Source organism: Colias croceus, chromosome 11, assembly GCF_905220415.1.
Source record: "Colias croceus chromosome 11, ilColCroc2.1".
NCBI lineage: Eukaryota > Metazoa > Arthropoda > Insecta > Lepidoptera > Pieridae > Colias > Colias croceus.
The window spans coordinates 3,814,117-3,956,028 of NC_059547.1; the positions used below are offsets into that span (position 1 = coordinate 3,814,117).

General features: G+C 33.3%; 2 protein-coding genes across 7 annotated transcripts; one reads left to right on the forward strand and one right to left on the reverse strand.

The window, feature by feature from the left end:
- The first annotated feature begins 209 nt into the window (after window positions 1-209).
- LOC123695314 (voltage-dependent T-type calcium channel subunit alpha-1G-like) lies at window positions 210-102,674 on the forward strand. Of its 3 annotated transcripts, XM_045641123.1 has the most exons (37): window positions 210-330; window positions 18,186-18,287; window positions 61,886-62,274; window positions 74,173-74,284; window positions 74,528-74,661; window positions 74,904-75,001; window positions 79,225-79,396; window positions 81,476-81,752; window positions 81,826-81,918; window positions 82,001-82,233; window positions 82,500-82,614; window positions 82,952-83,041; window positions 83,862-84,015; window positions 84,143-84,181; window positions 85,349-85,542; window positions 86,360-86,543; window positions 86,613-86,823; window positions 86,910-87,119; window positions 87,942-88,059; window positions 90,158-90,313; window positions 90,387-90,521; window positions 90,738-90,908; window positions 91,078-91,278; window positions 91,425-91,711; window positions 91,970-92,139; window positions 92,464-92,630; window positions 93,355-93,463; window positions 93,680-93,810; window positions 95,301-95,446; window positions 96,359-96,551; window positions 96,798-96,947; window positions 97,020-97,181; window positions 97,924-98,142; window positions 98,459-98,651; window positions 98,956-99,525; window positions 99,610-99,839; window positions 99,921-102,674. In XM_045641123.1, the coding sequence occupies exons 3-37, from the start codon at window positions 62,066-62,068 to the stop codon at window positions 100,689-100,691; spliced, it is 6,804 nt and encodes a 2,267-aa protein (XP_045497079.1). In that variant the 5' UTR covers window positions 210-330; window positions 18,186-18,287; window positions 61,886-62,065; the 3' UTR covers window positions 100,692-102,674. The 3 variants fall into 3 exon arrangements, with proteins under 3 accessions (XP_045497079.1, XP_045497080.1, XP_045497077.1); XM_045641124.1 differs by lacking the exon at window positions 84,143-84,181; XM_045641121.1 differs by lacking the exons at window positions 84,143-84,181; window positions 87,942-88,059 and adding an exon at window positions 89,371-89,536.
- A 32,519-nt stretch (window positions 102,675-135,193) lies between these two features.
- On the reverse strand, window positions 135,194-139,820 carry LOC123695561 (luc7-like protein 3). 4 transcript variants are annotated; one of them, XR_006751948.1, is made up of 10 exons: window positions 139,515-139,820; window positions 139,203-139,398; window positions 138,903-139,003; window positions 138,273-138,424; window positions 137,854-137,991; window positions 137,311-137,529; window positions 136,841-137,076; window positions 136,573-136,654; window positions 136,292-136,399; window positions 135,194-135,600 (listed from the first exon to the last, which is right to left on the reverse strand). XR_006751948.1 is itself a non-coding variant. In XM_045641444.1 (9 exons), exons 1-8 carry the CDS (start codon window positions 139,617-139,619, stop codon window positions 136,608-136,610), a joined length of 1,194 nt encoding a protein of 397 aa, XP_045497400.1. In that variant the 5' UTR covers window positions 139,620-139,820; the 3' UTR covers window positions 135,194-135,600; window positions 136,573-136,607. The 4 variants fall into 4 exon arrangements, 3 of the variants coding, with proteins under 3 accessions (XP_045497400.1, XP_045497401.1, XP_045497402.1); XM_045641444.1 differs by lacking the exon at window positions 136,292-136,399; XM_045641445.1 differs by having other exon boundaries at window positions 135,194-136,399.
- Window positions 139,821-141,912: the final 2,092 nt, after the last annotated feature.

The following is a 141,912-nucleotide window of genomic DNA, read 5'->3' on the forward strand; positions in this document are numbered from 1 at the left end:
GAAAATCCACATCATTTTGACTTTCTACAAGCCCAACGAGCGTTGCCATCCAATAAAATATAATAAGGAGATTACCCACTCGATGACAATACCGCGAGTTAATCGTACGGGGCTCGATTCGATTTGTCCATCAATAGCTTCTGGATACCTGCTACAGGTATGGGATCTGATGAGGGGCGGGCGGGCCAAGGGAACAGTGCAAACGCAGCTCTTCCAGGGGAAGGTCGTGCGCGCGCTCCGTCCCCGCGCCTAACGAACTAGTGAACAGATATATTTGTGTTACCATACTGTGTTTGTTTTGTGCACCGAGCTTTTAAGGATTTGCGTGAGGTATGCAAACAATTTATAATAAATTAAAATTAATTAAGTAGGTACATATTTTTTTACGTACCGTTTGTTTGTTCTCTTGAATTACTTCGCTATTTTCGATGTAAACTGTTAACCGGTGTTTATAATTAAGATTATGTAGGATGGTAATTTACTGTCGCTTTCTGTCGAAACTCCGTCGAATATCGGTTTTATTTTCAATAAATATAGAGCGAACAAAGCTCGCTGGCTTACTTGTTGCTCTCAGACCTATTATCAAAAACGTAACATTTGGTTTTAATGCCTACCTGTTGAGGCTTTCTGCTTCAAACTGTTAATTAATAATGGGTGATTAAAGCTGACGAAATAATTTTGATTCGTTATAATGAAAGATTTAAAAGCCTAGCGCTTAAACGCCTTCCCAATTTGCAAATGCTTCCATACAATAGATTACAACTCTTTCTTAGTCATAAATCTAAGAGCGCGAGCTTAATCGTGATGTTGCTTTGACTTGCGTATTAAAGATTAAAATGAATTTTATACATTGAAAATTGTCGTTTAAAAAATACCTAAGAATCGCTACGTGTAGATTTATTAGCATTATTTTATTAAATTGAATAAAATGTTATTGTAATGATCGAAGAAGGATGTTGAGGACTGGCTGTGGTATTTTAAGAGGTTTTATTTTTAAGTAAATAATAATTGCGACTATTTAAATTTTATAATAGAATTATAACGAGGTTTTAACCCGCGTTTTGGCTCGTATTCTAATTCTAAATAATATAAATCGTTTTAGGAGGAGTATATTATTGAACAAACATACGTACTAAATTACTTACGTAATATACAATACCTAAATAAAGATAAATGTTTATTTAAGCTATACGAGCTTTTAATATACAAATATATATCGAAATTGCATTCAAAAACTCAATAAATCTAAATCGTCTATTACTGTTATAACAAATAATTGTCTATTGTGTTATTGATAAATATAATCTAGTAGGGCAATAATCACAGTTTTACTATCTCTATAATATTAATAACGATGTCTTCATATGACGTTATCATAAAAGCTTGTGTATCGACGGCCGGGAGCAAAACTAGCAATAAATATAAACGATAACAACACAAGTTTTATCTAACTCTCACTTTATTTTATATAAGAAGAAGCTTACAATATTAAATCTATGAAAACTACATCGCTATCACTACATAGTATAAAACAAAGTCGCTTTCTCTGTCCCTTTGTATGTTTAAATATTTAAAACTACGCAACGGATTTTGATGCGGTTTTTTTTAATAGATAGAGTGATTCAAGAGGAAGGTTTTAGTATATAATTTATTAGCTTTTAGACAAAGCAGGCGAAGCCGCGGACGGTAAGCTAGTACAACTAATGCAACATTTCAACATTGCACAAACATAATTTTGATCAATTCATTTAATTCTGAAGCAAAACTAATAGATTTTCAATAAATTATATACAAGAAAAAAGAGCAAAAGTCCCTTAAAAGGGAGTCAATTAAAATCCCCTTTAAAAAGCGTTCATAAAGCCGCAAAGCAAAACGTTTTCAATGTTGCAATTTATTTGCGATTCATATTTCTACAGTCTTTTATGAGCAATTGTATTGAGGCTGCGGGAAACTACGGATTTTGAACATCATACTCTCAATTAGGGAAGAAGCATTCGGCCATATAAGGCTGGAGCATAAAGTATTCTTTTATATTTTTACAGTGATGAAAATACTCGAGGTCAGCACACAATGTCATGGTTAATTTAATTCTGCAAATGTTTATGTTACGATTCTAGTTTGACACATATTATTTTTGTTTCTCTAACGGTGCATTTACATCAAACAAGCGAATGCTCATTCTAACCCCACTATATGTAAAATTCATATAACGTAAACAGGCGTAGAACATTCTTTCGTTGTTCTTAGTGCGTTCAAAAATATTCTTATTCGTTTACGCTAAAAGATTACAAAATAATGCTCTTGCTCTAGCTCTAGCTATGTTCTATGTTCGTTTGATATAATTGTACCGTAATATGTGTTGAGTGCCGTATGTAGATATCTTCTTAATATATATAAATCTCGTGTCACAATGTTTGTCTTCAATGGACTCCTAAACCACTTAACCGATTATAATAAAATTCGCACACCATGTGCAGTTCAATCCAACTTGAGAGATAGGATAGTTTAAATCTCAAATCGTTTTACAGAAAGCGGGCAAAGCCGCGGGCGGTAAGCTAGTTATTTTATATGAAGTAGTGAAATGACATCGCGACTATTGAATTATAACAACCTTGCCCCAAATGCATCTCTTAGTCGTAGATGTTTGGAAAGAAGCCTCAATATGTGGATATTAAACTGCGTTTTATCGCTCTCGTTTGAGATTCAGCTTTGAATTGAATGTCATAGAATTTATCTATGATAAATTTATATTTACAGAGTAAAGAAACAGCAAACTTCTAATAATTTAGAGAATTTTTTTAATTCCTTTAAACCACATCTTGTCTCTGATCTTATGCATATCAATAGCGTAATTAAACTCTTTGTTTGAAGATATAACGTATAATGTTCAAATAAATCAAGTATTTTTCATTGCCAAGCAAATTTATTTGATCTTTTTTTTGAACCTGATTAGAGTTTCTTTTGTTATAGCCATATTATGTTTCGTTAGGAAGCGAAGACTATTTAAGACAAGCATATTAAAATGTGCAGTTATTGTCAAACATTCTTAGAAACCACTTTATAGCTCCAACATCAAACAAGCTAATTAAGCCATCATAAAAATGTATGCACGCTTTCCTTACGTTGTTGCACCCTTTGAACTGATCGTCAATTTTATTGACCAATTGAGCCATAAAAAGTACAACATGCATGCATGATACTTACCCTTCAAACTTATAGAAATGTGTATTATTTCAAACCCACTATTGTTTGGCACCAGAATTAGGTCAAGGGTGAAATGGGACTTAGAATAATATGTATTGAAACTTAACTTAATCTCGGAATTCTATAGCATTGTAGGTTTTGTCCAACGAGACGTTTTCCTTACAATTTATACAAGTCGAATTGTATGAAATGAGCATTGTAACGTAATACTCAGTATAATGAATAGTTTTTGAACGTTATTTTAATAAAATGAATTCCACCGTAAATGCCGTTGTGAAAATTTTGCAGGCACGCTCTTGATAAAATCCATCAAATTAAATTTGTTTATTTATTGTGCCGCATAAAATATACGCAGAAATGTTGTATATTTAATTTGAATAACTATAAACAAAACTGTTGAATTTTTTATCATAATAGTGAAAGCTGCAACGCTATTTTCGGGATTATGAATACAATGAATTTTCTTCAAATTTAATAACTCAATAATTATTGAAAGTATAGATAAACTTTTAAGGGTATTCACTGTTTTTTCATAATGATTTCCATATAGGTGTGTGAACGGCAATTAAAAATGAATAGATACACATACATTTCACTTAGGGATATTAAACGTTTACAGCGCATCGAAGGAAGCGATATCAGAAACAATATAAAATGCAATAAATAATCATGACGCCAAAGAATACTTAAAGTCGCCTATTAATTTCATACATAAAAGGATCCTGAATACTTTATTGTTGAGTGACCATTGTTCACAAACAAAGAGAGGCCAAGTCATCTAGATTCGTAAACAAACATTTTTTCGCGCCCTGATTTTAAATAATTTACTAGCGAGCTTTGTAAACGGTGAAAGAGATCTTCCTTTTACTTTTGAATCCTTAATGATGAGGTAGAAAGTATTTTGTCCCTAATGGGAAGAAAGAATTAAAAAAGTGGGTATATTAAACGAACTGACACATTTTAATAAAATATATAAAATTGTGACACTTGCATTATCGATCGTGACCGAGCACACGTGTCAGAAGGAAAACTTCTTCGACGCGAGATACTACGACTTCGACAAATAAAATTTTACTCTCAAAGCGCCTAAAGAAGTTTCACTTGAACAAATGGTCCAATTTATTAGTCACATATTATTCCACATTTGACTCTACAACAAAGTCAATTCGCCAGCTATTCTATTCCAATGAACAGTTAACTCAAACAAAACTAGTCATTAATATTAATTTAACCATTAATTTTCCGTTTCGCTAAGGTCTGTATCAAGGCCTTATTCAGGCAGAGTAACTTCAACAAAGGAAGTACAGAGACAAATCCGACTTGGCTCGGTATCAAAACTATTTGAAGATTATATAGATTAGATATAGCAATAGGTCAAAACTCTCTGTTATCTATTTGTCTATGAAATTAGTGTGACTGTCATCGTAGAAATAAAGGAATGGTGATTTAGAAGCTGTGAGAGAGAACATCTCTTTATACTTAAGTCTTTTTTTGAAGCTATTTTAAATCAATCAATCAAGTAAGTGGGGATAAATAACAAATTGTTTATGAACAATGGTCACTCAACAATAAAGTATTCAGGATCCTTTTATGTATGAAATTAACAAATATAAAAATATTTTTAAGATTCAGAATAAAATATATATTCCTATATAGTTTACATACTACGATTTTTATGTACTATAATATGAAATTGAAATATAACTGCATATATTATGATCTATTATAGATTAAATAGGCCTACGACGATATAGTTTCTATACTATCTACCCTCTTTTTCTTGAACAATTCTTTAAACATATCAAACAAGTTTTATTTAAAAATGGAAATTTACAGGAATGAAGAACTTACCACAGTATGATCGACGAGTTCAAGATTTAGTATGAATAAATAAACAATAGTTTTATTATTACTAAACTCCATGAAACTGCTCTACATAAGATTATCTAAACAAAAAAAGACATATGATAGCATGCCTTCAAGCCACACCTCCGAGCCCGTCGGAGTGGGGAGCGTGAGGTTTTTTCGTTACGGAATTTCTCGATTCGGTCCCCGCGCTCAAGGCCCGCGATAGAAGCTATGCAATAGCTTAAAAATGTATCTATATGTATATTTAACACTTAATTAATATACGTAGGTACATGTACATGGTAGGTACTAAATTGTTGTCATTGTTTCAGTAAAAATAATATTATAAACTGCCAGCTATTGGCAATAATAATTAATTATCTAAAACATTAAAAATAATAACGATTCACATAATCGAAAAGTAATGGTTGTTTTCTGACTTATATCATTTTAATTGGCTCTTATTTCCGAGCTTTAATTGGCTTTATCTTATGAATCAGTTTTTTTTTATATTTGTTACAAAGAGCGCTTAATAAAGAAATTACGCTTCAGTGTTCGGTTTAATTATTTTAATGAATATAACGTAAAAACCCTTTTGAATATTAGGCTATATAATATTGGTGTAAAAGCATGAAAAACATTGAGAAAGCACTCTTAATGGGGACTGTTATTAATATGTGACGCCATAATATATCATGTTGAAAGGGAAAATAGGCAATTAACATGATGTACAGTGTACATGCACATATTTTTCTAAATGATCTAACATCTATATTAATAATGTAGGCATTCGTTCAATATTTTATTCATGTATTTTTGGAGTCTCTACATGTACTTCCAATGGATAATTCGAAATAATTACGCAGGACATAAACCGGGAACTGCAGATAATATTATAATAATCCTTTTTCTACCTTTGACCATTATCAAAGCATGGTAGTGGGGGATCACGGGTAAAAAGTACTTATATATCCAGTGCCCGTAGACCCACTGTCATATCATTCTATAGCAGTGGGTCTATGGGGAAAAAATATTACCCGTAGACCCACCAGTGGGTCATAGCGGGGGACCACGGGTAATAGGCACTTATTTAAGGAAGTCCAGAACGAAACTTAGACATTTCATTTTCTCCTGTCTTTCTACAATTGGTTAGTTGTAGTAATGATTTTTTTCATTTCCTAACAAAACAGTATTTTCACTAGAAGCACAGATAATATATTACTAGAAGGGACAATAAACTTTGAGTTTTGATCTGAATAATAAATCTTTATAGGTTAATCTTATAAACTTTTTTTGTAATAAACTTATTTGCAACCTTCGAAAATTGTATTCAGTGAATAAAACAAAACGATAAATAATATAGCAAATGCATGTGACCAACTCTACTGCAATTACTTAGTATTAAATTTCACATTAGTTGCAATACATAACGTATCTATTGATAATAACTAGCACAAGTGATAACTGCGTTAAAAACAACCGACTTCAAACTTGCACTTGCAAAATTTACAAATACCTACAGACAAAAATGCTCATAAAATAAAAACTACTGGGCCTATCCGAATAAAATTTTTATGGGACCAATTCGACACCATCCCGCATCGAACAAAAAAAGAATCACGTAAATCGGTTCAGAAACCTCGGTGTAATCGGTGTACATACATAAAAAAAAAAAATATACCGGCCGAATTGATAACCTCCTCCTTTTTTTTGAAGTCGGTTAAAAATACAGTAATGGCTTTCTAATATACTCGAGTATTATATAGCCGAGCTAATCTTTTAGCCGTTTAATAATAAATAAGCTATAGGCTGCACAACTTATGCATCCAAGCTTGCTTCGATAGACTTTAGTCCGTTGGGACACGCTCTCTATGTATTGATAAGAATATGCTTCGTCAAATCACTTACTTGTGTATTGATAAGAACATGCTTCGTCAAATTTTCGTCAATTATTTTTCTATACTTGATTCTTATGCCCAATAATATTTCATAGGTGATATTTTTACATTATTTTGCATACTATACCATATTGTCAGAAACAATATGGTATAGTATGAATTAACACTTTTTGAAATGGTTGTTACGATATATTTTATCGATATAATTTTAACCAAATATTGAAAAATCATTCCTTTGATGGGTAATCTTATAAAATGCAATGAAATTTAGGCCTTTAATAAAGGGAAAATAGACGAATCAAAATCAATTTAACTTGTATATATATTCGATTTTTAAACTAGCTTTTACCGATTTTCTGTTTGGTTGAAGTTTTAAAAGTTTTTTTTTATTATCTACTAGTAAAGAAATAAAAAAAACATATTTTGGTAAATTTTTGACAACAAAAGTAGCTAGGTACATTATAACATTATCCACGATCATTAATAGTTTAAATTAGCTACATCAAAAAGGACGAATCAAAAATCAAACAGCCAAAATTATTTAATGAATGGAAATTTCCGATTGTTTCGATAGATTATATTATTACGAAATGCTTTGAATAATATAATTATATGTAGCCGATTTTGTACGTAACAATTATTCTTGCATGCAAGAATGTTTAATATTTTGATAATGCTTTATTTTTTCATTTCCTTATACTTATCAAGATGAAAAAGGTAATCCTAATTATCCGGATTTTTATACGCATTCACCACGCTCTATTTCATGCACAACCCAATTATTTTTTTAATATTTATCGCACCTTCTGATAAGAGTTATAAAGTGAAGTTAATAGTTATCTTAATTAAAGAATAGCGTGTTTAATATTCACCTTTTATCGAAGTTTTTTAATGACTTCCTTATTTTTAGAGAAAAAAAGTTGCGTCATATTATCATAATATAATTTAAGTTATTGTTACGTTAATTAAGCATTTCAAATTTTCAAATCAAAGTTATATTTATACATAAGTTATAGTTATGTTTAAAATAACCAACATACTTATCGAAAGAATAATAGGAAATAGTTTCACGTAACAGTAATAGGAATGGCGACCATAATACATATAAAAGTGGTATGAAACATCCAATAATTGTGAATTACGTCAACCGCTGAAACTTCTTATCGGAGACTATTACGAAATGTTTGCGAAGAAAAGTACTCATTAATGTGGGAACAGTGGACTTTAACAACTTGTTATTTAAACCAGTTCCTATTTTATTTACCTACTCTGGATTTAAAATAGCCAATAGGTAGGATTTCAAATAATAAAACTAAATTTATTGAGATATCTTCTGAATTCTGACAGTTTTTTCTTTATCAAAATAGTTGAAATCAACGTTACTATTTTATTCTGTGTTCCAAGCGTAAGAAGAAAAATTAATAAGATTAAATACCAAAATCAAAATTTTCATAGTTCACACTAACTCGAACCGGACTACAAACGCGCACGTGATCATAAAACACGAAAGTAAAACCATCATAAAGCGATGTGTAACAAATACTATAGAAATATCATAAAACTACACAAATCTGTACACAATAAACCAACGGGCATATCACCCATATTGTCAGCAAGGCACAACATAAACTCCCGAAATATCAACCCCTATCGTTCACTTCCGAATCGAAGGCAAACCATAATAAAATACAAACCCTCCGAGATGGGTTCGCCGATTTCTGCGTCATTTGTCGTCGACACGGTATTCAGGAACCATCAGGCTGATCTATAGAGCCATCCCGCACCCGAGGGTTTGGTATAAGTGAATATATTTTTCCAATTTCGCCTCTCGACGCAGTCACGCTTAGAAAAATGGCCTAGAGCACTCGTTTACGCTTCCTTTCGTAGATCATTATTGATTTTGTCGCTTTGTGAATTCATTTCGGGGTGGATAAGGTATGTATGTAGGTAGGACTGAAGTCTGAAACATGTCTTTAGGATGCAAATATAATGAAATTGGACCATTAACCATACTTAAATTCGAAAAGCGCGCGTTTAGTTAAATATATTATAATCGTTTTATATTAAATTCAAACAACGCCACCGCAAAACAACGGCAAACATCTAATGACCTACTTCCCTATTTTTGGGTAAACTGTGCCATTGTTGCATTTTTTTCTCTTGTATTCATTTTATTATCAGTTTTCGAATTGTATGGACATTCTAAGAAAACATTATACAGAGAGACAATGTCTGAAAAAATACCTACGCTGAACATTTTTCTATGTTATCAAGTATTTAATATAGTACCTGCCTACTCTTTTATACGACTGCTAAAACTTTAAGACTGAATAGCTTTTAATAATAGTTCTATATATATTTTTAACTAACTATTACACGACACGAAATGTATAATGTATAGACCAAATAATTTGAAAAGTACAAAAATGTCTCATAATTTTTAACATAAATTCTAAATCGTTCGTGGTTGCAGTTAGAATTTATAAATTCCTTCTAGATCTTTTGCCTTCAAAAGCCCTCCTAAGCTTCAGCATACAGCATTGCTTCTTTACAATACTGAATAAAAAAGAAAACAATCATATAACCAATGTTGCGTTCAATTTGTGTCGTGGTTACGTTCCTTAATTAATACGGTTGGTCCGCAGATCGAGGGTTGACTCCATCCATCACTCCACGGTGGTTTAACGCCATAAAAATGAACGAATTCTTTAGAGACAATTTATTATTTTGGGCAATTTAATTTAAATCGACATAGGTACTATTTGCGCGTTTATTCTGGTGGCTTCACTGAAAATTGGTTTTTGGTGGATATATTTTAATATGGTAAACCAGACCACAGGAAATATGCTGTGAAATGTATTTGTATTTCAACATTTTTGAAAACATACGACATTTTATGAAAATGTTCTATAAGAATAAGTTTTTCCTTTTGTTGTTAAAGAAGTGATAAAATGATATTACGATGCAAATTAAGCGTAAATGAACATTTAAAGAATACATAATTACTAATTAACAATTTGAGTTCTGTTCTTCCCTTTAGATACATTTAACTATGATTTATCAAATCAAAAACAGCATGCGTGTAGTTTGCAGAGATTATATTTAAATATTAAGTTATTTTGGATAAATACAAGTCCTTTCCCCTTTTTCTTTAGGATAAATGGACACATAAATCAAGTGTAGTGGTACGCCTTTGGATTGTGTCCAGAACATACATTTCCTTATTAATAGATAACACTAAACGCATTGCACAAATGTTTATTATTTGGAAATAAACAGAGTAAATTGAATATGTAGTCATGCAATATTATAACGAGCTAACAAGGTAAGGTATGATGAAAATTGCACTGTTTTTACTTCCCTACTATATACTGCATTCATTTCCTAACGAATATAGCCCTTCACGATGTCACAAAGGGAAAAAATAGCGTAAGCTTACATGTCTGTTCAATTTCAATGCATAGGTATACGTCATAGAAACCAATTTGGTTGGTTTGTAACTATTCATCAAAGTTAAAAAATGTTCTATTTCTAAAACCGAAATAATAGTGAGGGAACTAAATCCAATAGTTTTATATTCAGACAAATGTTTCGAAGTTTTATAAAGGGTTCTCGTCCAAAATTACATGTATCTATATTCAATTTAATTTTTTATACGCTCGACATTATACACGTTTTCGAGTTTTTTTTTATGTGACCAAATTTATACCAGCTATAGTTCTCTGTTAATTATAGTATCTATTACTTACGATTACTTTAGACTTACACGGCATTGAGGAAAAAGGTCTCAGCAATTAATTAATTATTACTGTGAATACTACCTACATCCGATGTATTTTTTCTTATTTCAGCTGTTATTCTATTATGTGCTAATCATTACTATTTATTGTGCTAATCATCATGTTGCGTTAGTATGAATTCACATTTATTACATTGTCATGATTATTACGTCCTAACTCTTAAGGGCTTTTTTGGTATAAGGGCATACCTTTTTTTTTTTTTTTTTTTATAGTGGGGAAATCTTCTTAGATACCCCCGGCTCCCGGGGATGGAGCCGTGGTTATATCGGATTTTTACCGACTAAAACCCCACTCTGTTCCATCGCGCTGCTTTGGACGGAACTGCGGGAACGGTTACGACTCTACCGCGTGTCCCGCCCAGCAGATGCCCGTTTCCAGGCCCACCACTAGAACCCCCCTCGCTGACGGCTGCTGGAACGAAGGCTTACGCGCAGACAATGGATCTTTCCCCGCTCCATCATCCGCGTTCCCCCGATCCCCCGACCCCAACACCGTCCGGCCGGAGGGTGCACGCCGGAAGGTCCTCCGATGTGTGAAATACACGTCGGGGGACCCTCCGGCGCACTTTTATAGAGATAACCTCGCAGCCCCCACCTTACCAGAGGTGGCGGCCCTCGGTCCGGCCCCACGGACCGGATTACGAGTTGGCAGACGGGCGTTTTACAGCGGCCGCCGCCCCACATATCTCTGCAGGAGTCTCCGCGCGTCATCACAATGACGCGTCGGGATCCCGCCCTCCGCTGCACGGCGTGGCTTGCTAAACCAGCAAGCCCGCCGCGCCGCGACCTCTGGCCGCCATCCACCGCCGCATAAAAGCCGGCTCCTCTCTGGTCCACAAACAGGACCTCTGCCGTCGGGTCAGTCGAGGCTTCCCAGCCCCGACTGCCATTTAGCGCCACCTTTGCCTAGTGGACACGGGGTCCACCAAGCCACGACCTCTGGTCGCCATCCCACGCCGCACATAAGGGCATACCTGTTAGACCGAAGTGAGATAAGATAAAATCGTATAAATTATATTCATAGTATGCTTCGAAAAAGATCGAATTGTATTATTTGCAATAGATTCCCCTTTACTTGAATCTTTTTTCCCTAATGTCATCCATTTAATATAGAGTACCCAGTTAGTATTATCTCGAATATGTTTGTATGTCTAACAAACCTTAGTTATTAAAAGAAACTACGCAAACTGTTGTCCCAGTAACACTAATTTGTAAGTAGGCATATTGCGGGCAAGAACAGGACTAATTACTCTCTACCTACTCTGTAATTTAATTTTCCACAAAGGTTATACAAATAAAAATACTGTACCACTGTTTCTTAGATAAATTTTTTGCCAAGATTAAGAACAATAATTGTGCACTTCCCATTCCTCCGGCAGAGCTTTCTTTTGATTCAATCTGGGCGGTATTTTCTTATGAAAAATTGTTGTTAAGAAAAGTGGATAGTGCCAACGAATAGTAATTATTACAGCCAAAGCTGTTTCTAAAAGAACAGTGAAAAATGTTAATTATAAATTAAAATATATTTAAGACACGTAACGTATTAATTACGTAAATGATTTTATATAAACAAATAGGTTTGTTAATGAGCAAGTTAGTAAGCTCTGGTATAATTACGATGTTAATATCTTGTGAAGCACAAATAATTGCAAGCTAACAACTGCTGGTGTTGTTTCTAATTCTCGCGGTAATGTATCCCTTTCATGCTTTGATTTCCCTTCTCAAGCTTTTAATGGGAAAGTTAGTTATTGTGTTAAGAAGAAGGGTTTAAAGGATTTACGGACGTAAACCGTAGGTTAGAGTAATGAATTATTTCTCTTGTTTGGTAAATAAATAAAACTACATATTTACAATCGTATGCATTTTCTGTTTCTATAAATTATTTGTCACAGTATTCTGATAAAAATCCATAATGAGAAGACTATTTGCATATTTTTGCCTTTCAATTGAGATACTACTAGCCAAAACTTAAAGTACAATGAAAACAAGCTGTGTATTTGATGAAAAATATAAAACATGTAACGAATTCAAATAGCAGTGTCGTTGCATTTGCAATTCCCTTTGTGGAGTCGCAAGAGCTATGTAACTTGTTGCATTGGCTCCAATAATGTTACATGTATTTACTTTTGTCTGGCTATGAAACGAAAAGAAGATAGAATATAGTTTATAAAGTATTTGCACCTTGACAAACTCCTGCAATACTGCCTTGTATTTTAATGTACGTAATGTTCAAATATTAAACATATTACATATTTCAAAAATACAATTTTCTGTATTAATACGTATCGCTTTTTGCCTTTCTAAAACATGTTCAATAGTTTAAAGTGATAAAATAAAAATATCTTCACATTTATTTAAAACATTTCTTTTAGTTCGCCGATAATTGATTTAGAAGTATTTTATTGCAATGTGTTAACGGTCAATCGTTGTGTGAAATTGCATGGTTATTTATAACGCTTTTATCTCGCTATTATTTTATCACGGGAATATCGTGAGACGTGAATTTATCGTCACTTTAGGGTACTCTTCCACCAGAAGGCTATGCAGCTATGCTGCGGAAATGTAATTGAAGTGAAACTTCTTTATCGGGGTTTTAAAAAAATTTAGTGTAACTTTTTTTCGTTACGCGTGACATTTTTCCCGTTACGCGCCTTCTTTTTCTTATCCCTACCACGCGTGATTCGACGTATTTCTGTAAAGTTGCATATTATAGTAAATTATTTTTTGAAAAATAAGTTCATAAAGAAGTTTCACTTTTTACGTGTGTACACTAGTACACGCAGACATTTTTTTATATATATCTAGCTACTCTGCGAAACTATGTACCGTTTCCACTGATGCTAAGCTATCTAGAAGTACGAATAGAAAGACTGATGTGATATGAAGATGTTATACGAAGATGACGCAGCTCGAGCTATGTATCGATAGCAGGCTCTACTTTACACATAACATCACTCGTGACCATCCACAACATAAATCCATAGCACACGTCCATAGTACGCATGCATCCATAGCACGCATCCTTCAGGAAAAGACGTAACTTAGTTTCAGGTATATGAATCAATGAATATGATTGGTGGATATCAAACACATCCACAATTCCACAACAACGTAGCTTAGCACATCTTTGGTAGAAAAGCACCCTTATCGTGTCGTGAGTCGTTCCTTATATCCGTCATCGTGTGATGCCATATCGCGTCTGGGGTAATGATTCGGAAATCTCCCCTAACTGTATTTACACTTTCTTGGGAAACTTAGAAAAACCTTTGATTTATGATCGGTTTATCTTACATTTTTTGGTATAAATTATGATACAAGTTTATTAAAGGAGACAATTTCATACTTTTTAATTTCGATACATTTAAAATTCAATCTCTATTCGACATTAAAATGCTTCGACACTATTTTCAACAGCACGACTTTTCTCAATATAATCCTGCCAAAATACATAATATATTTCCATCTAGAAGCATTAGATTAAATTACCCTAATGGGTTTAGGTCGCATTATAATTTCGCTTTTGCTTGAGTAATTGACTAGCCCGTACGGAGCCCGTCTTACAAGGCAACATAGTGAAACGCTTTTAAATGTGAACTAAAGTGAACTATTCCTGTGAGAATAATAAAATTATAGTTACTGAAATATTTTAAATCATTAAATAAGTGTATAAATATGCTATCGCGCACAAAGATATTGGGTCTTTTTGAATACCAAAAGAAAAGAAGTGGCAATCAAATTATTATGATTTAACATATAATTCAGTTAGGTACTTCATTACTTTTATTAAATTTACAATAAAAATTAATGTCTAGCAATGCGATAAAAAAGAAACGTTTTATTCATAAACAAACAGCCACAACTTATAAATTACTTTACTCGTTTGCATTTCGGGAAGCCTCATTTCATTTGCAGAAACCCAGAGTTGTATTCTTATTTGTTATTTTAGCCTGGTTTCGTCCCAACTTCCAACTTAAATTAATTTAATACATGCCCATTGAATGCTTATAAAAATGTATGTTTTTATTCGATTTGTAAAAGTCTCAAAATATTCTTCCAAATCTCCACCAACTGTATCGGTTAGTGGCGAATTAATTAGAACCTCTCACTTAATTTTGTTTGAATGCGACTTACATATTAAGTAACATACGTAATAACCAGTCATTGATCGTATTAACAGTCGGCAGGTATGAAGGTAAGATAAAGACATTATTGAATTTACACAGCTTTCATTGTCCGCTGCCCTTTCAATTTAAAGTCCAAACAACCTAATCGAATTGGACGTTCTCATAATATTGATTCTATCTGCGAATTGAAATGATTACGTGCTACGTTCATAATCCAACATACGAAGCTCTCTGAAATGCAATGATAAATCTACGAACACATATATAACATGTTCGGATAAACTAAATACGAGTGGTATAATGCTTGATAACTAAAAGCTTGTGTACGTCACTACATAAGTCGTAAGGCCTTGATTTGGAATCATTGAGTACGGATCGAACGTATAAATGATTCTGTTTGTAATACTAAGGTATTGTATTGTGTGAAATTGAAGCTAAATATAGAACACTTGAGAATTTTCTATTGATTTGTATTGGTAATTTTAATTGCTGTGAATTAAAATCTTTGAATCGGTTAACAGATGTTCAAATTTCTACATTAAACGTGAGTTTGATGAAATGATGCAAAAATAAAAATATAACTACAAATAAAAATTGTCCTTTGTTTAACAAGGCATTTCACAATTTCACTTTCTTGCTTAAATTAATTCGAAAATTACTACTTACTCTTCACTAAATTATTAAATATTTAAACGAAAAGTTTTCCATAGAGTTATGAAAGCTCTATGTCCATTACGTATTAAACTTAGCCATTACTAAATGCCAATATCGTACTTTGTAATTTAACATGTCTTAATGTTGGTATTTTATGTTTGCAATAATGGATCGCTTACAAGATTTCCCTCATGGTTATGGTTCATTTATTAGAATCTAGGTTACATATTGTTTTCACTTATGCTTTTAGTTAGCTAATTTTTGTTAAAAAATGAATATGTTATTCGTTGAAAAATCTTTTGAATGACATCAAGCAAATTTTGGTGCCATAGATTAGCAGACTGATCGATTTTTTAAAATGTTAAATTGTAAGCTTAGATTTATTTTTATCTAACCCTTAAAGATTATTACTTTAGTTATAAGTAAACTTATTCAGATTGTAACTCTTAGTACTACATAAATATTCTGAGTTTTCGTTAGGTATACATAGAGGTAAACAAAGTCGAGATACAAATGTACTGATCTATCATTCATAAAATAAACAAAGTAAGGGCGTACTACAAATACACAACTGTCTAATCCAAAGCATTGCTTGATTAATCGGCGGATTGATAAATTATAACAATAAACATGCGTTCTAGTTTGTATTAAAATAGTTCAAAAAGAAACTAAAATTTATTGTTCATTAGACTCGCCATTCATACGATTATTTAAACACATTACACACAGAACTATAATTTTTAAATTATGATTATTGAAAATAATAGATCCCAAATGGATTCATTTAAAGCGTACTTCACTATTGAGCTATGTTTATTACAAATGTGTTTAATGAATCGACATCGTATTGAATAGGAAATGAACGCAAATGTCTTTCCTACTGAAATTATAAACGAGTTTGTGAGGATGAATATTTGATGTATACAGGCAAGCGCTAATGAGCTGCATTTTAAATTGAAATAGCATGTTTGTAAATCATAAACGAAAAGAGTTACTTATGTTTAAGTACGTTATGTGTACATGGAATCTGGACAAACAGTTGAAGTAGGTTTCCACAGTGTAGAATAAATGTGTTGATTATTATTAAATGGCTAAAGTATACCCCGCTCTTATAATAATGATTCGCTATCCGGAAAAACGAGTCTTATCACCGAATTACACACAATATTTACACTTATCACAGTTGTCATTATTTTACTATTTTAACCAATAAATAACAGGTTAATTGACAGTTTACACAAAGGTTCTTATTAAATACGTGTGAAATCATAAAGCACTCAACAGTGTATTTGAGAACCCAAATTAGTAGCTTGCGTGTTTCTGATTTCTATTTGGATTAAGTTTGTGTCAAGAAAATTACAGTGCGGTGGTTTTTCGTGAATAATTGATTTTCTCATTATGGCGCGAACAATTACGACCTCAAAGAGAATTTTACCCGGCATGGGATTAGGGTTTTTAAGATAACATTGCGTTGTCAATTATTGTACTTGCGAAGCTTAGGTTGTATTAGTTTATGGATTAAATATTATTAAGCTGGACGCGTAAGCGTTCGTTTATCATTTTATTTGAAGTTTTGAGCATGACGAAAAAATAAGATTATCTCAAGAATTCTTTTCGTAAATGCTCTTGCGTATGACAAAAAAAGATTCGTCGATCAATAATTCATTTGTATTTATTAAGCTTGTATTAATTTGGTATTATACCATCAATAATTGTATAGAATATAGATTAAATACTTGTTTTATAAGAGTTTGTTAGAAAATTCCAGAGAATCATCGAGAATTTTTCTCAAATTTATTCCATTTTTTAGACAACACAATATGCTAAGTTTCGTTAATGTTAGTTTTCAATCGATATTCAGGGTTACTAAGAATGGAAACAATTGACTAAAAATACTAACATACTAATTGAATATACATTATACGAAATCAATAAACATAAAACAAACATAACATAAAAAATGCTCACTCAACGCTCGTACAGTCACTCAATAACTTATTGACATTGGTTACGTGAAGCTAAAATGGGGTTAAAGTAATATCACTGAAACCTTAATATTTTTAATTTAGATTTTCGTTGTTTATATCGTGATGAGTCTTCTATTTCTTGATAGAGCAAGTTCTTTGGGGTCCTAATTCAATAATTTTAAACATTGCACACCGCTTTTTTAGTTACACTGTAATTTGTAAGTAAAATCCTATGTCCCCAAGTGGGGTAAGATGCATTATGTGTATATATATGTGTGTGTTTCACTGATCGATTTTCTTTAGGGAACCAATAGGTGATCAGCCTTCTGTGTCCTGCCAGAACGAGGTATTTTTCTTTCTTCGTCTCCACCGTCAATTTCACTGTGAATAAAGGAAAAGTAAATAATAATACGTAGATATTTGATAAAATAGGTATTATTAAAACTCACTTATTACTTATTTAATAAATTTACTTATTTAATAAATGATTAAAACTCACAAATAAATCATAATATCAGCGGGTAATGTAAATATCAATAGATAATATGTTATATTATGACTACTCAAAAGTGCTTCTAGGAGAAGTCTGAATAAGTAACGCCTGAAATTCAGTTAATACACAAAATAGTCTACGTATATGAGAATATTTATAAAGAAAGAAATCGTTTATATACCAATATTTTTGTTACAGATTTGTGTCGTGTTCCAACGAAACGAAACTAACAGGATCGTGGATATTTAGTGGAGTGTTTATTTTTCTGCAAGACTTCACGCTCAGTTATATTTAGTTGTGGTAAGTGTATATTATTTATATTGAAAATTTCTGGAGTAGAAAGTTTCATTCAACACAATATTGTAGAATAATACAAGCCTGTATTGTTGAATTTATATTTTTGGTTTTATGACATTCAAATGCTTTATAAATATAAATTTATAAAGAATAGAAAAAATTCGATCACGAGGCGGGACTCGAACCCGCATCCTTTCGCGCCATTTCGGGGCGGATGCCTCACCAACTTAGCCACTCGTGACCCGCCCGAGCCATCGAATTTATTCTATTCTTTCAGTTTTATGGGTCTGCGGGTTCGAGTCCCGCCTCGTGATCGAATTTTTTCTATTCTTTATAAATTTATAAGCCTGTATTGGTTTTACATTTTAATGATTCATGCGTGAACTGAGTTACATATTTTATGTGAAGTTTGCGTGCGACGCCTCGTACCTAGGTGACAATAATTTCGGGTGACACTAATAAATTTTTAACGTCACTATACTATCTACACTTAGATATCTACATTACTTATAAAATTTATGGTGAGATATTCGTGCCCCTTTTATAATTTTCCCCGTACGAGGTAAGCTCACAACGCAATTAAGGCAGGTGAAATTTGTCCTCCTTTTTATCCTAATACGAATTCCTTTAAATATGTAAATCATAAGCATATAATGTATTTTAATACAATGCTAGGTTATAAATGAACCGCAAAAAATGGTATAAATGTATATTTGTAAAGCACATTTAATGTATAAATAAAGCTGCTTTTATCTATATGAATTTCAAGCGTGTAATGCAACACAAAAGCATTGTCAACTTATAATCGGGACATGATAAAACCGCGATAACAACACTGGCCTACTTAACTGCTTGAGTTGTGAATCTTTCTTCGCTAAATGAATGCACAGTTAGCAGATGTTCGCTGTGAATTATGAAATCAAAACAGTTTGTATAAATAAAGGCTTAACGTTAACATTGTTATGACATTCTGCCTCGTGTTTGTTTACGATTTAATTCGAGTACTGTTTCAATCAATATTGATGAAGTTCAAAAGTCATGCGTGAAATTTTACGAACTGTTTTTCGGTTCGCAAACTGGGGCGGTTTTATTGGCAATGTTAAGACTTTAAGAGACCATTTAAAACTGCATGACTGATGATTTATAATAAATAACGATTGTGAAAATATCATTAGTTACGTATATTATTTTTTAATTTATACTTTGTATTGTTATTTCTTGATGGGACTGCATTTTATAGTAAAGAAACCCTCACTAGTTCCACTTTATGTAGATTTTTATTACAAAAACTACGACCGGTTTCCTAGTTTTATTTTATTTTACTCACTATTACAACAATATTGTATATTATCGTTTACATAGGCTCAGCTTTTTATAATACATATTTACGCGATGTAAACAAAGGAAGGCGCTATAAACATTTCACTGTGTCAAACTTTGGCCATTTCACTTCGCATGCAAAGAAATGGCGCCCATTTGTAAAAATGTAGTTGAATTGCTAGGCGGCCGCTGTGACAGGAAGATGTCACCGAAAAACATTCTCTTGAATACGAAAATATTTTGTTTAATTTTGCAAAAACTTCCTACTTTATAAAAGGTTCTTATGTATTCATAAATTACATTACTGTAATATGTATAGAATTGTTACGCTTAACTTGCTTTGACTATTATGTGTAAGGTCTCTATTGACTAAAATGCGTTATTAATCTTCATCAATATAAAAATAAATTATATGGAGTACAAGAGTCATTCAATTAATTATTTTGATGATTTTTTTTTTTAACTTTTTTTAAGATAGTTTTAAGTAATCAAGATTCTGATAACTTGACCCGAATCTTACAATCATTTTATAAGATTAATATCTTATATCAGCTTTACATTACTTTTATAGACTATTTTCTTAGAATACGAACGTTGCGAAATCGGCTCACGGAGGCAAACAACACCGCTGTAATAGGTATCTTGATTTTATGTAACCAATCTCTAATTTTGGATTTCTTTATCTTCTTTAGCTGGCTTTTCTTGAAAAGAAACCGAAATATTGAAAAGTTTTTTTTTATATTTCTTGTCTAAGCACGTAATGTTGAATGAATTTACCTGTGAATGTCTATAAATGATATTCAGATATTAGGTATAACTTATCCGAGATATTGTATACCAATAAATAATCTATTATGAACCCGAAGCAGATAATCTATACTAATATTATAAAGCTGAAGAGTTTGTTTGTTTGTTTGTTTGTTTGAACGCACTAATCTCGGGAACTACTGGTCCGATTTGAAAAATTCATCCGGTGTTAGATAGCTCATTTATCGAGGAAGGCTATAGGGTATATATATATCATCACGCTACGACCAACAGGAGTGGAGCCATGGGGGTGAACCGCGCGGAGCAGCTAGTATTGAATAAATTGTTTAAAAAAAATACCTAAACACATATTTTGGAATACCTACTACCAAAAAATACGTTTTCACTATTACTTTTAGTCTTTCACCGCTCCCATATTACTTGTTAAAGCATTTCATTCGGATTTTCACTTCAGTGAAGCAGGGCTTAGATAAAATCTAGGCTACATTTCTGCTCAATCGCACGCGTGGACTAATCTTCATGCTTTGGCTTCGTATTTGATCTTGTATTGGATCGGGAAAAGATTTTGAAGCAATATAAGAGCTGTAGATAGCGGGAAATTGGAAGTTGAATTACACAAACAAAGGAGTCTTATTCCCTAGATATATATGGAGAAGTACGTTTATTCGTCGAATATTCAGATGGATATCAGGTGAATACGGTAATTATAGATATGTTAGATTTTATTCACGAATTTATCCTGTAACTTACGAAATATTGACTGTATTTTACGAAAAAGTGCTTGTCATTACATTTTCAGTATCGAACCTAGATTTATATTTACTTTGTCGAATTTATATTTTTGGTTTTATGGCATTCAAATGCTTTATAAATATAAATTCATAAAGAATAGAAAAAAATCGATCATGAGGTGGGACTCGAACCCGCATCCTTTACCAACTCATTTAAAGTGTTTAGTTCATAAAGAAAATCGATCAAAACATAAATCTAATAATAGACAATAGGTTTAAACAGAAATACAAAATACTCTCATTGATGTAATATTACCATACATGTACATTGTACAAGCTACCTAATTACAGGGTGGTTCTAAATTACGTTGACAAATTTCAAAATAATAAATTTCAAAAATGGGACATGCTGCTTTGCTATTGTTTTTTAATTATTATTTTCACATGTTTTGGCGCCAACTTAACGTTATTTGTGAAAAGAATAAATTTAAAATTAGTCATTTTTTACTATGTCTGCTCAACGAGGTGCAATAATATCCTTATATGAGGCTGGTAAGCGGCAGTGCGAGGTAGTGCGACTTCTCGGTATCAGTCGGCAGTTATTTTCTTCTGCTATTAAACGCTTCGATGAGCTTGGCCATCTCGGTGACCGTCATGGAAGAGGCAGAAAAATAACTGTGAGGACGCCTAGGCTTCGACATATCGTCAAACAAAGATTGACCCGCAATTCACAAGCTGAGGTAAGAAAAATGGCTCGAGACTTAGTAAGTCATTCAACGTTACAACGAGTTGTTAAAAATGAGCTCAAGTTAACAGCATACAAGCTGCGAAAAGCACAGCGGTTGGATGATAAAGATAAAAAAATACGCCTTGAAAGATGTCGCTTACTGAAAGCGCGCTCCGCTGGTGAAGCGTGGAAAAATATTTTTTTCACAGATGATTTTTTTTTTCAAATTGAGCAATCTCATAACCGCCAAAACGACAGAGTTTACTCTTCTAGTCGCCGTGGAGCCACAGCAATTATCCCCCTTCGGCAAAAACCGGATTCAGTCATGGTTTGGCGTGGCATTTGCTCAACAGGCAAAACTCCTCTCGTTTTCGTAAAAAAAGGTGTGAAAGTGAATCAAGAAATATACCGACGCGATATTTTGGAGAGTGTAGTTCTTCCTTGGAGCCAGCAGCACTTCGGTGACCAACCGTGGACTTTTCAACAGGACTCTGCTCCATCTCACAGGGCCTCAAATGTGCAGTAGTGATGTATGGCCCATTTCCCAGTTCATAAGTTCCAAGGAATGGCCTCCATTTTCACCAGATCTTAATCAAATGGATTTCAGCGTATGATCAATTCTAGAGGCGAGAACCTGTGCAACTTCACACAGAAGTGTAGACGCGATGAAGGCAACACTTACTTGTGAGTGGGACAAAATATCTGAAGAGGAGTTACGGAAAATCGTCAAAAACTTCAGAAAACGTATAAGCCTTTGTATTAAAGCTAAAGGTGGTTATTTTGAAAATAAATAGATATTTACATTAAAATAATACTGTATTTTTATAATTTAGTAGTCACCGTTATACTGTGTAAAAGAAAAATAAAATAAATCGTAAAATAAGTTGTCGTATTTCAGAGCCACCCTGTACAAGGTCTAATAATTAGTGGTATTACAATTACGTAACAAGGAGCAAGTTTTATTCTTTTAACCATAGTGAGACGTGAAGTAATTTTAATCTAGAATAACTCCGCTAAGCTATGAGAGTTATTACTTGATCGTTATCACATTTAGCATTCCATGATAGTTGGAACAATCAAGTCTTTAACAATAAAGTTATGATCACAATAAACTTATCTCTCCCAAGAATTATTAAATTAAATGCTTCTTGTTGTTTTTTGCTTTTCTATATTATATTATTATTCATATGTGATAATATTTTATTAACTGTACCTACTAAAAATAATATTAAAATAACAAAAATTCCAACAGGTATGATTGTCTAGACGTTTTTTACGAATAAATATGAAATATAATGTCTAATGGAACTGTTTTGTAGTCTCTTCTTTTGTAGTAGGTTCTTATTTTATAAGGCTTAATCTTAAAACAGAAAATACTCCAATTAAATCGACCCAAAGCCACCAATTAGCGTCACCAAACGACGTCAATAAGCAATTGGTTTTTGACGTGAATAAAGGTTTTGTAGTGGCGCATTGTTCAGCTGTTACGACTTATATTTTCACCTTGATAAAAAGCATTTTTTTGTATTACATACTGTCACAAGTATGCTTTCATCAATACATTAAATATACCTTTATTCCGTATATAATAATGTTCGTAACTTACCAACTTCTATGAGGTACTAATTTGGTCTATTTGTAGAATAATAGATGGAACAATTATTAACTCTCTACTAATACTAATGCGTACTTACTCTACCAATTTTTATCATATCGGAATCGTTTTACGTTAAAATTGGCGTAGGTTTACTTTGATTTTACTTTGATTTCACACAAGTTCCAAATATAGATAATAATTGGATCTTTATCCAACGAAATTGGTTGTGTATTGAAGAACGGTAATAAATCCCATTCTACTGTGAGATTTTAAGCTTGTTCTTTAATGAATAATTTAGGTGTAAAGACGGACTACGTTTTCATTTTATAACTAACTAGCTTACCGCCCCCGGCTTCACCCGCTTTGTCTAAAACCTAATAAATTATATACTAAAACCTTCCTCATGAATCACTCTATCTATTAAAAAAAACAGCATAAAAATCCGTTGCGTAGTTTTAAAGATATAAGCGTACAAAGGCACATAGGGACATAGCCAGAGAAAGCGACTTTGTTTTATACTATGTCGCGTCGTGATGATAATACATAATTAAATTGTAACAGAATTCCAACACCATTCACAATATACAAATTAATAGTTTCACAAATTATAAAACGTTCTCGGAATCAAGTACGCTGAATACACAAGAATACCTAAAATTAAATATTCAGAAGCTAAAGCCTTTATAAGGGATTTTAAAAGCAATTTGTTCATTGTATTATTTAACTCGACGCTTTCAAAGCTTTACAATGAGCGTGGTAATGAACCAACTTTTTAATATCTAAATGTAGGTACTTACGTGAAATGAAAAGGTTTTTATTTTCAAGTTATTTTCATTGATTCACGTCATATATGGCACCCAGTGGTCCGAAGACAGTAATCCTGGCATTATGTAAGCAATTTTGGACTGTTGCCATGCATTGACAATTGAATCGTTGTTGTTATTCCTAACTTCCAAGGCTTAATTAAAAATAACCATTTTTTGCTTAACTATGTGCAAAATGATATGATAAATGAAATAAATGTACGTTGCTAAAGATAATATTTTTTATGTTTAAAGTAACCTACGCATTAACCTTTTAATTGTTATTCAATTAAATTAGTTTGTAATTGATAGCTATAACAAAGGTATATATAATATATATGTGTCTCAAACCGAAACATTAGACTGAATTTCCCTATCTACTCGTTTACCGACTTCATACGTTGTAGATTACAAAAACTTGATATATGAATTCTTTCAAACGCAGACTATCTATCTCCATACAACAAAGTTGGCTATTGCATCATCGATCAAAATTTCTTAGTATTCCTTCTTCAAGATTTGCTTTAGGATGGCTCTGTTGATTCAATCTTGAAAAATGACCTGACAGAAACATGCGGAAACGTTTTCCGATTTTCTAGTCTGGATACTTTATACAAATAAGTGTAAAATATGGACTTTCAACAGCTTTATAGCAACTTTTATGTTTGAAAATGAAGTTTCTGTGAGATTTATTGTGATATTTCTTGTTCATAGCTTTTAATACCTGTTCGGAACTGAATTTAATCAATCTCTATGGGCACATCTTTTGGGCCTGTGGGAAACCACATCGTATATTTTGTATCGTATATTATCTTAATTTATTATCTACACAATCCATTGTATAAAAAGTGTATGCATTTCATGATTATTTTGATGTCCTCTCTGATTGAACAAGGCGAATTTGTTAAGTATTTTGGATTTCAGGTGCTTTTAAACTATCTTATTTTATTTATACTATCTTATTTTCTATTTTATTTTATGAATGGCAGTGCTGCGTTGCCACAATTTTGCCAATGTAACGTTGTGGATAGTTTTACATTTCATAGATTTATAAGGAGCTCAAATGTATCAGTCAAGCGCAGATATTAGACTATCTTATATCTTGCTATCTATAAAACCTTAACCGTACACCTATCAAATTAATTAAAACATTTGCCTTGTAGATTGTTCTTAGCTGAAAAACAAAGTTATCGCAAATTTTCATATTAAATGAAATTTTATTAACGAATAACATTTAATGGTTCGGTAAACAAAATGAAATGCTGCGATTTAACAGCGCCAGAAAATCTCTGTTTGTACTTTGGACAACGATGCGGGATTTACTCGGAAAGGGTTGATCATTTTTTGTAAATATATTCAGTGGGTATATCTTTGTAATTATTTTTTCGTGGTTATATAAAATTGAAATTATTTAAAATTTGTATTAGTTTAAAATTCATGAGAAAATGTTTGTAAGGAAAGAGTAAGCTCTTTATAGAGCTTCTATTAACAAAAAAACTAACTTAACTATTTATTTCCTAATACATATAACTAAATTATTGAGATTATATCTAATTCAATTGTAGAAAAATGTTACATTTTCAATTTCCACCGCTTGATTTATTATTCAAACTAGCTGTTGCCCGCGACTTCGTCCGCGATTATGTCGTTTTTCGTCATTCGTCGTTTAAAAAATGTTCTTAATTATTGTCTCTTATAAAATTTAACTACATTAAAATTGAACACTGATAAGAAAATCTTAAAATCTAAAGACAACATGAATGAATGTGATTTAAATTCTACATTAATTAGTATTTCAAATAATAATCTAAATTAAATGTAGATTAACAGTTTGAGCGCACCATTATAGAATATGTACCTAAGTATTAAATTACGTCAGTATACATAGTAACTTTACTAAAAACACGATGACTTTCTTTCGCGCTCGGTACCACAAACTAAGCATGTTTGTGGTACGTGGCCCGCGTCACTTGACCCCCCGCGAGTTCCCCTCCGTTGCTATGCGAAAATACATTCGTTGCTCTACTGTAGGAAAAATTGTAATACTGTGGCCTGGGCGTTATAACACGTCCAGGGAGTTCCTGAGTGCCGATATCACCATCTTGAGGAAAAGCTTCTAATGTCGATTTAAAACTGCATACATACGAATTAACCTGTTCTAAAATAATTGTGAAATGAGTTCAGTTTTAAATTTGAGAAATATTGATTTCTTGTATTCCACTATTCGTTGTAGTCGAATACAAAATATATTTAAACAAACTTAGGTTGGCCTTCAGGCAAAAGGGATCCTATCAAATGGTAAACTTGACCTTGTATCTTAAAAGTAAGCATGAAAGGACCTTCTGATAATTATTGAGCACCAAAGGATCATTTGAAACGCACTACTATAAGAGCGAATATTGTCTAATAACAGTTTAGATTGCACAGTATGTTCCTCTAAAAGTAGTGATTTCAAAGGTTCCGGTGTATCTTCAAACGAAAGCCGTCTCCTTACTCCACTTTAAAGCATGTGAAGCATGCAAAGAACATACTACGTTAATATCGCCTATACAGAAGATGATCTGTAATAAATTGTGAGGTTATAAGCAAACCCACTTTTATATTTGTCGGACCACACCACCGAATTCGTAGATTGTTTACCTCTAAGTCATCAAGACTATGACGAAATCGTCTGCAGTAAGACGGGCCATATCTCGCTATTCGTCCGTTTTCAGAGACTGAATAATTTCAATTCTTAATCTTTCATTAAACAAATATTAATCGTTCTTGTCTCAAATAATTGTAATATTCGCGTCCCTACTCTAGTCATTGCTTATGCTCATGTTCATCTTCAAGAGATCGAATAATATTATGATACACCCTATCATTTGTCAAACGGTCTTCATATTGAGTAAAGTTTCAGATTCTCGAGATAAAATATGACTGTCGTGATCAGTAGTGAGACGTAATTCCTCAGTGAGGGTTTCGGTCTAACGGGATAATAGGGGAAACCGGGTTTGTTTGTATCACGGGTTGGTTGTCACAGCGGTCTTAACACAAAACTGAACTATCGAATAAGTCTGTTGAAAAGCGTGGCAAAAGCGATACAGTGACAACGCTGTCCCCACTTCGCGTCAGACCGCCCCGATCTGCCGTGAGGGCCTTTTTTTTTTTAGTGGGGAAATCTTGCATAGATACCCACGGCCTCCGGGGAAGAGGCCGTGGGTTATGTCGGATTCCTACCGACCAAAACCCCACTGTGTTCCGTCGAGCCGCATCAACGACAGGGCCACGGGTATGTGTAGAATTCATCCGTGACTGCCGTGAGGGCCTCACAAGTGTTTATAGTTTTCGCACAGATTTTTAATGATATGAGGACCGAATATGGTCCTCATAACATCACCATCAGAAAAAAGGAAATATTTTTAATTGTGAAAAAATATTAATATGATTAACACTATTTTAACATAAAATATTATAAGTCTGTGAGTGTGTAAAAAAAAAGACGGGTTGCACTCCGGGAGTGCCGGCAGAAGTGAAAACTTGATTATTAACGTTCAGCATGTTTGATATTTTGGAATGGTAGGTATCTGTCTTACGCATGGAATATAAGGGCTAAAAAAACTAACATCCGTCTTACGCTTTTTCGATGGTCACGTGTCCTGACGCGAGTTTAAGATTTTATACCCAACGCCGCTAAAAAAGTTTTCACTTCAATAAATCCAGCTAATAACACATCAAACTTATGTTTATAATTAAGTATACGACATGAAAATATATTAATTACCAAGCAATAATAATACAGATAAATACTGAACATAAGTATAATAGTTAGTATTAAGTAGTATTAGTTAAAATATACTTTGACTGTTAGTCAAAGTTTATTTTTACTAACAACATGTAGGTAAATGAAGAAGAAATAATAATTACCAACGAACTAACCTTTTCTATAATACTTAACACGGCACATTTTTCAAATTATCTTGCTCAACTCTGCTCAAAAATTTGAGGGTTTTGTTGGAACTTTAATGTGTCAAAACTATGATATATCTAAACTACTATACTACTTGAAATAACTTGCATGCGGAAATGCTCATTACAATTGTGAATTTAAAGAATAACTAACAACATACTATTCAGTTTTATTGAGCTGATGAATATCTTTTGCCTGGAAGAGATCACTGTCTCCTAATAAATATACTGTGTTTTCTTATAAAATCTTTACATAATTTATTTTATTTAGTAGTTTAGTTTTTGTTATTTTTATGTAAAAATGAGCTTGAGCAATGAGCTTATACATATTTGGCAAAAGTATACATAAATTTTTTATAATTTCAGGACCGCAACTGAAATGGGGCGCTCGGAAAATATGCCTATGGGTTATTAATAGAGAAATGATACACAACAAAGTTATGTTGGATCCATTTTATTTATAAATAATGAAAATGATATATTTATAAAATATAAAACATATTAGTTATGTAAAATGATTAAAAATAAATAAATGAAGCAACTACGATTCAAAGAAAACATCTTTTTCAGTGTGAAAATGCTCTTAGCAATCCTGGATGATGAACTGTATATCATGTACTCTGATCCCAGTACGGTCGGTACCTCGATAGCCATAACGATAAATATTATAATCAGATAACCGCAAAGTCAAAATAAAAACATTACTTGTACAGTTGTGAGTGCAAAATTTACGTTTCATTTGGCAATAACATTTTTTCGGTACTAAAACGTAGTAGTTTGATATGTGGCTGGCTGCCCCTCCTCTCCTTCCTGAAAAATATCCTCCAAAATTTCCCGAGTATCCAATGATTGAACCATTATGATTAACACTATTATTGATATTGATCAATGATTGAACCATTGGACGTTGGACATTAACTTCAGTCAAAAATTAACCAAGCGGATGATTACTAATTTCCACTTAATCCTCGCTGCCACTATCTTTATCATCAAATCATCAATTTTCAAGTGGTGTTGTAAAATTGTCAGCAGAAATCGTCTTCCAAAGGCGATATAATTTTATGAGCATTGAATCTGTAAATAAAAAAATCAAAAGTTAACTGTAAATCTATAAAAAAAGCTACTTACAAATAAAATTTTATCAAAAACTACTGTTCCCAATGCACCAGAATAATACCAACAAAACACATGAATTGCTATCATTATAAAAAAATAAATACCTGTATGTAACAACTTACCTTTAGTGGGAACGCATGACGGTGAAAATTCACAAAACACTAAGATTGCATTTGATATTTTTGGTTTTATGGCATTCAATAGTCAAAAGTCGATTTCTCTGTCCCTATGTCCCTTTGTATGCTTAAATCTTTAAAACTACGCAACGGATTTTGATGCGGTTTTTTAAATAGATAGACTAATTCAAGAGCAAGGTTTTAGTATATAATTTATTAGGTTTTAGACAAAGCGGGCGAAGCCGCGGGCGGTAAGCTAGTAAATTTATAAAACACGAAGATTTTTAAAATTGTAAATAATGAACACAATCAATATTAGATTAATTACTGTAGATAATGGTGTCTAGTTTTACTTAAAATAATAAACATCTACGCTCACTTTAAAAAAATGTAGTATATTTATTATTTACACGAAATATACCTTATAGGGAAGGGAAGATATGGGTTAAAGAGTTAAATAAATAACATGATTATATTTAAATTATTAATTTTCAACAGTGTATTCAGTAGTGTTAACATGTAAATTGATTTGATTTTTACGAAATCTCATAGATGGCGCTGTTACAAAATTAACATTATACAACTTACATTCTTTAAACTATGTTTCTCTTCCCAAGTTACTTAAATGGCATAATTTTTATAGTTTCAATCTAGATATTGTCAAACAACATTTATATATGCGTCATTTAATTATTAATTTCCAATAGTTAATGTGTGTTTGATTTTTATAACACTGGCTATAGATGGCGCTGTTTCAAATTTGTCTTTATACTGCTAAGATTCATTTAACTGTTTCTCTGCCAAAATTACATAAATGACGTAGTTTTTATAGTGTAAAGGTAGATAATAGCATGGCTTACTCAAAAACAACATTTAAACATGAGTCTTTAGATTGTACGCTGTCGTAGTACACGGAATATGTAAGAAAAATAAAGGTTCACAGCTCCTCCCCCGTAGGTGATAGCTTGATAATATGTAGCCTATAGCCTCACCCGACCTGTTAGTAATATTCATGCAAAATTTGAAGTCAATCTATGCAGTACTTTTCGAGATTAGCCCAGACAAACATACAGACAAACAGACAAACAGACAAACAGACAAACAGACAAAAATTCTAAAAACTATGTTTTTGGCTTCTATATCGATTATAGATCACGGCCCAAGTATTCTTTTAAAAAAATATTCAATGTACAGTTTTGACTTTCCTACGATTTTATTATATGTATAGATTAGTATAAAAAATGATTTTAAAAGCAAGCAAAGTAAATGTATTGTATAAATTTTTACCCTCGGGAATGAAAAGAAACGATGGATGGAGAAATGAAACACGATACTAATTTGGCACCGGCTTTGTTTGATAATTAAAAATATTTCTTAACAACTGCCGGAGGTATTTCTATTGTAAATGGAATCGTGATTTTCAAGTGTTTCGTATTTCGTGAATAATTTATGAAATGTATCTGAAATAATATATTTGATACCGGAACTCTTTTAGGAAGAACTTCCTTTTAAGGTTCGCTTTCTGTTTTACATCAAAATAAAGCTTCTATTTTTGGTGTATAGTGTATTATTTATTGTGTGTAAAAAATAAATTTATGCGTGCTTTCTCTTAAAATTGAAGTCAACCAAAATTATAGATATATTATAAGCGCTATTCATATTATAAACATACATATTTTCTGATAGTAGGTACATATCACGGTAGCTTAACATAGTTATATAATTTATAAATTCCCTAACACAATAGAAACTAATACGAGAATTGCCTACTTATGTATGACGCTAGCTGTACGCTTACCGTTGTTGTGCTGATTGAAGATATAAATCACCACTAAATAAGACGCCAAACACACGTAGCGTACATAATAATGTTTGTGTGTTCAGCCGACTGGTACACTTGTTTACATAGACCTGCTATAAGCTGTAATACTGAAGTGTTTGCTCAGATTTAGCGAACCGAGTAAACTTAACTTGACAGCGGCGCGACTCTTGCGTATTTTACACGTGGTTCATACTTTGAGTTCAAGTATTATAAGGAATTGGCTGAATTTCATATATTTAAATTATGAAGTAAAAATTCATGAGTTTCAGACAAAATTTTATATTTTTATAAGGTCTTTATAATACAGTACCTAATCAGGACTCAATAACAACATAGAACACCTATGGTTTGGCGTATGCCGTAAATAAATAAATAAATAAATTCGTAATAATATAATTACAAGTTTACGTGAAAGTTGTCGTTAAAAGTAATATTTAAATTGAATGCTGATTATTTGCAATACTAACTTCCAATACCATAAAGCTCGAACTTAATCCTATATTTGCTGAATAAATCCTTTCACTAAAAATCACGTACGAGCATGAAGCATCCTTTCAGGTCCGTCCAACCAAACTGTTTTGTCAATTCCTTTAAAATGTCTCTGATTTTATTTTTATACAAAGATGACCGTATTTCTCCGTTTTCCCCATGCAAAGGTGCACGAATTTGCAGGGGTTCGGAAGAATTCCAACCAATACCCGCGGCCACATCATTAAAGCGGCTCGACGGAACACAGTGGGGTTTTAGTCGGTAAGAAACCGACATAACCCACGGCTCCTTCCCCGGGGGCCGTGGGTATCTTTGGAAGATTTCCCCACTATAAAAAAGGGGGCTTTTACGATAGTCGCGGAAGAATTCGAACAATTAAAACGGAACAAAGTGGAGTTTTAGGCGGTATGAATCCGACATAACCCACGGCTCCTTCCCCGCGGATCGTGTATATAGTATATGAAAGATTTATTCACTAAAAAAAAAGAGGATTTTACGATAAAATTCAAAATTGTCATCATACAATTAATGAAATCTATCAATAATGTAACATGTTTATTATCATTGTGTAGATACAGCTTGCCAAGACTAGCATATACCGTTTGAACTGACATGCATGCGTCGATTGATCGCAATCCAACTTAAAATTCAGTTTTCTAGGACAAATATTAAAAGATGTCCTGTAATTTGTGTAATCTATTGTAAAAAATAGGAATTTATGTTTTCTATCACGAGAATCCTATTAATTTTTAAGATTTCTAAAAAAAATACCGTAGGTCCGTACGTACCACTCAGGTAGGTATTATTTTAGTATGAAAAATGATTACATTGACAAAGCAGTTTTAATATAAAAATTTACTTTTGTAAAAAACTGAATTAATACTGTATTTTACTTTCCTATTCTTCAAATAGGTTCTTCACTGAGATTTTTAATTCAGCCAACGATTTTAATTAAATCGCTATTGAAAAGTAAACTCCTAGAGTCGAAAATCAGGTCCAAAGTAATTGTCGGTAGGTAATATTGTCGTCGGCTTTCCTAAATATAATATTGTTGTAATGAGATTTTATGAGAAATTTGAACCATTCAAGTGTCTTTACAGCGTTTATTGAATAGTCAAAGATAAATTTGTTGAATGCCAAAGGATCCTCCGTGAAATAGAATAATATCATTGGATCGGAATTTGTTCGCGATTCCTCAATGACTTAGAATTTCTAGTTATACACCATTTTCTGTTTGTGACACCAAAGAAAGCTTTTGTCCATTTGAAATGTTATGCTTCGTAAGATTATTCCGCCCCAAAAATTTCGCCATCTTGTCTGATAAACTTCAACATAATAATCGATGTATCATGAACTTGTATTGATACACTCTTTTTAATGTTTGTGTATAAGAATAATATTGAAAATGTTAATATATATTTACTTTATAGATACCAAAAAAATATATATACATATTAATATAACTAAGAAAGTTTCCATTTAACAAAATTCCAAATTTCTGTTCCTAAGTGGACACTTAATTTATTCAACTACTTACCATGTTGTTAGAAAGACAGAGCCTCGCAACAATACATCCACTATAACAAACAAGAAACAACAATAACATTTAAATCCCTAATGAGAATACACGTAAATGTTACCTAAACGCTGGTTGTCACTTAGAAAAGAGGTGCCTACAATGTAGTCCCGCCGGCTTTAGAACTCTGGATAAGCCAAGCGTTGATACAAATAGTTGTCTCAGATGTGCAGAAAATACAAAGCATTTATCTAGACAACTAGACAACTATTAATTTAAGTTTTCTACTCGTTCTCCACACTGAAACCTGACAAGTTAATGATCTTTAGCTCGCTAAAGTTTGTTTTGTATTTGAGAGTAGTTTGTGTTTTCAGACCAAGTGATTTTTACTATTTGTACTTCTGTTTCATCAGTTCATTGTTTCTGACTAGGTAATTGTTATTTACTGAAATTCGTAACTAACTACAACTTTTCGTATAAGGCGTAATTTTTATAGCATAATATATAAAATGAAATAGAATTTGTCTAATGTACACAAATCATCTTTATTATCATATAAATGACTATATTTCTGTTGTGTCAGAAATGTTTTAGCTTACTTAATTGAAAACAAGCTGGCACATATTCTTGAATGACATTTTTAATTGAACCTGTGGTAACACCGAGACTGGATAATTGGAATATCGTAACATTTTCAATTAACTTTCGCCAAGTTCAACAATGATCATGAGAACGTTTCGAAGTTTCAAATATCCAATCAAAGATAATCTGAACATTATTATATGTTCCACATATTGTGTTCGGTTTCACTATTATAAAGATTTTCCCTTGGTTTTTATTTTAAATGTTATAACTTATACCCACTTTAATGCAGACATAGAGACGTAGTATTTCGTCAATATTATTCGTACTTTATAGTTTTGTTTTCCTTGAGACTACATTCCTCCCCACTCGCATCGTCCACTCCTTTCCTCCCCGATCGAAATTTTTCTTCCTTTTTTCCTTAAGCTATACCAAAAAAAAGCCTATAATATGTAACCTGAAACAACCATCCATTTACATCATATTCTTCTGAATAGCAGTATAATCCAATTTTCGTCCAGTCTTCGAATAAGTTTCTTTTCATCCGCCTAAGTAAGAGAAATTGCCCAGTTTCATTCGTGTACCATGTCGTTTTATTATTCACTTCTAAACAACTACTGCAGATAGTTATTTCGTCTAACGCATGTTTATTATCAAAGACAACGTCTCGTATGCATAATAAATATTGGTACACGACCGTTCATTATAAATTATCGTGCGAGCTTTCCGTTTGAACAAACGGTAAGAAAACAAGTTCATCTGCACTAAAGCGTTTTATTAACCAGTATTAAAATATTATTGACCGATGGTATTCGACCTTCGGCTCAGCTGTCAAGGTCACAAGATCTATGAATACATACTGGATTCGAAACATACACATGCGAGCATATCCTATAACGCGAAACGTGTATTAATTTAGTACTTCGTTTGAAATATGAGTTTATGTCTATAAATTTCCTGTCGATACACTGCTATTGGTTTATTTTAATTATCAAGGTTGGAGCCACAGCGGGAAGCTTAGGGAGTTGAAACAGTTTATAATAAACGTATTTTTCTAACACCTTGTAGAAGTATTGATTATTTTTTGGACATATTGGTACAAAATTGACAGACGCTGGATTATGTCTGGTCTATTTTTTTATAAATAAACCTTCAGCACGTGCTTTTATTTGAAGAAATAAATTATCGATGAAAAGAGATATTTCAAAATATTTTTTTTATAATAATAAATAATTTTAATAAATATTTTTGTTAACAGGTGATCAATTTGCAGGGTTAAATAAGGTTTTAACTGTAACGGTCAGACCACAGGCTCAGACTTATGTACCTACATGCTGCAACTTAAAACTTTAATTTCTATATAACAAAATATCAGAAGAGAAAAGTGAGTCTGAAATTTATAGATCGTCCAGTCTCTGATGTGCCATAGAGGTTATTAGGCACTCAGAAACCTTTGTGACCATATTATTCCAACAATTTATATTCCAGCCACGCTGTAGCAAATTCTGGGATGGTTCTGGGATTTATTAGGTAGTCTTATTTGACGCATGTATTGAATCGTTCAGGCCAAATCATCCTGCTTCTATATTAGTCAATAAGGTATGAGTAAGCAATATACGATATCAAGAATTTCCGTGCTTTTATTATCCTAATTCCTTTCAAGTGCAATGAACACGTGTTGCTTTAAATAAATACTTTAGAAGAGCAAGATGTATTCAAGGTAAATTCGTATAAAGAAGTGGTTTAGTGTAGATGCAGTTTTAAAGCGCAAAGCTCTTATCCTTTTTATAGTTAGATCAAACATTTCTGGATATGCTTTGAATTTTGATTCACACAAGCATTTTTTATCGTATGGTTATTCACACAGAACTATATCTCGATATAGTTCTGTGGTTATTCATAATTTCATCAATATTTCTTAAATTTAGTATTAAATTTCCTATTCCTATTTCCTAGTATTAAATTTCGATAAGAGACGCAGTTCAGCCGTCCAGCCACCACTACTGACCCAGCAAACGATTTAGTTATCACACTGCAAAAAATATCAATAAGCGAAGTTTTAACATAATTAAATTCAACACATTACATTGTCGTATTCAGATTTACTTTTAGCATCAACTTAAAAGTTGTATTGAAACACATAAGCCCTGGAGCCAATTTTAACAATTTTATTGTTGCCTAACATTGTTTTTGGACTTAAGAACTAAGCTTTTGTTCGCTTCAACAAGTATACTTTGTATGTACCTACAGTAATATGTAAAGTAAATGTTGACGTCGAATCTCGTACTTTTTATGAACATATTCATCGCTTGTTTTCAATAGTTGTTTGCAAACACCAACAATATTGTGTTACCCACAACAATATTTTTAATTAAATGTGGGCGTAAATGGACTTTAACTTTATTTCAGTAAAAAAAAATGTTACTATTAGAATATATTTCTATTCATATTTTCCGATTTTTGTACATAAGTTAACGTTCAAATTAAGGTTTATGCAACCAATTTACAGTGGGGTTTCTTTCAAATTCCATCTCCCAAACGCTCGCGTTAAAATTGCAAATAATATTGTACTAGTTGATTTATACAAGCAATTACATTACGCTGTGTCGTATCGTACATAATAAAACCGACTACTTTATCGATTATTGACATAAATTGCTCTAAATGTTTATAAAATCAATGTTCACGTGATTATCGTACCTCATAGCAATCACGCGACCACAAAATCGCAATTTACTTCAGCTTTGAAATGTGTATCAAACAGAAATTGTATAAATAGCAATTACAAATAGAGACTACAATGTATCAGTTAATTTCTTGTATATTTTTTCTATAAACAAACGGAGTTAGAAATGGAGCTTCGCGCCATTTCACCTTCCTGAAACGATAAATAGATTATCTCGGCGTTCCCGTTTCTAACTATCCAGTATGCAGTAGATAGGTAACTCGGATTTCTAATTCTGTAACAGAATTTAATATTGTAACTAAATTATACGTCAGATTAATAAAGGATCCAAATGCCAAGAATTTCAATGGTTATTCAATTTATTAGAACTGAATTCGTATTCGAATATCTTTGGAAAATTAATCTATCCTAATTTTGAATTTTATACTTTAAAAATGTAATTGTTAGCACAGTTAAGAATACGAGATAATACTTTAATCCCATATTCAATTTCAACCCAAAAAAATATCATACGTGTTAATGCGTAGAAGAGCCGTATCCCTTGAAATATATTCAGGGACAGAATTAACATTTTTAAAATTCCATAAAACGTTTGTGAGCGCGTTTTCCATGCCACAATACGACAGACAACGCGGGAGAAAAACACTTTTAAATAAATGTAGCGTGTTCCAGTTGAGGAATAAGGCCACAGCCCTTAACCGAGCATCTTTTATGAGGATGCCTTCCCGAGTCATTGTGTTGCTTTGAAATAGGTAAATACTAAATGTGAAAATCAGGTCGGCTTTGCCGTTGAGGGCACTTGAACATTGTACGTACATCCGCGAATTTGAAGTGAAACTGCGCTGTAAAAAAAAGTATAATTGAAATCGGCTGAAATGAAGCCGAATCAGTTAGGCGTTCACGAGTGTCATCATTAAAAGTTTTCACGCCTTCGAAGAATATTCTTAACGCGTACAGCAAGCGTGGTATTCATTTTTTATGGTCCTTAGCGGCGTAGTTTTATTTTGTAAAAATCTGCCTTTGGGATTCACTTCAATGAAGTGATATTGTTTTTAGAACATTCAAAGTCTGCATAAAATACCTAAATTAATTTCAACTACTTTATTTAGATATGTTGAGTTTATATGAACTGTTACTTCAGAATATTAAATTATATATATAAATTAGGTTTTTCGTACCTACTCTATCTACTCGTACCTACTCGTAAGAAGAAATAACTTGTATTAAGTAAGGAAACCTTACATTATACCTTTTACCTGAATCTTGTTGTCTCATTATTTTGCTAGACAAACGAACGAAACGAACAAATAAATTACATGTTAACTTACACAATTTCAATAATGGCATATCGATTCACAAACTTCGTTCGTCTTCCGTGCATAGAAAATCGAATTCCAAAATTGTTGCAGCAAATTTCCATTTCCTCGTACATGTTCTAGTAATAACTCGCATTGCTATCATTTATTTTACATAATACATTTATATGCTACAAGAGTAGGCATTTCAATAGTGGCGAAATGATATTGTGGATCGGGGAGTTTCAATATTTGAACAATATTGAAAATTCTATCGCGTCACACGTTTGCATGCTAAGGTAGTTTTCGTCCTATGTAGATTTTATGAGACCAGAATGCATCCATATAAAATCCATAGTACCTACTTAGTCATATAAAATCATAATAAGAAATACTTACACAAAATTTTAAAACATAAACAATACTATTAACTATGTCCAGAAGTTCATTTATTATTTCCATTTCAAAAAAATATTTTAGTAGAAGCATGTATCTGTGCATAATTTAAAACTGAAGTCTTTCATCTATATAGACAGCTTACATAGTATTAAAGTGACAGAGCAATGCTCTATTAACTTTCATAGAAATAGACTCTAAAAATAGACCATCTCTATCCTAACCACGTAGATAATTAACGGTCTGAGCTATAAAATATTGTTGTCATAAACTTACTAAAATAGACCGCGTTTGTCATTCAATTTCTAATTATATTAATTATTCACGACAGGATAATTACACACAATTACACACAATTTTAATACAAACTCAGGTTAATATTAAAAAAAATCTTTTATCCTAACTTTTCTGCTTATCCTTGTAATTTATAAATTACTAGCTTTCCACCCGCGGCATCGCCCGCGCAGTCAATGACAAACCCGCATAGTTCCTGTTCCCGTGGGATTTCCGGGATAAAACATATCCTATGTCCTTTCTCGGGTATCAAAATATCTCTATACCAAATTTCATACAAATTGGTTCAGTAGTTGAGGCGTGATTGAGTATTTGAGTAACAGACAGACAGACAGACAGAGTTACTTTCGCATTTATAATATTAGTATGGATTAATTATACATTGAAACTTATACTTAATCCGAACCAATCATGTATTTTTCCAAAACTTAGGTTTTTTGTATTTCGTGTTCACATGTTTAATGTTTATGTCACAGCAAACACGAACCAACCGTTTTTTATCGTTCTTGTGTCTTTTTCTTCGAACCGAGAAAGCTCTTAATTTCTTATTTTATTCTAACGGTACCTCAAATATCTTTTATTTTTAAATTAATTATTTAAATATAATGACAGATTATTTATTTTTTGCACTGACGCCTTTAGTACACCTACGCATTCATATGCGGCAGCGAATCTCTGCGAAACTACTGCGTAGCGAAATATCTGCGGGACGTTAGTACACAGCAATGTTTTCGCAACTTTTTCGCAATGATATGCCATTGTAATTTTCTCCATGTTTCAATCCAATCTTGAGGAAGAAATGACATTCAATTCTAACAAAGTTCCACCCTTATCAATTAGAATTATAGATACCATTTAGTGTATTGATATTACCATGACATAAGAACGTATATATATATGAAACAATTGCAAATAACTGCTCCAGTTCGATCATTCCATTAGTCAAGAGTCAAGAAGCGCAGGCACATTGCCAAATTTTCTGAAACTTGAAAATTTAATCGCCAAGTTCGGATAAAGCCCTTGAAAGCGCCAAATTTATTGCTATTCTCTTTGTTATAAGTTATTTATAAACACTATCAAGATGCTGGAGCCATTTGCTAGAGCTCGTATTTTTGTAGTTCAGACGCCAAATAGAAATAAAGTCAACGGAGCGTGTATAGTGCGCTAGATTAAAAATCAATAAGACTAAGAGTTAATATAATTTTTAATAAAGGATATAATCTTCAAAATTACCCATCGTCTCATCATCGTCATCATTCTCTTTTCTCACGTATCTAGTTCAGTAATTTAGCTATAAAAAAATTATTTGGCTAATATTTTAATCACTAGTTTTATGTAATTATTTATACTGAGTATATTTCTCCCAATACGTGTCGATATTCTATTCGTGTAATTCAGTGTTAAAATATTCCAATAAATATCGACGAACCCAGCTTCACTGTTAGTGTCAATAGTTCCCCGACTTGGTCCCAGAGTAAATACATTTTAGTTCAGTTGCCTTTCAAACAAACAATCACAATGATCTATCAAAGCCAGCAGATATAACGAAGAAAGAATCAAAACGCAAAACAAACAATGATTTCGGTTACCATGATACAAAACATCCGTAGGATAGTTGGATCTATTTGAAATGCGCTGATATTTGTGTTACGACGAACTCTTTTTTCTAATAATTTTTAAAATAGTGAAGTTTTATTATTTATTTTGTGGGGAACAAAAACAGTAAATTCTGTTGGTTATCGAAACAATGCTAGGCTAGTTTGTTTATACATTGAATAAACAATTTAAGTAAGTGTAGGCTCTAATGAACACATTCTATTACTGCTATCTAGAATAAATTAAAACTTTTGATTTGACTTATTTTTTGGTAAAGCGGCTATAGATGAAATAAAGCTCTGGATTCCATCCGGATTATATTTCGGTCTTGAACTTTTATCATCTAATTACCCATGAAGAAAAATAGATTACCATGAAGGAAAAAGAGAACAGACACGTGTATTCAACGTGTGCTCCCTAAAAATATTAAAAGCAGCAGTATTTTAAATATCTACTCAATCTGTAACACGTCTTTGTCACACTGGTGTAAGCATTTAAGAGTATGTATCTCTTCAGGAACAAACTAAGCGAGATAAAGGGATTTATCCCTCGACTTCTTAGAAGTGCTGTAGAGAACTAACAGGTTTTTGTTACTCTGCTAATAACTTAAGAACATTTTCCGCAAGTAAACGTTTGTATGGCTAATAGGAAAGCTTATGAATAGACCGGATTATGGAGTCCGTTCTGAAGTATTAAAACTAGTGTAAAACTCGAATGAATACTGTTTTCTTTAAGCTTTGAAACTTTGCATACATATTGAATATATTTACTTAGTCGGTCGGACTATTTCGCGAATATTATTTTGTATAAAGTAAAAATTGTTATTAATATAATTAAAAACATTTAATAAGATACTCTTAGAATTTTTTTTTTATATATGATACATTTGGAAACGACTTATAAGATTTCGTAGGTAGGTATATTGTTTTTAAGAGATACATAAATCTTATTTTATTAATTTCTGTTAATAAGATCATAAATACTATTTAGATTTAGTACAAGATATTTCAACACTTAAATTATTTACCAAACGCTCATTAACTTTTAAGTTTCCTTTTTCATGTTCAGTTAATCACAATAAAGATTTAAAAATGTCACGTAGTTAGGACATTCTTTCATCTTCACGTACCTACAAGTATCGTATTTATTTATTATAACAAAGTTATGATGCCAGTATCAAAGTCCTTAATAATTTAGACATCTAACAGTTTCTATAAATCTTTCAACATGTAAAATGATTTGCTAGTTCTACTGAATATATTGCGAAGAATTTTAAAACAGTGCAATACGAATATTCTATTTTCATCGTAGTACTTGATTCGGTTCACGAATATATGATACAAGGTAAGTATTTATTTTGTTTTGAAATTCCAAGAATACTCTATATCGTGTGTTTGTTTTAGTCACATCCTATTTATAATTCATTCATAATATTGTAACGCATGAAATTACTACGACTACATGTAAGTATTCTATTGAATGAATAATCGAATATTTTTTGGTATTATTTATTTCATAATTTCATCATTAGTAGACATAGACTGTCTATGTATTACCGTCCAATACAGACTTTTATTGAAGCACAAAATCTTGTGTCAATTTTTTTTTCTAATTTCGGAAATATCACGCAATCTCAGTATATCATAGCTCAAAAAACGAACATACCAGTTTCATATGAACACTTACAAAAGACACGTAAGACCGCAAGCATTCTCGATACCCGAGCACTCGCCGTAAACACGCGCTAACAATGGCCAGATGATGGACAGCGAAAATAGAACATAAAGTAAACAATTGCGGACAAAACGCTCGAGCTGTATCCGATAAAACAACGAGGCCCAAACTTGACCGTCTTGTGTGTTGTGGCTTTATAATGCTCTACGGTCTATGGTCGGTATAATCTGTGGGAAGGAATTGGCGCGAAATTATGATCTGCGGAGAAGTTTGTAAACCGAATGTTGAATACCTAGTTTTCTCTCTTTATCCTCAAATCTATACTAATAATTATTATAAACGCGAAAGTAACTCTGTCTGTCTGTTACTCAATCACGCCTAAACTACTGAACAAATTTGCATGAAATTTGGTATGGAGATATTTTGATACCGGAGAAAGGACATAGGCTACCTTTTATTGCGAAATATGTACCACGAGCGAAGCCGGGGCGGACCTCTAGTCTATTATAAATGTAAAACAATATATTCATAATAAAATTTTGCTATAAAACAGCTTAATAATATTAGACTAGATGTTTTGGTTCGTATAATCTGTGCAAGGAAAATGGCGCGAGGCAAATTGCGTAACTATAATTTTATATGAAATTAAAAATGTTTTTCCGCTTTTATCTAGAAAAGCTTTTAGAAACAATAACATCGTATAGAGAAATGTTTAAGAACAGCTAAGATAATATTACTGTTTTAAATGTAATGTATAAAAATATTAAGTACCTACGAACAAGTCCCTCTCAAACCCACAGATCAGTAGAATTTTAACTTTAAATAATTATTATTCTATAGATGTTGTCACTTTTTCCAATTTTATTTGTGATATAATTTATCACAAATAGAATTGAAAAACTATGATTCGTTTTTTCGTAAATTTTTAGTGGTACTAAAACGTGAATAAAAATATTTTTGTATAAAGATACCCGACAAACATAATAGGTGTATAAAAATTATATAATGTATTTCACGAACAACATATTTTACTATAATATGATAATAATTTGTTTCTCATATTTGTTATTATTATTAACAAAAAACTGTCGCTACATTGCTTTTCAACGAAATGTTTTCAATTGCGAAAATCCCATGCATGGACTACGTGAAATGCAATTAATTCGGACCATATAATTTTACACCGTGAAGTATTCATACTCAAGCGAACCACGTAGTCTAGAAATTGCCATGTCATAAAATTTAAATTTTCACCTGTGTCGGTTCTGCTTGCGGAAAATGGAATAGCACTGTTTAAATTTTATATCTGTCACTATTCACACACTTTAATATGTAACGTAAAGTAACATTAAAATTTTTGTTTACTACGTAGAAAAGTAAATAAAATTAATGTAAACAGCAAAGTATGAGTACATGACGTTAGCCTAACATATTTTCTTTACTTAACCATACGCAATATACCTACATATAAAACGTAATGAGTATGCTCGTAGTGCTATATTTAAGGACTTAACATCTCATTCCGAGGGGATCTCCAAACAAATGTTCGTACTTCTAGAATATTCCACGAAATTGCCGCATGTTTATGAATACATGTGGGTATTTTTGTAGCCCTGAAAATTGGAACTGAGTGAACAAAATTCTGAGTACAACCCACGTCTAGGTCAGACTAGCATCTCGTAAAGTAACTTCAACAGCTGATGCCGCTATAAAAGCTATGAAAAGCTTTATATTACCTGCTTATAAACCTTGGCCTATTCCTTATTTACCTACTGAATTCGGTGGATTTTATTTCGACTTAAATGAAATCGAATGGTTTCTCTGAATACTTTATTAACGAAATTGTTTAAGTTAAACTTTCTTTAGGCTGTAGTTGCGGTAGATATTTATCTAAAAGAACAATGCTTTGACCTTTACAATATAGATGAAGACGGTTAAAAATCATAGAAAAATACGACTTTAATGTATGATTGATGATTAAGCATATTTTAAATTATATTGTTTCGATATCTTTCCAAAAAGTACGTCATTAGGTATGTAAGACATGAAGAAAACGGCTCAGATTTACACTTTATTAAAAAAATACATCCACAGCACACGCCTCAGTGATATCAAAAATGGCAATTTAATTATTCAAAACCGAAATAGTTTTGGGCATTGCGTCACGAAAAATATTTTTGTTCCAAAACCACTCAACTAAAGATGAATCTTTAATGTATTTTCCCTATCGGTTATCCTTTTATATTGCCTCGTGTGAGCTTGGATGTGTGGAATATAATATTCTGATGTGTCAATCGAATGTTTATTCTTTTATAAGATACCTAGAGCTTTTTGTGGCTGAGAATTATTTTATTGTTATGTATCGCGTGAGGAATCTCGTACCTAAGTACTAGTACAGTAATCCAAAAGTAATAATGCGCATAGAAATCTTCGTCACTGTTCGGCAACTGTCATATTCTCGGAGCGTCCGAAGATGATATCTATATAGAGCGGTTAAATGCATTTTCTTCATGCATAATTTAGTCAAATTATATGTTTTGTGCTAAAAGAGATTAATATGTATTTGTAGGTAAGTAAGGATTTTGTTTCGATAATTCCTTGTAAGTAAATAGCGAGTATAACCCCACGATTGCGAATATATTATCTTTGTTGGATTGATTTACTTGGAAAATTTTATAGTACTTTTAAAGTGTCTTACTGAAGCTGGTGTAATAATGGAAGAAAAGAAGGTTAAAATAACACAAAATTTATATTGTACTAGCTTTCCGCCTGCGGCTTCACCCGCGTTTTCAAAGAAAAACCCGCATAGTTCCCGTGCCCGCGGGATTTCCGGGATAAAACCTAGCCTATGTTACTTTTGGATAATGTAGCTTTCGAATGGTGAAAGAATTTTTAAAATCGGTCCAGTAGTTTATGAGCCTATTCATTACAACCAAACAAACAAACAAACAAAGTTTTCCTCTTTATAATATTAGTGTAGATAAAGTATGGTTTTCAAACACAGGTTTATATTTAAACCATATATGTAAATCTTATCATTAAAATCTCAGTTCAAAAGTATTTACAGTACTGATCATTTTTCAATATTATGACAATTACAAAAAAAAAATCAAAATCAGGGATTATCTTTATTTCTGACATTTTAGATACATCGGAACTCTTCTTCATTTTCACTTTCCCTACTGCCATCACCTGTGTAAATCATTTCATCGATTAATTCAATTCACCTTTAAAAACAAAACCAAGAAGGGTACGTAATAGCAGCTCTATATAATTCCACACAGAGAGAACACGTGCAGTCACCACCAATATTTAAAGACAACTGACGGATTTTTGAGTTTTTTGACTGACAGGCTACCGTCACCTACCACCCGATTTGGTTTTGATTGTGTATGACCGTGAATTGACTTCTATTTCTTTTGAACAAGGTGTAAAATGCAAGTTCATTGTTTAGGGCTCTTACGATTCAATGATTCGAGTGTCTTTGGAAATACGACAATTAGCGAAGACTTGCATGCGCATTATTAATTTTGGATTACTGTATCTGTCGGGATTATATAAAGTTATTCAGATAATTTTCTTTGGTAATTCATAATATCATATAGTTACCTACATATAAAATCATTTTATAATATTATTTATATTGCAGAAAATGATCTAATATTTAAGAATAAATAGATTTCTCAAAAATTTTTTTCTCATTATTTCCCTCTATTTTTTATTTTTTTACGTATCAGTCCACCCAATTACAAAACCATTTTTAATTGTTTAAATCACTAATTGAAAGTCTAATTGAATTCCTAAAATCCAGAAACTTAGATAAACTTCCTACAAATAATTTCCATAACACTTTTTTACATCCTTCTCCATATTATATAGGTAACCATAAGAACCGACCTTGATAGAATATTTTCCAAACTCGTTATTTTCTCGTTTATTCTAATCTCAAGTTAAAAATCGGCGATATCCATATTGCTTCGGAAATTTCCTTCCCTCAAAGGAGTTTCGTTGATCTTAATGACCGGCAGCGACCCTCTGGGGTTGCTATCCTTTGATTTTACCAGTTTATTATTTAATGAAACTGGTTTTTCGTCGACAGCTAAATTTGAAGATAACTTTATAAATAAACGATGGATAGAATAAACCTTTGTTATTTAATAAGATTTTTGAAAGCTTATTTTTTATGGTTATGTATTTATATTTTTGATATTTATTTCTAGGTACACCGATACGATCGTTATTGTTTTATAGAAGTATATTATTCCCGATTAAGCAAATCCAAAAAAGCAGAGAAGATAAAGCTTTATTTATTGAGTTGCTTATACTAAAGACTATATTTTATACATTCATCCTTCAAACGAAACAATGAAAAACAATCAAAATTTGACTCCATTAATGAGTAAATCATATTCCGCCATATAATTCACAGTATTTAATTAATAATATATCACTTAACATCAAACAATCAACTCGTCACGATTGCTATTGACAATACCGAGTCAATATTAGAGATGAAACAGTGCAATTATATCGCGCGGATTAAATCCAATAATTAAATTGTATTTGTCACTATCTATCGTCACGAATGGGATTCGCAAACCGATACTGTATCAACCAAAATGTTGATTATGAATACGCTAATGCTGTTGGATTGTATGTCGTTGGAAAACCAATATTTATACTAAGTTGATTAATTGGTACTGCACTAGGTTTTATTAAATAGATATTGAACTGCCTATTTAAAAATCCGTAAATTTATCTAATACTTAGCTTTAAATTATGTTTTAGAAAGCAAATACAATTTTATGTAAAATAGTCACGTCAAATACATTGAAAACAAGTTGATAACGCAAGAAAATACTACCACACTTTTTTTTTTTTTTTTTTCTTTTTTTTTTTTTTCAAGTGGGGAAATCTTGCCTAAGATACCCACGGCTCCCGGGGAAGGAGCCGTGGGTTATGTCGGATTCCTACCGACTAAAACCCCACCGTGTACCAACGCGCTGCTTTAGACGGGATGCGGGTACACATTCGCAATCTTCCGCATGTCCCGCCCAGCAGTTGCCCGTTTCCAGGCCCTCCGCCACTTGCCCGTTTCCAGGCCCTCCACCAAATGCCCACCCCGGGGTGGCGCAAGCTGTAAATACTACCACACTATACTAACCAATACTGCCAACATCCAGAAAAATAACCACCGTGCCAACTTTAAATTTGATTCTCTTTGGAAGTTTAAGACGTATTGTTACATCTCAGTCTGTGTCTAATTTCGATCGCTATAAGGTATTTTATAAACCATGTTTAATCCGCATTTTAAACCCTTCAAAAATGTTCGATCTCTCGAACATGGACATATTGCGTGGCATAAAATATATTAAAAACAATTCACTTCGATTATATTTTTAATCAGATTAAAACCTATATATATATGCCATGCACTTATATTCTTTTTAAATGAGAGATGTTGACTATACTGTAAGTTGTAACCTCGTTTGTGAGAACTTTTCAGCTTTTTTGTTATTGTTTGCCAGCACTTGAAAAAGATTGATGCATAAAGTGAATCTTTATTATTATTGCTACAAAAATTAATGGATATAAATACTTGTGGTATGTTTTATCCCTAAAGCTTATATGATTATCAACATATTGATTGACATATATTTTTTTACAAGGAGGGTGTTAGAAAATATGGTATTTTCAACAACGTTTACAAAGCGTTGCTTTGAAGTCGATATCTTATAATAAAGTTAACATTTTAAGAAATGCACAATTCACAAATATATTTAGAAGTTCATATCATTAGAATATTTAAGCGATAGAGACTAAGAGCTAGACAAGAATTTTGATAACGTTTCGTTAAATAGGGGAGCCTTACATTACCTCTTTTAAATTATCGAAATATCTATTTATTTAAATTTATATTTTTATCGAATCCATTATATGATATGTCAAGGAAATTAACATTAACAGATGTACAATTACTCATTACCCTCCATTTAGCTAACATGAAAACGTCAGGACAAAACGTAATCTCACATAATGTTTTGTCATATGGCTCCTTACATATGCAGGAGTCTTGATGAAGTGGGTATTATAATTCTTGCGACACACTCTTCTTATGCGTTGAGTAATATTTAGTAAAGCTTCACATTTGTTTGATGTTTAAGTTAAATATTTATTTCGTAAATTATTACACATCATTACGTTGTATGAACAAAGAAACATCTTGAGTTTTCAATGTTTATTAATATGTTGACATGAAATGGTAATTTGCAATTAAAACGATTCACTGAAGCATCGTATCATGATACTTATTTTAGATATATAATATATTGTGTTTGGTAATGTGATAATTTTGAAAGTAATACTGTATGAATACTTAGACTTGGAAAATTAAAGCTACTTCGTACAATACAAAATAAGGTATAACCGTCGACATTACCGAATTATTTTAATAATATTCTACAATGTATTATTTTTTTTCCATTTTAAAATTATGTCTACTAACATTACATCTTCCTTAAATATCATGGTTTACGTAGGTAGGTAAGTATATAAAATGTGTCCAAACGATGAACAAAAGCATGTGTTAAAAAAAACTCATAGATTATAAATCACCCTAGGCGATTAAACCTGTAATCAACAATTATTTATCCAAAGGAATACGGATGAACAGTAAGTGGGACATTTGCCAAGTTCCTTTAAAAAAAAAACAAATGTCGAGTTTCATTATTAGTGGCGCTATCGTAGTGATGGGTACATGTACACACACATACATACAAATGCAATGGTATAACCACAGATAATATAAAACAATATAACCAAAACGATTAGGTACATATACAATTAGATATTGAATCTTTACTTATAAAGATGTTAATGGAGATGAAAGTTGTGAAATATAAATTATACTACTTTTATCATGTCGTCAAATTGTCACGTACCTAATTCATTGGATAATTATGTGTAAAAAATTATTAAAATTCATGAGAAAGCTACTTATACCCTTCAAAGACACAATTTTTCAGGAAACACATCCACACGTCCACACATACACAAGTTTTCAGGAAATGCACGAGAAAGCTTTACTACGAACATTTGTATAATCTTATCGCGTTCATAAAGTCAACTATCTTCTAAACTAATGTAAAAAAAAACCTATTATAGTACGTTTTAAAGTTTATTTTGTATAAAAATACGTATCGAATTATATTGATAGAAAGATAAGAAAATCGTCGATAATTAAAAACCCATTACACGAAACTGAAATTTTTGTTCAAAACCGTATCGTTTAGGCGCCGCCTGAGCCATTAACATATTCAATTAATCAATACTTTAACAGGAGTCATCGAACGGCGTCTGGATCGTAGACGTACAGAAATATCTATAACCTATTGTTGTATTTGTCTTCATAGTATGCAGTATGCGCTTTGATGGTTGGCACGTGAGCGCCCATTCAAAACGCGTTTGTGTGTTGATTTGTCAACTATTTTTGTAACTTGAGCCTGATTCTGTTTCTACGGACTGAAACATTTCGATTATTTCAGAATGAAAGGCATAAATTCGTTAGTAGGAAGCACACGTTAGCGTTTGAAATGAATATGCGTGGATTTTATATCCCGACTAAAATTTGGTGATCGTGCGCTAATACATTTGTTATAGGTACCTATGTAAAAATCTAGACTTTCAAAAATCAATTATGTATTATTCTTAAAAAAGTATAAGACTTTTAATTTCTTATGAAACGTGAAAACAATTTACTTTTACTTTGTATGCCCTGCAAATAGCGTTGTTTTTCCCACAAAAAATACGTGTTCAATTTATACCACAATGTAAGATGTTACATCAGCAAACTGCTCTAACATAGTATGCATAAAAAGCACCAAATGAGGAACTAGGAAGTAAAGAGTAAACACAATGATATCCCATTTCAACGATGGGCCCATTGGACCCTCCTTATTGGGCCGTCCCATCTTTAGTACCCGTTAAACTTCTTTATAAATGTAAGGGTTGAACTATGTGGCATTTTCGTACACTAAACAACGAGGATACATTCGTTTTTATCCCTTAAAAATTGTTTTAGAATTTTTGATAGAAGAAAGATCTCAGCATTTTTATTTTTTATATTGAATTAAAAAAAAACACACTTTCAAAGATTAATAACTATAAAACTATATAAAAAAATAAATCTGAAATATATCAATTTATTATGAAAGCAGTTCAATACATTTTTGATAAAAGGGCTTTGGTTTAAATAGATAACACACCTTCGACAAAACTCGGTGAAAGGAGAAGTTTTCGCAGAACCTTTTAATAAACGACGCCTTAAAGTTTCGAGTGTTCAAGTACTATAGCTGCTATCAAGCTGGCCCCTGCGAAAAATATATACCTACATAATTTTATATAAACCTTTATAACTGCTAAACGCTTAAAAATGCTACGATATTTTCTAATACAAAGATCGTATAAACATAAATGATTGCGTCTATCAAAATAGGGAGATCGGTTCGGATCGGATGGGCAAATAGCATTCAAGCAATTTTATTTTTATTAAAACATTTCTTTACATAATATCTTACATAATATGATGGAGAGAGGAAACAGCATTTTAGCCATTTTATTTCTTTACATAGAGCACATAATATGTGATTCAGCAACTTGAATGTTTGATGAATATTTAATCGACTAGCCGAAACTTATGAGCTTATTTCCATTTTTCATTCGATTTTAATGTTGCGATGAACTATTAAATTAGGCCTACTAAACCAATTACTGTACTTAAAGCATTTCAGAATCATAGTAGTTGTTGTTTAAAAATAATAATGTTAATTAAACATTACCTAAATTCTTATTTCCTCCAAATAGACTGCGACATGAACTACATCTGCTCTTCAATAATATAAAACCCAGTATTAGCGAATATAGTTCAACAACCGATACACAGACTCAGTACCTATACACAGGTATTGAAATATCTTGAAGCAATGTGTTACGGTCGACCTTTAACGGGAATGCTCTCACTGATTGACGAGCATCGAGCAATGAGGAGTATGCCCAGATTAGACCATTGTGTATAAAGTCTGTAATATAGGTACTAGGTTTAAATGAATTTTGAAGATGTGGAGGATCGAATCACGTTCTAGATGTGGTGATGGGTTATAAAATTACTCCCTCAGGAGTACAAGTATCCCTAAGAGTATCTCCTCTATTCTTTACTAGGAAATAAAAAGTACCTCTTATAATATAACTGTTTGATAAAACGATATGTGACAGCTTTTATTTTTAGACTTTTCATTAAGTATAATTTTAGAAATTTGTATAAGAACACCCAGATACTATAAATGAACTCTGACCATCACAAATTAAATATAATTCGATCGATCGCTCATTGTAGCCCAATAGTCATGAAAACAAATCACTCCAAAAATGTTTAACTATTTTCACTACAATATTGACAAGAGAAGCTAAAAACTAAAAATGTACTATGTACTTTCCAAAGTTAAAATATAGTCGCGTTCAGTAAAGTTGACGCGTAAATTACATAATATAATGGAGGAGGTAAATATGCCACTATTTTCAGTTCTGTGACGCTACAAGCTCTTACAACCTTTCTGCTGCAAACGTGACCTAATTCCCGTCGAATATTCTCCAAACCCAACTAACAAAGGGAAATTTTCGTTGTTTATTTATTTTTTGTGCTAGTATAATCGACTATGTTCTAAAAAGATTTAGAATTTTTCATAATTTTTTTATAGGTAGGTACATGAGCAATTATTTTTTATAACAATAAGAATATTGGATTATGGAGATTAAACCATCTTTTAATGTGCTTTATATAAAAATACTAAAATAAGATTATAAGAAACCTATAAAATCTAATACGGGAAATATTAATTATGGTATGGATTGAACTTTATTTCCCAAAGCTCAGGTTTCATTATTTCCCCAAGGAAATTAAAGATGAGATTCTATACATCATAATAAATTTTTCACATAAGATGAAAGGAATGATCTAATAAAAACTTAAAAAATAATCTCATAAGAAGATTGACGTTTTTCCATTTAATAAAAAAAAATCTATTCGTGTATTAAAGTTTTATTTAATTAACTAGGTATACAAAATAAATCCTTGTGAATTTTCTTTCATGTTTGGTATTGAAACTTTTTCTAAAGGGATATTACACTGAAACCTATAAAAAACGAACGTGAACTACGTAAGAAAATAGAAGCCAGTACCTACTTCAATAGAAATGTTACCAACTTTCTCAAAGGAAAGGCATTTCACTCTAATTGAGTTCTACGAATGCCATATCTCTGTAAACTAAACGATAAAAAAAATCTTCAAATATAGCTATAGGTCCATAGGAAAAGGTCTAGGTCCAAAAAATATTTAATAATAAAATATTGTACGTTAAAATTAAATTTTCATCAATAATGTAAAGCTTACTTTTATAAAAAGCTCTTCATTTTTTAATCTTTAGATTTAAATACATACAAATATTTTCAAATAACGCTCGATCAAAAAATAAGGGTACTATAGTTACTATTTAAAAATCTGTGATAGTATGCTATTTTTTTTTAATGAGACTTAGAGAGCAAAAGTTCTTGTTCCTCAACTAGCACTTCCTTCCACTCTACAACTTTTTATGTAAGAAACTTAAGGAGCAATAAAATGCAGTTATTAACACGTATCTCTAATATCCATCACTTCGCAAATTACTCTTACTAATGACGTACTAATTCCTATTGTTATTTTAGTCCTTCTCTACACGTAAACATATCCGTCCGCTATATCCTTCCATAATGTATAATAGCTTTATACAATAACTTTGATAGCAAACTAACAATAGAATGAAATATACTTATAGTTGCAAAGTTTGTTAGCGCATTTTGCATTTGATTTATTACTTCGACATGTAACCGAGCGACTCGATACAAATAGAGTTGTTAGTTTGACAAACAAATGATTAATATTACACGCTCCAGTCTATTTACATGACTCCTTGCATGATAAATAACTTTGCGATTCTTTGATCTTTTATCTTATCCGCAAATGTGATGACTGTATTATCTCGTAAACTCTGTCGGATGTTTCTTAACATTTTGTGGGTTTGGAGCCCATACATCAAAACATCTCTGTCACTTTGCAATTAATAAATCTCGAAAATGTTACATTCATATCATTGGTATTCATGTTTTACACATCATCTCCTACATATTGGCATTTAACTAGAGTACAATCATAAATTATTCACAAATTTTCCATTAACACGACGATAATTCACCGTGCCAAATTTCATCACTATCATTATTCATATTCGTTTTAAAACTTCTTAGAATCGCAAATGAGAACTAAATACCGGCACGCAACTAACAACAGAGCATTTAAAACTTATATGCCCAATTCACTTGAAAACATATAGAAACCATTTGAGCGCCATTCAGTCATACCACGGCTTTATGACTCTAATTCCGCTGAACGTGTTCCCTTCCATAAACTCGCGTGGAGCATTGCCTCAGTAATGTTAATTGGCATACCTTTACGGCGTTTGCCAAAAGCACTTCGTTTAATGAGATGCCGCCTGTGTACATACTGCTAATTTCATCACACAAAACATTGATTTTTTTTAACAATTGTATGTTTACATAAAATTTTCAAGGTACAATTCACCTAAGTCCGTATTGTCGTCTACTTCTGGAAAAAATTTAAGCTCAATTTGGTAGAGTCCCCAGTTTTGCACATTTTTTTTACATTAAATTCTATATGCTATTTAGAACGCTCAAACATGACACGATATTGATTTTTAAATGCTTATTTGTACGAGTTAAGTGGCAAGCCAAGACAAAGCCAATGCAATAAAGACTACATTTCGAAACACATTTTGAAAGCTTCAAGTTCATACCTACTATCATCTTTTTGAGTAACGCAATATTCAACACATCGTTCGTAACAAAAGCATAAAACATTTAACAAGTCTTACTTTGTAACAGTTGAACGTTTTATAACATATTTTAAACCGTCATTACTCGAGCAACACAAATGGATCTTGAAAGTGTTAAATTTATAAGCCAATTTAACCTTATGACGTGATAATGTCACAATGTAACCTTAAAATGACGTTATGTATGTATATCAGTAACTTCGAAACGTGTCATCCCTCGGAAACAACAAAAGGTTTGGTTCTATCACGTTCTATGGAGTTAATGTAATATTTGCGGCGCAATCGATTTGTCGGGACGAATGAAGTGCCTATTACTCCCAACTTGTTTTGTGTGCGATAGGAACTGGATACGACTATTATCTGATACAAAGGGTAGGCAGACCTTTATTTGACATATTGTATGTGAAATAAATTGGACGGAATGAACTGAGAAAACTGTCAATGGATTGACATACTCGTAGAACAAATCGGAACGTTAGTTATTAAAATACACAGTTATTAATTACGCAATCACTTACAGTTTTTATGTCAGAAATATTTCGACTCAAATCTCAGTCGCTTATACAATCTACAGTCCACACCCACACAAAAGATCGGCATTCAAATGGAAGCATATTTGAAATATTAGAGACGGGCAAACTATTTCCCTAATGAATCCGCTTTCAATATCTCTCTTACAATTAATTACAAAATTCTGTAACCTAAACGTTTATCTTAATAATGTCATTGACGATACTTATTATTATAACAACCTGAAAGTCGCACATTAATAATAAGTACTACCTATTAAATAAATCCTACAGGAATGTCGCTCGTTACTGTTTATATTTTCACATAATATTTAGATATTCTATTAAGTATAAATTTATAAATATAAATTTAGACTTTTACTGAGATTCTCGATTTTTGTTTCACTATTTTTCTTATACTCCAGGAGTAGTACAATCTTCCAACCTCCATTTATACCGGAAATTCTAATCTGGATCGATTGCTTAAGTAGCTGCCAATCCATTCTTTTTTCCAGTAAAAATAAACACCAAAAATATGAGAACAAAAGAAACAAACGTTTAATAATCACTTTACTAGTTACACAACAATTATTAAATAGAATCGTCTACTAAACGTCGAAGTACCAATAGTTGAATAATAGTAACCTGTACCATACGTGTTAACTTAGTAAACTTGTCGTAAAGTTTATAATTACGTTATTGATGTTAATTGAAATACTCGCAAGGAAGGGTTGTGTAAAGTGAGTTTAGGAAATCGATACTTCGAACATCTGATACAGCTTAAACTTGATCTGAAGTTGAATAATCAGATGCAGCTGTTCTAACTACGCTATTCTAGGGAAATTGTGTTGAATTATTATTTTAGGAAGACTTATTGAATATGGAGCAATTTCTATGTACGATTAATGTATGATTAGAAATAATGTATAAATTTGCTATATAGTACATGATAAAGGAAGGTGAATATAAAAATAGCAATGAGAGCTAATTTATTGGTTTAAAATATTTTTATCACCAATTTATGTCGTTTACTCTACATATTTTTATACTAAATGTGTTCCTTTACAAAATACGTTAAATAACACAAGGATCGAGGGAAAATGGAATATCAATAGAAAAATTGATGGCACCCCTTCAAAAATTGATGTAAAAGAGTGCGGAAAAAGATAACATTGTAATAAATATGGCTTTACGCCGTTTATCTCCAAGTACACGATATAATGGCTCTATATTTCACGACCATGTACAGACAACATAAAAGTGATATACAAGAAATCTTTATGCATGCTTAAAGGAGTTATGTCATACATTCGTTCGCTGAATAAACACCGAAGACGAACATTGTTTACGTTCGAAACATTAAAATGTTCGAGTGCTTTCATAAAAAACGTACTTTATTACTTCTGTGTATAGTTGCATTGAAATCTATGTCAGGTTCAATTTGGATGGATTTTTAATGGGGATACGATTTTATATATAAATTTTTCTTGTTTTGCAGTAACCTTTAAAAGCTTTGTTTTATTTATTTGTTATGTTCTAAAAGAGTGTTAAAATATCAAAGGTTTTAGTGATTCCGAATGAAGTGAATAGTTAAATATTTCATATTCGGCATAACAAAAGTATCAATACTGTCAGAAATCTTCAACGCATTCTATTGAGATGTTTATTGAGAATTATTTATAATTAAATACAAAAAGGATCGACATTATTATGTTATTCCTTTTATAGGTAGGAACACGACGCTTTTCATATTTCCATGTAAATTAACGCAAGTAAGTGAAAGGCAATAAATATATACTGCTAGCATCAACCATAGTTAAAATCCTGACACTCAAAAACTACATTTCAGAGGAGCCATTCCAATTATACACAGAATTTAATAATAATTCCTCATAAGTTGGTCTAAAAGCACGCAAACATCAGGCCATACGAACGCAGAGATGTTTTATTCAACCCACATATTGAATTACATTTTCCAGCCATTTCGGTCAAGGAATTTTTACAACAGATAGCACTTTTTAAAAATTCCGAACATAACATTGAATATTATGTTGAAAACCATTACATAAGAACACGGTTCGGTGGAATGCAAGGGAATTACGGGACTATCAACAAAGCTTCAGACTCATCAAAAATGTATCGATCGATGCGCTCAAGCACTTTGAATGTTGTACTTTGGCTTCGTTTGCTGTATAATTGTTTACTGGTGAAATTAAAATAACATCGTGTTAAGGCCACTTCATTTTACTATTATTTTTTCAATCTAGGTCCTAGGATATTGATGTGTCTGATGTGACTTGTGATTAAAAATCAAAACAACACTTGTTTTGTTTTTAAGAAGTATTAAAGTACCAACCTGATAAAAACTTACCTGAAACATATTTTGAGCGTTACTCAATTCATATAATACCAAATGATATAAATACTAACCATATCTTATATTGATAATTAGTATTATGCAAAATTGTTAATTACCTTCACAGGCTAAAAGCTTTGCTAAAGTTATTTTTAACTCAAATGCTCATAAATTTTGCGTGATACGATTTCATAAAGGGAACTATATTTTCTATCACCAAAATTTATATTTGTCATCAAGTTGTATCACCTAATAAATAGATCTATCACCACGAAATATTTTCGTTCTCAGATAAACAAAAATTGTTCCCAGTTATGAATTATCAAATTAATGTTAATATGTGTGTAAAATAAGAGATCGATAACCAATAAAATTATATTGCATTACATGAATATAAACTTCGTTCTTATAATAACAGTTTTGTTACTTAAATAATAGTTCTGTGCTCAGAATGATAGATCTGTCACCAAATAAATCGATTATCGATCCCTGACTGCGACTCCTTTTTATTTGATATTTTGTCTCCAATACAGTAGTAACATTTTATTTCGTTCAGATATTAAATTAATAGTATCAATTTAATACATCAATTTATAATTTTAATGAAAAAATGATCAAAGGGGCGGAGACAAATTGGCGCGCTTTAAAAATTGACATGTGCAAACATATTAACGGATTAGCATTACGCTAAAATTCACTAGTATTCGGAAAGCACAAACGCTGGAGTCTTTTAAAAAATTGGTAAAGGATCATTATTTGCAAAGCTGCTAATCTTCACTGTTATTATTATTTTTGTTTTTCTTTGTTTTGTTTTTGTTTTTATCTGCTTTTATTTTTCTTTTAAATGCACTCACCTTTATAATTGTGTGTGTGTGTGTGTGTTTTGTTTTTATTATCTTTGCCTCAATTTATGTGTATTTTTTTTTTTGTAATTATTGTTATCTTTTTTTTCTTTAAACCTATTACGCTGATATGTTGTCTTCTTTTTTGTTTCTGTGTACACTATCTTCCCAATTTTGTAATTGTATTAACTTTCTGCTTTTATTTTTTGGTTGCTTGGAAGAAATTGCTGTTAAGCAATAAAGCCGCCAATTGCTTAGTATAATATCCTGATTTTGTCAAACTTTGTGTGTGCAATAAAGAGTATATAAATATAAATAAATATAAAAGCTGGCCAGCCCCCCACCAGAAGCAAAAATTGTGCTTATCGGCCAGAAAAGAAAAAGGGGGCGCCCTTCGAAATCCAAACCAGCGCTGATTATTCAGTGATTATTGTTTTTTAACAATAAATATTGATTATTTAAATAAAATTAAGTGTTTTATCTACAATTATGCTAACCATTAGCCAGCTATTAAACCAGAGCTGATTATTCAGTGGTTATTATTTTTAGAATAAATATTGATTATTTTAACTTTTAGTAACATAACATGATTAATTGGTGATCTCTTTAAATTAGTTTGCTTAAATACTTATTAGGACACACCTACATACAAAAACATTTATTTGGTACTAGACCTTATATCTCAGGATTTTAGGTGATTTATTGTGGAACTGATTTTGCATTGTTTGGTGACTACATTTTGGTGACAGATCTACTATTTTGAGGACAAACCCTATTATTTAAGAAACACAAAACTAATTAAATTGGTGATAGCTTAAATGATACCCTTTCATAAATTGTATAATTTGTGACAAAGTTTTTGGGTACGTTCAATCACATCACAGTTTTATCACAACCCTTAACTTAAGCTGACCAAAAGTTTTCTAATATAGTTGAGAAATTTTTAAACCCGCTTCACAACCTTTTTTACACACAATTAAAAGCAAGGTAAACTTTGAAAACCGCTCAACGTTATACAAAGGCTTTATAATCCTTTAGTATTTTTAAGGGAATTTTCCTCTAGCATTTTTTATATTTATATTTACGTATTTAAGAGGGGTTATATACTTCTACTTAATCTAGATATACTTATCGTGTTTCTAGAATTATAGATCCAATCTCCTTTATTGACTGGCACTAACATGGTCATCTCTTGGCCAGACAAAGGCTTTTGTGGTTTTCAGATCGATCAAATCTATTAGCTAACTCCGACAATATACCAAGAACTGGAACGTACATTGAGTTAAGATTTATAAGCACTCATTCATTCATTCCACAAAGTGATATGAGTACTTATTCAGTTAATTAATTATGTTCTTGCTAATAAAAATAAACCAGCGTGGATTTACGACTTCATTTTATTGGAATGCAAATCTTTCGATATAATAATTTATTGAATGAAATCTACACTTCCAAAACATGTCTAATAAATAATTTATTCAGTAATGATGTTCTTAGTATAAGATGCATAAAAACAGCTCCACAGTTACGGCTTCATTTTATTGGATTTCGAATCTTCATGACGTTTTATGTATCTCCGATGTAATCGAATGCCGAGGAAATATGACGGCTATTCCATATATGTGTCAGGTCAAGCCATCCAAACGATGCATAAATGAAAAATATACCTGTAATGTTGGAAATTTTGCTGTTCATTTTCACAAAAAATTGGGAGTATGCTATAGATGCGAATATTGTTGCTTCACTTTACTGTATATTTGCATTACGTGTTAATATTAAGAGGAACATGAAAGGTGATTTACTGTTTGAGCTTGAGCAAGTTATATTTCAAATCAGTTATACCATATTCCATACTTTGAAGAATTAAATTTGTAGGCTATCTAGCGTTCAGCTATAACAAAATTCACATTTAAAACGAAGCATGACACATACATCTGTTTCATTGCTAACAGATCGATCATTACCTTAACCGCATTCCATCAACATACGAATTGAAGCATCAACTGGTCAGTCGTAATCAAATAAAAACGATATTTACGTAATTGCCCAATGAAATGGTACGGGGTTATACAGACGCGACCGCATTTTAAACGCGTATTAAATAGATATAAACGTTGGTTATTAAGCTCTCGACATCGTTTTAATGAAGATGGAGCGGTTTAGTTTGTGTTATGTTCAGTCTCGAATATTGACTTGCAAAGCTAAATTTACGTTGCTGTACTTTATGTGTGAAGTGGGATTATGATTTAAATATAATGATGTTAGACGTGCACGTGAAATAGGGTTCAAGTTTTAATGAAGTTTTTTTTATGTCTTTGACTAACATAGATGACATCGTCATCACGCTATTTTAAATTATAACGTCTTCGAAGCTTCTTTCTCCAAAATATTTGACGAAATTTTTTGAAAAGCCCAATCTCGTCCTGATTTGATAAGCATGTAAATCTAAACAGTGAAGTATATAAAATTCGCTTCTTCTTTTATACCATTAAAACCTGTGTAACGTCGCCGTGACCGAGCAAGCTTAAGACCTTCTTCATTTGTTCTAAGCCGTAAATCAACCTTGTTACCTTCTTCAAATGTTTTCTTACCATTATCTGCCTTTTACCCTCCTTTCGGTTTCGCTAAGTATAAATAAATCCCATAGAAAGAGAGATTTCCTTGAAACTTTAATTTGAATAATTGATACATAAGCCCTGTATAAGACGAAAATCTTATTGAAGGGAGCTTTGAAGTTTGAATGACAAACATTATCGTCGACGGATAGATAAAAGGATAAACGGAGTATCGTCGCGTGAATCAATCTCTCTATTTTGTGAAGCAATTGTGTGCTTTGATGCCTGAGGACATGGTGTCGCGGAAAATAACAAAATTCTCGTGTAGTTGCGTGTTTTCCCTCTATGTATGTAACTCTATGTTCCATCCCTTAAATCTGGTTGTTAAGGAATGATTTAGACAGTTTATACGATTGATGATTTTTTTTTAATTTGGAATTGTTTCTTTTGTCCGGAGAAAAGTAAGTAAGTATTGTAAAATTATACAAAATTGTACTAACTACGAAAAAAATTATGCAAAGAGAATTTATTACCATTCCTAATTATTTCCACTGCCAATATATATGTTATCAATATTTTGCTTTATTCAATTTTATTTCAAAATCACTCTCTATAAATTTTGCATACAATTTTCTCTCGTAAAATGAACTGTGCAGCCGCCATGCCATAAAGAATTTTCAAACCTTTCATTTCGAGCTTTTTCAAGTATAAGCCCCAATTTCATATTTAATTGTTTTAAAACTTTCGGGTCACGACGTGCTAAGTATTTACCTATATTTGAAAAATAACTTAAATTTTAGTAAAATATTTGTTTGCATAATAATAATTTGTAATCGTGTAAAATATTTCTGTATTTGTCAACCAAAAAAACCCATCCTTTATTTTTTACATTTAAAAATCGTCTAAAATCACTCGTAAAAACCGAAAAGCTAAATATCAATTGACATAACGAATTTATTTCATCAAAGTTTTCGCATATCTATTGATTTATTGTCTGAATTCGAGAGAACGACTCATAAATACCTATCAAAATTTATGCTTGCGCACACACGTTTTAGAAAAAATATTGGATGTAATTAAACTGCCTATGTGTGGAATTTATATGATATCTCGAACCATCTAACGAATATTATAGCTAGAATTCTATATAAACTGGTCTACATCGAAACATATTTCATCATCATAAAGCCTAAATAAATTAAACAAAGCTTTTCCAAGCTAAATAGCTTGAGTTAAATGTTTAGGCGTAGATAAAGATCGAAAAAGTCAGTCTGATATTTACCACACATACAAAGAAATCGATACATATGTAGCACATTCACATCTTAATTTTGATAATGTTCATGTTTTCCCAACTTAAATTAAATTATTCAAAGGGTCGGAGAAATCACTATTACCGCTGCATATTTCATAATTTTTTTAAGATGTACGACATAAGCGCTCTCTTGGGCTTACGGGAAAATGTCATATTAATATTGTATAAGTACCCGTCATGCTTGGCTATTCACATCTCTAGTATATTAAGTGAACGCTTCCTCGAAATATTTGATTTATTTTTTAATGAAAATCCTTGACGGTTAGAGGAAGGGTATTTCTACAAGATTGAATTTTTCTTATAATATTGTATTGGGTATTATTCTCATTTTCCACAAGTTAATGTAGCATCACATATATGTGTATTATGTGCTATTACTATTAACGAACTATTAACTATCCTGTATAACATATAACTTATTATTTCTATATATATTATTTGTAATGTTTTGTGAAAGTAGGTACCGTATTTACTCAGGTCATAATATGAATCATGGGATTCATTAATGAAACTGGCTCATTTCATCTAATCTTACATGTCAATGTTGATTTCTGCGAAATAATACAAAAGTCAAATAAAACTAATGAAGGTTTCTGTTTGTTCCAGATAAATACAAAAGCAAGCATGGAGCAAGTTTACGACCTAGGCACGGAGCATTCAAAGCGCGCACCACCGATACTAACGGACACCTATGTGTACAGTTGAACCAGCAAATATGGTGAAATAGTAGTGTAGTGTGTTAACAAAGTGATACAATGAGCTTATAAGTTAAGTGAATGAGTGAAGATGCCTTACTACGGGTATCGAGAGGGGTCAGACTCGAGTGGGGGGTGTTCGGAATCGGAGGGGGGAGACTCGGACTCAGAGGGGGGGTTGAGTACAGAGAGCACGGTGGGTCAGGACTTGCCTTTCCCGGGCTTCACCCCCGTGGCTCTCCGCTATTTGACGCAAGATACGCGGCCACGGAGCTGGTGCCTAAAACTCATCACTAATCCATATCCTTTTTAATATAATAATATTATTATACATATAATTTTATATATGATTTCAATTTTTTTTATTAACTTATATCAATTGGTGTGATTAATGATATTAGTAAATGGTGAATAAATGTGCTACTAGGAAAATATATAAAGAAAAGCTCCCGTTTATCCAAGTTTTTAGGTATTCAAGAAGTTTGATAATATTTTTATATACAAATATTTGAATTGCCGAACGTGGTAAATATCGATTTTTTTATTATATACAACGCAACAAATATGAAATTTAACAATGATATACCAAAACAGTTATAAAAATTAGAATATTATTAAAACTCAAACATGACACACCAAACTCTTTATTCCCAAACTCTAAAACATACAATATTTTCGACATTTTAAACACAAAGTAGAGGCATTGAAAAGCTGCAAAAAGGTAAAATTCATCCATTTCTGAAACACAAACATAACAGAGTCAGTACATTTCAAATCAACCTTTGACATGGTAATCAGTCACGAAGAACATCAAAAGGCTGTCGCATCAGGCCGTCAGACATTAATCGTATGCAAACCATTGAATTGCCCAACTGAATTAGTTATCAGATCACGTGATGAATTTCCGCAAATCTGACTTTTATAAGGCATTCTGTGTATATTTTGTATATATTATAGATGATTATTGCTACTATAAGAATATAAAAAGCATATGAGTGTCACTGATCCTCGTAAAGAATCACGTCAATAAAACGTAGGTAACAATATTATTTATTTTAATTAATAACTGCATTAATTACACTAATGTACAATATCAGTGATGACTAAACAAACCAGACATAACAATTGTGTACTTTGCGATTTTAGTTCAAACAAAAAGCTAACAGAAATACACTAAGAAAATAGGTATACAGTAACTATAGCTGCGGCTAACTAGCGTATAAATTATGAAAAACGAGTCTGGTTAGTTTCAGGGTAACAACGTGTGTACAATAAAGACGTCAGTGGTTTAAGGAATGAAAGTGAGCGAGTGCATTTTGTTAGAAAAATTAACATTGTTTCCAATAAAGAATTGGGCGTTTTTGCGTATTCTTATGGTGGTTTGAAAAATGTTCTTACAAGATTTATGAACAAATTAGTAGAATTCCAAAAGGAACTCCCGCTACGTGATTAGGTTAAGTTGTTTATTCTTGGAAACATGATAAGGAAACTGGAAAACTGATTCTGTCTCAAGAAGTACTTACGTACTCTACAAGACCCAGTTATATATTAGTTGTGAGGGAGTTGAGGAAACTAATGTCCAAGCTTTACGTAAAATACATTTAATTACCAAACTGAATAAACAAAAGATCGTATGTGCCAGCCATACAGTTCAATTTAAAGCAAGCTAATTTAGACCATGAATAAATAATCAATAAATAATTACTACTACGGTATTTCAAGCGTACGTAAAAATCCACTGTACACTCCATTGTCTAAATAAAAACGATTGAAGCATGTACGTGAATCAGAACGGACTAGCCATTTGCAGAACAATAGCTTTCATCGACATTGTGCTGAATGTATAAAATCCACTGTATGAGTATACTAACATTAAAATTGAGAACGTAACGTTACATATTTTGATGGTTTATTAAATATATGCACGTACTATATTCGCAACTAAATGAATATTATACATTAATTCGCATTCAGTAGGACTGCATTATATTATTCATTATTATTCTGATTTAAATTTCAATAGAAAACCTTGTCTTAGAAATAAACACATTTTGGAATCCTAACTAGTTTAAAATACATTACCAATTAATAATATCACTATGTTATAATAAAAATATGATTTCAGAAGCATGAATATTCACAGAATTATTTATTTATCACCAGGTACACTAGCGTGCTAATTTAATTGGAAAACGTTTAATTCAATTACATTCTCGCATTAATAATTTCAGTGTGTGGCCCAATTTTTTGCCAATAAATATATTATTAATAATATATTTATGCGTAAGAACTTACCCACGTCTTTCTTCGTCTGATTTTCACCTTATCATGCTACAACATCTGAAAAGCCATTAATTCTAACGTTCTACTAGAACAGAATTATATAGGTTATTTTCGATACTTAAAGCTCTTTTTTATTAACTTCACCAACCACTTTTTACATTTACAATGACGTCCTAAAACTCTCATATTCTAAAAAATCCTATTAAATGTAATTTTTATAATTATATAACCAATTGAAATGTAGACAAAAAAATGTACTCTAATTAGGTCGTGCGCGATTTTATCGTCTCTTACGTTCCATATGATTTTATTTGAAAACTAAAGAACCGTGACATTCACATGCGTCGAGCATATTCTGAAATTTCACGGCTCGTGGGTTTCCATTCGAAGAAAAGGTTCGTAAAAGGTACTTAAAATGTTTCAGATGAGAGCCCTTATGTTAGGTTTAGGTACTAAAACTTTGTTAGACGCCTTACTACTTACGTGGTCTTGTAAAAGGTTGAGAACTTTGGATTTTATAGTTTCGCAGTTCTTGTTACAAATCTTTTTACGGACAACTGCGTTGTTTTGAAATTTTAAAGTTGTGCAATAAAAACTTCTTGCAGAACAAAATTAAATAGATAAGCTCGTCTCTAAAAGTGCCAGTATAATTTGTTCTATTTTTACTCGAAGTGAACTTAACTCATCTCCCTTCTTTTACCTATTATTATAGAGCCCGATATTTAACGGTTTATTTTTAAGATCTCTCTGGATTGAAAATGTTTTCAGATAGACGCAATGTTAAATTACTCTATTTTCTTACTAAAGTGTGAAAAGGTATACAAATTATAATCTATAAGATTAAATCTTTAAGCCTGCCGGTCGAAATATAATTCATAATGTAATGACGATGACAAAGCATAAATTGTTCAATAAAGTTTAGTGCCCATTGTACCAGCATCAAAGCATTATGGAAAAACCTTTAGGTACCTTATTTATGGAATAATATCAAAACTTTAATAATAATTGATAATATCATTCTAATCGATAAATGATGTACAATTTTCAGTTTTTATCAATAGATTTAAAATTGCAACAATTTGCAAAATAGCAAAGCAAAATAATAAATATATATACACATTATTTAAATCGAACATTATGTTGACCATTTTATTCTTTTATTGCCATCCAAATCGTAAAAGAAATTAAAAGATATATCCGTACGAAACGAGTTCGTTGCTTTGTTCGTTCTTATATTGTGTAGATGTTCCTTTATAGTACCGGTACCTAATAACAGAATTCCCATTATTGACTCATGGATGGTTTTATACCGAATACCTTCCGCAATTCTGACGCTTTCTGACACGCGCCGTCTTTCTTATTTCGTCCCAGCAACAATTGAATTCTGTACACGTTACAAATGATTTATGTTGTATTTTATTTTTACACGTCGGCTTGGTCTATAAAATTGTAATAATAAATAAACAGGAACGTCATTGGCCTATTTCCAAGATAAAAAGGAGAATGGCGAAACTGGGCCTAACTGTTACAGAAATCATAATATATTTAAAATTCATTATGTTATTTTTAGTAATTCTTGGTAAAATATTTACTTCTGATTCTATGGGAAAACAAATCTTTGAAAAAAAAGATAATGTGTTCACTACCGGCATTGTTATTTAGATTTCTATGACTACCGGTCTTATCAAGCAGAGATTGTCAGTGTTGTCAGGAGTAAAAAAGTCGAATATATCGATTAATACGAATGAATGACTATATTTTATTTTTAATTTTATTGAATTCAAATGCTTTATAAATCAGAAGCAAAACTTAACTTATTTTTAACACATATCTTAATTTATTTAGATCATTCTATAAAATAAAAACATGTTTTACTTAATCAATAATAATTATAACATTTTTATTTAGGTAGCTGGCCATTAATAAAATGTCAAATTATTAATCATAATTGTGTCAGTGATGAGTGATTTGTTTATGTTTGTTGTTTGACATTTGAGTGAAGTTTTAGGCCCTTCTCCCATTACGATACGCATAGGCGATTCAAGTATCATGCAAGTCTCGGAGACTAGTCGCCGCGGAGTATCTCACATACATTTTTATGTAGGCTCGCACACTACGCTACTGGTATCCTACACGTCTGCGACTAGTATAGCACTACTCACCGTGTCGGTCGCTTTTGCATCGGGTCTCGACTCTCGCGCGTATCTCTTCGTTAGAAAGATAAAAATATCTAATCATCGTGTTGTAGTTCTCGTTCGGCTACAAAAACTCTACAATTTATGTTTCTTTCAATATATGGATGAATCCAGTACTTCTTAGTTCTTACTCTTACGTTGGCGTCTTCTATTTCTATAAAAAAGAAAAACTGAAAGAGCTTCTTCGTCACTGGAATTGCTGATTGCTCGACATAACGACGTAACTGTTGTTGCAAGAAATAAATGAATTATTATTATTTATTATTATAACGTCGGTCCACAAAAACGAGGCACAATAATGATGAATTTAGTCATTTTTCAGTCGCATAATATGCGAGCATCGGGTAGCCAGCAAATATCTAAGTAGTATTCTACGCGAGTATCGTATTCTAGAAGTATCGTACCTAATGGCAGAAGGGCCTTAGTAATGTTATATTCAAAATTGATCTTAATCAATATCCCAATATCTCTGCTATCCCATAGAAAAGATCTATAATTATTATATTCATAGAGTCTGTATATTTTTATCTATTTAATCACCCATAAATCATCAGTGTAACGATCAGGCCCAGAGTCCTATGGGAGTTTGCCATTCTCCTTTTCACATCATGTTCAAGTTTATCACATTATTGACACTGGATACAGTTTAGACATAGGAGTTTTTATTTCGTAATCGCGACATTAATATGACTTATGTTTGATCGTTTTTTTTTTAGATTAATATTTATTTAAAACTAGGTAGCATATAAATGCTAGTTTAGTACCTATATAGCATAGTGGGCTTTATTAGTATCCACAAATGATTATATTATGAGAACTAGTAGGTATGTGAACTTAATAGTCATGCAATAATTAGTCACTGGTTTTAATGGCCCTAGGCAATAGAAAATGGACATAAAGCGATCATCATTAAATCCGGAATAACACGCAAATCCAGCTGAATATGTATTTTCAAGGTATTTTCAGTTTTACGTGACTATTTTAACAGAACTCTAATAATGAATAATCTCTATGAAGTTATGAATATATGCATGGCATGAGCTTCGTAAGCACATATTTTGTTTACATAATAAGCTAAGATTACAGAGGCTTGCAAAATGAAATGAATGCAAATGTTAGGAGTAATGTAAACAAGCAGTGATAATTGAATGTATCACGTGTTGGTTCTGATAAAGCGAAATTATTACCCTACGTTTCTTTAACATAAACATCGTAATTCGTATTCCTTTAAAGAACTGTTCTCAACTTTTTTTTTATTACGGCTTCAGTCATAATAATGTGTTATACTGCAACATTAACGTGAAGGAGATTTGAAGGAGAATTTCAATTGATATTAAAAAGACTTTAAATAGTTTACATTCTTTATTTTATCTTATCGTTACTGAGCTACGAATTATTTCTATTGTCACTGGGATAAAGTTCGACGACTCAAGATATTGCTAAAAAATATCTTTATTATTTTTGTAGCGAGAATACAACATTTTGTGTACCTTGTATGTGTGTACCTACAAATTTTAATGGGGTGCAGCAGTAACAGAAGTTTAATTATTTATAAACATTCTCATATAAATAACATGAAATACAGCATAAACGCTAATGGCAATAAATTGCACTGCTGTTTAAAGACAATATTTTAGCAAAGAATTTCAGAACGAAAACTTAAATTCCATATCATGGGAAGCGGAACAAACCGCGGAACAATCAATTCTAGTAAGTTGTTTAAGGTCGGCTACGTCATGCCGTGTTAGTGCTGGCAATGTCCCAAAACATGGTGTCTTCTAGTACAACGTCAGCATGTAATGAATGGGCTTTACAATACACCATTATCGTGGCCTTCACCCTTGAATTATGATTATAGGAATCTAGCATCTGTGCTGGATATCATTAGTTGTGTCATTAGGGTGTAGAATATGGCAGAGGCGAGCATGTGCTATCGTCGCTTTAATAAAATTGTTACTACCTATATTTATAAGTGTCTATTAAAATAAGTTTTAATGGAACTTTAGGTAAGCCAAATTATTGATTTAATTGATACTTTTTTTGGTAATATAAGATATGACAATCGAGGATATGAATAATAATTAAAAATGTTTTTAAACACATTATCTGTGATCACTGATTAGTTTACTTTTTTTAATCATCGCAAATAAGATATCTAGTAGGTATACGTTACCGGCTTACCGCAGTATATATAAAATAAACACAAACTATAATTATCATCTAACAATCACACAGTAACACACTTTCCTATCTCTACTGTGTTCCACTCATTAACTTAGCCTGAATACCCGTGTAAATACAACAGCAGCCGCATAATATTCATATGCATGTATTATGTACGTGTATAGCATTCATATGAATTTCTCCTTTTAACCTGTATGAAAAAACAACAAGATTTCATGCATGCACTTTAATATAAAACTCTGCGCACTCAGTCCATTTTAATTTTAACTTTTCGTTAAATTTTTACGATTTCAAAATTCAGAATTAACTCCGAGGTCTGCGACGATTTGCATGTGTTGAATAAAGTAAATATTTTTCTTCCTGCGTCAATGTTTGGTTTTGGGGAAATAATTACACAATTTGATACTGATGTTTTATTATTGATAATGTAAGATGTATCGAAATATTGCTTAATAAAATGGTTATAATATTGATTTATTATAAATATCTCTACTTACATATACCTATTTCATATTTTTGCTACGAGTAATTTTTAATACGTTATGATTTTAAACAACTTTCACAATAATGGAAAGAATAAAAGGCGCTTAAAATGTGAATTTGAAACTGAAATTTCATCGCAAAATGCAGAGTATATTAATTTAATGAAATATACCAAAGTTTTTCAATTTGTGTTCATATATATGCGGCTGTCATTTGAATATTGTTTTTGTTAGGCCTGTATTTAAATTAAATTCATATATTTTACTGCCAATATAAGCAGTGCAAAACAAGACGTATGTAATGAGTTTCACTAATTATAGGAAACTCAAAAAAAATTATAGGTAAATTTAACCGATCGCGCATAGTATTTAAAGATAAATATGAAATACACTAAGAATACCCGACAGCTACTTCAATTATCGAATTTCATCAGCCGTTTTGGTCCATATTATATTACGATATTAGGTATTTAATATTCATGTGACAACAACACCTCATCACTATAGACAGCTATAAATATTCTAAAATACCCGAAAGCGATGCACTCGCGGTATTCGCCAGGATCTTACATCATCATTCTGTAAACATTTACATAATTTTCGAGCCATTGGCACGCCGGAAACATAAAATAAGATCGCGTTAGGGAACTAGCAAGTCTCCGTACACTTAATCGGTTGACTCTGTAGTGTTTGCAAGAACGTATTTGACAAAATAATATAAGTACCTAGTTAATAATTTCAACCATAATGTCTCAAATAACATGCATTTTTATGATGATAAGTAAAAAGACAGAAAATCTTTGATATCAATCACTGTGAAGTGTGACCGCTATTATATTTAGGACTTTTAACAGAAAAGACTAAAAACGTCCTACCTATAGGGTGAGGGTCGATCTTAATTCGGATCTCGTACTACCTACTATCATAAACTTGTGCTAACAGATTAGTTCTATTTAAGCCGTTTCTTGAGAAAAATTTCTTATCATTTCCTTATGAATATTAGCATAAAATTGCATGCCAACAAAACGCCGGTAACAAATAGGTGGCCCAACTTATAGCTGTAAGCTATTGTGATTCAAACAACTTCTTGTTGGTAACATTCCAAGGTTTAAAATACAATAACTTTCAAGTTAATACTGAAATTAACGATATTAATAATTTTTCTATAAAATATATGTATAAGACAAGATGTGAACATTTTATTTAGGTTTTAGCATTAATAGACACCTTCGAGAGTCGTAGCTTTTTAGTGCTAAATATTATGTATTGGTGTAAAGTTTTTTTATAGCAGTACAAGCTGTTATCAGGGACGTCGTTCCCATCAAGTATAAATTTTTACATCTAACCCATATAACGAAATAGCTAATATACTTTTTCACTTTTCATACAAAGTATACTCTGCTGAAATAATCAATTATAATAAATATCAGGTATATTAATAGCTATATCAAGTAGTTAAACATGCAGCTCATATTATTAAACAAAAATAGTCCATAACCACAGAATAACTAACGTATTAATATGAACCAGAAATAGGCACAACATATTTAATTCACAAAGAAAAGATACTTGCCATAATAAAAAGAGTAAAAAACGACAAGGCCCTGATGAATTATCAATCTCGTAAAATGTTTTCCATGTCCTATAACAAGGAAGCGAGAACTTAGAAAAATACGCAAAATATAAAAAAAACGGGTCTCTTCAACAATTTTTCTGCTCCATTAAAACATCTTAACATTTTAAACAGCCAACATTTGTCAAGAGTCTGGCGTCGCATTTTAAATGCAGAAATATTTTCTACTCAGCTATTATACTTGTTTCGCTAAGTGCATTTCGTAACTATAATATAATAATGGATATAGCCAGGAAATTATAAATTTACAACTCTTTATTACAATTTGCTTGAGTGATATGTATTCTATTGTACGGTTACATTTAGAATCCATACTAATATTATAAATTCGAAAGTAACTCTGTCTGTCTGTCTGTCTGTTACTCAATCACGCCTAAACTACTGAACCAATTTTCATGAAATTTGGTATGGAGATATTTTGATACCCGAGAAAGGACATAGGCTACTTTTTATCCCGGGAAAATGACGCTATTCCGGAAATCCCACGGGAACGGGAACTATTCGGATTTTTCTTTGACTGCGCGGGCGAAGCCGCGGGCGGAAACCTAGTACATAATATATATTTTATCTGTAACACTTTTGTTTTGTAAGGAAGGTGTGAAGAAATTACAATACAAAAAGAGGTTTAAGAATAATTGGGATCAAGTACCAAGTAGATGTATATGGGGGACAGACTAATATATCAATATTTTTAGTCCCCATGAAACATAATTTGGCTGGGTAAGGTAACCGTATGACCATGACGTCACTGAGTACTGATTAGTATGCGAAATATTATATCATTTTGAACAAAGCTAGGAGGATTATAATCAAAAGTCCGAAAGAGTGAAATTAGAATACTAAATATAGTTTTAATATTTCTTATTTCACCATAAAATGCACTCATTAAATCCAACAAGAAAATTCAGTTGCCTTATCTTTTGGCTCAATCGTATGCATTTACCTAGACATCATTTTAGAATGACATGTAGATAATGACGAAATTTTAAAATTTTGGCAAGCAAACTCGAGTTTCCTCTTCCACACATAAATGTTTATATGCAAATTTTTTTTTGGAAAGGTCGTTAGCACAATTTTATTTACCCCTTTTTACTCTAATGACCTGTTAAATGAGTCTCAACGCCCTTATATAGGTACTTTTTAATAGCACATAACCACGTGTCAGAAATAACTGCCCTCATTTTAAATACAAAGACTTTTACAGTGTATGCCTACGCCATTTAATCTAGTAAGAAAGATGATCCAAGAATCTTTGTCATGTTGTGTTTATTCTTATTTAATTATATGTTTGTTATTTTTATCGCAAAAACAGTATTAACTACTATTTAAATACTCTAACTTAAAAACTACGATGGCATACATTTTTAGCTACCTATATTTGCGGCAATATTATTAAGAAAATTTGGAAGAAATAATGATGCAATTCATTAAAATGTTTTAAAGCTACAATCGATATAAGACCACGGATCTAAACTACTAGGTAAGCTATTTACTCATAGAGTACGACTTTCCCAAAAAATCAGAACAGCTGATATATTATATTAAAATGCTCAATACTAGTTGAGCATAGGTAATGTACGAAGCAAATGTAATGTAATACCAAAACAGACGTAAACTTCCTTAAAATTAACGAGCGAGTGGAAAGTTTCGGATCCGCCAGTCAATGTTTTATGATTCTCATACGATCTCATTTAAACTTTATTATAGTATCTAATATCTACTTCACCTGCTTCTTGTGAATTATATTTTATTATTACCAGAAAATTAACTCTTAATTTCATAACCCAATTGGTTCTGGCAAAAGGTAAACTCTTCGTACTCTATGGTTTTCCATTGGGGCCGGTAATGCGGTAGTCTTTTAACAATTTGTAAACATTCGAGCCATTAACTTGGAAGCAGTTTGTGACACATTTAAGATCGGTCGGTTTCTGGAAAGAAACTCCCGGAGGTAAACATTCCCCATATTTAACGACAGTTTTATGAGCGGTCGGAGCCAAGCCGAGTCAATGTCGGTGTCAGATGTCTGAGGGAACGTCGATCAGTTTGATCTCGGCAAACTAGATTGAGGAAAATATAATTAATAAATATTGTATATATTATCAGTAACAGTATGTACCTAGGAATATATTATTATATAGTTTGATTTTGAATATGTCGTTAATAAATATACATTTTGTTAGCCCAAGTTCCCAAACAAAGAGAAAATAAGACGTAAAATAACCTTCGAATATAACACAATCACACACTTTGACCTATAACAGCAAAGTTTCGTCAACCAACATCGTGTATATTTTCCCCAGCAAGGGACATAAATCCATAAAACATTTTTATTATTGTACGCCAAAAAAAGCCAACCGTCATTTCCTTCTGCTTACGTTACTGTGGGATTATTAAGTTTGCAATTGAGAAGCTGGCTGGCAAACGCTTTGATATCTGAAGCTCGTTATCTGGACAAACATCCGTTTTCAAGTCCTATAATTCTCTACATGCGGCCATAGAATAAATATACTAAGGCAAGTTTATGGATTCACGATTTAAGAGATATCATTTATAAAATTTTACAGTCAATACTAGTCAATAAAATGTATCTATTAGCAATGGTTGATTTATTTTAAAACTGTGTATATACTATAAATCAATAAACTATCGCTGACGTAATTATTGCTATTTAATTTATTTATTTGCAATGAATACATACTTTTCACGCCGTTTCACGCTGCACAATAATTAGAGATGCACTTGAGTTTGGAACGTTTCATATTATAATTTCTATGTTATAAATTTATAATCAAATAATATAAAATACATGAATAACGTTCAAGCTGTTTTTTTTTTATAATTTATTCATAACCATGGCGTTCAAGCTGTTGTTAATACTATGTTGCCAGAATGAAAAATTTAAAAATAGAAGCAGAAAATTTTCACAAAAAAAAAAGATTATTTATAAAATCCCTATTTTTTACTACCTACCTACTAAAATATTAACACAAATCTATTAGACGACGACTCTAGTTCATTGACCGAACGATTCTACTTCAAATAACATCAAGCACACTTTACATTTAATTAAGAAGTTAAGCTTATCTAGTAACTCTGTTAAGATGATCGGATTAAAAGAATAAATAAATGCTCAAAAAATAAAAGCACCTCCATCATTTACGCAATTTGAATATCTAATATTTTTTTAAACTGGGTTTGGGTTCACTTTGTAAATGTTTTTTTTTTCGTAAAAAGAGGATACGTTTTTTTTCCACTCTAACCATTTCTCCATTAAAATATGTATTCGTAGCACATTTATTCATTTTATGTAAGATAAAATATGTAGGTAGTCAATAAGAAAATAGTAAATGTATTTTCAAACTACTTATGTAGGTAAGTAAGTAAAAATTATTACATCAATAAATCCTTAACTTCGCTGTACGTGGTTCGAAAGAATATCGATGCTGGTAATCCTGCTGAACTGTGTGACTCTCGGCATGTATCAGCCCTGCGTGGATGATCAGTGTGTTACAAATAGGTGTAAAATATTACAGGTAAATAATAATAAATAATTATTTTTAAAGCAAAAAGTTTCTATTATTGTTCAATACTGAGCAGTGAGCACTGGCCGAATATAAAATTTTTTTGTTCGACTCGATGATGAAAAATATTTTGAAAATGGAATGCGTGTTTTGGCGCAGTGCATCAATGACGCCATTCTTTTTCTTTTAAATTTAATTAATTTCAGTGACATAAGATTCCATTAATTGTTATTTTATTTTGTGTGTATTTATTAGGTGTTCGATGACATTATATTTGCATTTTTCACATTGGAAATGACGATAAAAATGGTTGCAATGGGTGTGTATGGACACGGCACATACCTCGCTGACTCATGGAACAGATTAGACTTTTTCATTGTTTTTGCTGGGTAAGTTATAATGATAATTTAAACCTGTTTTAATAACTTAAATAATAAATAAAGAACAAAACTATAATAATGTTCATGCAAACAAGGATGATTCAATTCAGTTATTATTTGTAAAATTAATATTAACACCGTATAGTTGTCATTACCAGTAATTCGTATGTTAAATAAATTACTTTTTGCGACATTGCGTGTATATTAATTTTATGTTATGATTAATATGTATTTATTCCTTTGTAATTCAGAGCGCTTGAATATGCATTGAACGTGGAAAACATAAATTTATCAGCGATAAGGACGATCCGAGTACTTCGTCCACTAAGAGCCATTAACAGGATACCAAGTGAGTATATTTCCTATTAAAACATTTGTAAGTATGTTATAATGTAAAAAAGCGTGTAAAAAACCTTTTGATATAACCATACAATATTCAAGTGAATAATGATTAGGTATAATTTCGTCATAGCTATATTGTTACGACTATACAAAATTTTATTACTGTGACGTTCGAACTTTAGGTATAGGTTAACTTTAATCCTTAAAAGGAAACTGCTAAACTTTTATCCTATCACAAACTTTTTTGAAGAAAGCTTTCCTCTTTTCTCAAAAGAACCATAAAACTAACAAACAATTATTTTAAATAATAAATGTTGGTTCTATCATATTCAATTAGGTATAAAATAAACCACTACACCCACATTTATGTAGAAACAAGGTATTTAAAGGTGGGTACAGCGCGCAACAAGTGAATATCAAACAAACTTCAGAGCACAGGCGTAGCGGGTACTTATTGAGAATATATTAGATCATGCAAACTCGTTGGCGAAGTCAATTTTCATTTTACCCTACTCCATAGTCGTTTGCAGGCATTATACGAAATTTAACCTTAAAGAGATTCATTTTTAGAGCTTCTCATCAAACACGGCCTTTATTTTATAAATTAAATAAATTATCTAGCTAAAATGTGAATATATGAAATACGTACAATTTAAGTCTTTTCGTATGTTATTTCAGGGTTCAGCGATCGGATGTTTTGGGATTGTAAACATTATCAAACCAGCTAATTAGAAACACTACATGAATATTTTATGCATGATTTGTCAATGTTGAATAATTTAAATTAAGCCTACGCAATGAAAACGGTTACCACATTAATCTGTCCGCGGTAATTGGTCCACGGGGTATTGGAGTGCAAAATTTAAAACAGTGCTTAATTCCGCTCGCCCGCGTTAGTTATAAATCCTTTTATTCACAACAACAAAGGTGTACGGAGGTAAATTTTCATAAATCACGGCTGCTCGGTCACCGCTTGCAAATAGCTAGTTGCGGGTTCAAACAAAGACGCGTGGTAAAGTTTAAATCTCATCTGGGAGTTGCAAACAAGTAGGACAATGCAACGCCGCAAATTAAATCGAGGTTCCCCGCGCGTGGTTAGACGTAACATAGGCACTAATTTGTCCAGCCACAATTTATTGCTTTCGCTGAGGTTTTATGTGTACGGAAATTAAATGGAGATTTACGACGAGATTGAAAACCTAATACTCGGAATCGATTAAATGCTATACTGTTAATAGTGATATTAAGTTGGCCGTGCGAGCTTTATTCATTTATTCATTTATTCATTTATTCATTTATTCATTGCTTGAACACGTAGGTACATTAGATGTTTTACAAAGTATTGGGTAACAGTGTTCGCCATGTGAACTGGCATGCAATTGTATAGTGAAAAAATGTCAGCGTTTAAAAAAAAAGAATATAATAATAATAAATAATAATAAACCGATAATAATACTCATGTCTGGGTAGAGAAAAACTCATTTAAATTATAAAATGTTCCGTCAATAAGCCATTTCTTTAGTCTTTTTTTAAACAATGAAATTGGTAATTCACGTATTGATTTTGGTATGGCATTATAAATTTTAATAATCATAAAATGACAGCTTTTGCGATATAAAGCAGTTTTGCACATCGGTAACATGAGTTTTTCTTTATCTCGGGACGGAAAAAGACTACATTCATTCGCTTTTAAAAACCAGTGTGGATTACTTTTAACAAAAATACCAATTTGAAAAATATATAGCGAAACAAGGGTCATGATTTTAAGTTTATTAAAAAGAGGTCTACAGCTATCTAGTGGCCCAACATCACACAAAGCTCGTATACATTTTTTTTGAGCTATAAAAGCTCTATTTATATCAGTGGAGTTACCCCATAAAATTAGGCCATACCTTAGAATAGATGCGACGTATGCGTGATATGCTGTTATCGCAGTTTGTTGATTTACTAGTCTCCTGAGCCTTCTCAATGCAAAGGCGAATTTGTTAATACGTGAGCACACGATACTTACGTGGCTCTTCCAGTTACAGTGAGCATCCAGAACAATACCTAGGAAAGTTGTTTCATCTACTTGTTCAATTTTAATTCCTTCATGAAATATTTTATGATGTCTAGGTTGATTGCCATAATTTCTAAAATTAATGATTTTTGTTTTACTTAAGTTTATTGTCAAATTATTAGATGTCATCCATTTCATTACTTTTTGTATAGTGATATTAATTTCGTCATCATGTGTAATGTGAGTATTTGAGTTTGGAATCGTTATTGATAAGTCGTCCGCAAATAAATTACATGAATAATTTGTGATGCTAGGCAAGTCATTGATATATAATATAAAAAGAAGAGGTCCGAGAATACTGCCTTGCGGTACACCTAATTTATTATGGAGATATGGCGATTTTACCGTGTTTTCTTGTGATTTATTATCTGTATAGGTAATTTCCACACATTGCATGCGATTACTGAGGTAGGATCTGATCCAGTCAAGGACCGGACCACGTAGACCATAAATTTCACATTTGTGTAGAAGTAATTCATGATCTACACAATCGAAAGCACGACACATGTCAAAGAATATTACACTCACTGGTCTACGTTTATCAATACTTTCCAAAATACCTTTCGTAAGTGAATAGGCTGCAAGCGTAGTAGATTTCCCTTTTTGGAATCCATTTTGTTCCTTTTTTATGATAGAGAATTTCTTTAGAAAGCTTTCAATTCTTACATACATCAGTTTCTCAAATAGCTTTGCAATAGTGGGGATGAGGGTAATTGGTCTATAGTTATCCATTACCTGTTTCTCACCTTTTTTGTAAATTGGTTTTACAACCGATATCTTAAGTTTATCTGGAAATATTCCCTCGTCAAGTGATTTATTTATTATATGGGTCAGCACATATGTAAGTTCTTTATTACACCATTTTAGTATGTTCGTCGATATGTCATCATAACCTACTGCGTTTGTGTTTTTTAGGTGACTGATAGTTTTACTAACTTCGTTTTCTGAGCATGGTAATAAAAACATTGAAGAACTTATTCCTTTGAAACTTTTATTAATAAAATGAGGTTTCAAATTCATGTTACAATTTATGAAATAGTAATTAAAAGCTCTAGAAATTTCTTCAGGATTATGTATAAGCCGTTCTCCTAATTTTATTGATTCTAAATTATTTATACGAAATTTACAATTGTCAGATTTATTATTAATTATATTCCACGTGGCTTTAGATTTATTCTTGGCGTTGCTTATATAAAATGAATTAAAATTTCTTTGTGATAACATAATCAACTTCTTCAGCATCTTTGCATAAGATGTATACGTAGTTCTATTATATGTATTCTTAATTTTGTAATAATTGTAACGGAGTTCTCTTTTTCGCACACTTGACACTCTGATACCCTTTGATAACCATTTAGGAGCTACGGTGTTATACTTGACGTGTATTCTGTACACTGGAAAGCAAAGGTTGTAAAACAATTGTAAAGTATCATGGAAAATATTAAATGCTTCATTACAAGAGTGTTCTATAACATCATTCCAAGTAAGACTTGATAAGCATTCTTTAAATTTGCGTATATTATCTTTGCTAAAGTCTCTCTTGAATACAAAACGCGCATGATTACCTTTACTTTTAGTAGTTTGAAAGTGCAGTGTCTGCCCTGTCTCATGGTCGGAAAGGTCCAAAAAGTGGACCTGCCCTTGTGCGTCTGGAATATTACTTAGTATGATATCTATGCAGGACTTTTGCCTTGTGGGTTCAGTTATGTGCAATTGTAAATTATAGTTTAATAAAATATCCTTCAAATGAATACTAGTAACGTTTCGTTTAAGTATGTCAATATTCATATCTCCCACTATGATTAATTTTGATTTTGTATTACGTGTCATTTTATGTAACAGCAGTTCGAATTTTGTCAAGAAATCATTTACATTTGAGTTAGGGGTTCTATAAATACAAATACGATTTGATACGTGTCTATAATTGATAGGTTTATTAAATTTAATGAATGGCACCCGTATAAGCGGTCTAACGAAAGTAATTAATTTCAACTGTTATTCACTGAATTTTAATATGGATTCATTCGTGAGAATAAAAGAATAAGCGAAGTGATTTTGAACAATAAATCTTAAGTAATTGCTTTTTGATCACTTTCATCGAAAAGGGTTATTTCTATTGTTATTGTTTTTGTTATATTTTAAAGGGTTTTAATTTGAGTTTTTCTTTACAGGTATGCGAATTCTAGTGATGCTATTGCTGGATACGTTGCCAATGTTAGGAAACGTTCTCCTGCTTTGTTTCTTCGTATTTTTCATATTTGGCATTGTCGGTGTGCAATTGTGGGAAGGTATTCTGAGGCAGCGATGCGAACTCGTCCTCCCGACGAACGTGCTCCGACCCAAGTACGTCAGTTTTATTTATTGCACGACCCCATTACTAATATATTGCCTTATACTTGATGCATTGATATCATACAAAATATTTTTTTTGTCACAAGAAATAACATTTGTTAAAAATTTCCATCTGAAAAACCTCAACGTTGCGACACCGTCGTCAATGGATCCAGTATTTTATACCGCTATATTTTTAGCTCAAAAGAGACTTTGCAGAACGTCCAACAATTGAATAACGGAAACAGAATATAAATTTCAACAGCTCTTTGAATAAATAAGAGTAAAAATGAGTTTTTTATTTCATACCATTTGCTCGAGATCGCTAGACTTAGCGGCACGTCCCATCGCTAAAGTTGACTGCATGCAATATTTAACGCTTATGTCGAGCACATCCAGGGCTGCTCCACTTCATTCAACATTTTACATTAATTATATAGTACATTATTAACACAAATACGCATGCGGTCAATGCTTATATTTAACACTTAAATATTGCATTCCGTCAATACTCACATGAAATACAGTTTTTGATACTCGCATGGTGATTCATGAGGTGCGAAACTTGAATCCAATTAGATACATAGCGTTAACTCCTGCATTTGACGATTAAAACTCTACATGAAGTTGATAAGACAGAGTTTTTTGTGGTAGAAACATTATGTAGTTATTACATGCCCTATTGTTTGAATTTATATTTTGAGTGAAATAGAACGAGTTAAAACTACAGTTCTATGCATTGAAAGTACACAAGTATCATGTTGCAACAGACGGGCATGTTCCATTCATTCATTGTATTTTTGACTCGTTCATCATACTAATATTGACGTAGAACAGATCGTAGGAACATGACACCCGTCACCACCTCATTAATTTGTGTTCCAGAGACCTGTCCGAATGGTACAGAGTGCGCGTCAGAATCAACTCGTAAGAATTTGCGATAAAATAAGTGTTTCTCTTAAAACATTGGAATAATTGTTGTTACGTGTACCTTTACACATCTGCCGTCCAGATGTGCTTTTGTTTCTGCTTCCCTTACGAGCTGGCAGTTTTATTATGACATTAGCTCTCACAACACTTAACCCATTTTTCATTTTAATTACTCGTTCAGGTTAACACATAAAACTGCCAGTTTGTTCAAATTCAACTACACGACAGATAGTCCTACAACACTTATTTATCTACTCTTGATATCTATTACTACAGTTTACACAATTTTTTTAAATTTATGAATTTATTTAAATGCACAAAATGTAAATAATTATACTCACACCAATGTAAAAAATATAATACAACTACAGATATCGCATCAATTTATATAATAACATCATCAACAAATAACATCAATGACTTGGTTAATGGCCGTATATTAATTTGCAATTTACACCACATAATATTATGAACATGATGTTAAAAACAAGAAAAAATATACTAAGTACTAATGTTTCGCAACATTTGAAGATAAATTCGCTTATGTAATTGCTCTCTCGGTGTTTAGTGGTCTTTTCTTGAATTACAAGAAAGGGCAACTTAGTAAGATCGCTATTACGCCTGAACTGCTATTAACGTGAATCGAGTGGCCCACCGGCATAAATCATTTCAGATCCAATGTTTACCTGACTTTCTGAATACCCTTAATCGGCAATTACATTGAAATCCGTAACTAATTATTCTTACCCTTTATCCTTCCCCTTCGCTTTCATTGTCCGCATGCCCTTTCAATGTGCCATTCAACGTTTCAGTAATCGCATGATTATTAATAATGCTTGAATTAGTTCATTTGAATCGCTTCGTGCTTACGGCTTTTATAATACAATCACGTTACGCTATTTAGTTATGCACACGTCAATTTAGTTTATGTATATCAGTGTTTGTGTTATTATATGTATATGTTAGTATATATATATATCATTACTATATGCTATATAATATTAATATTTTATCCTGATTTCGTATCATAAAATATCGTATATAAAATTAAATTGAAATAAATCAACTTTGTATTACAAGAGTCCTTATAAAATTGTAAATAAATAAATGACTGAAGACTAATCTATAGCAATATTTTAAACATGTTATATTTGAATGCAGCATATCGTTTTACTACGAGTTCTCAAAAGAACTAGACTACATCTGTACGACGCCCGAAGACAGCGGGATGCATCTGTGCGGAAACTTTCCTCCGTACCGATACGGACCACTTGTATGCAACGAGACCGCTAAACCGTTTTCATACAACACTCCAACGAACACGTCTTGCGTAAACTGGAATCAATATTACACAAACTGTACCCAGCGAGGCTCCAATCCATTCCAAGGAACGATCTCTTTCGATAATATCGGTCTCGCATGGGTCGCTATATTTCTAGTAAGTTTCTTGTTTGCTCGTGGAACTTGTAAAAAGTAAAATTTATACGTGATCCCTTTTTATCGACTTTTAGGTAATATCTCTCGAAGGATGGACGGATATAATGTATTACGTACAGGACGCGCACAGTTTTTGGGACTGGATTTATTTCGTGCTACTCATAGTCGTAAGTGTTTATTCCTTTTCATTCTAGTAATGAATTTGGTGAAGGAAATACAAGTCTCATTTTCTTTCGGCATGTTTTGTAGATTGGATCATTTTTCATGATCAACCTTTGCCTGGTCGTAATCGCGACTCAATTCAGTGAAACCAAAAAACGTGAAATGGAACGAATGCGTGCGGAACGTGCCCGCTTTACTTCATCTTCAACTTTGGCATCGTCTACGAATAACAGCGAACCGGCTACGTGCTACGCGGAAATCGTAAAATACGTAGCGCATCTGTGGAGGAGATTTAAAAGGAGAATGGCGAAAAAAATCAGGTTAACTAAGAAACATTTTGATGAAAGTACTTTCAAGTTTATTTTTCGTTAATGTTTTATTTTTAAATCTTGGAAATGATTTATAATTAAATTTAATTATCGTACATTTTATAAAAGTAAATTATAACTATTTTCTCTTACACTGCAATAAAAAATTAAATTTTGAAAACACAATAGTACCTAAATTAATTGTATTAAATTACCAAAGCGACAAATTAAAAATAAATAAAACTAAAGACAAAGTTTAAGCCGTTAAATTATTACAGGGTTTACCGATATCAAAGAGCTCAACTCCAATGGCGAACAAGTCGAGAAACTTTGCAATTGCCAGCAAATCGACCGAAACAACATCATCCCCGCTGCCCGAAACTACATCCTCAGGTAATATACCTTTATTGATTTTCGCATTTTTCTGTTCTGTTATAAAGTAGTTATTTTAATTCAATATAACTGCTATACAATCCTTACAAAACTTGTAATTTACCATTATAGTGGTGTTCGTCTTCCTTTTTCCGATAATCATACTACATTTTATTAGGAATCATCATGCTATGTAAACATAAATATCTTAATTTTGTGATTTTCTTGTTTAAGAATTCAGATAATTACCTATTGATTTTTTATTTCATAAAAACCCACGACTTTCTTTACAAAAAAAAATTTCTAAGGTTACTTCCATACCATTACCTACATAATAATACTTAAGTAAATTTTAAAGGGTAACGGCAAGAGCTCAGAAGATATAGAGGAGCCGCTCAGCCGACCGAGCCTGTTGCGTGTGCCCTCGCTCTCGGCTGCGGACCTCGAGGTAATGTCATTTATATGCGATACATGGTACTGGATTTAACCTGTTGTTAGCTAGATTTTACTTCTGAAAGTGATTTTTGAAAAAAAAAAAGCTTTTTTAATTCCTATATTCACGGCATTAAATTCTTTATTCGCGGATCGAATCACTGCATCGGTAGGTACATAACATATAATATATTGTATTTACCTAAATAAAAATCATTCGTTATCCTTAGTAAACGCCTGAACTACAACTACGAATTTATACTGTCAACTAAAAAAAAACAAGTGAAAAGTGCCAAGCCATTGCCTAATTAAATGGTAATTAATAAATATGTATAAAAAACTTCAATTAAACTGATTTCTTTATGTATTTGCTTATTTATTTCGTCTCCTAGGAACGTATCCCCTATAACCCCATACAAATTACCATTCCTTATTCACGGTTTCTCTATTCGCGGCATATTTACGGAACCTATTACCCGCGAATAAAGAACTTTTACTGTAGGTACATATATTCATTTTTCATTTTCATATTTTTTTTGAAGTGAAACTTCTGTAGGCGCGTTAAGGGTAAAATTTCAAGGTTGCGTCATGGCAATACCGTCACGTTTTGGAGTAAGGCGACGATTTTGGTATCATTGCATCTTGCTAAAGAAGTTTCACTTCAGTCGCGTGTGCTTGGCACAGACGCTCTCGTTTATAATTTCACTGTATGACGTAAAAGAATATAAGTTTATAAAAAAAATAATTGATAGAGATAGAGACTGCAAATATTTTTTATGGGATTCACTGCTAAAACTGGGCAAAATTCATCAAAATTAAATGTTCTATTCACATAGAACGCATCGAACCTGTCTCTTCTCTCACCGCCGTCGCTCGCGCGTCGCCGCTCGTCAGTAATGTTCAGTGACACAGTGCTCCTACATGCACCAAACGCCCCACACTTAGCGCATCCCAACAACGTCTGCTCCTCTGAGAAAATGACGCAAACCGGTATGTATCACATCACATAAAAACCCCCAATTTATTATAATCATCACATTTCAATCACTTTACTTTCTGTCTATTTTGGCAACTCAACTAATGCTTTCCCCAGTTAATAATCAGTTCAATTTTATAGATTCATTGTCTCAACGTGACTGGCTTAAGAGCCAAAGTGGTGAGTCTAGTGATCGTAGATCTAGACGGGCATGCTGTCTAAATTTTCTATTTCCCTCCTCTTGATACTTATCTGTACTCTAAATTGTAGTTCTATTAAATGTTTACTAATAGCATATTATAATATATTCTTTTGTTCCTTAAGATCAAAATTCATAAACCACTTTTATTTTTATAATGAATGTTGTTGATAGATATATTATGGAATATCTGAAATATGAAATTTAAGAATTTAGGTAAAATACGTGTAGTAAAATTTCTGATTCCAATTGAAGATAATATGAAATAAATATTACTTAACATAGATAAAGATATTACTTTATTTCTTTATAATCATCAGAATATTGTTTGTAAATTCAAATTATACAAGAATACCTAATGCAACACAATATTTTAATTGAGATGATATGAAATGGTTTCATGAATTTAACAGTTCAACATTCGTAAAAGATAACAAATCTCATAAGAATTACTAATAATAATCATTAGGCATGAAAGGGGAAATGTAACACACTAACTATATTATAATAAAATGTATGATCAATGTTGGAATATAACAATGCAATATAGATGTAGAATTAGGCGAACTAGTTTTGAATTGCTGTACAAATTTTTAATACTCGTACTAGTTTAGATGTAAATTGAAAACAGAGGTCAAAACTTAGGAAAACAATAGATGTTAGATACACTTTAATATTAGATTTAGAGTAAGCACTAAATAAATGTAATACCTAATTATGCTAGGGCCTGTGGAATATTTAATGATGAATAGATATCAATAAAGATAAAAGACAAAGTAAATTACAATAGTATGAACAGCGTTGTAATGAGGGGAGATGTAAAAATGTAACACACAAATTCATTGAAATGAAATGAAATAGTTCACCAGCCTCCTGCTGGCAGCAGTTGAATACGCCCATGATTAATTTACACATTGAATGGACTATTGACTATTATACTAAGTTCTAAGCCAGAATTTGCCATGGCTATTACTTTTCAAATTAAATTAGCCCTGGTCAAGAACATTGGTGTGCTTGTAATTATAATCACAGACAATTATTGCATAAAACCAAAAATTGGTTAATCACGAATCCCATGATGACTATTAATGTATCAACGCCCTCTGGGCTAGAACTTCCATACGCCCGTGACAATTCAATTCGCGTAGAATTCGACCTCCCGGCGGAGACCGCAGAGGAGCGAGCTGCGGCTGGCGGAGCGATGTCGTGCCAGGAACTGCTAGCGCTCTCCGGGGCTTTATCCGCGGCTTTGCCTACGGGACAAGTGGCTTTGGACACATTCTTTGAAGAACTAACTAAGGGAATCAGCAAACGAGCTGGTGATGAGAAGACTGATACGAAGGTAAGTTAGCTGTGATGGTAAGACAGAAATAATGAAACAGGATCTGCTAGCGCTCTCCGGGGCTTTACTGCTTTGCCTACGGGACAAGTGGCTTTGGACACATTCTTTGAAGAACTCACTAAGGGAATCAGCAAACGGACTGGTGATGAGAAGACTGATACAAAGGTAAGTTACTGGGACTGTGATGGTAAGATTGCAGAACTGATAGCGCTCCCCGGGGAACTTTCTCTGTGAATTGGATTGCATCTTCAAGGAACTAACCAAAGGCATGAGCAAATGGGCAATTAGAAGACTGATACTAAGGAAGATAACAATGTAAGATTAGAAAAGTTGAGATGACTGACACGAAGGTAAATTACTGGGATTGTAATGTGGGATTTCGAAGCAAATAACTTACCTAATTTGCGTAACCGAGATGGTAAGATTACAATGAAATAGTTTCTGGTTTGCGAAAAATATTAATTGAATAATGTGCCCTTAATGTGCCAAACAAAATAATATTTGATTATACTTATCAATTAAAGTCAGATTGGAAAATGAGTACTCATCGACATTATTTGAAATTGAGAAATTTAGAAACAAAATACAATTTTTATAATCATAATCAATAACAAAAAAATAGATTTGTGATTTTTCATATGTATAACTACATACATTCTTCTAAATGTAACACAACTTCATTTTACTCAAAATAAATAGTGGAAAAAAACCTTGCAAATCTTCTGTGCTAGAATCGCAAGAATCTTGTTTATCAATCCATCAATCTAAAGGCTAGTATAAACTGTTGCTCTAAACATCCAATCTCGTTTGATTTCAGGTCGTAGAGATAGAAGACTTTTCATGTTGCGCTGATTTGATAGCGGCAGAGGCCGCTGCCAAGGAGACAAAAAAGAACAGATTCACAAACGCCTGTTCGCTGTTATGGAATCGAATAAATAGACTCATGTCGTTACTGAGAAAACATATTAAAAATATCGTTAATCACAAATACTTTCAGCAAGGTATTTGGTACACCTACTTAATATTAAGATTTTGATAATCTTACCATTAATATTTATGGCTTATTTTAGGTATATTGTTGGCGATTTTAATAAACACTTTGTCAATGGGCATCGAATATCACAACCAACCAGAAGAGCTCACTGTAATCGTGGAAATTAGTAATATCGTATTCTCAGCTATATTTGCGGTTGAAATGATACTTAAAATCATTTCCGAAGGCCCATTTAAATATATTTCCAATGGATTTAATGTATTTGATGGTGTCATAGTTATTTTGAGGTACTATATTTTAATTCTAATTAAAATCCTAATATGTTGTTGTGTTACTTATGTCATTATTTTTCAACTTTTTTGAATTTGTGCAGCGCATTTGAACTTGCTCAGAGTTATGGTCACGAACATGATTTAGCAGGAAGTTCTGGGTTATCAGTATTACGTACATTTCGCCTACTGAGAATACTGAAACTTGTTCGATTTATGCCTAACTTAAGAAGACAACTCTTTGTAATGCTACGGACTATGGACAACGTCGCAGTGTTTTTTTCGTTACTCGTTCTTTTTATATTTATATTCAGGTAAATATACACACAATTTTTTAAACATCAAATCTTTATTGCGATAAATTAAATTTGTGGGGTATTTAAAAATAAAATAAAAATTATAAATATTTTTACTAAAATGCATGCAATAAATACAATTTATAAATCAATCGAGATTTATTGGAAAATAATCAAAGTTATTAAAATTATCATTAAATAAATAAAACTGCTATCTATCTTTCCAATACTTCTGGGAATCTTTCTTTTATAATTTTTACTTTAGTTCAATAACTTCAATAAAAAAATAAAGAGCAAAATCGAATATCTTTAAATTTATAACTTCCAATCACCATCGCTCGTGTCCTTAAAATTGTATTTCATACCCTGTAGTTTCTATTGCTTCAGTAGTAAACAATATATAGGCCATTTCAATGAACCGATTGCTTATGCAATCTTTTCATTTTTTCATAGCGAAAGAAGATTTATACGGGTCTTAACATTATCTGAATATTTTCTACTTACTTGTAACACCTGCATTCTTTAACCCGTGCACTATTTAACTGTGAGTGATTTCGCCTATTTCTTTGAACTATCCTGTGTTAGTTACTTCTATAATAACATTATAATCACAACACACCACCACTATCTACACTGTTCACATTTTTCTCTCCTATTAATCTTAAATATTATCTTATCTACAGTAGTGACTCACGCTTATGTGCTTTTTCTCTATTTATTTTATTTCCACTTGTTCTTTTCACTTATCATTTTAGATTTAATTATTTCATTTTTCTACTTTATATCAAAGGACTGTAGTAACTTTTCTTATCTAATCGTATATTGCGTGGTAACGTTCAGCATCCTCGGTATGAACCTCTTCGGGTGCAAATTCTGCAAGAAAGATGAAGATGGCGATCTTGATTGTGACAGAAAAAACTTTGATACTCTCTTGTGGGCCTTTGTCACAGTTTTTCAGGTATTAAACATTTTGAATTAAAGAACCTAATAAACAATTCAAAAACAGACAGAACTTGCAACATACTAAACGCTTACCTTTGGGTCCGTCAGCAGTAAACACTCACGACAGAATGACCATCCGTTAACAGAGAATTGTCATTGTGACGGCTAATCTACTAACCACGCGAGTACACAAACCTCTCACTATGCTGCAAGAATAATATTCTATTACCTGTCTAAATTTATTGAAATTGAGTTCGATTGCAACCTTGCATCATGGTGTTTTATTAAACAGGCGTTCAGTCGCGTAACCGCTAGCCTAGTGTTGCATAGAGAACAAATAGAACCATCCGTAACAAATTGCTAAGATGTCATTTAGTATCACGATCATTAACAGAATATCGTTCAATAATCTCATACACGTTGTTGACGTGCACATAAATTTAGGTAGCTTGTTCAGTAGGCTAGATTGAGGTCGATCGAACCGATACGCGGACTACCTTCGTCAGTTTCTCTATTCCCACTACTACAACTGTAACTACTCAGTTTAAACAGTATCTCTATCACTTTGCATGCTGCTTCTATTATTTTCAAACTATTTTTAAATTTTGAATAAATTGATGCAGTTTAAATTAGCGTCACTAAGCATGGTTTATTTATTTTGATGCAATTACTCTCCTACATTCACTAAAATTCCTGCATTCTTCTTTCTCAAATTCCTCTGATTCTCCAAATTTCTTCTAAACTGTTAAATTACAAGCCGTAGTGTGTTAAATGAAGGAAAGTTTAAAATTTTCTTTATCTGCATAACGCTCGGTTGACTTACATGAATGCATTACATGAATGATAAATTTATGCAGTTAAAAATTTTAAGAATGGACATCTTACATGCACTTTATTTTTCTACTAATTTTCTCATACAACTTTTTATAGCATCTATCTTTATGATTTTCTTATAAAGAGGCAGTATTTAAAGATGAATGTTAATATTATTAATCTTTTATTGGGGAACATGCACTGAATAACAATAAAAATCGTTCATAAAATTAAATACATTAACAAGAACAAGACCGTTGGTAGTGGCGTTTAACGACGATAACACTGCTTGTCGATTGATCGATGCTAATGATGTGATATCATTCCATTCATTAGTACTAGCATTATTTACCCATACAATATCATGCATTTTTAATTCCACACCGTGCTATGAAGGCATTGTGAAACAGTTTTATCGTCGTGAACGCAACGAAATGCTAAGGACGGTTCGGTCGCGGCGTATGCGCCTAGCATTTTGTTTTTCTTTCATTTTCTCATCGGGCTCACCACGCAGTATTCTGGGCATGTACCTATTCGGTGGTAAGTTTTGCAAGTTCGTCGAAGACAATGGCACCGAGAGAGACTGTACTTGCCCTGAGATCATATCGCATCATCCCAAGTGTGAATGTGACAGAAAACATTTTAATAACATCTTATGGGCTACGGTCACTGTCTTTCAGGTAAGCTTTGAAAGACGAGTAGACAAATACACTGTTGATTTATTTGCGACCCTTTTCGAATGAAGTAGAGGTATATGCGTGTTTCTCGTATTAATATTAAACCAACGGCAGTGCAAAAACATTGATATCTGCTCAGAAATAATACGTAATATTTAAGATAAACATGGCACGAGAAGCTCGGATTTGTTATTGATGTATTTAGTTTGTAGTTAGGTTTCAGTTTAATGTAACATTAAATTTAAAAGCTTAGTAGTTAGTGCATCTTGCTTTGTTAGTGAAATAGTAGGTAATGCTGGACCCCTTTTGCTTGTGTACTCCAAACCGCCGTCTATGTTAATTTTATAACAGTGTAATTTTTAATGTACACTAACACTGCAAAACTTGATAACACAAACACGCTCTGTACTAACGACTTTTATTTTATTTTAATTGATGTATTAAGTTCATAAACGTTTTAATACTTTACAACTTATACCAACATTACGGCACGACTTAAACACGATGTGACAGCACACCTTGCTTATTATTTATTGGAAATATTTTCAATATTTTCAGATAAATGTTGTGGTAGAGTTATTGGCAAAATGAATAAGTTGTAAAATGATCCATCAACATTTTCAGGTATTGACACAAGAAGATTGGAACGTGGTTCTATTTAATGGAATGGAAAAAACGAGTCATTGGGCTGCGTTATATTTTGTTGCGCTAATGACATTTGGCAATTATGTTTTATTTAATTTACTTGTTGCTATTTTAGTAGAAGGGTTTAGTTCCGAGGTATGTGTTGTATGAAAATGCGTTAAATATTTAAGTTTAATGAGCTTCGCTTTACAAAATATCGCATTTTTAGCGAAACGAAAGAAGAGAGCGGGAACAACGTGAATTGGCAAAGTCAAAATTATCAAGTGAATGTTTTTCTGACAACAACGAATTGCAATACGATGAGTCTAATTCAGGATCACATTCAAGTGACAGCTTTTCTCAGGTGAAACGATCAAGAAATTTATAATCTACATATATTATTTTTGTCTTTTTCTGTCTTTACCCTATTGGTCTATCGAAACTTTTGTTTATTTTATCCGCTCTTTTCTATGATTATTCCCGCTTTCTATTATTCTCTTCTTTTTTTTTATTTCTTTCCTCTTCTTTATCAGTTTCACAATATGAAATTATTTACGTTCGCTTATTTATCTAATAATAGAATGAGATAAAAAACTATTGGAAATCTGCGGATGATGTAAGAAAAGCTAAAGATGATCCAAGCGGCAATAAAGACAAAGTGATAAAATCTAGACGAAAACCGAAATCCGTGACCCACAATCCTACGCTCTGTAAGGATTGTGCACAATCTAACAAATGCAATCTCCAAAAGGTCAGTAAAAAGCAATTCGTGTGGCGATGTTTGTCAATTTTAATTTTTAGATGTCTAATTTCAACTTTTATTTATGTTGCCTTGAATTGTTGTCACTACTCATCTTGTTTGTTGTGTGTATCTAGTTATCGATGCAGTTTGTAAAACTCATGAAACTTTCATATTTTAGGAATCAAAAATGTTAGCAAACACCGCCAACGATCACAGCAACAGTACAGTAGTACCAATGATAACTCATACAGCAGCCACGCCGCAAGATTCGCCTTCCACCACATTAGAGCCCGGGGCGTCTTTTCGAGATTTCCACGTAGCTTTAAGTTTAGAGAGATCATCCATGTTGTCTAGTTTGGACTCGATTGACCGCACATCTGTATGTATAACATTTTTGTCACAGCATAATATTGTTTTCTTTACTATATGCTTTAATTCGTTCTTCAATATTTATTACCTTTACGCTGTGACATTACAAAATTGGCCAGCAAATTAACATTGAAAATTATTCATTCCTTTTTTCAGTGTGCGAGCATACCAGGTTTATTGAAACCTCCAAATAGTTACACGTTAACTCTCCATTCAGCTGCCGCAGCTTTAGGTTCGGAGAAGGCTAGATTGCCGATGTCTTTAGCTCCTCCACCATTAACTTTAGCTCTACCACCAACAAGACCAACTTCACCTGGAACTCCAACTACACCTAGATCTGTACCATCACCGATGTTTCCTGAGAAGAATCTACAAATAACTATCGCTAAAGACGAAAATTGTCTCAATGTTAGTGATAAATCCAGCTTGCTGAGCTCGCAAAAGTAAGTTTATCGGGATATTAGAATTTAGATACTTGACCTTATTTAAATAATAAAATAATTTACCTATAACGATTAATTCATTGTAGGTAAATTCAATCACACTCCAAAATATTATATTTAAGCAAAACTGTATGAAAATACATCTAATATAATGCTGCTTTAAATGGTTCTGTACAAATAAAACTGTGAATAGGTTAGATTAGCTCCATATTGATATAAATATTTTTAACTTCAAATCACCTTTAACTTATTCATCAGGAGTTTAACTTTAATGACTCCAACTATCAATGGTGAAGACAAATGCAGAGTACAACGCGGCTACAGCTGGAGACTCTCTCGGCCGAGTTTAAGGAAAAAGAAACCGAGAACTGGCTCTGATTCTGACGCTGTTATCTTGAATAATGGAAGGGATCATATTGCATGTAATGGTAAGTAATATTGTTAACGTTATTTCAGGTAATAACATTTTCATACGATCTCCCATCATCTGTGTTTCCGATAAACTATGACTTAGGGACATTTAAGAAAAAAGTACATATATTTTTTTCTGAAAGGCCAAATACATGTGCCTCTCTTAATGCACAGAGAGCTCACCCATCTTCATGACTCCGTTTCCCATCCCATTCCCTTCTTATATGTTATGGACGATTTATTTGCGAAAAATAACTCTTTCGTTTCTTTTTTATCCGCTACCTAAAAAACAATGCAACTTACCTAACCAACCTAAATTCCATTTCAATTAAATTGCTCAGGATCAAGCCTCCGCAAAAACGACATTCTCCTCTCATCGTCAAACGTGATAAAGAACGACACACAGGCAGAGTTGCCCAACAACCGGTCCCGCAACCAGCTGCCCGCGAGAGTACTAACTGCGCCCGCTAGACGAGTGTCTGCTCACGCTACGCCGATCCTGCCCGATGTGAGTGTTATTAATCTAGACTAATATTATAAAGAGGAAAACTTTATTTGTTTGTTTGGTTGTTGGATTGTAATGAATAAGCTCATAAACTACTGGACCGATTTAAAAAATTCTTTCACCATTCGAAAGCTACGTTATCCACGAGTAATATAGGCTAAGTTTTATCCCGGAAATCCCACGAGAACGAGAACTATGCTGGTTTTTATTTGAAAACGCGGCCGAAGCCACAGGCGGAAAGCTAGTTAATTGTATATTAAATAAAAATAAATGATATTACACAAACGTATCTTATGTACCCGATGTAAGTTAAATCTTTTAAATTCCTTTAAAATGTAAGTTTACTAATCCTTTAACAATATCTGCACAGAGCGAGCAGCCTCGCGAACTAATTGCTGCGCGAAGTAGCTTGGTTAACGTAGGAAATACTTGGATCGGAAAATGTCAACGCATGCGTTTTCTTCGTCGTTTTTCATGTCCTCACTACTGACTAACTGAGCTGCTTCGCGCAGTAATTGCAGCGTGAGGGGGCTCTCTCTCCCCACCTAATCACTATCTAAATATGAATTGTTTATTTAGGACTTGTCCGCACAGCAGTATTTAACGCACTGGTTCTTTTTCGCAATTCTACAGAACTAATGAATCTAATAAATTTTATTTTTTGGTTATATTGATTTTTGCATGAGCCATTTAAGACCGGAAATATTTACGTATTATTCAATTTCAGGTGTCCTGGAAAGCTCCAGAAGCAGGTTTTTCATCAGATTCAACAGTTCGATTAGACACCGTTAAATCACCTCCTCATAGACTCTCCTTGACCAACGATTACCTAACAGGTAACTTTCAATAAATTGGTATTGACTCACTTACTGTTACCCATGCAAACTGAAATTAAATAGATAAATTTTTAAATTCAACGCTAAATACAGTTTTTCCAAGTATTCCAAGTAGGTATTACCAATAAATATCTATTTTGAAAAAGGTTCTATAAACTGAAAACTTTTATATGTAAACCTGTATAAATCTAAGTCACATAAATTAATTATATTTAGTGACATCAGTATCAGAAGTAAAAGCGAGTAACCTAACATCGAGCGGGCAGATCGCACAACTCCCGCGCGCTCGAGAGTCTCTGCCCAGGAACAACCAACCGCTGCCGTTGATCAAACAGATCAATGAGGAGGTCAGTTTGATTGTTTGTGTGCTTTGTGGAATGTGTATTTTAATGCATGTATGTATATCTAAGTAATATAATGTTCATGAAAGTATAAAAAAAAAAACAATTTCACTTATTAATCATTCAGATTTGTGAATATCCTCCTCCTAGATAGAAATTGTCGGGTAATTAACATAATGTCCAAATAATTATTTTGCTAGAGATATTATGAAATTCTGATAAACATAGCTAAGCAACGACATACTATTCGCTCAGTATAAGCACGGTATAAGTTAGTACAGTATAATTACAGACTAATTACCAACTTGCTACAAGATTATTAGAAATAACTAACTTTGCCCCTTCCATTTTACGAAAATGTTATTAATTTATCCTATGAATACTTAGTCCTCGTCATAGATCTCTACTAAGTTACAAAAGAAATAAGCAATATAAATGACACCAAGATAATACAGTAGGCATCAGAATAAAAATGGAAAATAAATGAAACACCCACTTACGAACAATGTCCAACACTGGTTAGTTCTCATAATTACCGCCTGAACAAATGACCGCTCTACGCTACACTAATGTTCGACTAGTTCTCGTTCTTGATTAATGAACTACAAAGTATAAAATGGAAAAATAAACTATTGAAAGAAGCACTTTTAGATTTTTTACCGATCGCTAATGATTTCTCTTCATGGATTTAGCAAAATTTAATTTGTTTTTATAGGTACAAGTAACAAATGTAATTTAAGGTATATTCTTAACTGAAATGTATCTTTATATAAACGCTTTTATTTGCATCATTATAAATCTGAAGTTTCTCAGTCAAATAACATAATATAACAAGCACAACTAACAAAGTAATTCTATATTAAAACCAAGTGCCTCAAGTCGCTAAGCAAATGTTAGAACATAGAGCTAGCGGCAACAGTTAATGTGCGCTAATTCTAAAACGTAGTTTATTTACAGAAAATATTTTCTTCGTGTTGTTTTCATTATTATTTCCCATATTTAAATTTAATAATATTAGTCTACTCAATGCTAATTAATATTAAGAAATGTAATTTGAAATTAAAATGATAAGTCCCTTTAGAATAAAGAGTACTAATGGTTTTTTAACGTTACTCATTCAATGGACTCATTATTATTTTTAGCCTCCCCAGGGAAATTTTTAGAATATTAATATAAAAATTTTAATTTTATCAAATGTGATGTTACATTTTACAATGATTCCATTTCATGTTTTTTTACAAGACTAATTGGATGCCGGAATTTGTTATTTGTACTCGTTGTTTGGTTAATAAAATCAGTCATTTGTTTACCTTTGTTAAAAATTCATTAAACAATTACGGTATTCAATATTTGTATCGCATGAAATTTGAAAAATGTCACGGAAGATGAAACAAAAAGTTAAAAACTGTACGCTGTCTCTCAATCTTTATTAGCGTTCATTAAAAATGGGAATTACGAAGGTGGATTATTTTTATCCAACGTGAATTTATTTACAGGTAACAATAAACAATGTTTGTATATTTTCTTCGAGATTCGATAGAAGAAGATTTAGAGTTAAGGACCTTTTTCGTTTTATGGAGCCGACAGGGTGTCTCAAGGAAAAAGAGGATTATTCTCTCTATATATTTGCTCCGGATAATAAGTAAGTTATTTGCTATGGCAATGTCGTATATGTGTGATTTTGCATCATCCGAATTCTAGTCTATTTTCTTAAACGCGAGTATATTTTAATTTTAAATGAATGGTTTCAAACTTAAAAAAATAATAAATTGGTTTCTAAATCTCTTAAGGCTTAATTTTTACATAAATTTGTATATGAATTCAAAAGGTAAAGCAAATAGATTATAATCAGGCCATTAAATAAACATCGCCTAGTTGTGTAACACGAGTATTAGAAGCTATGAAACATCACACACAATACGGGAGGAATTTCAATTAACGGAGATTGCGGATTCTAAGAGCTTTGATCCTTATTAGCATCGCTTTCATAATTTGTCAATAGCATGTCGGGCTCAAGTGAAGCCTTGTCTTTGTAATGTTGATCACAGAAAACCAATTTATCCTAACCAACGCCAATAATATTGATATGCCAATATCCACTATAATATCGATACTAATTACTTAAAGCATCCAATTATTTGTTAATTTATTTGCGAATAAACGCGTTCACTGGAATATGTAGGAATTAAATATTTTGCGCATAAACATGAAACTTAATAATCGTTTAATATAATACTGTTGGTTAGAGGCGATTATTTACGTGCCTCGTAATTAGTATTTGGAAAACGAGATTTTTTTTTTCGAGAGATTTAATTTTGAAAATATATGTTACGTTACTTTAATTTAGTATCATATTGTAAAATATTTATTGGTCTTTGGCCATTTTCTTCGCTATTATTAACGATATTTTTGACCAAGCTTTGCTTTGTTTTTGTATCTATTGTTAATTATCAGAATATTATACAGAATATATACTGTGTAATGAAACAAATAAACGATTTTTATTTATTTATTATTTTATTTACTTATGTAAAATTAATTTCTAAATCTTTAGCATAAGAAGGTTCTGCACATGGATGGTAACACGCAGTTGGTTCGACAACATAGTGCTGCTGTTCATAGCGCTCAACTGTATCACGTTAGCTATGGAACGACCGAACATACCACCAGACTCTAAAGAAAGGGCATTTCTATCTAGCGCCAATTACGTATTCACAGTTGTGTTTGCTGTAGAAATGTTTATTAAGGTAAGGACTATTTGTTTTATATTCTGAAATGTTTTTAAAAATATCGCTCTTGAAAATGTTTGTGTGCAACCTATTTTCTTTAATCATAATATGTAACAGCATTGAAAAATATTCCTCTTTAAAAACTTGTAAACTTCCTATGTTGTTCCTAGTAAAATTCAGTACAATGTACGTGTATATTTCCTGAAAATTGCTTCATAATTTCAAATGTAATATCGAACTAAACGACCCCTTTGTTTTATATAGGTGGTAGCATCTGGAATGTTCTACGGGCCAGAAGCGTATTTCACTTCGGGTTGGAATATTATGGACGGTTCATTAGTCATCATATCTATTATCGACTTGCTAATGTCTTTAGTGTCTGAATCCAGCCCGAGGATATTCGGAATATTGAGGGTAACTTCGTAATTTAACTGTATTGGATATTAATGAAGATGGATTATTATTATACTTCAAATTTGTTTTTAGGTTTTCAGGTTGCTCAGATCGTTGAGGCCTCTAAGGGTTATCAATAGAGCGCCTGGTTTGAAACTGGTCGTACAAACTTTATTGTCGTCACTGAGACCTATCGGAAATATAGTGTTAATTTGTTGCACTTTTTTCATAATATTCGGCATTTTGGGAGTTCAGGTAAGTGGGATAATATACATCTAAAATAATAAATAGTTATTTTAAGTAGCTTGAATTTGTCTTATAATTATTTCGGCTTACTTTTGTAATGTAAACTATTTCGTGACCTTATTGAAATAATTTATTGTTCCACATAAGATATTTAAATCTTAAACTTAAAGATATCGAAGTGTTTCAAAAATTTTTTATATTATAAAGCTATCTCATGTATGTGTCGCAGGCAAATTGTATTATTTCGCCGTTTACAAAAGCTCGGCATTTTGTAATATGTCGAGAATTCGTGATCAGAAATTTTTCGTTTGGATAAGGGGGTGAGTCAGGTAAGGTTCGTGTTCTTAAAACTACACAGAAATAGGAGCCCCACGAATTGGGGCTCCGTCGGCTCCCGACCGTCTTTTTGTAGAATTTTGGAAAAAGTAAATCCTCAGCATTTTACAAAATGCCGAGCTTTTGTAAACGGCGAAATAATACAATTTGCCTGCGACATATGCATTGCACATTAGGTATTCCCGTCAATCAATACCAATACAGTGATTAACATGACACGAATGTGGCACATGTTACGCATATCCCAGAGCTAGTTTGGACAAGGATGCAAATCTACCTGTAACTATAACTATAATTATACATATTTGCTTTTTAAAATAAATTGAAATTTTACACATTTATTTTCTAGGATAAAAAAATGTGTTCCAAACTTTAGATTTATCCAATAAACAGTTCATAATATACTGTGTCGCAGCTCTTCAAAGGGGCGTTCTTCTATTGCGAGGGCGCTAACATAAAGAACGTGAAGAACAAATCAGATTGTCTGGCGATAGAGGGCAACGTGTGGGTCAACAGGAAGTACAACTTCGACGATCTCGGCAAAGCTCTCATGTCCCTGTTCGTGCTCAGCTCGAGAGATGGCTGGGTCAATATCATGTATACGGGCCTTGATGCAGTTGGAGTTGATCAACAGGTATGTGGTTGTGGTTAGGTGTAGTTTGAGTTTGCTAAATATGTGTGTTTTAATAATGATTTAGATGTGTAAAATTGTAAAAAACAAACGATTTATTTTTAATGTTTGATAATGTTAGGATGTGTGGAAAAACGTAATTCCTGGAACTTTTTTAGGAATTGAAACAGTAAAGTTTAATTTTAGATTTGATCTAGTTTTAGATTTAATTTAATTTCAGATTTTATTTTATTTTGGTGGATGGTTTTATGACAGTAAAACGAACGATGATCACATTGGAAATTAGTAAATATACATTAATTGTTTCTTATACCAACAGCCAATAGTAAACTATTCAGAATGGCGGCTCCTGTACTTCATAGCGTTCATATTATTGGTGGGGTTTTTCGTTCTGAACATGTTTGTGGGAGTCGTTGTGGAGAACTTTCACCGATGTCGGGAGGAGCAAGAGAAGGAAGAGAGAGTGAGAAGAGCCGCCAAGAGAGCGCTACAGATGGAAAAGAAGAGACGAAGTGAGTATTTTAATTTTTCAATATAATTTAAAGATTTTAATTAAGGGTAATTTAGAGTTTTAATTTAAAGAAAGTAGAATTTTTTTGATAAAATTGTTGGATATTGACTGCTTTTTAATATTTTCAATAATTGTTTTTTTAATATATATTTTTATTTATACCATTGGATGTTACATGCCTAAGTAGATATATTATATACATATCGATACTAAAAAAAAATATTTCAATGAAGCCTATGTTTTTCCCGGAAATCAACCATTGTAGATGAAAAAAAACGTATACAATGTAACAAATTTGTTTTCAGAAATGCATCAAAGGCCGTACTACGCGGACTATTCCCAAACACGTCTGTTCGTGCACAACGTTGTCACGTCCAAATATTTCGACCTGGCTATAGCCGGCGTTATCGGGCTCAACGTAGTCACAATGGCTATAGAATATTACAGGATGCCGCCAGCACTTCAATATGCTTTAAAAATATTTAACTATTTCTTCACCGCCGTGTTCATACTCGAGGCCGCGATGAAACTTGTTGCCCTCGGGTTCAAGATTTACTTGAAAGACAAGTGGAATCAGCTCGATGTGATCATTGTCATTTTATCCATTGTTGGAATAGTCTTAGAAGAGCTAGAGACTAACATTATACCAATAAACCCAACTATTATGAGAGTGATGCGAGTGTTGCGAATTGCAAGGGTTTTAAAATTGTTAAAGATGGCCAAAGGGATTAGGGCGTTGTTAGATACGGTGATGCAAGCTCTTCCGCAAGTGGGCAATTTGGGGCTACTATTTTTTCTATTATTCTTTATCTTCGCTGCCTTGGGCGTTGAACTCTTTGGTCGTTTAGAATGTTCGGATGAAATACCTTGTCAAGGTACATACAGATTTATTTTTTTCTTAATCGCTTTTAGTTAGAAAATATAAATAGATAACTTTTGTATTTTTCAAATGTTTATAGGTCTCGGTGAACATGCTCATTTTGCAAATTTTGGAATGGCATTCCTTACACTATTCCGCGTAGCTACTGGCGATAACTGGAATGGTATAATGAAAGACACATTAAGAGAAGACTGCGACAGCTCTGTAGATTGCGTGCGAAATTGTTGTGTGTCTACTATTATTGCACCAATATTTTTCGTTGTTTTCGTACTCATGGCACAATTTGTCCTCGTCAATGTCGTCGTCGCCGTAAGTATCTATATTTGAATTAATAAATTTTAGTTATTATTAATAAACAATCTGTTAATGTTTTTTTTTTATTTAAAATAGGTGCTAATGAAACACCTAGAAGAATCCCACAAGCAAATGGAAGACGAAATGGATATGGACGTAGAACTGGAAAGGGAATTGGAAAGAGAAGCGGACGACGAGGAGGACCGTGCGCTGTGCCGCGCGCTGGAGCAGTGCAGCTCGCCGCCGCGGGCCCTCAACAAGGTACCCTCATTGCCTGCTAACTTCACGTACAGCGAGCCCAAAGTTCAGCCCATACCATCTCCTTGCCGTCGCCGTACATTACATTCCCATCACGCATTACTCCCGGCCGCTTTACCTCAGAGGAGGGCTTCTCTGTCTCCTCACGCGTTCGGTCGCCGACGACAAGACTCCACGGCCGACGCTCCGGCCGCTCTGTACGAGGAAGACGCCCGCTTCATTGACGCCGATGACGTCGACGAGCTGGAGCCCGGCAGTCCCCCGAGAAGGGATTCCTTCGCCCAGAACCGACGGCAACGCGTCGATAAAAGAAACTCCCTGCGCAGCGAAGAAGCGAGATTGCTTCGCCCCGCCCCCGTGCTTCTCACGGTTCCTTCCACGAGACAGAGCTTAAGAGATAAGACTAAACGCCGCCCGTCCACCGAATCCGCGACGGCGAGCGAAGTGAGCCACGCATCATTCCGATCGAAAGAAGATCCGTCAATTAAAACAGATCAACCTATAACTGAGGAAGAAAAAATTAGGATAGTCATAGCCGAAAGACGGAAGATAGACACGGGAAGGCCCGAGCCGGACGATATAGTGGAGCTGTCGGAGTGCGGCTCCTAGTGCAGGCGGGGCCGGCCGCACCAGCACCACGAGGTGTACATCTAAAGCAAGTCTCGCCCGATCCCTCTGTGCTCCGATTCCTCTCCTTATCCCTCTGAAGGACACGTGGTGAAAGACTTCGAAGCTTGAACTCGGTTGCTTCAAAGTAACGTAATAGTGTGAAAGTTTGTGAAGAGTATGTTCGAGTGGTTTTTGTGACTAAGTGTTAAAACGTTTGGAATAATTTACACTCCCTTTTTACCTGTAGATATCCTTTACCTGAGTTTTCTACTTGCGGCCGGTTCATGAAATACAGACTTTAAAAAATTAAGTTAATTAAATCGTATTGAATTAGATAGCTATTAGAACTAGTCAATTTGTGGTGGTGGTACATTTTCTACGAACGCTGGTGTTATTTTTAATCTTTATCTCGTAAATTAGTACGGTGCTTGCTGTGTAAGTTTTGTTTGTTATGTGTAAAGACATTAAACGTTTTCAATAAACCTCAACGAAATGGTGGTTTGTTAATTTATTTTTATTAATGTTTATATGTAGTCATTGTTTTAGGATCAATGTGAATGTTAAAATTGATTTTGTATATGTATAGTATTACGGGTTTCGAATCATTGAAATTTATTGTTTAAGCCATCGATGAACAAAGCCTATTGTTTGTGTATATTTAGTCGCGAGGAACTTCTAGTAAACGACTGTTTAGTATTGTAGCATCTTTTTATAATTAAATTTATGTCACTGTCACGTACCTTAAGGATTGACAACAGAACCAAACGTTCGCGAATTGAATATTTCTCTTTTTAAAAACGAAATTGTATTTTCTGAATATAAATGAATCCTATTTTCATACAGAATTGTGTAATTTAGTATTAACTATTAATACGCACATACACCTAGGAATATTTTTAAAGCCATTAGTTCCGATTGTTAAACCAAACAAATAACAAAAATGATGCTAAAATAATTATGTTGAGTTCAGTAGAAATTTTGGTAGACATAAAAAAGTGCAACAGAAAATTATGAAGTGCCAAAAATATTATATTTAATTGATTAAGATAACTTATTGTTTGGATATCCTTACTTTAGAACCAGATTCTAAAACTATGATAAATATTAACTACCTATGCAATGAATATTTTTATATTTGGTTTATCTAGTCGTTCATCAACGTTCTTACAATTATTTTCTATGTATAGTTCGCTAAATAGTAAAAGATGTTCTTCAAAACTATTCCACGCAGATTTTCATCTTTACCGATAGATATGTGTGTATATCCTGTAAGTTTCTAATATGTGTCTATGTAGTAATTGTAACAGATAGACAGTGGTACTAGTTAGGGACATCAGCAATAAATTTATACTTCGACTGTGCCTTTCCTATTTCTAATATATTATAAACTTGTGAAGTAAATGGTGGATGGTCATGGAACTCGATGTATGTAGTGTAGAAGTTACATAGTGCATTATCGATGTCACGTGTATTTAATAACTTCATGATAACTATTCTTTAAAGTCATTCTTCAATATTCACTTACCAGTCAACAAGTATATCATTCCAACAATGAAACTGTTCTCTTATAAATATTCGATTCTCTTACTTTTCAGACCAACTGACTTCGTTATGAAACTCTACGATTTTTTAAAAAGAACTTATACTTTTATTACACAACGTCTTCCAACCTTTCATACTTTACCTTAAAATTTTAATATTTTCACAGAGTATATATCTATAATTAACAATAGTTATTAAATCATTACATAATTTAGACATTCTTTTTCTTAACGAACTCTCTAAGAATTGATTAAAAGGAATTTAGTAAATTAAGAATAGTATTTTCGTGATAAAAGAAAATTTCGTGATAATGATGTTTATTTTTTCGGTACTGACTGTATAATATTTTAAGAAGTATGAACAATGTTCATTAGTTGAGTACATCTGTTAACGTAGCTGGCCATCGCCAGAGTTACGACATGTTAGGTTGAAAAATAAATTATTAAATAAATATGCATGGCTTTTATTATATATCCTGCCCTCAACCTTGGCTGCTCGAGCCTTTGCCCAAAGGACTTGACCTTCCACAACAAAGACGCCACAGCTCGGACGCCTCTTGAGTCTTGAAAATTTAAAGGCAAATGGAATCAAAAAATTGCGTAACATAATGTAGATTATTAATTAAATTATAAAATTATATAACATGTTTAACAAAACACAGGAAATGAAGCTGATGACATGTGGACAAGATTAGCAAAACAAACGGAACTCAATAATTAGTATCCATAAAATGCAGTGTGGCATGTGTTACTGTTTCCATAAAAGATAGCTATCAAACAACCAACGCCAAAGAAAAATAAAAAATATTTTATCAGCAATACATAAAAATTATAAGCAATTCTGCACTAAAACAAATCAGTAGTATAAAGGTATACTTATGCTATTGAAAAAAAGCATGGATATCTTTATTACATAAACGAGTCACGAATAACAAAATTAACTGCCTCACCAGGGACAAAGGAGAGATCGCACGAAATTGAGTTTGACGACAATCTTTGCCAGCATCGTACCTTGTTAGCAGGCTCTTACAATCTTATTTGCATAATTCCTCGAAACGAATTGTAATGGGTGCTTTATCGTGTTAACAATATAATACTTTTCGCACAAACAGCGTTGGTAATGCGTACTTAGTAAAACATCTGTTTGAAGAAAAATCATAATACCTACATACACTATATCCTTTTATATTAATTTTTATCGTTTGATATTGCACATACAAAACATAATAATCAATAAAACCAGTTTTATTTTATTTAACATTAATGTTAGAAACGTATTACCCGCATCGTGAATTTTAAAATTGATCTGTTGTCTTCACTTACTCTGATATTTGCGGAAGTACTATTTTCATATCTGTAATTTGTTCAATGTATTTGTCAGTCGCGCCTGTCTGGAGCCAAAGCGAGGCCTCTGACCTATATACAACTTGGAATTTGTTTCCTTTCCAAACTCATTTTACACCACTTAAGAAACCGCGTGGGAGAATTTTTTGTTATCAAGTAGACCTTTATCGCGATATTCTCGATGCCTTCTATTTTTTCCATATACAGATCCGACTCTACTATTTTCATGGCATGACTTGTTATTTGTGTAGTTTATCAAAGATTAATAAATTCAGCTCTAAAACTTTATCTACATGAAATAAAAGACGCTAATTGTGCTAAATTTATGGAGCAAAATATTCTCCAAATACTTAATTTAATAAACTGTCTTAAAAGTGTCAACTAATTACAAAGATTTCACGATACAATGGTTAATTAAATTAAATTCTAAGGCCCCGTATCCTGAACAGCTTTTGATTTCTCCCGAGACACTAATTTATTCAGCGTAAATATATTTTTCTTCGTGAATTACTTTAATTAAGTTAATTACGGATGAATGAAATCAATAATAGCCAAAATTTTTCGATGATCTTCATTAATTAAATACAAGACAAAAAAATTAATAAGAATCGTAAGGTAAATTGTTTGTTGGAAAATTTTACTAGTGTTTTTTATTTGTTTCCATGTAATAATATTACTGTTTCGATAAAACACAAACTTTTCGTGTTCAACTTTTACATAACTAGGGGCATAGCCACATAAGGTTCAAAGAATTTTATAAGCCCACAAAGACACATCATATAGCTATGAGCATTGAGCAGGTTCACATTCAACTAGATTAAGTGATTAGATAATGATGATGCAACTAACGCTTGAATACGGCTCTATTTTGTTTAACAGTAACCATTGTAGTGTGTACAAAATGTGTGTACCCTATCTCCAAGCGATTGAAAGCAGACCGCACTTGACACAGATTGCCTTATAGCAAATTCATGTATTCAGTAAATTTATATGGATGTGCGATTTAGCACCTGGATCGTAAAAGAAATTCATAGCGTGATATATTGTAATTTTTATTAGCCAAACATCTGGAATGATTACGTAACTGCGTCAGATATCTTCCTGGACTATTATATGTATACCTTCATATAATTTTATGCGAATTGGTTGATATACATTATTTTTACCACGCATTGTATTAATCGTGATACGGAAGCGACCATGAAAATTTCTTTTGCAAATATTATTTATAGCCCGATAAAATTAAGCCGAAAATGGGCCAGACAAGAATATAAAAGACAGAAAATGCACTTTTATATACCAAACTACCTATTAATTTGGTATGTAGGTAGCCCCGCACGCGTATGAATGTCCCGTTTAAGTTTGTTAAAAAATATTAAACTTACTGTTAGAATAAAAATGACTAAATAGTGTAGGTAAAGTTTTCCTGTAGAAATGCATATTTATCTACCCATACCATCTTACCATCCATAGGTACCTATGGATTAGCACAAAACTATGAAATTCTAAATTTATTAAACATTTTCTACCCTATCACAAGGTTGGCACTTTGCTAATCTAAATTTATATAGGTCCTCAATAAGTCCTTAATTTTGCAGGACTCCAATTACGGTCTCAGTGTCCTGTAGATAGGCCCTGTAGTACCCACATAAATCAAAAAGCCTAATTTGATTTGAGCTTTGTTATAGACAAACAACTAATTTTATAGTTGTTGAAAACTGCAACAGTAGGTTTAAATTCCTTTATATTGAATACTAGCGGTCCGCCCCGGCTTCGCCCGTGATACATGTTTACGTTTTCTCTAAACAAGAACCATCCTCGTACTTCAAGATATTATATAATAAAAAAAGAATTATCGAAATCGGTTCAGCCGTTCTCGAGTTAAGCGCTTACCAACACATTTTGGGATTCATTTTTATATTATAGACTAGCTTGTTTCCACACAAAATAACTAATGGCATATAATCATTTATTCGCCACCAGCCAATAATAATTCAATTCCAAAATTCATTTTACCATCACGTACTGCAAAATCTATGTGACGCTACGTGACTACGACTAGCCAAAGATATTTTAGCTGCACTTTTGGAGTGCTCCACTACAATCGTCCAATTTGAAGACAACGGCTGCATTGAGGGATTTTCGAGACTGAAAATGCGAAGCTATCAAGATTTTCAGTTGAAAATCCGCACCATTCGGCGCCAAATATGGGCTATTGAACCACAATCATTTGTCATTTTCAGTTGCGAGTAAAGTCTAAATCCAAAGAAAACTACAACAAAGACGAAAAAAATGGTGGCTACTACTGGATATTGCATTGATAAAGGTATAGGCATATCGTACGTTGTGCGACATGTTTACAAATTCGAACACATGGGAATACATGTCTGAATGCAGCCGTAAATGTAATAGCAACTTAGGTGTTTTCTCTTATTTTATTTCACCTAACACCTCCTAAACAAACTTCTTATCGTCCATTACAGTCCCTTTACCATTAATCCCTTCATTTTCATTTACCTTCAGTATAGACCCTAGTACCGCAGTACAATAGCCTTTTATTAAAAGTACCGAAACATTACGACCCCGAAAAGGACACACTAAAATCTAAAAATAAGTAGGCCACCTTAAACATACTTCGCTCATGATGGTCTATGAACAGTAGGTAATCCATACTAATATTATAAATGCGAAAGTAAGTCTGTCTGTCTGTCTGTCTGTTACTCAATCACGCCTAAACTACTGAACCAATTTACATGAAATTTGGTATCGAGTTATTTTGATACCCGAGAAAGGACATAGGCTACTTTTTATCCCGGGAAAATGACGCAATCCCGGAAAACCCACGGGAACGGGAACTATGCGGGTTTTTCTCTGACAACGCGGGCGAAGCCGCGGGCGGAAAGCTAGTATCTTATAATGTTAATTTTAAACGGGGCCAAGTATTTAACATTAATAAGATCTATGGTCCATTTCTTTTCTATTCGTTTGTTAAATCATTTATTCAAAATTAATAAACTATTTCGGTTTTCACTAATGTTATATTTAACAATATGTTTTCAATATGTCTTAATACTTTAATATTTAATCAAACATCTCTTTCTACTGCTGTATCTGAGGAAGCTTAAATATATGCAATAGTTTTTATATAAACTAGAAGCAGCACGGAAAATCTTTACCGAAATAATATAACCTACTAACTAAACACTGAAACGTACCTTGCTGGAGAAGAAAAGATAAACACATCCTAAATTAAACATAACATAAACGTGTTTAGTTTAGTCCTTTCACAGAAGGTCACAGCTTTAAGTTGGGTAAGTTAAATGTCTACCTTGTGTGATTTAAAGACATCTTCGATAAGTATTTGACAATTTACGAATTTAAAGTACTGAAAAATTTTACTTCGTTATGTAGTTGTTTACATAAGGTTTACATAATGATTTCAAATTACAATATTAAAATAAAAAAACTGTAGCATGATTATAGAACCAACACTTACCTAATTAAATGAATCCCAAACACTGTTAGTTATGAAGAAGATTATATTGTATGTATTGGCATAGAATTAACCCCTCAGCTGTCGCGGCGCGCCGCGCCGAAAAGGTGCTGTCTGTCGGGAAAATTCGAGCGTTCGGCGCTGATTTGCCGATTTTTTTCGATATTAATAAAATATATAATAATATAATAATATTATAAATTTTTATTATTATTTATTATTAATTTATATTGTTATGATATAAACTTTAACCTGTGAGACTCTTGTAAATTTTGATGCTAGCTAGATAACTAAACTTTATAATAGTTACCTTACTTACTCCCTGGCATGTTTATTTTACTTATTAGAAGCATTTTTTCCCATACATTTTGAATAAATGTGACATTGTAAAGAAAAATACTCATAAAAAAATAATATCAAGGTATTTTAGATTTTTATTTTTGTATTTTCATACTAGAATAGACAATCTTTTGAGTGAATATAACAAAAACATAGGTTTATTTTATAAAAATTCGAGAAACTTGAGTATGAATATCATCGTTTACGCATGAACATAAGCGGACGTGATCCCCAATCATGTTCATACAAATAGAGACTTTACAGGGTGCTCCAAAATTACAACATTTCAAAATTTTTTGCTACTTGTTTTTATTTTTATTTTAATCAAAACTTGATAAAAACTAACAGTAATTTTTACTTTTTGGAAATATTTAGGTTTTTATTAATGTTTAAAAATCGTCTTATTCCTAAATGACGTCATTCTTATGGTGGCCTTTGTTCTAACGTCTGTATGTATAACGTCTCCACATCAATTTTAATTCTAATTTATTTTCTCTTACAATTTGCGATTAAGAAAATATTTTTGTGGTAACAATAGCATTATGAAGAAATGCTTTTTTTTCTTTTATGCTCTTAATTATCTATACATATAATAAATCTGTAGAAGGGTCAATTCTGTACATTGAAAATATTGAAAATATAAATAGCAGTGTTACTGGATCGATACCAAGCCCAAATATTTGATTAAAAAAATTTTTGTCTGTCTGTCTGTCTGTCTGTATGTGAAGGCATCACGTGAAAACTAACTTTCGATTTCGATTTTGGTATAGTTATACCTTATTATCCTGGGCGTAAAATAGGATACTTTTTATCCCGGAAAAATACGTAGAAAAAAAATCTTAATTTTTCCGCGCGGACGGAGTCGCGGGCGGAAGCTAGTAATAGTATAAAATGAAATGTTGTCCAACTATAAATCGAAAGGCACTGTATCCATTCAGAAAAATGTCTAAGCTGTACAAATGTGAAATCTACATTTAATTATACCATAACTTAATTATAAACCGTTACATTTAATTTATAAATCAAAAATTTACGGAAATTTGAGTTTGAAACATTGTTTATAAAATACAGCTTATGTAAAGGATAAAAATCAATAAACTTAAAGATTCAGAATAAATAAACAATTACTTAAAAATGATATACATCTAAATGATATAGTTATCATTCTAAAAATCAACAAATAATAGGAATCAGTAAACATACTAAATGAAAATCATTATATTATGTCCCTAGTCGTATAGAAGAAAGAATTGTATCATATCATTGTTCTATTTTAAAAAAATGAACGTTATGCCTTAATAAAATTAACGCTCCCAATCCTATTTATGCATATAAGTTAGCCACGCGTTACGCAAATAATTTAGTCCCTGGGGTAAATTAGCTTATGAGTAAATAAATAGTACAGAGATTCTCTAAAAAAATATCAATCATCCAAAGGATTGAAATAATAGGTAAGTACTTAAATAATTTTTATTTAACTGATAGCAAAAAAATTGTTATGAAGCTTTGTGTCTGTACTATTTATATACTCATGTGGTTGTAATGTGTGATGTTGACGCCAACATTGGCCAATTAATAGGAATATTTGCAACTTAGCACAAATAACGTCGAACAGAACGAACTTCTGTTCATTATTTCTTGTAATATATCGAACACAACGACCGCCTTGAGACGACGATTTATTACCACGAGGTTCCACTTGAATTTGATCAGGAAAGTGATGAAAGCTCCAATCCTCCTCCAATCTAGTTTTTATTTTACTTCAATACATGCAGTATTTCCAAGCATATTGTAATTAAGATATAAACTAATCGGTAAAATTGTATTAAAATCGGTTCAGTAGTTTAGTCCTAACTACTAAGTCCGTAGTACACAAATGGCATGGAACTTAAAAATATTTTGATTGGAATAAAATAAAACGTAATGTGTAGAATTTCATGAAGAATCCTGGTATCAGGAATTAAAAGCTGCAAATTCCCAGACACTGATCGTGTAAGTATTATTATCTGTTCATTTGACAAAGTATACAGAGTTATATTTTCTTGATTACAAATACTGTTACGTCCTATTGTTAAAGTAAGCCTTGGAGTGTCTTGTCTTCCATTGCCACAAGGATCGTTGTTCCATTTGAATTCTCTTTTATTGATACTCAAATGCTTACGAATCGGAAAAAGGTAATCCTATCAAATAGTTACTTAGATATTTTTATCTTCAAATGAAATTTAAAATATCAAGGTGGAAGTTTATTTAGGGTTACCTAACAAATAAGTAATTATTGACTATGTAATTTTAGACAGCAATGTGATATTATCAAATAAAAAAATTGCTTTCTTCTTCTGGGTAATAGAAGCAGTTTTGACACCAAAAATACAATAATTGTTATCGCTAGTCATTTACAAAATCAGAGGATAGATTTATATTTTCACGCGTACGGCAAATGATGCATTTAATTCGTTTTATTAAATCTGTAATGTTCCAAGGCTATTTAAAGTCATGAATGCAAAAAAATAATCGTCTTCAGACAGCGATCTACATCTATAACGTTCTGCCTACGAATGTACTACATAAAGTACATAAGAATAAAAAAACTCGCACTCCGAGGGCTCCGAACAAACCAATTTTTTATTATGTTGTAATCCTAAAATTTTATGATTTTCGAAATTATTCCTCAATCTGCGCTATAAGAGCTTATTTTACCCCAATTTTAAAACTCTACGTACACGGGAAGTACCCTGTAGGTGTCGATTCCCTTGCTAATGTCAAAATTTGCGAAAATTTGCAGCATAAACGGCTGTATCTTTTGATTGCGTTGGTTTATAAGTTTGATTTTTTCGCAGCTTCAATCGACTCAAGTAATCAATATAAATTTCAGTTAAATGTCACATTACGCGCTCCTTATAAAATGGGTCTTGACAGACAGACAGACAGATGGGCAGATGGGATGGGCAGACGTAATCTTATTAGGGTTCTGGACCCTTAAAAACCAAACCCTTTGGGATGCAGACGTTAATACTGCAATTTTTAGCAAATTTTGACATTTGCAAGGCAATCAAAACCGACAGGGTACTTCCCAATTACATAAAATCTTTAAATTTGGTAAAAAGCAATGTTTTATAAAAACAGATATAAGAATAATTGCAAAGAACATGATTTTTTAATTGCCATTTACAAATAAAAAAAGTACCTACTTAATAATTTCAACTTTCAACTAATATGAACGCCTACGTGTATTAACTTGATATTCACATTTAAAACTCAGATTTACAATTTAAAAGATACCTACAGCATAATAAAAAAAATAAGTTTGTACGAAGCCCTCGGTGCGCGAGTCCGACTCGCACTTGGCCGGCTTTTTATTTTTTCTGAAACTTAAGGTTCCCCAATAAATAATAATATGTTGTATTTGTATGAAGGTAAGAATATGTTGTACAATTAAAGTGTGAAATTTCTTTTTGAATTTGTCCTACACAAATTACATAGTATCACTTTGTCCTATATATAGGTCATAGTGAAAACCATTGTTCCCTTGTTCATTGTTGTTTCTAGGTTTTTTTACTATTTTTCCAGCATATATACACTTTTAACCATAATATACTAAAACTAAATGAATTAAGAAAGAAAATGTGTCTCTGGAATTTTTTCGTAAGCAGGTTACGGACTATAATTTTTGTAGTTGATTATGTATATCGTTTTTAACCTGAGGACAATTATAAATACCACAAAAACGATACCTTTCAATATAAACAAAACATATTATCATGTACATTTTATTTTGTATGAAAATGAAAAATTTAATTGAAGACGAAATTTAAAAAATAGTGACGTTGAATTTGTGAACATCCTGTATGCGGATTTTACGGGGAAATTATTGTCGGTTTTGATTTGAAAACGAAATATCTCTAAAATGGAACACAGTATCAAATTTTGAATTATATCATTAAAATCTTCATAAAATTTCTCGTAAAATGATGTAAAGAACAAATACAATATGTAAAAAAAAATATGATTTACCAGGGGTCAAAAACTAAGCAACGTACAGTTAAGTGATAGATACATATTTGAAACCATTATTTATGGTATAATTGTTGGTAATTTTCATTATGTCGGCACATAAACATTAGGTTATATAGTCAATAATAATAAAAAGACCAATAAATAATTACCGTTTTTCAACTTTCCGCAAAATTTTACATTTTGTAAAACTTTAAAAGTTAAAAGTTACTCGACTAAAGTATGACATAATTACTGTTATATTTCGAATATTTATCGGTCAAATTATTATTGGATGGACTTTAAATATTCAGTAATTCATAAGCTATCAACTAAATAGTCGTTTATGCAGATTTGAACTATATTTGCGTTACAATGAGCCAATTTCCAACCGGCGGTGATTTGGCACAGATCTGTGCCCCGACAGACTACGGGTACAAAATTTTTGGCACAGATCTGTGTTCCGACAGACGAGGGTTTAATTCAATCGTACACAGGAGGATACATTGAAAGAAACCTTTGACGTATATTTATATCAGGATTGCTAGCCTCCACGTGGATTGATGAAAGAGGCTGTCAATATATTATATCCACTCATATACATCGGGCAGTCAAGTGGATATAGTATACAATAAGTAAGTATAAACACGGGTTTAATATTTTATAATTAGTCTGCACAGAAATCAGAAATTCTTATCCTAGAATCTAGATAACTTAAATTCTTAATATGAACTATTAAGTTCATAAAAAAAATTACAGTAAGGACAAAAGATAGTACCTACCTACCTACCTAGGTAATAAGTTTTTTTCAAAACCAACGACTAATACATACCTACAAAGGAAATGACACTAACATATTGTATGCTCTAGTATTTTTTATTTATTTATTCTCATATTCAAATTTAAATGACTGAAATAACACGTTAAAAAGGGACATTTTCAAGGAAAGTTTACGTAGGATCGCATTATCCCCTATAGAAACTTTTATGTTCATTTAGTAATATAAACTTTGTTATTTCATTATTCGTTATATTATCAAGTACATAATTAAATGCAAGACTTTATATTTTAAGGTAATATCTACCTCCTACCTATATTATTCTGTTTTATTTGATATCTTCAGGGAAATCAACTAAGTTTCCTTAATTCTCTCTATAAACTAATAAGTGAATCTCTAACTAATCAGTGAATCTAACAATAATAACAAACTTGCTGATGAGACTTTTTGAAATGTATGTTCAAATTTGTGAAATCCGTTGACTATTTAATAAATCAAGAGGAATGCTCAGCACCACGGTACACTGTTCAAACTAAGTTAGCAAATATTTAGGCAACCAATTCAAGATAATGGAGAGGGTCAGTTGTAAGAACAGTTCCTTGATATATATGAATCCTTTAAGACCCCACACTTACGGTTTTAACGAATGACGCATATTAGATGTGCTTTCATTGACCTGAGAATCAAAACTTTGTACCTACATAGAAATGAGCATTTAGGAAGGATAAATCTTATTATTTTATAATTATGTACAATATTTCTTGCGCTCATTCTCACAGATAGAACAATCTATTTTATGCTTATTTAGTTTGTTTACCAAGAACACGATGGTATGAATTTGTAAATTAATAACACATTAATAAGGATTTTTAATGTAGTTTCCGTATTTAGGAATTTTATTGACGTATCGAGGGTCGCTTCTGGCAGCAACATGAGTTGTAATTTCCGCACGACTCACAGTAATGGTGATCGACGTTTTAACTTCATTTCGACACTGAATTACTGCACCACACATTATTATATTTTAATGTGATTGGTTTTAATAGATTTTCAATTTTCAGCTAGTCGTAAACCTTTTGCATATTTCAAAGATTTATTAACTCACGAGTATAAACCTTAATTTAAAAAATATATTAAAAAAAACATTAATATGAAATAGTTAGGGAAACTTTAATGAATATTATTTATTTTATAGGTACTGTATATGTGTAGGTATTCGTATTCGTATTTCATTCATTATGTCTTTCTAAATCATAATATTCCTTTGATAAGCATCAAAAACGTGTTAATAAATACATTTTCCTTCTTGTCTTTTTCCTAAAATAATATTTAGGTACTATTTATTAGTTACTATTCATTATTATTTACTATTTATTGTCTATACTTATTCAAACTATCAGTTTTAAAAATAATCATTTAAAAAAAGAATTCTATTAAATAACAACCATATCGTTTCTGATTCCCAAGACACCGAATTACAAGTTAATGACAAAGGAACATTTTCCAATTACGTTCACATCAGTGCTTACGAGCGTCGGGACGAATAATTCAATAATACAAGATGTCGTTAAATAGCAAGCTCTCATATTTCCTTCCTTTAAATCTCGACGTAAATCAACGTTTCTTTCTGCAGGTAGAATATGTATATCTATTGTTCTGTATGAGTAACGGATTTTCTTCCATGCGAAATAAAAAAAATGCCTTATCAACAAGTGAGACTAATGTTCATTAGAAAATTATTAAAAATGTTAAAGGCATGCCTTACTCCAGCACAATGTGCCGTTTGCCAAGTATTAATATTATATTCCTTGTACCTACTTATACATGTGTTACTATATAATAATGCACTTTATAATAATAACAGTAATAAATAACTAAATCATATAGCAAGCACAATACAATTTTAACGCGAAGAAATATAACAAGCTCACAACTAACTTTCATCAGCAGGAAATTAAAAATCTAGAAAGCTTATAACTTATTCAATTCAGCACGCCTCAAGCATAGCCGTAACTTAAGAAAAGTATGAAAAGTTAAATATTACAGAGAAGGTACTAAACGTTTTTAGTACATAATTATTTTCAGAAGATTTATAAATATAAAATATGCTTAATAACAATTTTTCAGTGGATTTTATTCTATAATTTCTTATTTGTCACATTGTGTGTGGCATAGGTTATATTCATCATTATGAAATGTTTAGTCTAAATTTCAAATTCTATATAATATGCATGATTTGTTTGGTGCTTTTCAAAGCGAACATTCATTATTAAATGCATTTATGCTTTGTCTCAGTGATCATTATATCATATCCTATTATATCTCATATAATAATAAATACTATTATAAATAAGTATGTTAAAATATATTCCATAAAGGGTACGGCGAAATTGGTAGGAAATAAGGCTAATATTGGAGATCAATATTCTGACACACGAAGAGTAACGGAAGCATTATCGAAAATCTCATTAAGTCGGTTTGGATGTAAATTTGTATGATCGAGGCGAGTATCAGATGTTCGAACGGAATCTATATCACGACCGCTGCTATTTCAGCCCGGATATTATAAGTCATTACTCGATTTTATCAATGGAAAGTGTTATTACAATTAATGGCTTCTTGCGTTGTAGGACATGTTGTCTGTATTTATATATGGGTAAACTTGCTAGATTATAAAAATAAGTAGGTAATTTATGGAATATTGTAGGTTAGGCATATATGTTAAGAATTAATTAAAAAAATCCCGCTTACTCATCTATGCGACAAAGCTTTTTTTCTTCTGGTGACTGGTGTAGGTACCTATGTTCTAGGTTGGGATAGCTTCATTAGTAGTTAATTGTATTTAATATGTTTAAAATGTACATTATATAGAGTATTTATATAGAGTACTTATAGAATGCTTAAAAGGTTATATCGGAATCGGTAAATGTAGAGCATAATGCGACGCCCAAAAATAGTGAAAGTTTTGGGCGGCTCACGTCGCTAATTGGATGTCTTAGTTAAACAATTAATTTGCTCACAATCGCAAAGTTTGCTTTGAAATTATGCTGCATATAAGCTTTACCGGGTGACGCTGTTACGAGCTAGATTTTCTTTCCTTTGGAAAAACGTACAGGGTATCCATTTTGCTTTATGCAAAATTCATGCATAGAACGCTTTCATTACATTTTCGTCAAAGGTATTAAAGTTCTGTTATAAATTTCGCCGTAAGGAGAAGGAAAAATATTGTTTTAGATTTTGTGAATGGATTAAGGTAAGAGTACTTACCTGTTTAATTCTCTTTAGGAAATGGAAAGATAAGGATTAAACAAAAATGATAAAAAATGACTGTCATCCTCTCCGAAGTACCTATGAGATTGAAACGAAATGATAATTAAACTATAGATTCGCTACCTATTTATACCTATATATAAATTTTTTAATTTATCCAATATTCAGAAACATAGTCAATTCTGAAATTATTATAGCTAAATTTACAGAGTCGATGCTTTGAAACAAAATATGAACGTATCTAATAAGATTAGAGAGATGAAGTAGAAAATAAAACCTTACATGTAGTATTCTACATAAAATTCCAATACAACTTTCCAGATCCTCTCATAAATTACCTACATCAATAAACAAAGATTTTCAAATAAATTGTGTGCTCAAGACAAAAATATTGTTATTTTCTCACATAAAGTAAACAGATAAAGAGCTAGAAATGAACAAATAACAAAATTTTATTATATACTAAGAACAAAGGTATAGGAATCCGCGCTTATCAACAATACATTGCTTATTCATTTCATTTCGGCTCGGAAGAATGGCTTTTTAAAAATTAACGCACAAGTCGCCGTCCATTGTACATTTCATACATTGTTCTATATATTCTGCATTTTTACGAATTTAATATTTAATAAATAAGATTTACTTACACACATAATACAGCACTTAGCATATTTCATCTTGGTTTTCAGTAAGATGAAACCATCAAAGGCACAGTAATAAATTGTATGCTTCCTATAACTATGCTCAATATTTTTAATACCTATAACTTATTCAGCATCGATATCTTAATTATAAAAACTTCCTTATGACATGCTAAATTTTACTGTACGCAGTACGAATATTTAAGCTAATTGGCATAAGTAAGCACTAAGCACGTAGTTTTCACAAAGCTACCGAAACCCTTCTAGTTTCGAGAAAAACAACTCTATTACATAATAATAATTATTATGTATCCTATATTTCATTGAGAAGCAGGACTAAGAATCAAGATTCCAATTGGAGCAATGACTATTAGACAATAGACGCCGGTATACAGCTTTATTGGCTGCTTCATGGTGTGTTTTATTGTAGTACTTCAAAAAACATTACCATATCTCTACGACGATATAAAACTCGATGTTTGTCGATCATGCAATCTGTTTCTAGTTTAGTCGTAGAATGTGAAGTAGCACTCTAACCTGAATTATGATCATCAATAACAGAACTAGGTATAATAAATTCCGTAGGTCCTCAAGATTATTTTTCAATGAGCAAAACTTGCATCAATAAAAGAAGGATAGTATAAAATAAATCCATTATACAGGGAAGAGATTTTGAAATTATGAAATATCTCATTTAACAACATACTGAAAACAAGGCCTCATATAATAGTGCAGTATAATTATGAACAATATAGTATAATTTTGAACAATAATTATATCACCAAATTTACGAAGCAGAAATAAATAAATGAAAGTGGTTGTGTAAAATATTTCAGTATGTAAGTAAGAATGTCCGGCCAGTGATTAACGAGGTGGGTAATTTGTGCGATGGAGGTCGGGAACATTACTAACCTCAGCTGGATTTCCCAATAGATTTGTTTATTTCAATTAAATGAACCTTAGCTCACTATTAGAAGAGATGTAATTACGTAACAGCCTCGGGATTTTGTTTTGGTTTAGATGCAGGTAAAGGTTGGTTAGATGGTGCAAGACACAGTATTTATTCTGGTGTTCTTATTGTAAGATAATTATAATTTTGCACTAAAGGGCAGGTGACTTGACTTAATATAGTTAGTTACCTAATACGAAATTTTGCATGAAAAAGTAGACCTATATTCTACCCATACATTAAAATTATGCTTTCAAAACACATTCCCAATAACATCTTTTACCTAAGTAATAAGTGATTCCCAGAAGTTCCAGTCCACGAACAAATAAGCTTCTTCAGAATGAAGTCTACAGGTAATCTTCCCAAAGACACGATTTCTATGTAAAATTTCTTAACCTTCAAGTCATACTTAATATTTCAACGAAGAATTATGAGCAATGTGATTTGATAAATGCCCTACGAAAAGGAGAGAAATTTTCTGCCTCCATAACTTGAACAAATTGGATCAAAGTAATATGAATGGTTTCAAGATTTATAGGTTTCACCAAATGTTGACCTTCTGACCAATAAAAACGTAAGGTTCTAGACAAATCGCTAATTACAAAAATATAAGCAATGTTAACGACGAAATCTAGCTATAATTATTTAATAAAAACGAGGATATTATTACGAGCTGGCGCAAAAATATAAAAACAATTCTGCGTAAAAACAGAAGTCATTTTATTTACCAGTCTCTAGCGAGGGGGTGCAGATAAATCACCCACCCGCTGTTCCTAAGCACCTAATTTAAAGTAATAACTACATTATTATATTGAAATAAAGGCCAGAGAAAAAACACAAAATGAGAGTGTACTTATCTAAACTAACTATACCGACATAATATGTATACACCCGAATCGATATTGCAATATTAAAAATATATATTTTAAAGTTTTTATTTGTGTGAACATAGAATATGAAAAAGGCTTGCACAAATTTTAATCCCAGTCCATCCGAAAAGGCTTAAAATACGTATGACGTAGTTTTAATTTTATTGCATTTGTATTCAAAGTGAATATTCTATTTGACAGTAACACAGTGATTACTTATCCTTCACTGGGACTCATGTTGATGGAATTTCACTTATTTCGATGATATTTTAGGTAATTATTTTGAAATAAAAATTGAGTCTGGCACCTATTTAACAACGAAAAACACGTCTTGCAATAAAAAATGTATGTCTAATGGATCTATCTAAAGGCAAACGATTAAAAATTACGCGTTAAAAAATGACTTTAAATTAAGGATATTTTCCTGTGCAGATAAGATGCGCACTAATAAACGCAACCACTGCGGCCAGCCAGACAGCCCGGACTATAACCGAAATAGCAAGAGGAACAGCATATCAAAGAACCAACTATACTAAAATGCTCACTTGTCAACGTTGCTACCTCCTAGAATAGTAGGTATAATTCTGCTAATCTTTTATCTTAACTCAACACATTCTTGTCATCAGGCTTTGTCATTGGTTGTTAACAAAACAAGGCATGTAACATTATACAATATGAATAACTCTCAACTTTCCTTGTTTATATTTATACAATTCCATACATTCGCTTTGTAGTGTACACGTAAATTGTAAAACCGCGCATTCAACAGGTAAACTGGAGTTTGAGCATACAAAAACTTCTGTTCTCTCAACAACAGCTACGCTTACGTTTTATTTGAACGTGGGGGAAATGACGAAAAATATAAAAAGTAGTTAAGGAAATGGAAACCATTATGTTTCAGATAATAATTTTTAATTTGTTGATGTTGAGTACAAGTATTTTATAATTTTATGGGAACATTTTATTGGCTCATTACCATCTTGCATGAACATAATGTAGATTTAACCTTTTTTTTTTTTTTTTTTTTTTTTTTTTAAGTGGGGAAATCTTGCATAGATACCCACGGCGTCCGGGGAAAGGGCCGCGGGTTATGTCGGATTCCTACCGACCAAAACCCCACTGTGTTCCGTCAAGCCACATAAACGACGGGGCCACGGGTATAGGTAGAATTCTTCCGTGACCCCATCAGCAGCTGCCCGTCTCCAGGCCGACACAAACTATGAGCCCGCCAGCTCTTACCTCATAGGGCGGCGTGAACGGAGCACGTCTCACGCCGCCTCATCTCACCGGACGATGGACTAAATCCCCGCTCCATCGCCCGGCGCCCCTCGTTAGGGAGGCTGGTTGCGGCCGCGTAAATCAGCCGCAGCGCGACGACGACGCCCAATAGGACGTCGGCGCCGGATCGGGTCTGCGTGAGGATCCCTCTCGCGAACCCGCTCCGCCTCCTCTTTCCGCGAGATCACGTCCTCGGAGAACGTGATCACCGCGCGCCAGGATCTGTCGCTACCCACCATTGCGCGAACAATGGAGGGCAGAGAGAGATCCGACCCGACGACCGCGACCAAGCGAGCTCGAGGCTCGACCCACGCGGGGCACACGGCAAGAGTATGATCTGCCGTGTCCTCCGGGCAGGCGCACCAGTGGCAAGCCATGCTGGGCTCCCTCCTCGCGACTTTACACAGGTACCGCCCGAAGCAACCGTGCCCGGATAGCACCTGTGTAAGGCGGAAGGTTATGGCCCCATGCCGCCTTTCGCACCACTCTTGCAGAACCGGTCGAATCGCTGCAACCGTCCGCTCTCCAGCGCTGGGCTCTTCAAGCCGGCGTTCCCACTCCCGGAACCGCCGGTCGATAGCCTCAGCCCTCCACTGCTCGACCTCCTCGTAGGATGGGGTGACTCCAAGCGACTTAGACGTTGAGACGCGGCGATACACGTCCGCAAGCATCTCGGCGTCCAGTTCCCACGGGGGCGTCCCGGCCATCACGCACGCTGCCTCAAATGACACCGTGCGATACGCCCTCACTACTCTAAGCGCCATGACCCGCTGCGGTCTCCGCAGGAATGGCCTATTACGGGCGCTTAGAGCGTCCGCCCAGATGGGGGCCCCATAGAGGGCCATGGAGCGGATAACGCCTGTATACAAACGGCGGCACCCACTCCTAGCACCCCTAAGGTTCGGGAGCAGACTTCCCAGTGCCCCAGCCACCCCTACAAGACGGGGGGCGAGGCGACGGAAGTGCTCCACGAACTTCCATCGGCTGTCCAGCACAATGCCTAGATACCGCATCGTGGATCCGACCTTGATGGGCACTCCGCTCACCTGGATCTCCGATCCAGCGCTGTGTAGCCTTCGACGGCCGGGAAAGAAGATGGCCTCCGACTTCTCCAACGCTACCTCCAGACCCAGACGCCGAATGCGACACACCACATCCGCCACCCCCGCTGCAGCCAGGAGAGCCGCCTCACTATACGTTGCCCCGCGCGCGGTCACCAGGGTATCGTCCGCGTAACAGGTTACGCCGACCCCTGGGAGATTTGCGGCGCGCAGGACCCAGTCGTATCCAATGTTCCACAGGAGGGGTCCGAGGACTGAACCCTGTGGAACACCGCACGACACCCTCCTCTCGCTCCACCCATCCTGAGTAGGATACGCCACAACCCTGTCCGAAAGATATGATCGCAGTAGGCGCATCATATATTCCGGAACGCGGTGAAAGTGGAGAGCATCTAGAATCCTGTCCCACGGCAAGGTGTTGAAGGCATTGGCGATATCCAAGGACACCGCCAGAACAACCTCGCCGCTCTCAGTTGCGCTCTCCACGGTCGCCCTCACACGCGATATGGCATCGAGCGTAGACCTACCTCGGCGAAAGCCAAATTGATTGCTGCTGAGGTCTGGACCTATTCCCTCCAAATGGTTGACGAGGCGAGCTGCGAAAACGCGCTCAAAAAGCTTGCTCACCTCGTCAAGCAACACAATAGGCCTGTAAGCAGTGGGTGAGTTCTGCGGGCGCCCATCCTTCCTCAGCAGGACCAAATTCCCGGTCTTCCACCTCCGGGGAAATTGGCCCTGCCGAAGGCAGGCTGAAAATAGCCGCTCTATACGGGGTCCGAGAGCCTCCATCGCCAGCACCCAAGCCCGACCAGGGATTCCGTCAGGGCCAGGAGCGGTGTTCTTCTCCTTAAGTCGACCCACCGCTGTCTCTACTTCATCTCGGGTAACAGCCGGAACGGATATACCCGCAGGCTCCTCCTGTTCTTCTGGCGTCGCCGTCCTTGTCGAAGGCGAATTTCTTCCCCTTTCTGGGAACAGGGTTGCCACTATCTGCTCCAGCAGGCAAGGCTCGAGGGACTGAGACAGGGGAGGGGCCCACGGACGAAGCTTCTGCCTTACCCGCTTGTACGGCCGTCCCCACGGTTCTCGATTTAGGCCCTCGAGCATCTCATCCCAGGCCCGGTCCTTGGCGCTGCCGATTGCCTCCTGTAGATCGGTCACGCACTGCTTATAAGCGGCATATAGGCGCGTTTCCTCCCCCTCATCGCGCAATCTCCGGCGCCGGTGTCTAGTGTACGCCCGCCTCGCAGCCACGCACGAAGTGCGCAGCTGGGCGATTTCGGCAGACCACCAGTACATCCGTCGTCTGTGCGGAGTTGAGCGGGCTCTGGGCATCGACGCATCGCATACCTGAATCATCGCGTTTGTCAGCCATGCTGCTTCATCCTCAACCGAACCGTCCTGTGGCACAGGTAACCACGACTGCACTATGGCAGCCTCAATCAAGAGATCCCTGTCAAGGCTCCGAAGTGCCCAGCGTAGACGCCTGTCAGTCGCGGAAGACCGGCTAGAGGCTGTCGAGGGTGCAGTGATGCTGAAGCGGATGTAGCGATGGTCCGACAGCGTCTCCACATCGGTAATAACCCTCCAATCCTCAATTCGCCGTGCAAGGGGGGGACTTGCAAACGTGACGTCAACAATGGAACCACCCCCTTGCCTCACGCACGTTAATTCGGACCCACGATTAAGAACCGAGAGATCGGCTGCAACCGCCCAGTCCTGTAGTACCGCTCCCCGCGCATTCCTCACCGAAGACCCCCATGCCATTGATTTGGCATTGAAATCTCCGGCCAGGAGTATAGGCTGGGGACGGGCGAGTTCAATCAGTTCCCCCAGCTCTTCCAGAAACTGCTCGAACTCGTCCAGTCCGCGATTGGGAGAGAAGTATACTCCGACCACCGTGTATCCTCTGATCGAAGCCGAGACGCACCCTCGCCGCCGGGCAACTCGTTCCATAATCACACCCCCCTGCGCCACCAACGTCACCAAGCCATCCACGTCTCCCGCCCAGTTATCCCGGAGAGGCACCGAGTATGGCTCAGCTACCACTGCCACATCTATCATCCACTCCGCCAGACTCTGCAGCAGCAGATCCTGAGCTCTAGCGCAGTGGTTGATGTTTGCTTGAAGAAAGCGGAGGGCCATCGCTACGTCTCCATTCCTTCTTCCACCACGGGCACCTCAGATGGCGCAGGGCGTGAGTGCGATGCGATGACAAGGCCATCGCGCCTCTTGCCTCTCTTCGCTTTAGGGGCCTTGCAAGCCGGGCCCCCAAGCCGATGTCCCGCAGGCAGCTTTGCATCGGCGCAGAGAACACAGTGAGCGGCAGACGCAGAGCACCCTGCAGCCTTGTGCCCATCTTCGCCACATCTATAACAGACGTTGCTTCGGTCTGTGGGTGACGAGCACATGACCCTTACATGTCCCACCTCCAGGCACCGGAAGCAGCGTTGCGGCTTCACTGCGCCAAGCGAGACCCCCGCGGAGACCCATCCGACAAGGATGCGCCCAACCTGCGCCACTTTTTTCGCAGCGGCAACTGGGCAACTCACCCAAGCCGTGGTGGAGCCTCTAGAGCCCACACGCAGACCACTGCACTTAACCTGGTCCACAGGGCACTCACCCACCCGGGAGACTGCAGCTGCAACTTCCTCGGCAGCTACCGAATCATCAAGACCGGTGACCCGCAAATCCGCGCACTTTACCGGTCTGGATACCTTGATAGTATCCTCGTCCCACACCTCCCGCAGTTTGTCAGCAAGGGCGTCCGCCTCCTTAGCACTTGTAGTGCCTGGAATTTCTAAAATTCTGGCCCCAGTGGCGGCACGCTTAAAGCGCAGGGCGCTGACACCGATCGCCGCGAGGTCGATCTTTTGTCGAGACCCAGTCATTACAGAGGCGTATGTGACTCCGCGCTTCTCCGCATCCGGCTGCAGGGTTATGACCACAGCCGAGGACGAGGGAGAGCGGAGTTTAGGAGCCCTTTTTCGTGCTTTAGCCTCCGCCTTGCTTTTCTTCTTCTTCTTCTTCCTCTCCACCAGAGTCCACCCTTGCTTAGGCGGTTGCTGCTGGGGAGCGGAAGACGTAGATGAGGCAACCCTTTCGGGACGCCGCTCCGCCTTCTTTCCTCCTTTTCCTGGATTGGCCTTTGGGGCCAGACCGGTACCCACAGGCTGTGCAACAGCCCGCGTTTCGCCCTGGTTTTTATTCGCAGCCTTGGCCCTCTTAGTAGCCTTTGAAGGCGGGAGTTGAGGGAAGTCCTCGGTTAGCACTTGGCTAACCGCCATCCCCCCAGTCCTATCATCCGCCGCCAGTGGCGGCCTCACGCGCCTTTCTGAAGGTAGGCGTTCCTCCAGCACATCCAGCCGGGCGTTAACCATTTCTCCAACCTGCCGCATGATGTTCGCGGTCAGTTCGGAGTCCGTCTGCTGCTGCTGCGCATGTTGTGCGCCCTCAAGCGCGGCTTTCATCTCCGCCATCTCCTTGCGGAGGGCTGCAATCTCCCCTTGCAGCCGAGTGTTGTCGGCCTGGAGCCGCCGTGTGTCTTCGGAGGCGGTGCGCTGCACAAGTAGTGCTACCGCCTCTTGGATCGCCTATGTAGATTTAACCTACTGAATAGGTATTGCGGGAATTTTAAGTTACCTACGGGCTGCAATAAGCTTTCAGCCAATATTTATTTAATTACACGATAAAAACGACAAAGAATCAGGTGATTAATAGGTCTATAGGTACTTAGTTCATAATAAATTACAACCTATTAAAAATGTAGCTGAAAAATAAAGAGGTGCCAACATTTTAAAATTCTAAAACCTTTAATTAAAGAAAAGCAAGCTTTATCATTTTATACTCATTCGGAATAACAGCTAATCCGTCTTTGACAACAACAAACAAAGTTGACCGTGGGTCAGATTAAAAAGGTGAAGAGGACGCAAACAAATATTGATTCCCATTCGTAACTTGGCAGTCCCTTCGCAAACAGAAGGGTCTGCGGACGACACAAAGAGCTAACTTAGACGTATCCATATTAAATGAACGGACCGTGTCTGAAAAATAAATGAGATCTTTTTAATCTGCTTTGTGTTAATCATTTTAATATACGCTTAATAATTGTGACAAGGGATTAAATTTCAAGTAAGAACAACTACTTTGTACGCATACAATATTTTTTACAGGTATACACCTTTAATTATCATAAAACTTTAGGTATATCCTTTAAATTCTCTATATCTCTGCCTTTTACCTTCCTGTGTCCGACTTTTCTTGAAGCGGTGATTGTCCTTGTAGCAAAATGCAAAACATAAAACTTAATTTAACTGATTTGATTCACATTATTGGGGTCAATAGTCAATACAACCCTTGCATGTAACCCATTATGTAATGTGGCCATTGAAATTTGATTTAAGTAGCACAACGTAAAAGTCTCGTAAAATTGAATAGCTCTACTTATTACACAAAGTACAAGATTGAACACAGAGGAGAGATCTTCTAAATCTAACCTTTGATAAAACCGCCGACCACATTCGTACTCCGTGCACTAACTTAGTTTCAGAGGTTCAATCAACATGAAATACGATAGCATTTTAATCAAATATTTGAGCAGATTTAATATTCTCGTCATTGGGTATTTAAATATTATTATTAATGGAGTTGGAAGTTAAGAGGAAATTGCAAACATGTAATTTACATGCAATTTTACCAGAATGAAAGCTTCCGCCCTGGGATGACCATGCCGTGCAGTAAATGTGAACTAATTCGTTATTGCATTTTTTAAACATTCCTAGTTCATTTCGATTTCAATTATGACTCAAATGAAAATCGTTATTACACTAAAATATTGATAGATATTTCAAATTTGGTGAAAACTAAATGTGTGTGTAGATAGTGTAATGTGAGTGTGTAGATAGTGTGCTATAGTAAGATACTCTACTGCCTCAGCATTTGTATATGATATAGGAACTATTGATTAAAATATATTTTTCTATATCTTGAGATGTGTCCACTCTAATGAAAAAAAATTTGAGTCTTCTGGATAATAACTATTGAGTAAATTGCAGCAATCAAGATACAACCAACAATGCACTAGAAACAATCGTCAGCCATCATTAACTGCAAATTGAAACAACTACACGGAGTAAGAAAATAACGAACTAGAAAATAAACAGAAAACAATTGTTGAAATACAGATCTTATTTTTGTTCCACACAAAGGGTTGAAATTATCTTATATAATATTATTTATTTATTTATTTAATTTAGACATAGGTACCAACAGAGTACACATGAAAATTATCACAATTAAAACTAAACAACTATCGAATATTAATATGATGTATACACCAATTACAATTATAAACTAATTATAGTTGAAATATATAATTAGTTTATATAATAATTTAAAAATATGCTCATAAAACTCAACGACACAAGAGCAATAAAAACGACATCACAGGACTACATAAAACTTTTCATCTTGTAAACACATTATTTCCGTCATTCCGCTCGTTAATTTATTTTCACAAAATAAAAATCAAATTGTAATACAAGTGATCAATAACAGTTTTTGTATGATAAGCTGTACGAATAATCTCCATCTTTTAATTTTGATTTATTTACAAAATCCCAAATTTTGACAAAACTAAAACTGAAATTGTCTTGTCTTCATATTATTTTATTTATTATTTTTATGTATAGACAATAATTATGTCTCTCTATGAACAATAGATAGGTATCACTCAAGATATCACTATAATACCTTAGCACTGTACCTGACCCACATTTACCCTAAGAGCAATACCTACTTAGTCTATGAATATGACCACAGAATATGACCATCTAAAAACCGTTGAAAAGTACAAGTAATTTTTTGCCTAAATACTTGTCTCTGAATAGGTAGGGCTCTATTTACCTTCTAATTGTAGATGTTATTCATTGAATATTTACACATATAGGTATTCAGTACCTACAGTGTATCATTATAATTACACTACACTATGTATAGTGCTTTATTGTTTCTTGGTAGTAATATAGGTAGAAACAAACTTCTCACTCTATGATGTATAATTTGAATTTGTTTTAATTGGATTTTTAACACCTTAAGCCAATATATTTCATATGCCTTAGATCGTCTTTGTTATGGAAAACTATTACTGCCTGTGATTACTGCCTACCTGTGTAGTCCAAATTTTCGAAGATTGAACGTCACGTTTCTACAATGCTTTTTCATTCATCATCTATATTATAAATGACATGTTATGTTTATTCATCATGTTTCGATTAAAAGTTCATACAACTCAAATTTTATACCCGATGGCAAATAAAGCCAACATTTAACTAAACTACACTTGTTAACTCTCACTAATTTTAGTACGTCTACAGCAAGCATTAAAAGTTGGAAATTAATTAGGGCGGTGTACACGATACTCATTTAAAGTTTCCAGGTCGGGGCTCACATCGAGAACAGGCTTTATAAATCAACCACGAATATGTTTTATACTTTGTATGTTTTCGTTTGACGACATCTGCGAACTACGCTTTCGATTTTTGTATATAAAGCTGTATATTAATAAATAGGTACTAAGGTGAAGTCCCATGTCCCCTAGTGGGGTAAGGGGCAGATGCATTATACATCTGTTTCACTGATCAATTTTCTTTAGGGACAAGTAGGTGATCAGCCTTCTGTGTCCTACCAGACCGAGACATTTTTTTTTCTTCGTCTCCACCGGGAATCGAACCCAGGACCCCTCGGTGCTACGCTCACGCGTCAACCACTGTACCAAGGAGGCGGTCATGTAACGTAGGTACTAGGTACTAGCTAATTCATATGCCTATGCACCTAGTATCGGAATGACAGAATTTTTTATAATTTCTTTTACATGGTTTTTTGTCGATTTTACACATTTTATTGAACTTTTGTACTTTTGCGTGTACATGTAGATACAGAATGACTGGACCTGTAAATGTTTGCATAGAAAACGATTAGGTAGATAACAAACTTTGAATCTATTATATATATTATATACTTATAGCCTATGCTTGCTAATACGTTATAGCATCGACCATCAGGTTTCCTTTTATGTTTAAAAACTAACTCGCCAATGTGCAAATTTGCCAAGTTGAGCCCAAATATCTAGCGCTACAATTTCGCTTCTAATGAAAGGGAAAGTCCGAACGGAATCTAATATGCTGACTGGCAGATTTCGTTTGGACGTTGTGCAATAGAGGGGTTTATTTCAGACCGTGAGTTTGAACCTAACGCTCAGTTCTAACTGACAGTTAAAGTGATTGCGCTTCAAAGAAACCACTAAATGAATTCTAGACGGATTTCCAGAGACATTCTAATATTCTACATCGTATCAGCGTCTTATGAGTTCAAGTTAAAAGCATTGAGTTACTATGTACTACGTACGTAGTATGTATAATATTTTTTTACTGGTTGTAGATAGGTAATGTATCCGTTCTCTTCTCATACCTAAGTCTTGGGTATCTAGTGAAAGTTACATTAGGGTAGGAGTGCATTATTTAGGCTTAGCACCCTTACACAATTTCAATAACGCGCTTCTTTACAAACAGGTTAATAAAAATAAAACTTCCGAGAAGTAGTCTCAGTAAACAAAACAATAACAACATGCATAAATTAAAACTTCAAGAGTTCTTAACGAGCGCCCATTACGTTGATACGGTCATAGATATGGAAACGACAGCATCATAATGACCTGTTTTCTTTACGAGAAAAACTTTCCACCTACACATTTATTAGACGAGTAATCTGCATAGAATCCACCCCATGTCTGTCTCTTGAGAACAACAAACACTCCAAGAAAACTCCAATTACGGTACCTAAATACTAAATTGGTACTCAGGTTGGTATAACTAACTTGGGAAACTTTTTGATTACATTCAAAAATACGTCCTAAGTGCTCAGACATCTTCAACATGTTCTTGGAAACGAATTGTTATAAGAAAATTTTGGGTGTATTGTTACAATAGCGATCTTGTGTAGAACCTACGTAATAAACAACAATTAAAAAGATCGTCATCTTGTTATTTTGTAGTAGGTACCTAGTGTAGTGAACGTTTTCGCGATAGGTGTTGAAAAAAATATCCCCAGTAGAAATTTTCAACATTATAACAGGTAACTACCTAATTGATGTCCTAAAATTTATACAAAAATGAAAAGCAACTGAAAGCATACACAAAAGCAAAGTAAGATATATTATTGATCTTTAGTACCTAGGTACTTGCAAAAATTAGACATTCACGCAATCACATTTTCATTTGCTAGTGAATTACAATCTTTCAAAGAACTAGTTGCAGACATAGTTTGGGTAAGTACATACTGCAGTGCTTGCTCCTAATGAGCCACTCAAAGCTATTTAGCACACTCCTTATTAAAAGTTTCTCGTTGCGTAGATATTGCTGCGTCTTATTGTGGTAAGTGGAATTTGCAATTAGTATACCTACTGTCTGACAATGACTTTAATTGAAAAAAGTGATTTCACGTAGGTATTTAAAAAGTTCACGAGTAATTGCAGTCTTCTCCCTATTTTTTAAGCAGAAACTGTTCTGTGCCAAGGAAGAAACCAAGCAGTTATATTTAAGAAACATCGTAACTCATAAGTACTTTAGCTAGCATCCCTCGATCTGAAGTGACTTATAATTCAAGAGATAAATGAATCAATTTTGAGAAAACTTTCAGAGGCATAAAATTAAATGACGAAATCTTATTAGTTCCCTCCAAATAACAGCTTCTTTTCCAGAAGACTTCACGCAACTCGTAACTTATCTTCGTGAAGATCTCAAAAGTTGTTAATCTGCTTATGAAGTTAAGTAATTAGTCGTGTCTTCGAAGGGGATGTATTCATCTCTTATGAGACGTGTCTTCATAATTCGTACCATTTCATGAAACCTGATAAGAAATTAAAACGTGACTGGGTTGTCGTAGGCATGTCTTAAGCCTTTTATTATTTAAATTCACTCATTTTATATACGTACATACAAATTAAATTCATAAGACATGTGACAAGAATTTCACGTCTGATCAATAATAATTAATGGAGCAATTGAATAATTCATTTCATGATGGCAATACAGAGGTTATTAAGTAGTACCTTCTTTACCCTCGGATTATGCTAATCACACTTTTTCAAAATGAGTAAAGTAAATAAGCAGATACCACGAGATACTTTGTACACGCACAATATCTTAATGTATAATGCTTCTGTATCATCATATTATATTATTGTCTAAGCTTAAATGGATAAGCTAAGCTATATGCCAACATTTCGAATAGGATAAAAATAAAATGTTATGAGTAAAGTAGGTATAGGTCCCTATGATCTGTTATGTAACAATAAGTGAGGGTCACGTCTGAGTTACTAATGAGCATATCCTTCACTGATGTAGTAACATATTATTATATACATTTGAGATTTATTGAACCTAAGTATATTTTTATAGTGACAATCCACATCTAATCAGTCATTCCATTTATGCTCTCAGGAGAGCGAAGACTGGAGTGTGCGCCATACAAAGCCGACCGAATCGATTGAGCAACAGGTACGTTGGTCCCTGAGAAGATTCAAGTCTGCTTCGTGTGAGGAAGAATAGCTCACACCACACAATACATCTGTTCTCAGCGTTCGTGTCGCTATGAATAGTTTTCTTAGCTTTTCTATTTAGAATGCCTAGGTATTTCTAGTGTTTCTATTTCAAAGATCTTATTGTTTTGGGAAATGGACGGAATTATAAAATGATGTATTAGTCGTTGGGCGATAAGTATGGGAATGAAAACTACTCGAGCTTATAATTTCTAATTCCGTTAGTTGCGGATTTAGCAGCAGCAGCCAGTAGCCAAGTAGGTACCTAAGCTAAACACTAAGGCGGCAAAAATTTTAAATTTCCTCCTTATTCATCTTAAAATGTTAATAATTTAAGTAAATAGTTAGTTTCACTTATTTTAGTCCTTTCTTGCCCACAAATCACATATGTATTTAAATTATAAATACGTCTTTCAAAAACGCTTACCTACAATAATTTAATTTGGCGCCTGGCGGCAAATGTGTAAATTCCCGACAGATTCCATAAGTGAAGCAATTTTATGAACCGTTCATACTATCATGTTTAAAAACATGTGTAAAAAAATCTAACCGTTTATACAATTTTTTTTTTTTTGATATTACTGCGACCAGGCAATCTGTTAGGTAACAATTGGCCTTTATATTGTTTCAAGGGGCTCGTCCAACGACTCCACCCTTGTAGTCCAGTGTTATATTTGTTTAATTTTTATCTATTTTAGAATCTTTTAGCAAGGTTTGTAATGTCCTGTCTTTTTAGCCTGATGTATTGTTGGCCTCCCTCTCCACTTAACGCTTGAGCAAGGTCGTTGGTGTGTACTGTTAGCCTTTCCTGATATTTCTGGCTGCTTTCGACAAATTTGTTTTCGAACTGTGGCTATACCGAGATCAAAGTACATGTATTTATTTGCAATACATTTGGGGATACCAATATACAATTCTAAACTTAATGTCGTAAACAGTCACATCACTTCGGATTGTAAAAACAGTAATTAGGGTTATAATGGATGAGATCCATTCCCAAGACGATAAGTGTTCTTATCCTACTCATTTCTATTTGTTTCCTTTTTCACATGAACAACTGTTTTATTATACAGCTGAACAACTACTAGTCCGATTTAAAAAATTCTTTCGGTGTTAGCTCACTTATCGAGGAAAGCTATAGGCGCTTACATCACGCTAAGTCCCACAGGAGTGGAGCCACATGGGAAAAACCGCGCGGCGCGGCTAGTAATAAATAAAATATGTAGTTGTCTTTAAAATCAGATGTTATTCGGTAATTTATGTCTCCCTTTGTTTGGAATCAAACCTACTACTAACTACCAGTTGTCCGGGCCGGCTTCGGCCGCCTGCGGCTTATCTGGCGTTAGAAAATAAACAGTAATATCGTACTATATTATTATTAGTCTGTGGTAATATTGAGATATTGGATAGCGCCATCTATGGACTATGGTATCAGATTTGAAAACTTTCAGAGTGATTGAGTTTTCCATCTGAAAGAGAAATCGGTAGGTACAGTATGTAGTTGTGATATTCGTGCGATTTTTATGTTTTTTTTTTATTATTCAGTGTTAAAACTTAAATGCCCACGACTTGAACAAAACTGTCGGAAGGTCGAGACTAAATTTTGATCAAAAAAATTGATCATTTCATAATATTTTCTTCAGACTATACACATTAATCACGACCACAATCGATAAAGACAAACGTCTAAATTAAGCCAGCTCGCCAGCTCGTTTATTGGACTAAAAAGTTCAACATTTAACATCTGCCAAGCTGCACTTGACCAGCATGATGGATAATAGCACAAAGCACTTATAAATAATTGAGAATTATTATTATTTTAAAGTATATAATTATTTAGACCAACATAAAGCACAGATGTTAAGCAACATAAAACTAAAACCCTGAAATCTGACAATGATGATTTTATATTGTTCTCAATAGACAATATTATACATGAGTTTTTTCTCCAAATAAAAATACAATATTTAGTTATAAAATAACGCTAGAACCAATAACATTTTAGCTTTGTAAATGATGATCAACATTCTAATTTCTTTAAATAGACATTAACTTTGCTGCTGCACTAGTATTGGTCATTTTGTCAAGTTTAAGTCGGCACAAGGTCGGCACAATGAACAGAAAAACAATATTTTTTTCAATTCAATCCAGTTGTCACTGAAATTAGTATCCTGACAACTAAATACATACATATCTCAAAAATTTAACCGAATTGTAAAGGAATGTAATTTTCATTACTTAAATTATTATAAGAATAAACAAATATTGTAATAAAAACCATTTATTAATAAAACTTAAATGTAATTCAATTCTATAATACAACTATTGAGTTGCCGGTACATTAAATGTAAATGCTAAAATATCTGGTGTCCTCAGTATGGCAGACTGCATTTTTAAATTGGCTGGTGTTTTAAGATCATTCACAAGTACTTCTGTTCCATCAGGCTTCCAGACAGAGAATGTGGCCTCCAAAGTCGATTTCTCATATGTCAATATATTGCATGGCTGACCTAGAACAATTCATATCAATTTATATTAAATGAAACATAAAAGTATAACTTCTTTACAAATAGCATCTCTCTCTCTAACTAATTATTTTGGTACAATTTTATTTCCTTAATTAAATATTGACTACCTATAAATAAATAATTTTCCTATAAAGTGATGATACCTACATAATCATGGCTTGGCTCTTACCTTGTAATTCACTAACAGATCTTAGAAAACCTTCTCTTAATTCAGCTCTTGCCTGTTGTTTCTTAGATTTATCATTATCGGGTACCATAATGCACTCAAAAATAATGTAAATTATTTGTATCTACTATGTTCTTTGTTTATTTCAATATTATTTATTTATTTCTATTTCCTCATAAATAATAATTTTAAATAAGTGATTAGGATTAAAATTTAAAACGATAGGTACATAGATAAAATACTTTGTTTATTACCTATTTAAATATTTACATTTTCCAAAGATGAAAGATGTCAAAGTCAGATGGTCAGACCCACAGAGTAAGTAATATACACAGAGTACCGCAATGTACTACCAGGATCATAGATTTTAGAATTATTGTTGTTCAGTTGAGCAATAATATTTCCTGGAGACAATCTATATACATATAATAAATCTGTAAAAGGGTCAATTCTGTACATTGAAAATATTGAAAAAATAAATAGCAGAGGGTGTTACTGGATCGATACCAAGCCCAAATATGTGATTAAAAAAAATTTTGTCTGTCTGTCTGTATGTTCAGGCATCACGTGAAAACTAACGGTTCGATTTCGATGAAACTTGGTATAATTATACCTTATTATCCTGGGTATAAAATAGGATACTTTTTATCCCGGAAAAATACGTAGAAAAAAATAAATCTTAATTTTTCTTAATTTTTCCGCGCGGACGGAGTCGCGGGCGGAAGCTAGCTGACAATAATTATAACCTTATCTAAAAATACTTACTGGCTGACAAACATTGTTTTACCTAACCGATATAATTTATAGTATAAAAAGCAGTCGTTTGCCGAGCGCCAACTTTTCCTTTACGCACAAAAAATTTTAGTTGAACTCCTCTTTATCTACTTACCGCTTTGCAATAAAACAATACTTACGTTCCATCCAGTTAAGCTCTTTAGTTTATTTGCAAGCTCTCTGAATAGTAATATAGAAGTTACTAGACGCAAACTTCCAAATTTACGGACTTGCAGGAAGTTGAGCCGGGCTCGTGAGCGACGACGGCCAGCTACAAACCGTTTATTTATCTTTCTCGCATTTCGCAAAACTTTTACGAATTACTTAAACAGAACTGAACTTATGTAATTTTAAGGTATATTAAAAAGGATTTTGTGCGACTCATGTTAACACAAACCCTAAGGCTTATTTAAATAACTTTCAAGAATTATAATATACCTAATCAAAATAAGCAATGATAAGTTTGAAAATGTAATGTAGGCAAAGATCAAAAATTACGTACATTTCATTGCTTTTAAAAAGCTAGTAAAACGTAACAAAAACCATTCCAAGAACATAGTATATGGAAATAAAATTGTTATACATAATACAATGTAATCCAGAGTTTATATAACCAGTATGGTCATGTTAAATCTGATAATAATACTATTAAATTAACTAAAAGACTACCAGAGAACAATACTTAGGAATTAATTTAATAGTAAATACAGACAAAGGAGAATGCCCATGAAAGTATGGACCACAGTATAGTGTTGCATCAATGCCAGAGTGGTTTTGGAGGGTTCTTCGATATTCAAAAGATTTTTACCAATTGATTTTTTTGTGATAAAAACAGGGGTTTTCAAGATATTGAGAAAAATGTGAATTAACCTCAAAACTTAAATAAACCCGATTTAGTTAGGTTTATGTGTGATTTAGGTAGTATTTTATCGTCTGAAGGTTATTTTTCGTTTAACATATATTTTAATCTATACGTAGAGCTTATGCTTTCATACAAAGTCTATCTGTTCATCGGCTAGTGTAGGTAGGCACCAGAAATCTTTCGGGACGGATTTCAAGAAAACCTAGGTAAATATATTAATATATTTAAAAATGCCAATAGAGTTTTTATTCGGTTTACATATTGTTGTTGTTGTTTGATTCATTTTTTCACTACATATTCGAAGAAAGAAACAAATAAGAAATAACTGGTTACCTACCAAGCTATGTCATAATAATATTTTTTTATATATATTTATATTATTTTACTTCACTATATATTATGTTAAAACAACCTACAGTGTATAAACAATACCTTACAGTACAGAGTGATTTTATGTTAATTGATTTTTTTGTAATTCAATGAAAACAATAATCGATATTAATACATTTAGCTATTTACCATAGTAAATGTCATAATAGTTACCGCTTGGTTACCGTGGTAACCGGTAATGGATACTAAATCTATGGCAACGGATCTAAACAATTACATGTCTTATTAGATTTTACAAAACATTCCCTGATCAAAATATATTTTCCGATAGTAAGAAGGCCTCTAAATTGCCGAGATTTTTTTTAACAGTATTTTTATCTTGCTGCATGAGAAAAACCTGTAAGTACCAAAAATGTAAACGGTAATGGACACTAAATCTATAATAACGGATCTAAACAATTACATGCCTTATTAGATTTTACAAAACATTCCCTGTTCAAAATATATTTTCCGAAGGTCAGAAGGCCTCTAAATTGAAGAGATTTTTTTAATAGTATTGTTGTCTTGATGCATGAGAAAAACCAGTACCAAAAATGGGCATTCTCCTTTTGTATGCATACATAAATTATCATATAAAACCTGTGGTTCCAACTTTAATTAAAAATGAAACTTGGGGCCAATAAATGAAACAAACTTTATCTCATATCATTTATTTATTTTATAAGATAAAAATAACGCTAACCGTTCACACTGCGAAATAATACACAACAACGCCAATCACAAAATTATCAACATCATTTATGTAAAATAAAAAAGTGATAAATACCTGTGTCACTCCTCAGTGGAATCATTATAAACCTGCCTAGGGACACATTTGCGGAGGTAGCTACAATATACATATTAAAACCTAACATAACAAATATATTTTATTTCAGTTACATGCTTTACTATCCACGAATATCCGTGTATATGAAACGTGACTATTGTGAGTCACCTCGAATCGTCGGGTCGTGACTTTTGGAATCTTCAATGTTCGCTAATTGCAAAAGTACCTCTTTGTCGCAGTCGAGTCGTCCGCCGTCCACTTCGCTCGGTTCCCAACTGAAAAGTCCATTGACAATCTAGTAAAGAGGATTAGGGCATTCGAAGTTAGGAACCGACTTCAATGCATGATTCGTTTCATATTTACATGATGTTTTTTCAAAGCATTGAATTCGATTCCGAATGGGATTAGGAAATGTTAATTATAATATGGCAACAAACTTATATTTTAATAAAAATAAAGCAGATAGAAAATCAATACTAACAAAAAGACTTGTTGCCATAGTGTGGGTACCTGTAAATACACAGTAGATGATGTGAAAACAGCATCCATTTGTCTCAAGGAATATATCAAATAATCGCCATGTCGTCTTCATCATAATATTATGACATTTTATATGTGATGACAATGTACATTATCCTACAATGAGAAGGCCTAACAATAATTTATTCCAAATTTTTAGACCCACAGCCACATTTAATTCAATACCCTTAAATTCCAAAGCCTAATAATGAAATAAATATCTCCTGTCACTGGATAGCCCTAACAAATACCTGGCATCGCATTATGGCGACAGAAGGCCGACTGGCAACTCGATTCACGACGACGAAACGTAATTTTAAATACCTCAATAAAACGACGCAGAGCCCGGACTAAGACAGTTTTATCGATCAGTCGTCGTTCAACGACTGAACAATAACACCTCAAATCGTCAGCATCCAGCTGCTATTCAAAATACCAATTAAATACCTGCAAAGTCCGTCGGTGTGACGACAACTACCGAATCAACGGGGTCAACAAAACTCCCCATATGATTGCCATATACCGATGTAATTTTTTTTGGCATTTTATTAAAAGCTGTAAAATAACAGTGTTCACTTTATTACTTGTTATTTGTCTCATAATTGGGAGTTGGTGAACATTTTATGTGTGAGTTTTGGTTAACCATCATATTGGTTTATAGTGACAATGGACAATGTTAAGTCTGTCAGCGAAAAGATAAAATGAATGAGTTATGTATTCATGCTTACCGTTTCGAGGTGGTTTGAGATACCTCAGTGATAAGCTAGCGGCGGTCGCGTGATCGTCGCCGTGACCGTTCGTGAGGAGATCCTACAAGAGAGAATATTTTTTTTAGTTCAACACCAATTAATCATAATCATCTCTTGCCAAGTAAGTTTTAAAGTTGGCTAAATATAATATTTAAAAATCATACTTTACATTCATCAAACTATAAAGAATCATCATTAATTTTTACTTAATAAAGGGTGAATAATGAACGAATTTCTCAAAACTCACTTCTATCCCTCCGATGTTTCCGATCACGATCACGCTCCTTGTCACGATCGCGATCACGCTCCCGATCCTTTTCCCGCTCACGGTCGCGGTCCTTGTCCCGCTCGCGGTCCTTTTCACGGTCACGGTCCTTCTCGCGCTCACGGTCCTTGTCACGCTCACGCTCCTTATCACGGTCACGTTCCTTTTCCCGATCGCGGTCTTCGTGCCGGTTGTTCTTTTCAGTCTCCCGGCTTGATCTGATGGATTAACACATTTGATTTATTTTTATCATCAAACCTTTATTGAATGAAATAATGCCACAAAGTGAATTGCCTCATGAAGTGAATGTAGCAAAAATGTTATTTCTTAAAAAGGGATAAAAAGTTCTAATACAAAGACACACAATAAAGAACGGGAGCAACATGTATGAAAGAGATTGGTGTTATCCCTTCATATCATCCCAGAGCTTAAATTAAATTTCCCACACGCACCGATGTCTGTCCCTCTCGCGCTCCTTGTTGCCGTCCTTGTCTCTGTCCCGCTCGCGGTCCCGCTCCATGCGCTCGCGGTCGCGCCGGTCGGAGCCGAGCCCGCCGCCGCGCACGCTGCGCTCCTTCTCGCGCTCCTCTCGGCGCCGCTTCTCCTTCTCCTGCTGCTCCTTCTCGCGCGCCGCCGTCATCTCTTCGTACGCTTGACGCAGTTTAAAGTAGCTGCACGAATATTTTGAATAAAAATCACTTAGACATTTTTGAAAAATGGATTTAATCAAAAACACCTATATAAACTAATAAATGAATATAAGATTGCAAGTATTGCCTTAAATAATTGTTTTACAAAGAAAAATACAGCATTTGATTATTCATGGCGTGTGTAGCGAGTGCTTATCCGAATGACATATTAATTTATCAAATATTATGCACATATAAAGCTGTTTGGACAATTTAATGCCATACGGTATTTAAATAAAAAAATAAATGAAAAATCTTTGGAATTTAATTGACTCATTATTAATATGAAAACTACTTAGTACTTACCCAACATGTTGCTTTCCAGACAAATGATCATCAATCCTTTGTTGAGCATCACCAACAATTAAGAAGGCACCACAAACAGGACATACTTCCATCTGCTTCTCTTGAGCTGCCGCCAACTCAGCAGTCATGGACCAATGACTAGAAGAGAAATTAAATAATTTTAAATGAAAACAGAAACAATAAATTCACTTATAAACTATCAAATAATTAATTTTTGATTTCTGCAATTCATTCATAATGCTACACAACAGACTTATTCATTTTTATATATAGAATTAACTAGTCAACCACATATTTTATTTGCTTAAATGATAAAAAAATGTTTGTAGTTAGATTTCATACATTTAGAATGAATCCAAAATACTCCTTTTTTAAATTGATGACTTCAAATCATAATCTAAGAACATAGCAATACAAACCTATTCTCCTGCTGTTTAAGAAGTTGATCCTTTTCTTCTTTCAGTCTATCACAGAGCTTCATTAAACCTTGGGCTTGCTCTACATTACCACAAGTGCCGGCCTCCTCTGCTTCTTGTACTAAAGCTGTTATCTTTTCTGATAGTAGCGTAACCTATGAATAAAGGAATGATTCAAAATAATGTATTTTAAACAAGATGAAAAGGCATGGACTTATGCATTCAATTTAAACATCATTAGTGATAGTGAAACCAAATTATTTAAGTATATGGGCGATAAGAATGTATTGGTGAAATTGCAGTTTGTATAGATTTTTTTTTTGTATAGAAATATAAAAAAGCAACTAAAACAATTTATACAAGCCAATGTTTCCCAAGCTAGGTTACTGGGCAACCTGTATTTAGAAGAAACAGCTTGCCTCCAAAATGAATTCACAAAAAGCCTCTTAGCAAGTAGGTACTTAATAATTATAAATTAAAATTGCTTACACAAAGAAAGTTAGAAAGATGCAACCAGTTACAAAAAATACGAAAGCAAAAAAAAGTTTCTTCTTAAAACTGGCATAAACCACAATTTTTTTGTTTGAACACAGTATACAATATATGATGCTAATCATTGGTTACTACAATTACCTGCTCTTGATTTTTCTCCGTCTGAGCCTGGGTCATTGGTGGTCCATCTGGTCTGGAGTTCATTAACTCCAATCGCTGCTTCCCCTTTTGAATTTTCCCTGCAACAATAGAATTGCAATTACTTCCCTTTTATCTTTTAACTCATATTCTACTGCATTTTTCATATCATGTCTTATTGTAAATAAGACACATAACACATTATAATATTATGGGTTCATAAGACTATTGCAAGACAATTATGTACCACGTTTTTGTAGATGAAGTTTAATATTTGGGATAATAAATAAATGTAATACATACTTTCTACGTCATTTATCATGTGTCGACAAAACCGTAGGAATTCTTCGACATACTGAGCCTTTTTGTATGAAGAATCGGCTTTTTCAAACAAATCTTTAACTTCGTCATCATGGACCTTCGGACACGCTCCTAAATCTGCTCTTGTGTTGACAAACAAATCATGAGGACAAAACTTAACCATATAATATTTACAATACTGAAAAAAAACAAACATTAGTTATTAATAAAATAAAACACGGTGTAAAATATTGCATGGACAATAATCAAACTAAATCAACAAGAAATATATAAAATATTATCGTCATACTATACCTCAGGATCCTCCCAGTTTGGCTTTTTTATTTTCTCATTTGGGTTTGTATTACGATGCCTGCCCATCAATTCGTCAAGTAATTGTGCTGCCGCTAAGACCGCCATGATTATTGAAAAACTAACCTATCACTATTAAAAATTCTTAATTTCCCTGAACATTAATTACAAGTGGTACTAATTTAACACATTAGAAACCCTTAAAATTTAAAATACGTTATGCATTTCTAACAAAGATAAGCATTAATATCGACTCAACTTTCGCATTACGACGGCCATTTTTAATAATTTACTACAGATAACAGAGTACAGAACTACAGAGTAAGTAGTACAGAGTATATAATTACGTGATAATTAGTACAACCACAGATAATATAATACTATAGGTACTACCAACTACCTAGCTGTAGTACACCGTAGCTTTACTATATTAAGCTATTGCATAGCTTCTATCGCGGGCCTTGAGCGCGGGGATCGAATCGCGAAATTCCGTAACGAAAAATCAAAAACCTCACGCTTCCCACTCCGACGGGCTCGGAGGTGTGGCTTGAAGGCATGTTATGCAATAGCTTTACCGTCGCAGTCCACGAGTATCACAGTACGTCTTTTTAATTTTAATCATTTATTTTTTACTTGCGGTCCACCCCGGCTTCGCCCTTGATACATTTTAGCAGTAACAAATTTAGTGTTTTATTTTTCAGGTTACAGAATATATTAGCTCTGACCATAATCCAAAATAATCAATATCTTAAGTATCCTATTATGCATTATAATATGCAGTGTGTAAATTTTCGATGGGCCCTGGAGGGAAAGTAGGTACTTGAAATACTGGAGATTGCTGCTGAAAGGAATAAAAAGTAATGCATTCAAAGATTTTTGAAAATTCACTTGCTTCGAGAACACGATTCTTTGACAAGATTCATCATTCAAAAGATACCAAAATCGTCATGACGTGACGGTATTGCCATGGTGTTATTTCTTCATCAAATCGACATATAATAATATATATATAATATATATCAGACTTTATCTATGACAGATAATCCAATATCTGTGGGCTCAGAGCAATAAGAGTCTGTGGGCAATTCGATCCGTCAGATAATATTTTTGACATTTACGTCGTCAAAATCAAAAATTTAGAGAATTTGTGAAGGTTGATGTTTTTTCGTGGAAGCGTTGACACGTGCTTTTGGTGATAACAGTCTTTTTTTCCAAATTTATTGATTTTTTTACGTTCTTTCAAGCTAAGATTTTATTTTATTTGTGGTGACGGTGTTTGTGTTTTGTGTTAGTGGTAAGTAATTCAATATGAATAATCATCCGGATCCTCCGGACCCCCCTGATCCTCCATACAGTCCTACAGTAGTTGAAGTTAGTAGAATCCCTCAGAAGCGTCATTTAGCATCTGAAGATGCTTCAATCGTACCTAAAACAAAGAAAACATCAATCGAAAATAACCCTAATGCTGCCTCTGTTCAAACTATGTACACGCATCCTTCACTGAATGAAAAGGAAAGGCGATACTCAGAATTAGATAATGGCCCCTTTATTGTCCATATATCGAAAGTTGAATCAGAACCCTCCGCTGGAACCATCCTGCGCCCGATTAAAGTTGGCCAACTTCTGATCAACAATGGCATTAAAAATATTATTAGTGACGGAATCAAGAGAATCGGACGAAACCGCATTTCTGTAGAGTTCTCAAATGCAATTGATGCTAATCAGTTTTGTATCAATCCTATATTGGAACAAAACAATCTAGTCTGCACCATCCCAACTTACAACTTTTCTCGGATGGGAATTGTAAAAAAGGTTCCTACTGATTTTTCCATGCAGGAGTTTGTAGATGCCGTTGAGATTCCGAGGGGATATGGCATCATACTGAAAGCTCGCCGTCTAAACAGAAAAATTAGAACAGATGAATCCACTGAATACACCCCAACTACTACAGTTGTTATAACCATCCAAGGTCAAAAATTACCTGAACGGATTTTTTTATATAAGAACTCTTTACCGGTTGAGATCTATCGCCTGCCCTCTATTCAATGTTTGAAATGTTGTAGGTTTGGTCATGTTCAGACACAATGCAGATCAAACCCACGTTGCTACCGTTGTGCAAAAGATCACAATGGTGAATCCTGCAATGTTTCTGAGAGCTCTGCCTCTTGTATTAGCTGTTCCGGATCACATTTTGCAACAGACTCAAACTGCCCGGAACACACTCGGCAAAGAAACATTAAGTATATAATGTCAGAGGAGAATATCTCATATCAAGAAGCTTCCCTCCGTTTCCCTGCTTCCCAAAAATCTTTTGCCGAGGTTACTCGTCAGGTTCCCTCTTCCCCACAGACACCCCTCTCCAATCTAATCCCTTCTACAAGTACTTCCACCTCATATAAAA

What these genes read in the sequence shown, in the direction of transcription:
- LOC123695314 (XM_045641121.1), top strand. Translation starts at nt 62,066, where the DNA reads ATGCCTTACTACGGGTATCGAGAGGGGTCAGACTCGAGTGGGGGGTGT. An exon ending in TTTTTCATTGTTTTTGCTGG is followed by an intron (nt 74,662 to 74,903) that starts GTAAGTTATAAT and finishes TTTGTAATTCAG; the next exon opens with AGCGCTTGAATATGCATTGA. An exon ending in CTACGGTCACTGTCTTTCAG is followed by an intron (nt 89,537 to 90,157) that starts GTAAGCTTTGAA and finishes CAACATTTTCAG; the next exon opens with GTATTGACACAAGAAGATTG.
- LOC123695561 (XM_045641444.1), bottom strand. Translation starts at nt 139,619, where the DNA reads ATGGCGGTCTTAGCGGCAGCACAATTACTTGACGAATTGATGGGCAGG. An exon ending in CAAACTGGGAGGATCCTGAG is followed by an intron (nt 139,399 to 139,514) that starts GTATAGTATGAC and finishes GTTTTTTTTCAG; the next exon opens with TATTGTAAATATTATATGGT. An exon ending in CGGAGAAAAATCAAGAGCAG is followed by an intron (nt 138,425 to 138,902) that starts GTAATTGTAGTA and finishes CTTTATTCATAG; the next exon opens with GTTACGCTACTATCAGAAAA.